General features: G+C 45.8%; 1 protein-coding gene across 1 annotated transcript; it reads right to left on the minus strand.

The window, feature by feature from the left end:
* Nucleotides 1–7,080: 7,080 nt before the first annotated feature.
* LOC147740904 (cathepsin K-like) lies at nucleotides 7,081–47,009 on the minus strand. Its single transcript, XM_086952195.1, has 8 exons — nucleotides 46,959–47,009; nucleotides 42,004–42,107; nucleotides 33,216–33,358; nucleotides 30,326–30,508; nucleotides 25,630–25,812; nucleotides 21,963–22,122; nucleotides 13,146–13,245; nucleotides 7,081–8,080 (listed from the first exon to the last, which is right to left on the minus strand). Exons 2-8 carry the CDS (start codon nucleotides 42,104–42,106, stop codon nucleotides 7,981–7,983), a joined length of 972 nt encoding a protein of 323 aa, XP_086808321.1. The 5' UTR covers nucleotide 42,107; nucleotides 46,959–47,009; the 3' UTR covers nucleotides 7,081–7,980.
* Between the last annotated feature and the right edge of the window lie 97,170 nt (nucleotides 47,010–144,179).

Below are 144,179 nucleotides of genomic sequence, written 5' to 3' on the forward strand. Positions count from 1 at the left end.
TGTGTAAGAACTCAAAGAACCATTATAGGTCTTGCCAGACTTACCAGGCACGTGGTAAGAGCGGGAGGAAGTTCAAGGCTCCTCTCCAACCTTTCCTTATAGATAGCACACCCTTTGAGAGGGAGGGTATTGATATTGTGGGGCCTCTGGGTCCCAAGACAGCCATGGGAAACAGGTTCTTCCTGGTCTTGGTCGGGCAGCCATCCCTCTCCGGACTGTGACAGCCCCTGTGGTGAGTTGTGCATTGATAGGGATTTTCTCCCATGTGGGGTTCCCCAGAAAGGTGGTATCTGACCATGATACCAACTTAATATCCATGTATATGAAGTCCCTGTGGCAGGAGTGCTGTGTTACCTACAAGTTAAACACTCCTTACCACCCCCAAGGTAATGGGCTTGCTGAGAGTTTCAACCAGTCCCTGAGCGGCATGACTATGGGTCTTGGTGAACCCAGGAGGTGTAAGTGGGACATCCTCATGCCATGCCTGTTGTTTGCTTACATGGAGGTACCGCAGAAGTCCTTAGGATTCAGTCCCTTTGAACTTATGTAAGGGCATCCTGTAAGAGGGCCACTGAGTCTGGCCAAAGAAGGCTGGGAGAAAGCTCCCAGTAAACCTACCCAGGATGTATATAGCTACATGCTGGCCTTCAGGAACCACCAGACTAAGTGCTTCAGGCAACTCACTCAGACGAATCTGGAAGACAGCCAGGAAGAGATGAAACAGTGGTATGATCAGAATGCCAATCTGATATAGTTTCAGCATGGTCAGAAAGTGTGGGTCATGGCCCCAGTAGAACATTGTGCGCTCAAAGATAAGTGGACTGAGCCAATTGAGGTGGTGTAGTTAAAGAGTAAAGTCATCTATCTGGTGGACTTGCAGTCTTCAAGGAACCCTTTGCACTTGGAGAGGTCCGAATGGGCACGTTCCTGGTGACAGATGCTGGAATGGAAGAGGAAACTGAGCCTCTTCCTGACCTCCTGCCTGCTAAGGAACATGATGGGTCAGTGTACAGTGTAACCCTCTCCCTCACCCTGACTTCTAAACAGCTGAGTGACTGCAGCCAATTATTGGGACTGTTTGCTGCTCTGTATTCCCTGAACCCTGATGACACTCAGTAGTGTGTCCATAATGTGGACACTGGGGACAGTCCTCTCGTGAAGCACAAAATTTTCCGACTGACTGTCAGGGTCAAGGCCTGCAACAAAGAGGAAGTCTCCAATATGTTAGCGCTAGGGGTGATTAAGCCCTCAAACAGCCCTTGGGCCAGCACAGTGGTCTTATTTCTAATTGCTGGCGCATCCGGTGCCACGCCAGAGTTCTGGTTCTGTCTGGACTACTGAGGGCTCAATTCAGTCACCAGGACTGATGCACACCCCATCCCCAGAGCTGATGAGCTCATATATTGGTTGGGTGCTGCCCAGTATATCAGTACGTTTGACTTAACATCTTGGTACTGGCAGATCGCCTTAACTGATGGGGCGAAGAAGAGGTCAGCATTTTCAACCCCAGATGGGCACTACAAATTCTGGGTGATGCCCTTTGGGTTGAAGAATGCCCCTGCCACCTTTCAGAATTGATCAACCAAGTGCTGGCTGGACTCAAGGATTTCAGTGCCGTCTACCTGGATGACATTGCAGTGTTCAGTGCCACTTGGGAGAAACACCTGCACAACCTCTGGGAAGTGTTGCAAGGCTCTGCAGAGGACAGGCCTCACAATCAAAGCAAGCTAGTGCCAAATCGGGTAGGGTTCAGTGTTGTACTTAGGACACCAGGTAGGAAGGGCCCAGGTGGTGTCCCTACAGCCTAATATTGACAACATTCTGGCTTGGGGACCCCGAAGACCCAGACAGAGGTGAGAGCCTTTTTCGGCTTTACCAGATATTACAGGAGATTTGTCAAGGGCTATGGCACCATTGTTCCCCCCCCCTGACAGAGCTGACTTCCAGGAAGCTTTGCAGGAAGGTGAACTGAACTGAAGCCTGCCAAAAAGATATTGATGACCTGAAATCTGCCATGTGCACACGCCCGTGCTCAAGGCACTTAACTTCTCACAGGAATTTGTGGTGCAGACAGAGGGGAACAACCTTTATAACGCAACTTTTAGCATGCAGTGCTATTACAACGCAAACTTTAAAACGAAAACCATTACAACGCATTACACGGGGGGCGCTCTAGGATAGGGAATAGTTTTAATTTACTCTCCAACACCTTCCCTAGTGTCCAAGGGTACTGGTGTTGGAATAGTAAATTAAACTATTCACTATCCAGCACCCCCCAGTGTAATGCATGGTAATGGATTGCGTTTTAAAACTTGCGTTGTTACAGCATGGGTGGTAAAAGCATGCGTTGTAACAACATACATCCGCAGACAGATGCTTCAGAGCATGGTATGGGGGCTTTACTCCCACAGCTAAATGAGGAAGGCCTAGACCCACCCATAGCCTTCATTAGTAGGAGGTGACTTCCACGGGAACAGAGGTGGAGTGCAAATGAGCTTGAGGCTTTTGCTGTGTTCTCGGCACTGAAGAAGCTGAGGCCCTACTTGTTTGGGTCTCACTTCCGGGTTCAGACTGACCACAGGCTCCTTAGATGTTTGATGCAGGTGAAAGATGAGAACCCAAAGTTGTTGAGGTGGTCCATTTCCCTACAGGGGATGGACTTCACTGTGGAACACCGCCCTGGTACAGAACACACCAATGCAGATGGTCTGTCCAGATTTTTCCACCATCTAGAGAAGAACTCCCAAGAGGGTAGGTAGTTCTCTTCACATTCCAGATGGAGGGGAGACCTGTTAGACCTGGCATCATTGGGGTGGGTTTCCCTGTATTTTTGCCTTTGCATCCTGTTATTTTGCTGGTCTAGATGCTTTGGGCACTTTGCCACTGTTGTTCAGTGCCAAAGAGGAGTTGGCCTAACGGCTAGGGCGCTCGACCTCGGACCTGAGGAACTGGGTTTGAGTCTTGGTAACAACGCTAAACCTCCTGTTTCTGGGCAAATCACTTAATCTCCCCGTGCCTAACAAAAATGTATGTGTCCTCATGTAACGTAACTGGTGCTATGTAAAGCGCTCTGATACACGATTCGGATTCGGGTCAAGTTTGCGCTTTATAAAACTCTGAAAGAAAAAAGTGAAAGTGCTCCCTGCTAATTGTTGTTATGGATAAGTGATTCCATGATTAGCTTATTTGATTTACTAGTCAGTCCCTAGTACAGTGCACTGTGTGTGCCCAGGGCCTGTAAATCAAATGATATTAGTGGGCCTGCAGCACTGATTGTGCCACCCATAGAAGCTGCCTGTAAATATACTGTCGAAAGGGCCCCGTTGGCAAATACGTTTTCTTTGAGATTTTCATAATCATCTCAGAGGAGGCTAATATCAATTTGTTTCCTGAGCCCCCTTAGTTTAACTTTAAGAAAATAGGTCTGCAATTAGGAAATAAAATGTACTTTGATTGATTTGGAGTTGATTTGGAGTTGGGGATGGTCCTTTGGGCCACTGCCCATGTCCAATCATACTTTTTTTATCATTTAGCAGACATGGGCGTTTTCCCCTTTGCAAATAGGTAACCACCCACCCTAAGGAGTCTGCGACCTATCAATGGCTCACAACCAAAATTACTGTGCTAACCAATGACACATACCATCGCAAAATTTGGAAGGTATTCCCTAAACAGGCACGTTCCAAGTTACAATTTGGTATGCACTAAACCCATCCTGCAATTGAGCAAAATGCAAAATGGGTTGAGCACATTGCAAAACAGTTAGCAGTCTCAAACACAAGGATCTAGCGAATCACAATTGCTAAATGGCTTCATACATCTGGTGCTATGTTTCCCCCAGCACATTCAAAAATCTCCAGGGTATGGGACATGTGTAGTCTGCGGGTATTGAGACACATAAGAGAGTGGGCAGACATTTGTATACTCAGCACAGGACCGTCTCCAGGTATTTTGGTGACGGAGGCGGGTATAATTTGTTGCACCCTATTCCTTTCTCGTCAGTGCACTCACACCGACCCTCCCCTTTCTAATAAATAAGCAGGAAGTATTGATCCAGTTACTTGTACTTACTTTATACTGGCAATGGCAATAGAATAATGAATAACTAAATAAATATGTATCTGTTCTCCCATCAGCTGTTCTGCCAAAACTGAGTAATGAGACAACTCCATGTGTCCATTCGATGAGCTAAGGTCAAAGGGAGAACTATAATGAAGGCACTTTTGCCACCAAACCATGAGTTTACTTAGGAACAAACAGTAGACTGCATTGAATCCTATCAAATAATCCTCATGTGGAAGATGTCACACTCCATTTAATGATATTCACACTCTAAAAAAATGACTACAGAGGCTTCAGTGGAAACATTGTCTTTGCAAACCTGCACCATTCTCCTTAAAGGGCTTATTGTTCATTGACTGTAATGGGGTTAACCCCTTAAATATCAGACTTCACCAACCTTTACCAGCCAGCAGGTTAAGATGTATGCTCAGGATAAGTGGCCTTCGATATTGACAACCTTTGTTTTCTCTGAAACTAAAGTAACCAGTTTCTCCGTCACAGATGAGGAGGTCCAGGCAGCTTTAATTGATAAAACTGGGGAAAGAGGGCGGTTCAGGCAGGAGTGACACGAGGCAGCAACCAGTGAAAAGAGGGTAGGACAATAGGAGAGAGGGGTGGGAGTTTCAATGAGTGACACACAGCAGAAAGAGGGAGGGGTGAGAATGTGCAATGAGAGAGAGGGACTTCTGTGCAGGAAACAGGGAACTGAGAGGAATGGATACCTGAATGGGACGTACAATTGGAGGGCAAGGAACTGACTGGTGTAGGGATGAAAGTATTAAATATTCACTCAAGCTTTGCAATGCAGGCACTCCATTGGAGGCATAGATTGCATTCATCCACGTGAGCTGAGAGACAAATACTCAACTGTGCCAAGGCAAGGCTTGATAGTATCAAGTCAATGGCTAAAAGAGGCTGGTCCAAATCCAGCCATGAGCTGAGGGAGTGGGCCCAATGCTCACAGTAAATATTTATAAACAATGGGTCTGCATGACAGCTTCACTGTCTGAATCCAGGCCTACAGAGAGGCCAAGTGACTCCCTCTGGAGAACCCTATGAATATCTGCCAAGGTTTTCTGTGTCCTTATTTTGCTACTTAACCCCTTATTTAGTGTTTGGTGAAGCAAGTGTAAAGCCATGAACTGGGGGTCCACCAGGCCCACCAAAGCAGCGTTTCCCATCTTTGAGTAGTGTCATGACCTGACAAACAGTTGACGGACAGGGCGACAGGACAGTAGGGACAGTGGACACTAGGACCCTGTGGGTCGGGAGGGAGGTGACCAGGTCACCGGACACCACATCCGGTCAGGGGACAGGAAGAGGACATTCTAGCTGTGACCATAGGAGAGGACGGACGTGCTGTGACCCGCTCCCGACATAAGAAATAAAGGAAGCTATAATCACCTACCTGTGTTATATGCGCTGCATGCGAGGAGCGACGATACAACATCTGGCGACGAAGGCACATGATGAAGCCACACGTGCAGGACACTGGACGAAAGACGGAACAATAAAGAAAGACACGAGGAGCTACACGGGAGCCCACCCCGACAGCGTCCAACTAAAGCGTCTGAGCGCGGTAAGGAGCCTTCGGGTGATCAGCGCTAGTGCCCGTAATTGAAAGCGTGAGGTCCTCGCGCTTGAAAATCAAAGTGCGAGGTCTCGCGAGAAGTGCACATCTCGGCGGCCAGCACAAAGTCAGGCAAAGAAGGCCAATCAGGACACTGAAGAATAGCGGCGGCCATCTTAGAAACAGGCTACGTGAGATTTTGGTCGTGAAATCTCGCGTGAACATGGCGGCCATTTTGTGTTGGGACATTGGAAGAAAATACCATTGAAACTGCATGGCGGCCATTTTAAAGACAGGCAGAATCGTAGAATAAGAAGAACAGAAGGGAAATAAAGAAGAAAAAGAATAAGAGGCACAAAAAAAGAGTGTCACAGCAACAGGAATAAAACAAAAGAACAGAAAGGAGAAGAGAAAGAAAATAAAAGGACAAGAAAAGGACAAGGAAAGCCTAGACAAGGATAAAATAAAAGAAATAAAAAGAAGAAGAAAAAGAAAATAAAAGGACAAGAAAAGGACGAGGAAATCCTAGACAAGGATATAATAAAATAAATAAAAAGAAGAAAATAAAAGGACAAGAAAAGGACAAGGAAATAAAGGAGACACATGAAAGAAAGGAGACAGAAGAGAAAAGAAAGTAGAAAAAGTTAAATCAAAGTAAAACACAAGAAGAAGAAGAAGCAGAGAACGATACGACAAGTAGCGTCAGGGACACTGCTCGGTGCACAGAGAGATCTGTCCTGTAGTGTTGAGAGTAAAATGACCAAACGTGTATTTATATGATTTTATGTAGCTTTAAGCACTGAATGTGGATTCTTAACATTACAGCAATTCAAGGAGCACACAGGTATCATTTTAAAGTACGAGAAACGTGGATACCCATCTGGGCTTGTCAATGATAATGAATCAAAAAGGGGTGGATGAGGTAAACATAGGTGGAGAAGGCAACAGGAAGAAGAAAGACAGTAGCAGTCAGGGCATTTGTTAAGGCGTAGTCTGAAGATGGGAGTATGTAGGTGTTGTCGAATGACAGGAGGAGAGGATTTCTCCTGAGTGTAGCTGGATGGTTGCTCCTCAGCAGTGTTACTGCTCAGGAAAATGATTTGAACCTTTGGCTTTTCAGGAGGTGATTTCTCTTACTGCTGAGAAAGATATTTTCTTAAGACAGAAAGTGACATTGTTTGGGGCATTAACATGAAAGTTTTCCTCAGACTTAGAGACTTCTTAAATTTGTTGCCATTTGCTAAAACCTTAACTGTGGGAAAAGCCAATTTTAGAAATGTGAGAGGCCATGGTCTGTGGTGGTCTGTGAAAGGGGGCTGGAAGGACAGATATCAGACCTGGGTGACAGTGGCCTTTCCTCTCACCCGCAGTGGAATCAAATAAAGGATGCTTCACTGCAGGATTACACCTCCTGGGTATGGTAGTGAACAAAGACAATACAAAAGAAATAGCTTGAAATATGCTTTATTTATAATAATGAGCAACTGTGGCAAAACACTTCAACAATTCAAATGCTGGGACAAGTTGTAAAAAAAACAAAAGTGAACACACTGTTTGGAATTAAAAACGAGGTTGACCACCTCCAACAAGATAATTACAGACACTGTTTCCAGTCCTGGACTTTTTGTGATATGCTGATGTATTCTGGGAGTTGTAGTCTTTGCTTTGCTTCTGATGAACTCGCTTGGCTAACACATCTGGAATGAATGACTTGTAGATGAAAAGTTCGGAATTGGTGACAGTTTCCATAATGACCTAGACTGAGGATAGTGTGGTGAAACAAACCAACCAACAGCAAGGTTCAAAGGGGAGGAAAGTGTCAGTTGAGTAATTCGCCCTGGTGTAAGCAGAGACGCTTAGTGTCCATTTTTTTGGCCTTCACACATGCAGTACAGTTCATCAACAGAGAAGGGCAGGGCAAAGAGGACAGCCAGGCATGGGGTGGATAATGGGAAGGAATATTAACAAGTGAAAAGTTCTACTATAGAATATCTGTGGAACATGGGTCGTCCAGTAAATGATGAATCAACACTTTGCCAACACATATTCCTGTCTTAGAGGATTTTAAATCAAACAACATTTTGATTTTTTGCAAGATTATATATGATAAAAATTGCAACAAGACACCATCTTAATTTTATGAGAAAACGTGTCCAATGTGTAGGAGCAGTTTAAACTCAGAAACTCATTGCAAGGTCTTAGTTTTCAGAGTTAACCTGACAATGTAATGTATACACTGTGCTCATTCATAGATATTTTAATATATTTGTGAACATTAACAGCGTGCAAGACTTATTGAGATGCATCGACTTGAAAACTATTTCATCATCCAGGTAGAACTGCAAGCCTCACAAAAGATCCATGACAGATCCCATGTCACCAATGGTGCAAATGTTTGAGTTGCGTCTGATCTTTGCATATCCCCGGTCGCCCCAGTAATGTCCCCAGCTGAAAATAAGAAAGAGAGAAAACAATTACATAAGGTGTGAGGTTGCAAAACAAACTAAACGGACACAACAGAAAGTACATATCACATCAAGAGAAAAGAGAAATGCAAATCCTCAGTAACAAAAGGGTAGCAAAGGAATCAACATTAATGTGCAGCAGATTATCCATAAAATTCGGCACTTCACAAAGTATCTTTTGAGCCTGAATAATTGTTTGAGAGTTAAACAACAAGTGAGAGAAGTGAAGAAGAATGAATGAACAGATTAATGGAAAAGATTAAGGCCCCTATTACGATGTCGCTCGGAAAGGCTCCAAACGGCAGTCGGAATCTCCTAAACAATGTCAGAACCTATGTTTCCAACCTTCTCGGAAACATTTCCAACTGACCAATTACGATGGGAAGCTAACCGTTCGGGCATTCCGAATCAGTTCCTACTGGCATTCGGAAACTCCAAGGAGGTCAGAGCCGAATTGTACAGGTCTACAAACCGCGTTTCCGACCGACGTATTATGATGTCGAATTTTGACAGCCTTCCCAAATCGGTCTGTCCAACACAGAATGGATGTCGGAACTGACTTTGAGGGCCCGCAGCAGGACCCCCTTCATCCTGGGGTGCCCAATTGACTCCCCTTTAAAACCATGCACAGTGTGGAAGGCACCGTAGGGTGCTAGCGACAGGGTGCAAGTTTTTCCGCAACCACCCCTGTTTTCAATGGGAGCCTTTGTTGTCGGTAGGAACACAGGATCCCATTAAAGCCAATAGTAGACTTTGTGAACGGTGTAAGAAAACATCGTAATTCATCGGTCGGACTTGCGGAACGTGAATTGGTCGGAACAAATTCCGACAAGGAGTCGGTCGGATTGCTTTCCGACCAACATCGTAATGAGGACCTAAATGTAATATATTTTTTTTAATTGTGCTTTCTGGCTTAAATACAAGTTGCCTTGGTAATTGGTGTGATTTTTATCGAGTCTGGATATTTGGGTGTAATTAATAGCACCCAGTTATGATTCATGGGGGGAATAAGACAAGGATTTTGGCGCTCACTACATCAAAATCTGTATGTTCCGTCAATATCATGGATTTTTCTCTGATACATTTCAGCAGATTTGACCTACTGATATTTATCAAAAAACTCCTAATTTGTCATATGTTTGACAACAGGAGTTAATTCATTGGGCCGTGTATTGAGGTTCTTTGTGATTTGAGTAAATGTGTGTGAGTTACAGAGGGAGAAAGAGAGTGAAATAATCAAGAAATGAATTGGAAGGAGTGAGCAAATTAAAAAAACAAATACTTAGGAAAGTTGTTATGTGAAAATAAACAAAAGATAGAGAATATTGAAGACAAAAAAATAACAAAATTAAGGGACCATTGGCAATGTCAGTAGGTTTCGGCTGTAAAAGTCTGACCTTTTGACCTTACTAATGTTTTTTGCCAGTTGTATGCAAACCATGAGTCTTGTGAACATATGGGCTGGAATTCTGTAGTTTACTTTCTATTACAGACAATCCATTCCATAATGGTCATAATGCATATGCATGCATGCGCACACATGTGTTGTGCTGCATGCACCCAGGCGTAATGGCATGCACATTGCGAAGCATGAGTTTGCATGCATCATGGTTCATGGCAGCCATTTTGGTTGGTGCCATGATGCATTTTTAATTGGATGGTTAGGACAGTAATGTTGAATGTAAAAAAAAGAGAAAAACAAATCTGTGCATAAAAAGGAAGCAAGAGCTCCAGAGACACTTTGCAAGTGCTGGGCCCTTGTGACAATGTAAATGTGGGATGAGAGGTGAGGCAGGGAGTATCAGGAAGCGGGGTGAGGAGCAAAATGGGAAGACAAAGGAAGGAGGCACAGGGAAAAGATGGAGATACAAGGAAACACTTGCACTCCCCTGGGGTGCTAAATAAAAAATAGCTTCCTTCCTTATGCAGCGCTGCCTGATAACTGCTGCCCGAGCTCCCTACTGCTGACCATCTGACCGGTGGGTCAATCATTCAAGGCCCTCAGCCACCCACAGGCACACGCCTGCGCCTCATCCCTAGTGATCTGTGGTAGAGTGTCTCTTCTCAGCTGCTGGGCTTCCCTCTTTTCCGCAATCCTCAGAATCTTTTCTGTCCTGTCACCCTTTTTTGCACTTTTTCTTTTTTCTTTCCTTTTGCACCTTTTTCAACCTTTTCACCTTTTTTGCTGCTTTGCCTCTGTGATGCCCGAAACTCTGCCCCCCCCCTAGTGCCACTTTCCTGCTCCCTGTCTCCTGCCTCCCAACTGTCCAGGCCCCAGCACACAACCTAATATTGGCCGCATCGCTGCCACTAAGAAGACGCACCAAAGGTAAACCTGTTTGCACCCGACTGATCCTGGACCACTCCCATCACCACGGACCCTGGATCTTGGACCTTTCACTGATACACCACGAGCATTCTCCTTGTCCTCAACACCAGATGCCATGCCATCTGCCAACTTGTGTAATAAAAGGACACCCAAGGCCTTTTTTCCTGCAAAAACTGTAGCTACACCGTCGCCCACCACACTTCAGTTCCTCCCACCGCCCAGCTGATCCATAGTGTATCTGACCGGCTCAACTGCATCCTTCTCAACACGCTCTACCTCACAAACATGCTACAGAAATCTGGGACCTCCTTAACTCTGTCCCTGCCGACATCGCCTTCCTCACTGAAACCTGGACAAACCCCAGCTCGGGCCTGGACATGGCCACCGCCATCCCCGAAAGCCACAAGATCACCTGCAAGGACCGCACCAACTGACCATGAGGAGATATCGCCATCGTTCACAAAAACACCCTCCGCCTGACCACCCACTCAGATGACCTAACAACAACAATGGAACACCTCCACTTCCAGATCCAGACCAACACCATCCTCTGCAGCACCCTCATCAACATAACTCCTGGTCCCTGCCCACCCTTCACCGAAGCCATTATTAACTCATCTCACCCCAGGCTCTCGCATCCACTGATTACAATTTACTTGGCGACCTCAAATTTTGCCCGAACAACCCCAATGACCAGAAGATAACATCCCTGCTGGAGAACCTCGCCAACGTAGGACTTAATTAGCGAGTCACCTCTCCTACAAATGCAGCAGGACACAAGCTTGACCCATCCTCGCAAAAACGTCATCTACAGCCGCACCTCAGAACTTCTCCGGACCGACCACCACTGTGTGTACTTTGCCTTCACCAAAGTCACCATATACCACCCCACTCAATGCCGTAGCTGGAACAAAGTCACCACAGAGGACCTCACTGCCTCTATCAGTACAAACACACTGCCGACATCCACAGATGCTAATATCTCAACATGGAACCTGCACTGATGGATCTCCGACTGTTCCAACACTATGGCACCCCTCAAGAAGGCACCTGGCAAGTAACACTACAAGAAAGCCAGTTGGTTCATTCCCGGTCTCCACGAGTCCTGAAGCACCTTTAGATGACTTGAGAAGAGATAAAGGAACAATGAAACCCCAGAATTTAATGCAACCTTCAAACCTGCCGTCACCACACACCACCTCCTCCTCAAAACCCCCAAGAAAACTTCCCTCCAACACAGAATTCTTGCAGTGCACACAACGGCATTATTCACAATTGTCAAGGAGTTTGCCAGATCCAACAGCAAGACCACTGATATTCCACCCTCCCAAGACCACTGCAACAACTCTGTACCTTTTTCCGCCACAAAATCAGGCCGATCACGATGGCTTCGACACCCAAGTCGCTCCCACCACTCCCTGCATGACCAAACGACTATTCACGCCAACAGGTCCTACCCAACTGGACCCCACTCACTACAGACGGCACAGCACACTCAAGACCATGGAGAGCATCCACTCCGGAAGTGACTCAGACCCATGCCCATACCACATCTTCCATAGAGCCACCACCTCCATCGCCCGAGCTATGCTATACCATCAACTGCTCCATTGAAACTGCCACCTTCCCCGATGACTGGAAGCACACCAAGATCAACCCCTTGCTGATCAAGCCTTCTCCCGATGCGACAGGCCGCAAGAACTACAGACCCATCTCCTTGCTCCCCTTCCCTTGACAAGTTCATCAAGAAGGTCATCAACGCCCAACTCTCTGAGTTTATCAAAGCCAACCATGTCCTGGACATCTCCCAATTTAGAACTCTACTGGCTGTCACCTACGACATCGTCTCCCTACTCGACCAGGGAGAAACAGCAGCCCCCACCCTTCTGACCCCTCGGCCTCTTTTGACACTGTCTCCCACCGCACCCTTATCACAAGTCTCCACAGCGCCGGCATCCGCAACAAGGCCCTGGACTGGATCCACTCCTTCCTCAATAGTAGAGCACAGTGAATCAGACTACCACAGTTCCTCTCAGAACCCAAACAGACCAGCTGCAGAGTGCCCCACCACTCCTTACCAACCAACCCACAGTCACCAGAATGAACTTCCACAGCGAGATGAAGGCTATTGCCACCTTGACAGTTACCTCAAGACTTTAGTCCTCATTCTGGGACCCACCCCTTCAGCTTAGGATGACTCCTGGTGGCCCGCTGACTAGGATTCCCCCTCAGACCACACACAAAACGTCATGTGCAAAGGAAATAACTGGTTAGAGTAGGAGGGACTGGAAAGAGAATTGTTCACAGAAACATGTAAATAGATTAATTTTTGATTGAAAATACTTGGCTTGAGGTAAAAAAAATAGAAAATAGATCTCCATGTTTAGAAAAAAACACTAGCTAAAGAAAGTGTAGCGTTGTGGCTTGCACATCCCTGTACAGTTGAAATTACCCTTAACATATAGTCATTATTACAGGTATAAGTAATGCTAAGTCTTGATAGTGGATAATAAAGGACAAAAAAAGGAGCTAGATGATTGTTGATGCTCAGCCCACGTCCTTCTGCCAACATCAACCTATGAGAACCAAGAGCAGGTACATACTATGATCTCACGGATGTAGCCAAGAGGTTGTCCAAGACACCACCAAGACAACATACACACCCTCAATCACCAGCATGCCATACAAAGGCAGGAGGAAAAGTGGGAAATACACCCACCTGTTCTTAATGATCCAGTAGCCTTCGTGATCTTCTTCTCCGTATCCCACAATTATGATGGCGTGATTGGCATATGGACAATCTTCTTCCTCATAAATGCCTGTATGGTGACAGAAGGCAGCAAAGTGAGCTTTTAGATGAGCATCCATGTTAGCTAGGCACCACTCTAGGTCAACAAGCAGAACTAGCAAGAGCTAAAGGCACACCTTCCTTTGAGATAATATTAGATAGATCCATAAACTCACAGGGTTGACAAATCAAGTCATAAATCTGCAGGTTTACTATTGGTGGAGCTATCAAAGTTTTAAGAATTCTCAAAGGTTACCATGAGTGTAAGAAAACTGATTTTTGTAGGATATTGGGTTACTGGTTGAGGGGGGTGAAAACCTTCTGAAGCAGCAACCACAAATTCTGTCAGCGTGAAAAACAAGCACAATCAAAGCAAACTGTGCTAAACTCTCTAGTAACGTTGCACAAAAGCAGTCAAGCTTACCTTAGAGGAAATGTGTAAAGTATTTATTCAACAACCAAACAGTAATAAAGTGAAAACATTACACAAGAAAAATCCCACACCAATTTATAATAAGAGACTAACATTTAATAAATGATTTGACAGTAAAACGACAAAGATCCAATCAGTAGAACCGGTGCTATACAATTTTAATTGTTTACGTAAAAATAGCACTTAGAAGCGCAAACTGTGGTTATCTGGATACAGCATACTAGGACAAAGTCACAAGTTCAGGCCAGCCGTGATGGAGCGTGAACAGGCTACTGGGACCAAGATAGGCCCGCTGAACAAAGTACCTTAAATCCTGGCAGTGGAGTATTGCGAGGGGTCCTGGTTCATGAATGCATCATACAGCAGCAGTTCCGAGGAGCTTGGAAGCTGTGATGAGAGGCCCTGTGTTGAGGATGTGTTGGCTTGCAGTGATTCTGATGGTTTGTGAATCTGTGATGCTAGGTCCTTCATTGAGGATGCCCCACATTAAGGATGTGTCACACACTTGCATTCCCCAGGAGCTTGAGTTCCTGAGTTGGGAATGCGTTTCACAGCAGTGTTTTTGACGTAGAACTGCAAGACAATGTGGGGTGCTGTGTCATTTTTGATAGGACCACAGTTAGGCTAGCAGACCACCTTCAGACCACTTTCAGGCCCACTTCTAAGGGTCCAGGACTGGAGTGGCACCACTTTCGGCACAGGACTCCTAGCAGGCAGAGTCCAAGTGCAGGGATCAAGGTGGTTCTAGACTTTTCTGCATTTCAAATCATGAGGCAAATGAACACTCTGGTGATCCTGGGTTCAAGATGCAGGTCCAGCCTTTCTCACTCAGGCAGCGGGGCATCAGAGTACCAGGGAAGTAGATTAGTAGTCCTTTGTGCAGACGAGCAGCACAGCAGTCCTTTTTACGAGTCTTCTACAGGCCCTGATGTGTACCGAACAGGGTCCAGTATGTTTACCTGGTACTTGCTTTGAAGTAGGAGAAACCTATTGATTCCTCCCCCTACAGAGCTATCTAGAATTTCCTACCTTCCTGCCCTGTCACCAGCTTATCTGGGGGCGCAAAGACTAGTGTGAAACTCTTGTGAGTGTGCTGAGGCAGAGTTATATGATGTGCAAAGTGGTTAGTTGACAACGCTGCCTCCGTATCAAGTCAGAGATGTCCTTCCTGACGACAGCTATTCCCTCTTTGTCTCACTGTCTGGCAGTAACAGACAAATGCCAACAGCCAGCTACACCTAGTCATGTGACAAAGGATACAGGCTGCAAACACCAAATGGTTTAGACGAGAAAATGCCCACTTTCTAAAAGAGTCATTTCAGAACTGTGACTTAAAATCCAACTTAACCATTAAATAGGGTTTTAAATTGCAATTCTTAAGAGACCAAACTCAACTTTCCAACTTGCTCTCAATTGAAAGTTAATAGGTATTAACTTTGATAAGGTAACCCAATGTTTTCCTATGAGAGAGGCAGGCCTTAAAGTAGTGGCAAAATAATTTAGGAGGGTTAAACATACATGCCTAACATTTTCAATACGTTGCATCCTGCCCTGTGGAATATTTAGGGCCTACCCTAGGGGTGACTTATGTATTAAAAGGAAGATTTAGGCCGGGCAAAATATTTAGTTTACCAGATCGAAATAGCAGTTCAGAAGTGCACACACAGCCTGCAATTACTTTTTAAAAGACTACTTGAGTGGGAGACACAATAAGTGCGGTAGGCACAATAGTAGCTTTTAATACATGGTACATGGTACATGGTACATGGGTACATGGTACATGTATTAACACTTTACTATGGACTTCCAAGTAAATTAAATGTGCCAGTTGAGAGAGCACAACCACGTTGGCAATGGTTAGCAGCGGTAAAGAGTCCTATGCCCAGCAAAAACGAAGTTAGCAAAAACAGAATAATTGAAGACAACCACGCCAAGAATGTCCAATAATTATTATTTGGGAGCCGGGTGACCACCCTTTCAAAAAACATTCACAACTCTTGTCAGGGTGAACTCTGAATATCACTAAACCAACTTGATTTCAAGCCCCTGGTATCGATGGCACAGAGCTGAGAGGCTTAATTTAGGGAAATGCGTAAAGTATTTCTGCAATACCAAAACAGTAACAAAGTCAAAACACCAATCAATAAAAATGTCAAACTTAATTACTAAAACAGATTACATTTTAATAAATGAAACCAAAATGAGAAATCAAAATAAGGGACGCAGATATATGAATTTTTACATAGTCAAGGTAAAATAGTGTCAAAAAGTACAAATCTCCAATAGTAGCCAGTAGTTTTGTCAGATCGGCACCTTGGTGCAAGTTCAGGGTATACATGATGGAGCGCGGATTGGTTTGTGCCAGAGGTTTTATCTTGGGACTTACTCTCAAAAATGGAAGTCAGAGTGATTTTGCGGGGCAAATCAGCAGACAGTCTGAGGAAGTCTTTACGAAGTCAGATAGGCTTTGCTCACTGATGCTATTGGTTTATCCAGGAAAGCCTCAACTGGAAAATTATATATTTGTTCCCAGTCCCACGGAAGTCATATCACCAGCAGCAGAATTTTGAAGGCTTTACCCAGTCAAGGGGGCATATTACCAAGGGCCTTATAGCCGCTTTAGCGGGAATTTTTCCAGCTAAAGCGGTGATAATTTTATCGCCCTATTACCTAGCTGTCGCTAACACCAGTTAGCGACAGCTATTAGGAGATAGCGATCATCTTGGGGCCCACTTTGCATGTCAGCGATAATTATCGCTAATAACATGCAAAGTGGTCGTGCCTAGATGTTAGCGACTGGAAACAGTCGATAACATTGCTATCTCCTATTACCTACTTTTGGAAATAATCGTGGTAAGCGCGATTATCTCCAAAAGCTAACGCCTGCCCAGAGCAGTTCTTAGCCATATTATCCAATGGAAGGTGGATAACATGGCTAAGAGCAGTGTCACGATAATGCATGAATATCGCTGATTTTTCAATTCATGCATTTCGCACGATTTTTACCGCTTTTGAGATAAACCTTGTTAATATCAAGGTATCTCAGCGGTAAAAATCGTCGGAGCGCGGCGATATAATTCTTGCCGCTACTAAGCTTAGCGATGATTATCGCTATTGCTTGCTAATATGCCCCAAGATTTCTACTTTTACACTTATGGGCTTATTTACAAGCCCCTTATGCCACAGGTGCGTCACTTTTTTTGACGCACTGGCAGTGCAGTGTGCTGCTCGATATTTTCATGGCCCCGCAAGCAATCCTGCATGGCTTTTCATCGACTTATAAGTTTGGCCTCTTTTCACGAATCACTTTGCAAGAAAGAGGCGTGCCCTGGGTGCTGCTGTGGGTGTTCCCATGCAACACCCATGGATTCTGCAGCATTCCCATATTTACAACATTTCGTTAAACTGAGAATGTGTCAGAATCCTACGCCTTCCCAGGGGAGGCGTGCGGAGTCACAACAAGGAGAAATATTTTTATTTCTTATTGTTTTTTCCACTTTCTAGGTGTTCTTTCCATCACAAAAAAAAGTCAACCCCACAATGTACCATCGTGCAAGGGTGCCGGCGTTGGTGCATGGCAGCCAATTGAGCGCCAAAGCAAGGGAAAGCACAGGGATGCATCATATTGTTATTAATATAACACATCCCTGTGCTTTTAAAATGATGCAGCTTGGCACAGCAAAGTGGCTTGTGGTGCCGAGTTGTGTCATGTTGTTGTAAATAAGGCCAACTGACCCTTGCAGTTCACTAGTTTGTCCTGGGTACAATGGGGCAGGTCTGTTCCTTCCGGACTCCTCTCAGTTCACATACATCGCGTCCAGTCCTCTTCTATTCTTTCTCAGGTTCAGAAACTAAATAAAGAGGTGTACATGGCATACAACAAGTCCTATATTTTTAGTAAGGATTGAAATGCCGTCGACATGTTGTACCCCATATACACCTCTTTATTTAATACTTATTATGTGTAATGGTGTTTCCACTATAATTTGTTTGTGCTACCAAAATGTGTCTCATACAAATAATTTACTCTACCTGAGCCTTTTTGTTTCATGTTGTATGTCCTTCCCACTAAGTTGGATATAGGCTTGTGTCCCACTTTCTTTGTTTCCTGCTGCATTTTGTGTATATTTAAGCAACTATATATTAAAAACACCTGTCCAGCCGGACAGCTGTAAAATATAGTACTGATTGAGTCTATATTTATTGTTTGCTCTCATTAATCCTTGTCTAGGGACCACTGTCTTTAGAAATAATGGATTACCCAGGGTCCCTGACCAACCTTATTTGGGTTCCCTTGTTCTTCATAGCACACCAAGAGGAGTGGCCAGGGTAACAAGCAGCCCCTCCTCTGTGGTCACCCCAAACAAGGTTGGTGCCTGACTGATTAGAAGGACATAAGTGAGGTGTCACTTAACATCCAGGTGTCACTTACTATTTGTTTGTAGCAGGGGAGACCCCTGTGAAGTATATTGGGGTCCTGAGCCCACACCACCTGCCTCCTCCCCTGCAGCCAATGTCAAAAGCTGGAAGCTCAGAGTAAAACTGACTCATCCTCATGTTTTCTTTACCTTAAAATGTTATGCAAAAATCTCCCTTTCTGCCAGACCATCTTCAGACACAAGTAGTTTCAGTTTGTTTCTTCTCCAGACAGTTCAATTAGATGCTCTCTTCTAACTCTCAACTAGTGATTTCTATTCCATATGTTAAAATCTCAAGGTCTGGTGGTTGTGCTGTTCCTCCACTTGGTCCGCAACTTTGGAATGAACTCTTTCTGGGTATCGAGTCCATTGCATCTCATCAGTGCCTTAGAACGGTTCTGGAAATATTTTGTTTTGTTAATTGAAAACACAAAAAATGGTAACTTCAGGAGTGTTTCTGATATTTAAAAATATCCCTATCGTAGGACGCCTACTCCCAACCCCAGGAGTAGGATTACGCATACAGAGTATTAAACCATCATGTGTGTAACACAACATATGTCTAAAACTCTTTATGAGTGAAAATTCAGATTTTGTGCATGCCACACTTGGATTCACAGTGGTGAACATCGGACCCAATTACCTCAATGAAAGACTTTCCTTCCATGTACCCAAGAGGAACCTACGCTCCGCCGACCTCGCCCTGGCTGAGGTCCCCCGCATTTGCAGAAAGAGATCCAGCAGAAGAGCTTTCTCCTACATAGCGGCAAAAACCTGGAACAAGATCCCTGTGAACATCAGACGCTCCCCCACCTGCACACGTTCAGGAAGGACTTCAAGACCTGGCTCTTCGACTGACCTGGAGCGGCCACCTCCCCCCCCCCAGCACCTTGACACGCTCATGGGCGAGTAGCGCGCTATATAAACGCCCTGATTGATTGATTGAATTATTTTCACACTTGTAAAAACAAAGGAGACACTGCTTTTATGTTATAGAAATTCTTACAGAGCACACAACTACCCCAGGGTGTTTCTTAGCACAGACCTACTACACAATGAGAGGAGAGTGGGCAAGAAGGCATCTTCAATTATTTGCAGCAAGATGAGAAAAGAAAGGTTTTCAAAGAAGTCATGAAAGTGAGTAGGTTCATCATCATTTGGAAAGAAATAGGGAGATGACAAAAAGTCCAGACAGATAAGTCTCTCGACATTGACTTCAAAGTTCGGGGGGTCTGCTGATCAGCTGAGTGGCTATTTTCAAGTTCTGAGTGCTGGCTGTGAGGAAGTCACTTGGCTGAGGACGAGGGGCCCTTACCACAGAAAGAGTGGTGCTACATGCGTATGTCATTCAGCACAGTGCAAGTATTCACTTGGAGCTAATGCATGGACCATGGCAGAAAAGAAAATGGGGTCAAATGTGTGGGCTCCACCAAGAAGTCAAGCCTCAGCATTTTGGGGTTCTTGAAAAGCACAAAGGGACAGATTTACCAGAAAGTGACGCATCGGTAGAGATCCGTCACTTTCCCTGCGCCACCCTGAGAAGCCTTTGTGTCACCATGGATGCGCAGCATTTACAATCAGCGCACTATTGTGCAAGGATTGATGGATGCGTCAGAAATTCTGGCGCATCTGTTGGGGAAAAAGTCACACATTGCTGGAGTCGTGTCACAAGCACGACGCAACTCCAGCAATGCATTCTGTGGCCTATTCCTACCTCACTACGTCACTCCTTATGCATGCTTCAAGCAGGCGTAAGATTTTTACGCAGTGGCATCCTAGTAGTGATGCAGTCAAATCTTGTAGATTTCACTGCATCACTTTTACGAGGCTTTTCTGCATGGGAATGCTCACCCTGCATACATTATACCTGATGCAGGTAAAATATGACACAGGGCTTTACAACATGACGGATCTCCCTAAATTGGTTGCATTTATTACGCAACGACTGAGTCACAAAAGTGATGCAACGGCGGTGCATAAGTGTCACATGGGGCTTGTAAATCTGCTTTAAGTGTTTGAAAAGCCAACTAAAAGAATATTTTCATAATTAATTTGTCAGACAATCAGGACTGTAATGATAAGAGTTCTACCAGAAAAACCCATTAATTAGCGACACTGTTAAAATGTTTTTCATCAATAAACAACTCAAGATTGCAAATGAGTGATACTGGAAGAGCAGATATGCTTAGGAAACAAAGGTCTTAAGTCTACACCCACCAACCCTAGTGATCTCCATCTTCTTGTAATTAAACCGTAACCAATTTTTCTCCATTCACTCGTACATAGCCAACAAGCAAGAAATGCAAGGTTTAGATCTGCCATATCCTGGTCCGCATAGATGTTGATGTTGCAACACATACAGTGAATGAAATGGTAAAGTGGCTGGACATCAATTTTAAATGTCAATCTACAAACAAGCAAATGCAATGCAATAGGTCTTGCATTTGTTAAAGCTAGAGCTGTTGGCATCAAAAATAATAATGTTTTTTACTTTCGTTTTTTATTTGCAGTGGGGTTATTATATTTGCATAGCACTATTGCCAATGGTATAAAAAAGCGAAAATAAAAAACTTGTCATTTTCAACATCAACAGCTCTAACTTTAACAAATGCAAGACTGATTGAATTTGTTGGAGTTGGAGTTATTGGAATTTTAAATGCCATTTTTTTTTACCTACCCATGTTGCAGGGTGCAGGACCATATGTCGCCAAAAGAGGTCCAGTGGGACCTTTTTTGGCGATATATGGTACTGCACCCTGCAGAAGATATGGTAAATCCACCCTATCCTTAATGCATTGCATGCAAGACAGTAGCATAAGTGCATTCAAATAGCTATGTCCATATATACAATTAGTAGCTTTGAAATGTAACAAAATAATTATTATATTAAGTTAAGATTCGGTTGTACTCCGTGAGGAGCTGATTAAGGGGAAATTATGGAAGGTTTCATATAAATATGAGATGTGCTAGGGCGTAAGGTAACCACTGTCAGCCTTGCTTAGTACAAAGCGTGTTTCCTGCCTGAAGCCCTTTAATAAAATAGTGCTCCGAGACTGTAATTAAAATCTAGGGAGTAACAACATATGTAAGAGAGGGTGTCCTGATGGAAGGTTACAAGATTAGACAAGTCGGTATCAAGGATTGACTACCTAGCTGAGTGACCAATGAAAAGCCACCATTTACAAAGGATAGGGACAGGAGCCAATTAAAAAGATGGGTGGAAAGTGGGCGGAGCTTTATGACCATATTCTGAATACAGAATGTCTCAAAGAGACAGCGCAAGTGCTGCCAAGGCAAGACCCAAACAGGGGCAAGCCATGCTCACTTGTGTTGCACCTCTGCATACCCTTGCTACTTAGGGCATCAAATGCACAGAAGGTGATGGGAGAAATGTTTGTAATTTTTCAAACTACTGGCAGGTGCTAAGTGGGAAGTGTGTGCCCGGACGTGGGTCCAGTGCTTACTTTGCCTCTGAAACCAAGCCACCCCGACTGATTGGGGTGAAACCAATCTTGTGTGCCACCCCTACGCATTGTGAGATGGACATTTGTGCATGGCCACAACCTGACTTGATTGTTTGCATTCACAAACCTCCATGGCTTACCAATAATGTTCAAGCATGGGGTAATTAATATTCTACTGGAATAAATAGATTTACAGCTGCAAATTGACTTGAAGTACCCATTTCACAAAAGCTCGTCCTCGTAAACTCAAACATTTATGTTCATGATTCGGACCTGCGAGCACAAATGGTTTTGTGAATAGTTCCGTACCATTTTGGCGATGATGGGTAGAGTGTTTTTTAACTCTTGGTGGTACCTTTCTGTTGGCAGGTCTCCTTTGTGAGGGAAGGGGTCATTCAAAGATTGCTGTGGTGTGGAATGAACTTGCCATTACCTTCACTGTAGTAGAAGAAGGTGTCCGTCACACCGAAGCCCACGGTGATAGGTCCATCATAAGCAACAGCGGCGGCCATGTTGTCTTCGCCGCTCAGTTCATAGAACTTGGACATGTTCATTGGGACTGTCTTCGTGTGTCTCAAGCGACAGTCTCCACCCTGAAAAGAGATGTAGAGGATCACACAGTGTGGCTCTAACATCATGATCTCGATGACATTATCAAGTAAAGTTTTTCACTTATGTTTTTTTAAGATACTAGACTGCTACTTTCAGACGAATTATGCATCATTCTGAAAATTATTATAGATAGCACGCCTAAAATAAAATTCATATGGATAAAGAGATTTAAATGCAAATTTCTAAAGGGTAAAGTATACAGGGAGCGAGGCAGGAAAGTAATCTTATTGTATTTAATAATGCAACAATAGGAATGAACTTGTGGGAGATGAATTGACAAATACAGACAATGTTTTAGTTGTGCTCATTCCTTGCAAAAGGGATTTGTTATGGAATCGTGCACACACAAGAGCACATATGTTGGCAAAACCTGTACCAGATGTGATAATCTTACAAAATGCATAACAGTGAGTCAGTTCACATGAAGTAATTTGAGAAAAAATACGTAGAGGGCTAGCTGATCACAGTACTTAAATGCTGATAAAAAGTCCCCAGCTATTACAATTCTGCTTTTGAGATCTCTACATACCATCTAGCTCTGATTTGTGATTTATGTATGTAACATGTTTACACAATTTTTGTAAGCTTTCATTGAATCTGGCTTTGGGAACTAGTTTGCCTTTCTGGAGAGATCCCTATGACATTGGTGAATTTCCATCTCCAAGTTCAGAGCTCATCCTTCATAACTCCATAATATGCCTTGGTGAATCCAAGTCCCTTTAATTAGTGAGGACAGATACAATGGCATCATGGGATATCAGGCATGTAAAGAGGATTATCGACAAGTCCTCTGGTGCTCTTGCGGCAACACCATCCTCTAAAGTCAGGTGAAATAGACGTTCACCAGGAGTCTTAAATTAATTGATATTGCAAGGGATAACAATACAGTGCTTAATTATTAAAATAATAAGTAACCGCCTAGGCACACATAAAGAGTAAAGATCTTGTAATCATAATATGTAACAACAGCACAACAAGTATCTTCAAGACGAAAGGAAAAAGGTCTTGAGTGGATCAAGTTGAGACTTTTAATCGTTTTCAAACATAAAAGCACAATGGGACAAGCCAGCTGACGCGAATGGGATGCGAATGGTCCCTCCGAATTAGCAGGGCCGTGTTGTCATACGTAGTGTTCTCTTTTAATGCGTTGTGCCTGGTACCGAGTGGTGTGTCGTGGGTCCTACATACTGTATCTAACTAGAGTGAAAATTTTGAATGGCAATACGGCCCTGCAACTGAAGAGGACCTATTTGCGAACCGAATGTCTATAAACACGATGCATTAAAAGAGAACACTACATACGACAACATGGCCCTGCTAATTCGGAGGACCAATCAGAATCCCTTAAGTGTACTGACACCACATATTGAAGAACGTGTTTTTGAATCGATTTTTGAAGATAGAGGCAGTGAAGCTACTCCCTGTCTTTTACATTGCTCTACGTTTACATTCGTCCATCTAATTCATCAGCCCGGCCGGGTTGGAATTATCACCGACTGAGTGCTCTCACAGATTATTAGCTAATGCCACAGCCCTGAAGAAGTCGCGGAGCAATTCCCCAGTGTGCGACAAAACAAGTGTCAGCTGGCTTGTCCCATCGTGCTTTTATGTTTGAAAAGGATTAAAAGTCTCAACTTGATCCACTCAAGACCTTTTTCCTTTCATCTTGAAGATACTTGTTGTGTTGTTGTTACATATTATGATTACAAGATCTTTACTTTTTATGTGTGCCTAGGCGGTTGTTTTCATGTTTATTTGTGTGTAGTTTTTCTACGCCATAATAAGGGGTTTTAGGGCATATCCCCTTGCTTAGTTTGCACCATATTCACTCATTGTGTTGTATTGTACTCTATTGCGCCAATCAGCTGAGCGCCTAATTAAATCCCTGTTTCCTATAAAAAAAAAACCTCCTCCTTTGCTATATTAAAATAATAACTGCCAGGGCCCTGACCAAGAGGCCACTGCAGTTTGCCCCACCCAATGCCCCACCCATTGCCCCTGTCATCGCTGCCATAACAACCACTAACCATCTTTTTCTCCTACAAGTGCAACAGTGCAGATTATTCCAGGTCCCCAAAGATAAAGGAATGACTGAGGAGGCAGGTATTAGTAATTTTTTAAGTATATTGTATTCCTAAACAACCGTTGTTCTGTTCACGTCTACATTAGATGAGCAGTGCCACCATGTGGCATATTGTCATAAGTACAGTGTTGACAATTAAGTGTCTGTACTGAGCACCGGAAACCAATTAAGTGCCAGTGCCAGTACCGAGCACCCGAAACCAGTGGCTCAAATTAAGCACTAAAACAATATCACCTAATGCGAGAGTAACAATTATAAAAAATTGACATGCTCACAACACAAAGGGACTCATTACGACTATGGCGGTCCAATGGACCGCCGTAGTCGTGGTGGCAATCCACCCGCAATATTCTGACTATGGCGGTTGGACCACCACTAGACCACTGCTACCACTGGAGAGCCTTGATCCCTCAGCGGTGGTTCAGCAGTCTGAGGCAGTAAAGTGATGGTGGTGCCGCTGCAGCACCGCCAAGCCTTTCAAGTTTCCTCAAGCCACAGTTTTCATGACGATGAGCCCGCCATGAAAAGTTGGGCATGAGTAAATGAAGGGGGCCCTATAGGGCCCCCTGTTGCCTCTGCACCAGGGGATGCATGCCGGGGACACATGGTGTGCCACCCGTCTGTATACACCCCCAGTTCCTGCATGGCATGGACTTCACAGTCCATGCCGTGCAAGAATGGGCAGTGCCTCCCCATTGCAGTGCCTTGCTCACATATGCGCCTTAGCACGGCACCACTGTGGGCCAGCTGCCGCAGAACCGTCCGACTGGCATGGCGGCCCATTCCAAGACCGCCAAACTCCAAATAAGGCCAACAGTCTTCTGAAGTCTCTTTTGGGGAAGAAAGCTAACTACTAGAAAGAAACAGAGTTAAAAAAAACTAAACAAAACTACAGCGGCTTTAACATTATATGATAATCAGAAATGGTGTCAGGGATATGGGCCAAAAAAGGTAACAATTTATTTTACTGGCAGTCATTTTGTCAATTACCAGACTGTCAAATCAATGTGAAATGCAAAATCATAGGTAGCTTGGGTCATTTTGGGGAGAACAGAAATGTTTTTGCTCAATATGCTGTGAATCTTTTGGATTATTTCTTTTTATAAATGTGTTTATTGGCTGGTTTTAATTTCTTTTACCACAGATGCTTCATATGCTGTGTATGGGGGACTCCCAAGTGAAAATGTTAACCAGAAATACTTCCAATAAAATCTACAAATGTATTCATTTAAGGGAAATCAAAGCATTAGAAACAACATAAAAACTCCAAGGATTTTCTTATCACAAAATAAGCAAGTGACTGAGTGAATACTAAGCACAAACTATTTTACGGATGTGAAGTTTGATAACTGATGATTATAATGCAATTATATGGTCAAATTGATGTAAACCACAAAGTACTTACATATCCTTTGTATTTGTATTTATTGGAGGGCATTATGCCATGCTGGTAGATGTACTTAAAGGCGGAGTATGGAAACCCGCCGCAGCAGCCGCCATCTTCGGAATCGCAGTCGACAAGCTCTTGTTCGCTCATCTCGAAAAGTTCCCCGGTCTTTATGCAATAGCGAGATTCAAGGGCTCCAACCTATGGGTGTAGAAAACACACATTTAGGACCTGAATAGATTGTAAAAAATATTTTACCCCAGAAAAATCAATACCCTGCGGTTCAGTATGTGTCTGTTCAATGGTTATCGCCTGTAAAGAGTTTATCCCTTTATGATGGGGCTTCGCAAATGCATGTTGGTGCTTCCTACACCTATAGTTGCATGTAGCAGTAATTACCAGACTTGTTAATGCCTTTAAATTTCAGTAGGTTTGACCTACCAAAATTTAACATTGAATTGCTTTAATAGAGAAGTTATCACCCAAGGTAACTGCCCTAGTGTAGCAAAATCCACACCTTTTGCTATTGCAACCCCAGGCGAGCAGATGTTTGCCCCTTAGTTGTAAGACAATGGGGCTCTTGTAAAGAAAGCCTTAGCGTTATATCTTCAGAAGAATTTGCAGGATCTGTTGCAGCACATTTCACTCTTCAACCTCTGCGCCTGCTTCATCAATCACTTGATGCACAGGTGACTTCTTCAGTAGAGCAGCCTTGCAAGACTCTATACATTGGCTCAAAAGTAGAACCTCCCAAGCTTAGTAGAGGGACCTCATCTAGCTCCTGGTTACGCAATGGTTGGTACTCTAATGATTGAATCTGGCAGGGATCTCTACTCTATTTTCTAGCCTTCACGAGTTGCAGGCCCGGCATGTGGAATTACTGCGTGAAACTTGAAAAGTTTCTACAGAGTTTGCCCATCCCTGCATTACTAATCCTCCAGCTGACTATTGTTCAAAGAAATCCCACCTCTGGCCCAGAGAAGAATTTTACCAGAGACTTACTTAGCCTCTTCTCCCACACAACTTCAGACAATGTATTGATGAGATCGCTCCTCATTTTAACAACAGGTTTATTGATGGCCATGATCGCATCCCTCTTTGTGAACAAACCTGTTTCTTGTGCTGGAGAATGACTGAAGCACATATCCAGAAACCTGCTCAATTAGAAATGCTAGGAATTGATAAAAAAACAGCCAGAAAACCCGCACAGAGAACTATGAGTCTGTGATTCAAGATGCAAGCAATTCCTGTCAAGAAACATTTTAACATTGTGCAAAGACTTTTCTCACCCTATTCTTCCACCTCCTCTGTTCCTCTCCCATATGAAATTTTGACACTAGGTCTTTTTGATTTTGAGGAAACGTGTTAAAGATTTATAGTTCCTTTAGTAGCTGAAGTCTACCTTCAGCCTTTATCAATGCGATGACCTCTATCCTTTCCAGGGCCTACTCAGTTCTATCTCAGTTCTGCCGGATGAGTTTGGATTATTTACGAACCCACATTTTCACTACAAGATTCAAATCTCCAGACGACCCCTATCCTCCTCGGAAACTCAGCCCGGCTCTTAGCTCCACAACATCTTTCCTTGTGTAAGGATTCTCTTCCTCCTGCTACTTTTCCTCATGCCTGGAAAGAGGCCCTGGTCATTCCAGCCCTAAAGAAGCCTCCTGGTAACCTGCAGTATGGGCGAATCATCGCCCTGGTTTCTACCTCTTCCACCAAAGCTCCTGAAAGAAGAGGCAAATGCTCAGCTTTCGGATTTTACTGATCCAGTCACCTTCTGGACAAGCACTAGGCTGCCTTCAGCTTGCTCTACAGCACTGAGGTTGCCTCACTTTCATTGACAACATCATCTGGAAGCTGCTGGAGAAATGCGCCAGTGCAACGTAGGTTCTTCTTGACCTGCATGCTGCCTTGAATGCGGTCTCTCACAACATCCTCTGTCAGAGGCTTCTCGATTTAGGCATCGAGGATAACATTCTGGAGCGGCTATGTTCTTAGCTGAAAGATCTCACCCAGTCTATAGTCTTGTTATCCATCTGTTCCCAATCCAGAGCTCTGATCTGTGGGCACCACAGGGATCTTCACTCAGCCCTACTCTCTTCAATATCTATATTACCACTCTGGCAGAGTTTATTTGCAGTTTTGGCATTACCCTGATGTCCTATTCCGCAGATAAGCACATTTGGATCTCTTTAGCAGATACTGTTTCTGCCATCTAAGCAGGACATATTTTAATTAAACTTTGACATTCACATTATTTCCAACATTTTTAGATGAAATACTGTGAGATTATGCAAATACACCATTGGCCGTAATTGCAGCTGGATTCTGACGGGCTCAAGGAGCCCATCGGTCAGTCAGAGATCAGCCTGTAATCCCAATGGATGGGGTTTCCTCTGCTGGGATTTTGATGCTCGGGTTATGACAGGCTTTCTATGCTGGGTTTTCCGATATGGAAAGCATGTCACAAAGCGAGATTGGAGGCCCCCTGGCAGGACCGCCTTCTCCATGTGGCCTCGGGTTGGGGACCGAGGCTGTTGATCGTGAAGTAGTGTGGCTCACTGGTTAGAGGCGGCAGACCCGAGAGCAGAGGACGGCCCGGGACCAGGGTTCGATTCCCGGCGCGGCAGGTTTCTGGACCAGGGTCAGCGGACTCGATAATTCTCTCGCCTCGGTGCCCACTCTGATCAGCGATCACACTCGGCAACTCTGGGCATTAGCTTGCCTCATCTTCACTAACGGCCCCACCAGACCGCAGGGTATGCCTGGTCTCACCCTGGAGATACCCATTAAGGGACCATCTCTCAGGGAAGCCAGGAAGGGTTTCGCAGCGGTCGAAGCGCCTTGGGACCCTACGGGTAAGTAGTGCGCTATATAAATGCCAATACATTTACATTTACATTTACGTTGATCCCTGCACTGTGTGGCAGGCACCTCAAGGTGCCTACCACGTGGTGCAGGGATTAACGCAATCTCCGATTTCTCCTTGGGAGCTTGTGCTATGGCCGGCTTACAGCACAAGTTCCAATAGAGAATGGGAGTATGCAACTGCATTATGTGCAGTCACATTTAAATTGCGTTTTCCAGGCTGTAGAACACAGGTCGGTCAGTGCAGAGGCTCCGACGGTGGCTGTCAGAGGAAACTGTGACGGACATCGTAATCGAGCCCTAAATTGTTAAATGAGCAATCAGGATGGTGGGAAGCCAACACTGTAAAATTAGGATTTTGATTCTGAATTGAATCACACCCCCTCTCTCAGTCTGTTTTTTTTTAACTTTTCTCCTATTTTGCTCTTTGCCTCTAGGTATTATTAACAAAAGTTTGTAGCTTACCAAAATATTTGCTTTGAAACTTGTTATAGATATCAAAAACAAAATTGTTCAGTCAACATTGCACCTCAAGGTATGTGTTGAATTTGAATCTGTCTGTGTGTGTTTTCAGCTACGTGTTCTTCATCTGTTTAATGAAACTTCCTGAAGAAAACAGATTAACAGCAGAAATGTCTTGTTCTGATCCAGTCACTGCCCAGAGGGAGTGGCCTTTGCTAGACCAAAAAACTTGTGTCATGTGGTGGTGGGGTCTGTCAACAATGACATCCCACGCTAGAAAACCACAAGGCCTGTTAAGTGGTGTGATCCTGTTACTTTAGGGCACCTGCACAAGCTCCTTTCTAGGAGTCGGCCAGACAGGCATGCCAAAAGGTTTGGCTGGGCCGGGGTCAAGAAACTATAGAAGGCTCTACATAGAATGGTGTTGTTGTAGCACCTAGTTGTCTTAACCATGTTAGCTGCCTTGCCATTAATAAGGCAGCCTTGCTTTAGACCAATAAAATAAATGTTGGAGTAGAAGTGTGGGGTCCTCGAAAATCTTAGGCCTGGGCAATGCTGGCACCTAGCCACCTTCTGCTGACAGGCAAGGAGCCACACGTGCCACGCAACAAGCCTCTTTATTCAGGGTTGCACTGTTGTCATAGAAGTCACTCTCCATGCCCCGGCCATCACATAGCGGTCATAATGAAGTCAATTTATGCCTTGCAACCTCCCATCCATGAGAGTGAGGTCAAGCGTTTGTAGAGGGTAGTCCTATTGAGGTGAATGGTTAGGAACATTTTCTGGGGAATTCGGAATAATTGTAGGATAAGTCTACAGAAGTCATTGGGAATTATGAGATATAGCAAACAATCCGAAGGTGGGTGCAAACACCACAAAAATGAAGGCTCAATGAGAAGGATGTCAATTTGCCTTTGCCCTCAAGATCATCCGGTGCCAATAGAAAGACCAAGTAACAGGAAAGTAGCTGGATTATATACCCTCATGACCTCCTCTTCAGATTCCCTCACTCCCACCCATCAGAAGTGCCCCTCATTTCTTTATAGCCCCTCTCTCACATTCATTTCATTTGTTCTCCAGATAAAATACAGATCTGTTGTTTTTGCAGCAGGCACATTAACCCTCTACACAACTTGTCGGTGAGTCAAAACAAACTGATCTCTCTATTGCAGGAATATTAATCACAAAAGTTATCTTGACATTTGTATTGCTGCTTGAAAGCTAGCGGCACAAGGAACTCTGCTGCTGGTGCTTATAAATTGTATGTTATTGCTAAGCACAGTGCCCCCACCCCCAGAGGTTAGCACCCCCTCCCAGATCAGCGCCCAGTGCAGCTGCACCCGTCGCACCGCCCTAAAGCCAGTCCTGGCCAGAAACGTACCGCTGCAAACGCCCAGCAGGAGCCGCATCGTCCTTGGTCCTTGACGGCGGTGACGCACCGCTGGTCCCGCCAGTCCACCTGCGGCGGCAGTGACGACAGGCTCACGCCGCTGTACTTCGACGTACTGCGCTGCCTCACTACTGGAATTCTCAGGCAAGACATGGATTGCAGCTCGTAGGAAGTCTGCAAGGGTCAAAAACAAATATAAGACAGAGTAAGTGAAGGGGAGAAAGATAAAGAAGTGAAGGAGGTAGAGACAATGAGAGCAAGAAATGAAGGGAGAAATTAACTGCATAGAAGGGAAGGAATCAGTGAGATAAAAAGTGAAAGAAAGGGAATGATGATATACCGAAAAGGAGAGAGAAGTGGAATTGTGGATGGACAGACCCACAGACAGAAACAAACAGATAAATGTGTGAATGGTGTATTGATGGACTGATGTGTGATTGGATGACTGGATAGTAGGACTAAAAGATGGATGGATGGAATGCACAAACAGAAGAATGGATGGATGGATTGGCAGCAGAATGGATGGATAGGCGGTTGGATTGAAGGTTGGGTCTTTCGATGAAGGTTGGACCGGCAGATGAATATACAGAAATGCAGATAGGAAGACAGTTCACTGGGCCGTGCTTTTTCTTCCTTGCACAGGATGTACTAAGCCAGTACAGTGTAAGGAACAAGTTCATTTTCATAAGCTGGGTTTTACACCTGGGCATTGATGGGCAATGTGGTGTAGGCAGGGACAAAGGGAAGCTTTTCAGAATGGCCTTTTATCACTTTGAGATGATTAGTGCCTGCTCAGGGCAGGCAATGACCATTTGATTCTCTGCAGTCACATGAGCAGTCACATGAGGAGTCACCACGCCCTTGCCTTCTGACTCTGAAATCTTCACAATGTGCGCATTGCAGTAGCTGCACATATCAGTATTTCTTGGCCAACTCATACTGAGTACCTTAGAATGGGCTTTGGGTCTCCCATTGCTCATGATTGCTTTGCTTTACTGTCCATCCCACCGTCCTTCTCCTGATTCAGCAGCCTTTGTCCTACCCAGGAGCTTTTCCGTCTCATAGAGCTTGCAATTGAAACAGATTCTTATGTTGCTCTGGTCAGGCATTGCATTTCAGTTGGACATTTAACTTTGTTTCTTTATGCATAGTCATAAGTATGGTGCTAAAGTAACTTATATAATGTGCCTTTTTATGGTGCTTAGAATTTGTTGGAGAGGGATAAAGTTGGCAGCTGGTAGGTGTTGACCTTCAGCTGTACAAGTAGAAAAGAATGACTGAACAATATTTTGCTTGGCTCTTCCCCTTTCAAATCATCACTCTGGAATATCAGATGTGTTCATGAATTGGCCAAATGAACAAGGCATGTAGACAGTTAAAAAAAGACAAATGTGATGAGTTTAAGGAAGCCCATCTGTTGGTCAAGCTCTTCACGTAAGCATTACTCCAGGACTATGCACATGAATGAAATGAAATGCCTCCCTATCGTCATTAGCAACTTATTTAGAGAAGTATGAACAATATCATAAAAATACTTAGTGCCTAATTCAGAGTTGGGCAATAACAGAATACACTCATATTTCTGAAGAAATTACAGCATCTAAAAGAACACCCACCAGTGGTATTTCCCCCACTAGATGGATAGCACAGTGGAGGAATTTCAGCTGATGAGTTGTCCTGTATAATTACAAACCCCTCTAGAAATCCTCAGGGCTTCGATTACTATCCAGATAAATTACAAACCCCTCTAGAAATCCGCAGATCTTCGATTACTATCCAGCTAAATTACAAACTCCTCCAGAAATCCACTAATCTTCGATTACTTACAAGCTACATTACTAGATAGTCTAGAAACCCCGGGATCTTTGATTTCTATCCATCTAAATTACAAACCACTCCAGGAATCGGCATATCTTAGATTACTATCTAGTTAAATTACATACCCGTCTAGAAATCTGCAGATCTTCAATTTATAATCCTGCTAAATTACAAACCCGCTAGAGAAATCCAGGGATCTACGACTACTATCCAGCTAAATTATAAACCGCTCTAGAAACCCACAGATCTTCCATTACTATCCAGCTAAATTACAAACCGCTCTGGAAATCTGCATATCCTAGATTACTATCCAGCTACAGTACACACCCCTCTAGAAATCCGCGGATCTTCGTTTACTAGCCAGCTAAATTACAAACCCCTCTAGAAATCTGCGGATCTTCAACTTACTACCCAGCTAAATTACAAACCGCTAGAAAATCCACGGATCTACTGTTACTATCCAGCTAAATTACAAACCCCTCTAAAAATCAGTGGTACTTCAACTTACTAACTAGCTAAATTACAAACCGCTCTAGGAATCCTCAGATCTTCGATTACTATCTAGCTAAATTACAAACCCCTCTAGAAACCTGCGGATCTTCAACTTACTATCCAGCTAAATTACAAATCGCTCTAGGAATTTGCATATCGATTGCTATCCAGCTAAATTTCAAACCCCTCTAGAAATCTGCGGATCTTTGAATACTATTCAGCTACATTACACACCCCTCTTGAAATCCACGGATCTACGATTACTATCCGGCTACATTACACACCTCTCTAGAAATCCACGGATCTTCAATTACTATCCTGCTAAATTACAAACCCCTCTAGAAATCTGCGGATCTTCAACTTAATATCCAGCTAAATTATAAAACACTCTGGAAGTCCCCGGATCTATTATTACTATCCAGCTTTGCACCTGGCACTTTTTTTCTGAACTAGTCCCTCAACACACACTTCACCGTGAAGGACTTTTTATATATATATTTCCCGTTGTCCGTTAACTCTCCTTTGAAGGCTCTAAATTTAATATTGAATACTTCAAGCAGGCTGATCTTACCCGGTCGGCAAAGTGGTTCAAGGCCATTCGGTAGCTCTTCTTGCCTTGGTCCGCCAGCTTGTTGTGCTTCGTGACCTTCTTCCAGGTCTCCTCCCATCTTTCTCGGCGAAGCACCTCTTCTTCTTTGCTCTCATACTTCCTCTCTACAAAGTGTGATCAAAAAGTAATCAATTTAGCTGTAAAGGCCTCAATATTGAAGTTTATGTACATTTAGGCGGTAAACCATTCGCAAGAAATTTGCGCAGGGTCACTTCCAGAGCACTTCAACCACTAACCACTTGAACCACTAAATTCTGGCTAAATTGGGAATGAATTAGGTAAAATATGCATTCTCAGATAGCCATGAACGTACAGAAATTTGCAATAGACACCAAACACCACCACACTCAAGGTCTATGGAACAAGCCAACTCTCAGGTACAACACACACTTGTGCCTACTGCATTATGTGCACCAATGGCTGCTGACCAATGCTCTGGACGGAAAAGATTACTCTGGGTTTACCAAAACGATATAAATGTCACAGTAACTAGGGTCAGTGAAAATAATAACGTCTAAAAATAACAAAATAACTAGAAATAAAAAACTGTATGTAAACATTGATGACAAAGTCTAAAGGGTTTTTTCAGGTTTTTCACCACTTTTAAAAATTCTGCCCATTTAATGAATCGATGCCCATTGTGCAGAAAACACTCCATTGTAGTCACTAATATTTTCATGCAGCCGCTGCCCATTCAGGCAAAACTAGTGGAGCCATGCGGGGGGTATTTTGACAGACGATACTGTGGGAATATTAAATAAACAATTAGTTTTCCCTTGTCATAGTCCATTAAAATACACCCCACGTGTCCCCACTGCCTTACTGCTCGCTGTTCTTATGTCATTTACTGTGGCGGCCGCTACTTAACAGGGGTGTGGGGATGGGGATGAGAGTAAGGAGAGGGTGGAGGGTAAATTAAAAAAAAAAATTGCTTTCTTATTTGAAACCCAGCTTCTGACTACAGCCATAAATATTGATTCTGTTGTATTGTCACCGCTCATGTGTTTGTGGATATATTTTATTTTCATTGTTCCGATGCCAACAGATGGCATTCAGCGGCATTTGATCAAATGTATAGCTTCATGAAGAGGAGCTATGGCGCAATTGACTAGGGCCCAGATTTGCTAACGCTTTGCACGGGGTTTGTGGTGGGATTTACTATGAAATGCAAACCAGGATTTGGCTTGGAAAGTTGCCCAGGTTAATAAAAAGTTGTGATGTGCTGTACTTTGGACTACGTTGCTTCAAGGAAGAGTTTCACGGGTTGTACATAGGTGTTCCCCTGCAACCACCCAGGGGTTTTTATGCAAATCCAGGAGCGGCTCCCTCGCTATGACAGAGGAGCGTCAACCCACTGCTTTTAAGCAGTGAGAAGCAGAAACCTAAAATGATAAGAACTTTGCGTTATCTTCATTTTAGGCTGCTTCCCGCTGTTTTGCTTGTGGTTGAGTGGGCAAGGCTGCTCTGTTCTAGAAGCAGGGAAGTGGAGGAGTGATTTTCCCACTCCTAAGTGTGCAATGACTGTTTGGTTGTCCTCTTGGGCAGCGCAAACCAGTCATGCGCACTCTCCTCATTCTCCATGCAGGCTGCATTACAGCCTGCATGGAGAACAAGCCCAGGCCCCCATTCTCTGGTTAATCTTCAAACTAGGAAGCTCAAAACCAATCACCACGCTGTATTGCAGCATTGTGATTGGTCAGGGGAGCCTGGGTGCTCACCAATCACAATGCAGCATTGCAGAATTCTGATTGGTTAGCGGGGCCTGCTTCCTTTTGGTTCCTCAATGTGCTCTAGGAGAGCAGGAGAAGAGATGCAGGACCCGGCCGGTGCCAAGGAAAGTTTTTTTTTAAATGTATATTTTTTTTAAATAATTGATCAATGCGCCCTGTGCGAACTCTGTGCCTGCCTCGCCACCTACGAGCCATGCCGGCCACCCCTGTTAAATCCCTTTCTTCTAACATTTGCTGACAGATTTGTGATAAAACCTTACGCCACCTTGAGGTAGGCATACTGAAGAGACATTTTTTAATTTCTCCACATTACTCCAACATTGCATTTGTATAACACCTATGCTTTGGAGAATGAACATACTCTTGCATTTCTGGTGTAAGCGTGTGTGTTGGCACCAGAAATAGAGGAGGGGAAATGTTTGCTGAACCTCCTTGCATAAAATTATAATAAATCTGAGCCTTGGTCTTGTATTATCTTTTTGAGAAGAGGGAGTTATCAGTTGATTTAGTGTCAACTGGTAGAGATTTCCCAAGTATGGTGGCCTTCTAGGGAAAAATACCTAATGCTGGGAGCACCTTAGGTGCAACTCGCTTATGGTATCAGGTGCAATTAATGAAATGAAAATGAAATGAAAAGGGGTTTTATTAAGCGCGGCTGCTGCCCTCGGGCGTCCAAGCACTGAGAAGAAAAGGATAATGCCTCGTGGTAACAGTAGCTTAGGACTTAGTTTTTTTTAGTGAAAAGGAAGGTTTTAAGCTACTTACGAAAGGATGCCAGGTTAGGATTGGATCTTAAGTATAGAGGGAGCGAAATCCATAGTTTGGCGGCGTTGAAGGTAAAGGACCTGCCTCCAGCTCTAGATCTCCTGATCCGGGGGGCTGCGGCCAGGAATGCATTGGAGGAGCGGAGTTGTTTACTGGGTTGGTAAGGGGAAAGCAGAGGGTGATTAATCTTGGGGCCAGTTTTCCAGAAGGCTTGATGGGAGATGCACATGGCTTTAAAAGTGATTCTCTCCCTAACAGGGAGCCAGTGCAGAGTCCTGATCCCGGATTCTACTGACGCTCTTCGTGGGAGCTGAAGCAGCGTGCTTGCAGCACAATTCTGAATCTGCTGGAGTTTTTGCAGGACATATTCCGGTGCCCCTAAGTACAAGGCATTACTAAAATCTAGTCGGGATTGAATTAGGCCTTGTATCACCACTTGCTTGGCTTCAAAAGGTAGGAGCGGAAGGATTTTCTTCAGCATCCTGATGATTCCAAAGCAGGTCGCAGATGTCTTGGTTGCTTGGGTGTTAAGGGTCAGAGATTTATCAAGCCAGACCCCAAGGCTTTTTATGTTGTCTTTCGGGATAGGCGGTGTACCCTGGCTGGTGGGCCATAGGAGGTCATGCTGGCGGGCCGAGTAGCATAAGCTCGGTTTTGTCACCGTTAAGTTTAAGAGATGATGTAGTCATCCAGTTTTTGACCTTTTCCATGCAGGTAGTCAGATTGATCTGCGCCATTTCACACTCATTTTGTGCGAGGGAGACAACCAGCTGAGTGTCATCGGCATATGTGATGATCTTAATACCTTATGGGTGAACAATCTCAGCCAGTGGTCGCATGTACACATTGAATAGCGTAGGGCTCAATGACGATCCCTGCGGTACCCCACAGTCCAGTGGTTTACTTGAGGCGAGAGAGTCTCCGTCAAAGACTTGGAATGTCCTTCCGCTCAAAAAGGATTTAAACCAAGCCAGAGCGTTCCTTGATACTCCAAGATTAAGGAGTCGATGCAGCAGAGTTTTATGGTTTACCGTGTCGAACGCTGCACTTAGATCAAGGAGGATGACTGCCACTGATCCATCTCGATCCAAGATACGCCTGGTTTCCTCTGTCACGGCTTACAGGGCCGTTTCTGTCCCATGTTTGGGGAGAAATCCTGTCTGTGAGACATCGAGTAGATGGTTGTTCTCGAGAAACATTGTTAGATGGGAATTAATGTGTTCCTCCAGGATTTTGCTCTCCCAGGGTAACAGGGAAATGGGGCGGTAGTTGTTAAAATTAGTTGGGTCAAGGTTAGGCTTTTTCAGAAGTGCTCTCACTTGTTTCCAAGTGGGTGGGGCACTTCCTGTAGTTAGAGAGATGTTGAAAAGCTCCATCAGAGTGGGGAGAATGGCTTGGCTGGCTGCAACCATAGTGCATGGAGGGGCGGGGTCGCATGGGGAGCCAGACCTTACTTGTTGTATCAAAGGTTCTAATGTTTCTAGGTCTAGCTGGGGAAATGATCCAGGGTTGTTTGGGAGGAGTGATCAGCGTCCGTGGAGAGAGAGGGTCCATTAGTGGAGGGCTCCAAGACTGGGGCTGCAAATGATGAATAGATTTTATTTATTTTCTGATAGAAAAATTCCGCTAGATCGTTGCAGCGGGACACTGGGTTGTCATTGGGAACCATAGGTGGGGGAAGTTTGGTAGGACTTTTGACAATTTGAAAGATCTCTCTCGGTTTTGATCTGGCCGTCATGATTTTGCCACTGTAGTAGGTAGATTGTGTCGATTTTATTTCTAATTTGTAGGCTCTAATAGCCTTCCTGTACATGACTTTATCTATGGTGGCATATCCCAGGTGCCACTTTCTTTCAAGCTTCCTACAGTGTCGCTTTTTTGCTCTGAGCACCTCCGAGTACCATGGAGCTGTTTCTCGTGGCCTTTTTAAGCTAATTTTTCTAGAGGGGAGTATAGAATCGAGTGAGTTCCAAATCCAGTTGTCAAATTCCCTATTATCTCCTGAGGGGTTTTGGGAAAATGAGGGTCTGGAGGCTGCCAAGGAGCTGGTCCACTGTTCTAATGAGAGCCTAGACCAATTTCTCATCTTCCGCGGATTGGGAGTGCAAAGAACGGGTCTATATATTGCCCAGACAAGAGGAATGAAGAAGTGGTCTGTCCATGGAAGATGGGTGATGGGACCTGTCTTGAGTTCTGCACAGTTGCTGAAAACCGGGTCCAATAGGTGCCCTTTGATGTGCGTTGGAGCTAGAACTAATTGCTCCTGTTGAACTGCAGCCAAACTTGCTATCAACTCTTTGACCATGTTATCTGAGCTATTTTCAAAGTGAATGTTAAGGTCCCCCAGCAACGTAAAGTTGGAGGGAGATGTAGCTAATTCTGCTACAAGGGCGGGTAGTGCAATGTGAAATTGGTTCAGTGGGCCAGGGGGGCGATAAATAAGGATCCCTGAGAAACAATCGTTAGAGGAGAATTTAATAGAGAAGGACAGACTTTCACAGTCGGGAATGGTGTCTGAGGAGCAATGGCACGAGTATTGAGTTTTATAAATGATTGCGAGTACCCCGCCTTTCCCCTGAGCACGGTCCCTGCGTGCAATTTGATAGCCAGGTAGGAGTGCCTGCACTAGGTTGGGCTCGGAGTCAGAGGTTAACCATGTTTCGGTTAAAAAGATTGCATCGGGTGCGAGTTCGTCCAGCAATAGTGAGATTTCCATGCTATGCTTCGGTAGGGACCTGCAGTTTAAAAGGAGCATTGTAAAATTCTGTAAGTCGGCTTCCTTCTGAGCGGCAATGAGTCTTGCACTACAGTGTGGGCCCATAGTGGGTAAGTCCAGAGGATCAAATAGGTGGCAGCAGCTTGCTATCGCAGGGGGTCTTAGATTATGAAGGAGCCCCGAGCTGTAATGCGTCCGCAGGACCGGAATTAAGGCTTCAGAGTACCCAGGGACATGGCTGGCATTTCAGGAGCACAGAGAAAGTGATGATACATTTCAGGACACAGTGGCATGAGAGTACATTAACAACACAGGAGCAGGCATAGCATCAAAGGCCAGAGGTAAAGAGACTACACAGTAGGCAGCATGGGGCTGAAGATACCATTTGGTACAGAGGGCTTGGGAGAGCCATGTGAGATAAAAGGGCAGGATAGGATGATATTGGAAAGAGGGGGAATGGAAGGTACAGCAGATACAGAGAAAAATGCAGACAACATTGAGGATGCAGAGGAGTATAAAGTAAAAAGAGAACTGAAAGAAAAAGTAGATGCATGGGAATGACTATCACATAAAATGCAATAAGCAACAGCAACTTGCCATTCAGCTGGGAGGACACAAGTACATGGAGTGGATCAAAGGGTCCTTCACTCCAATATCACTAGTTGTGATGAGGTGGCTTCTTCATCCCTTTCATTCCAGACTAGTGAGTCTGGACCAGTTGATGCTGCTGAGAACTGGTTCTTCCTGCTGCTGAGGGACATCTGACTGTCGTCTTCATACGAGAAAAACTCTGCTAAGGTGAATTGGGGTTATGCAGTTTTCCATCCTGGTACTGCATTGAACATGCCAAATGTGGCTAACAGGGAACATTGAATATATAAACTTGGGCAGAAAACTAAGGGGCATATTATCAAGGGCTGGCGATAACCTTATCGCCGCTTTAGCGTCCGTTTTCGGGTGAAAAGCTTCAATAATATTATCGCTTTATTAACAAGGATACACTAGCTCGTGTTTCCTTGCCTTAGAGCCCGTTGTCAGCAAGCCTCGCATCACATTGGGAATGAGATACAAAGGAGGCGTGCCTGACAAAACTCCATGGGAAAATATCGCTAACCCAGCTTCGCGATATTTTCAATGAGGGTTAGCGATATTTGAAATCACGTTAACTATGCCTTAACGCAGGAATTTAACGTCTATTAAATTCCTGACTAAGGCATACCTAATATGGGAGGTGGATTGTGGGGCTAAGGACACAGTGCCTTATCATCAAGTTATCGCCGTTTTCCATGGAACATCGCTGGAAAACTAGCAATGTTCCATGGAAAATCCCGCTATTGCTGGAAGATTTATCGCCATAGCGCTAAGCGTTGATAATACAGCGCTAGCTTGGTGATATAGTCCAGCGATAGTTGGTGATAATTTAAAGCATGCTAAGCGCGCTCAGCGATAATTATCACTGGGGCTCGATAATATGCCGCTATCTTTAGTGACATGCTTTCGGTGAGGGCTAATTGCAAAGTGTATAGATAGGGCCATGAAAGGGCATTTAGGCGTGTTACTTTTTTGCACTTCTTTTCCCCTTTGGCATTTTCGTAGCTGTATTTACTCCTGTTAAAAGGGTCACGAAGGACATTCCCACTGTTGGCATCAGAGGTGGCTGCCTATGTTAACAAACTGGAAAATCTATAGGAATAGCCCTGGTCGAAAGATGCGATCTATGGTTGATAACAAGGGTGGGCAACATCACTTTTTTCACACAATATGCAAAATTATGCAGAATCCTAAAATATAATTATGGGAATTTCACGTCACACTTATGCAAAATCCCAAAAATAACGTCATCATGCCATGTTGCGTAATCATGCTGCCGATCAGGGCAAAACTATGGCACCACAGAGTAGAAAAAAAATATACATGAACATTTTTCAAATATCCATGTTGGATGTTACACCTTGTCCTAACAATGCGTAACAGACCCCTTGGAAATGTCAGTCGTGGATATAACACCTTGTCCTGACAACAGGTAACAGGCCCCTTGAAAATCTCATGAAACACCCAAAATATTAGTCTTCAAAAACAATCCACCCTTTTTCTGTAGCTAGACAACCTACCAGTGTTTTGAACATACCAAAATACTCGCCTGGTACATACATGTTGTAGCCTGGCAGCTTTCAGAAAACAACTCAGTGCTCACCTCTCACATACATGACCAAGCTTATCTGCTTTCAGAACCAACTCAATGCTCACCTCTTACATACATGACCTAACCTAACTGCATTCGGAAAACAACTCAATACTCATCTGTAACATGTATGACCCAACCAAATTGCTTCCAAAAAACAGTTCAATGCTCACATATTACATACATGGCCCAGCCTACCGGCTTTCAGAAAACGACTCAATACTCACCTGTTACATACATGACACAGTCTACCAGCTTTCAGAAAACAACTGAATGCTCACCTTTTACATACATGACTAAGCCTATCTGCCTTCCGAAAGCAACTCAATGCTCACCTATAACATGTATGACCCAGCATACCTGCTTTCGAAAAACAAATCAAAACTCACCTGATACATACATGACCCACCCTGCCTGCTTTCAGAAAACAAATATATACTCACCTGTTACATACATAAGACAGCCTACCAGCTTTCTGAAAGCAATTCAATGCTCACCTGTAACATGTATGACCACGTCTATCTACTTCGAGGAAGCACCTCAATGCTCACTTTGACCTAGCCTACCAGCTTTCAGGAAACAACTCAATGCTCATCTGTAACATGTCTGAGCCAGCCTATCTGCTGTCAGAAAACAATACAATACTCAAGTGATACATACAGCACCCAGCCTACCAGCTCTCAAAAAACAACTCAATACTCCCCTTTAACATACATGACACAGCCTACCAGCTCTCAAAAAATAACTCAATACTCCCCTTTTACATACATGACACAGCCTACCAGCTCTTAAAAATAACTCAATACTCCCCTTTTACATACATGACACAGCCTACCAGCTCTCAAAAAACAACTCAATACTCCCCTTTTACATACATGACACAGCCTACCAGCTCTCAAAAAACAACTCAATACTCCCCTTTTACATACATGACACAGCCTACCAGCTCTCAAAAACAACTCAATACTCCCCTTTTACATACATGACACAGCCTACCAGCTCTCAAAAAACAACTCAATACTCCCCTTTTACATACATGACACAGCCTACCAGCTTTCAGAAAACAACTCAATACTTAGCTTTTACATACATGACACAGCTTACCAGCTTTAAAAAAACAACGCAATGCTCACCTGATGCATACATGGCCAACCTACCAGCTTTCAGAAAACACCTCATTGTTCACTTGCTGCATACATGTTCCAAACATACCACCTTTTATGAATAAGACCAATGACTTGGGGTGGGTTAACACCTGTTAGTCTGTGTGTGTGTGTGTGTGTGTGTGTGGTGGGGGGCTGTTCCAGGTGCCACACCTCTGCACAATGCACAATTGTTGTAAAATAAGAGTTGTACCGTGTCGCGCCTTCCAGCTTTGCCATTCTGCTTCCAGGAATTCAGCCGCCAGAGCACAGGAGAGCAGTGAAGCCAGCAGCACTACAAGCCTCTGTGTGTGCATCCTGTGAAACACAAGAGAGTGAAACATGAATAAAATCCCCTTATGCATTTACAGAGAAGGACATGCAGCATAATGCTCCGCTAATGAACCTGACATAATGAGTAACATGAACTAATGAATTTAAAAGAACTTTCAATGTTAAACATGTCTTTTGCTACCGATTTAGGCTAAGAAAGAACTCTGGAATGCTGTGTTTTGGAGGAAAGAAAGCCTTTATTGGAGAGTACAAAGATGGTGAGCAGTTTTTCAAAGTGGCTTAAGGTTGTTATGAGAAGTGCTTGTTTAGGTCTAGCCTATAGCGGCGGCGCGCATGCTCTGCTCCCTCTGCGAGGAATGCAGTAATGGAGTATGCAGTGGAAGCTTCGCCCACTCTTCGCCCATGTTTTTTAATTGGCTTGTTTCATTGTCTTTCGTGAATGATGACTTCTGATTGATTAGGAGACTTGTTAGTCCCTCCTTATCATGGCCATTTCGTCATTTGTACCCTTCCATGGCTATTGGCCCCTTTACTTCGAGTGTTAGACAGTAGGGTATGTGTTATTTAGACTGTGTCTTCTTCCCCCTCCTCTCTCTCTCCCTGCCCGCACACCCGTTGTCCGTGATGCAATGCAGTATTTGTCGCATAAATGCAAGTCCTATTGTATTTCAAATGCTTGCTTTCTATTTCTAGGCTCTATCATCCCTGCCCCAAACTCCTCCTCCCGTCTGACTGATCTTACCATGTGCCCGATGCCCTGGTTAATCAGCATTTGCTTCACTTTGATTTTCTTTTCATTTGCATCCTGACCTCATTTCTCTGGATAGTGTAAGTTTGAATCAAGAGCATCAAACACACACAAGCTGATGGGATGAATACTTGCAATAAGTCTAACTACTGGCAATAGCTTGAGGTACTATCTCAACCCATTGCTCTTTCGCCCACTATGCCACCTCAGTTCGGAACCAGCCATATGCAGATCAGACTTGACCCTGATCCAATGGGAAGAGTCCAACCAGAGCTGCCAACCATGTGCTCCTGAATATGATAGGCTAAAATGTTGCCAGAGTAACTGCCGGTGACTAGAGCTAATTCAAGCATTGCCGCCATCACCTTCAGTTCTCCATTCTGAGCAAAAAGCATGGCAGTGGACATGTGTTTGATATGAGTTCATTTACAATATGGATTTGGGCGGATCAGACAAAACAGGGTTGCATAAATGCTTCCATCCAAACAACGTAAACAACTAGCAATTGATCTGGGTATCATTCCAATCCATCATTTTTCATCGACTGTGCCATTCTAGAGAGAGGCCTCTCATTCTGACTCGTCCCCTGGGGAGCAAGGTCAGTATTGATTTGAATAAGTCATGCCTAGAGTGGCACAGCGGGTAAAAAACGATTGAATGGAATGTTTCCCATAGGGGGTCTCAGTGGTTTAGACTCTTAAGAATCATCTGTCCTATTATCTTGTGTGTGTTTGATAGAATGCCCTGAGTGGCTGAGACTATGCACAGACATGGATCCCTTGCTCAACATGCCCCAGAGTCCATGCCATAACTCACTTCTAGACAAACTAGTAGCATTAAAAACTAATATAAAATGCCACCTCTGGAGAAAACCCATTGGTTCTCACAAGAGTTAAGGCAACTAAAAAAAGAATGTAAAAAAAATGAAAGGAAATGGAGAGATAAATATGACGATATAAGTAAATGGACCTATAAAGCATCTCTTAAGAAAATATCATCAAGCCATCTGGAGACCCCTTGCGAATAATTTCACCGAAAGAATTCAACTGCTCAAGAGAGGTTTACAAAATAGTGAATTCCTTTCTAAATTATGATATACCAGAAACAGGGCCTACTGTATCAACAGAACGTTGTGAATCTCCTGCAAATCACTTTCTAGAGAAAGTAAAGGACATTAATGACAATCTATAAGGCTCACAAGACTATTTGGATAGTACAGACAGCAGATTAAGAGTCAGCAACAACAAACCAGTACTCTCTGCTTTCCCACAACTGACCATAGAGGATGTTATGGCTGTGGAGCCTCAATTAAATCAGGCTCACCACTTGACCCAGCTCATTGACATTCTGATGAGAGGGGACAACGTGAGGCTCACCGCCCTGACCGCCCTGTATAATCTTTCCCTGAAGAACTGTAATATGGAATGGAAGCACGCTATCATCCTCACACTACTAAAAAATTCTATTTAGACCCTGAGGTAATTATAAACCTAGTTCTCTACTGCCTCATGTTAGCAAAATTCTAGAAAAAAATAAATAATGGGTAAATCACATATCATTTGTAAACCAGCAATATTCTTGATCCTACCAAGACAGGTTTCCGTGTTGGTTGCAGCACAGAAACAGCTCTTTTGAGGGCCACAGAGGATCTCAAATGTTCATGGGCCAGGGTGACTCAGCGGCACTGATCCTCCTGGACCTAAGAGCCGCCTTTGATACGGTTTCCTACCCTATTCTTTCTCACCGATTAGAAGAAACTGGTATTACAGGAAAGGCCCTCAGGTGGCTTGCCGCAATTTTGGACAAACGCAGTTTTCAGGGTTGCGAGTGGCCATTTCTGTTGTCCAGCCTCAGCTGTACTGTGGGCTCGTCTCTGAGTCCAAGACTTTTTAAAATATATGTCAGCCTGTTATCAATATCATCTGTTCCTTTGGTTTTAAGATGGTATCTTACGCGGACAATACCCAGAGGATTTTCACACTGGCATCAGACATGGACTCTATTTTGTGAGACGCAGCTGCTTAGAAAAGGTGTTTGAGTGGATGGCAACCAGTTTCTTGAAGATGATTGGCAAAAAAACTAGGTTTTGGTATTAGAAACCAAAGCTCTAGTATCAGATGATCTGGCCATTTCCTATAGAAGAATGTCCAGTCCCCAAGTAAGAAGTAAAACCATAGGGGGTATCCTGTACAATCAGCTAACCGTGGCCTCCCAAGCACAAAAGGTGGCTAGCAGCTGTTTTGGCTTCTTGAATTACACAGAATTGCTATTCTAGGCTTGATCCTGTCTCACCTTCATTATGGCTCTTCACTTTATTTAGACAGTCCTCAATTAGTCACTTAAAAACATCAGATTATTCAGCTGCTGGCCGGATATTGTAAGGTTCCGAAAATACATTCGATAGGTGCTGCGCTCAAAACTCTTCACTGGCTGCCCATAAGCTGCAGGTTGCAATTCAATGCACTATGCATCATACACAGGGCAAAGCACAACAGCAGGTCCTTTTGTTCTTCAGCAATTGCCATGCCAACGGGAACCTGAGGTCAAATAGGAGAGAAGTCGGGGAGAGGATGTAACCTTAGGGCTAGGGCGGTCGACCTTGGAGCTGGGGAACCGGGTTCGAGTCTCAGTAATGACGCTGAACATCCTGTGATTCTGGGCAAATCTCTTAATCTACCTGTGCCTAACAAAAATGAATGTGTGTCCTCATGTAATGCAACTGGTGCTTTGCAAAGCGCTCTGATACCCAATTCGGGTCAATTTTGCGCTATATAAAACTCACCCTTTTGCTGCTCGTTGTCCCAAGAATAGAGACCCAGGAGCAGAGGTCGGTCTTTAACTTACTTTGCACCCAAGCTCGGGAACGCTGTGGCCACTAGCACCAGAATGAGGACAGTTTCATGACTTTCAGAAAAAAACTAAAGATGTATCTTTTTCTTAATCTTTTTTAGTTCTTTAATGTATTCACTCCATCCACTCCAACAGCGATACAAAGCTCGATGTTCGGGACCCATGCGCTTTATGACATCGGTGAATAGAATAGGTTGCTTGTGGCCCCTTCTAGGGGCTTTTTCTCATACTTCTACGTGGAACTTGTGCTCCCTTCTGGTGGGGTCCTTGCCTGGTAGTTCAAAATGGACTATTCTCAAGGGATGCAGGGTCAGGCCTAATTTGCATAAGGCAGGCCTTTGCCTAGAGTAGAAAGATGTGTGACCAATAATGGTCTGGATTGCTCCCCAGATGACTTGCCAGTGATCTAGACAGTTTGCAACATTTCCTCCCACGATATTTTGTGTCTTTGCATTTAAACGTTTGTCAGAGCCACACTTACATCTCAGCACCCTGGAGGCAGAAGCATGCATGTCTTAGAAGGAGAAGTGTCCCGTGCCAGGGCGAATGGTATGCCCTATTATGAGGCGCTTTAGATGTTGGCAATATAAGGCTGTCTCGGTTACACAATTTACTGCGCTATATAATACAAATCTAAAGTCCCAAAAATATCCCTCACTTCAGTGACTTTCATGATTACTGGTCTGGAAATTAATGCTACAACTGTGAAAACGCCTTCTGCACCACACAACGCATATTACACATCACATACTATGGAGAACAATGCTAAGAGAGTTAGCCTTTTAAAAAACGAATCTATGAAAATAAAACGTGAATCACAAGAAAGAAAAGGAAATATGGGGAAAAAAAAACAACGTTAAAGTGAGGGACGAAAGGAAGTAAAAACGAAAGTTCGCAAGATGAACATGAAAGGAGGATGAAAATACTATCAGAATAAATGAATGAAAGAGAGAAAGGAAGTAATGAAAAAATCCAGGAACTAGGAAATGAGGTAGAGTAAAAGAGAAATAATGAAGAAAAAATTAAAAAATACAACAAAAGATTGACATGAAAGAAAACAAAGGAAACGTAAACAATGCAAAAAAAAGTGTTAATTAATAGAATGGAAACAATAGATACATCATGAAGAAAAGAAAACATAACGGGATCAAAGAGAAAAAACTAAGAAAAAAACGACATATTCAAGGAAATAATGACAACAGCAAAGTACAAGAAAAATACGTTATTGTGCACAGAAATATAATTTAGCCACCCGACATTGGTAATGCTATACATACCTTTCTCTGTAGGAAGCTCAGACTCCTGAGTGCCTCTTTGCAGACTTCAATGTACATTTGCTACGGAGAGCGCCTTATAAGGTCCCGCCAAGCAGCTCCTGCCATCAGGATTGGCTGGAGGCTTTCTGTGTTATCAGAGACATCAAGAGCGTTGGTTATCAGTCCTGACAAGGCAGCCCCTTTTCATGAAATAAGAAAATGCCCAGATTGCATCTTTTCCATGATAGGAAAGTCCTTTCAGGGCCAAAATCAGTTGCATATTAATTTTCTTTAAACAGCCAGAGATTGTAGAGTGTGCAGGTATTGCTTGCACAGTGGAGCAAGTGTATTCTATTGTATTGCAATGTATTTCATTGTTTTGCATTGCCTTGCTTTGTATTGTAGTGCATTGCACTGTATTGTGTTGCATTGTACTGAATTGCATTAAATTGTATTGTATTGCATTGCATTGATTTATATTGTATTGCACTGTATTGCATCATATTGCATTGCATTGTATTTTATTGATTTATATTGTACTGCGCTGTATTGCATCATATTGCATTGTATTGTTTTGTATTGTATTGCAGTTTATGGTATTGCATTGTATTGTGTTGTTTTGTATTGTAATGCATTTTATTGTATTTTGTTGTATTGCACTGTATAGTTTTGTATTGTATTGTATTGTATCGCATTGTATTATATTGTATTGCATTGCATTGTATTGTATTGCATTGCATTGTGGAGAAGTGTGGCTCAATGGTTAGAGCGGCAGACCCTGATGCAGAGGTCTGGACCGGGGTTCAATTCCCCCCCTCAGCGGGTCTTGGGCTCAAAATTCCACAGACCTGATAATTCTCGCCTTGGTGCCTATTCCAATCATGGAGCCCCACTCTGCAACTCTGGGCAATAGCTTGCTTAATCTCCACAATGGCCCCCACAACGCTAAGGATGCCTGGCCTCCACCTTGGGGGTGCCCAGGAGTGGATGCCTTACAGGGAAAGCCAGGATGGGTTCCACAGCGGTATTCGTACAAGCGCCTTGAGACCCGTGCGGGTGAGTAGTGCGCTATACAACTATCAATTTACATTGCTTTGTTTTGTATTACTTTGCATTGTATGTTCCTGTTTTGCATTGTATTATATTGTATTGCATTGCATTGTATTGCATTGCATTGTATTGCATTGCATTGTATTGTGATAAGTAAAATGCACAGTAACCTAAAAGGTGCACTAGGCATCTGGAAGCACCAACGAGCCATCTGAATGGGAGATATGTTATGCAGTGTACAAAAGCGCAACAGGACTAGGAATAGGAGCAGTAACTGGCCTGAATTCCAGTAGAACAGTTACAAATGGATCCTACAAGAATATTTGTTAATTCCTGGTGACAAATTACAAAGGGATTCTATCACAACCCGTTTGTAGAAATACATATATTTTAGGACATTTGAAGAAGGTTAGAGAGTATATCCCAGATGCATCTTGGAACTGGTATTGGTGGCTGAGGATGTCGATTGGCTTCAGTTGGTAGCTCTAGCTGGGCAGGAGAGTTCACACTCTGGGGAACATGACCTATATCTACAAACAGATGTGCTCCAGCTGGATCTACGGAAGCCATTTCTAACCAGTTGTGGGGCCCAGCCATGTGGCATAGTTTAATTCGAGAATACCAGTCGCATTCCTCAGGAGGACTAATGGTTTTAATTGTGACAGTGGAGAGAGGTCAGGTGTCAAAACATCAGGTCTGCAAAATTTCGCTGTGTAATGTCCATTTTCACCAGCCATCACTTCTCTTACAATCCTTTTTCTTGCAACCGTCTATTTCTGCTCCAACCAACTCTACTGCAAGGAAAGCTACGCAGTCTGCTTTATATTAAGGCAATAGGTATATACGCAATCTGAGAGTAATGCCGGCTTTAGGCATGGGCAAGCTGGGCCTAGGCCTGGGGTGCCAATAGTTAGAGGGGCGCACCCGTAGCTCACCTCAGGAGCCACCGTTGAGTTCATTACCACTGGTGTGCAGGCTGTATTCTTTCCTTATCCTCCCTTTCTTTAACTTTCTCCCACTTCCCCTTCCTTCTACCTCTTTATCTCTCATGGGCTCTCACCTCCAGCTTATCAAATGAATAGGGGCCACATGCATCAATGTAAGGTTTTGCGATTCCTCATTTGCGAAAAATAGGGAATCGCAAATAAGGAATCGCAAAACGGGATGCATCAATTTAATCGCATAACAATTTTTAGCGAATCGCAAATATTATGCGAATTCTAAATTGCGATTTTGCAATTCCCATTGATTCCTATGGGCCAAAAGGCCCATAGGAATCAATGGGAAGGCATTGGCAATTTGAGAATTTCAATTAGCGATTCACAAAATGTTAATGCATTCCATGGGTGCAGGGGGGGGGTCCAAAGGACCCCCCCCTGCACCCCTGAAATGTATTTTAAAGTGCATGTTTCACACACACATGTCCTAAGGACATGTTTGTCTGTAACATGACAGTGTTTAAAATGCTAATTTGAGCATTTTAATAGTTTTTTGCAAATTACCACGAGGTTCACCCTCGTGGTAATTTGCACCCCCAAATTGCGAATTCGCAATTTTAAAAGCAATCATGCATTGCTTTTAAGGAATCGCAAATTCGCGATTCCTTAAAAGCAATCGTATTTTTGGAATTCGCTAAAAATAGCGATTTTCCAAAAAATGTTTGATGCATCCCAAAAACCTATTTAGGAATCGCAAACGGCCGAATTTACTGATTCGCACTGTTTGCACTTCCTAAATAGGTTGATGCATGTGCCCCTAGGTGATTAGAGTGAGGCGTCAGGTGGCAGATGTGAGTTAACAGGCTGGTCAGTAGTCTGAGGTTGTAAGCCATGGCCTGATGGCAGGAGCACAAATATGAGGAGGTAGATGGGAAAAGGGTGGGGTAAGATACATCAGGTGGGGTGATAAATGTTGTTTCGCCCGGGGCGCTGTCTGAGGAAATGCTGGCTTTGAGTAACCCAAATATTGGTATCTACAAAAAACTATGTATGCGTAAAACGAATTACACACAGGTCTATACATTTGGACTTCCAAAGGGTTCAGTTTTCCACTTAGCTCTTCAATAGGTGGATGGGTTGATTCTAAGCCCTCTGGCCCTTGACAGTTAGGATGTCTGCTTCACAGTGATTTGCCCAGGCTCACACAGTTGAGTCAGGCAGGGTGACTAGAGCTAGAACTCTGTCAATGAAAAGAAAAGAATTCGTAATAACCTCTGCATGACAAGGCCTTCTCCTGTTTCATGTCAGCACATGCGTACAATAAGGGGTTCAATGTTATCGTCCAGTAGTGGATCATTGATAGTGACTCAGTTGACGCTCCCTGTAAATTTAAGCAGTGGCAGCCAGCTTGACTCCCAGGTGGCGGGACGGGGCAGTGGGAGGTATCGGGTTCCGCAATACAATAAAAATATATACACATACCTTGCTGCCGGGTCCCGCATCTCTGCCTCTGCTCTACTCATGGGACTCGAGGAACAGGAAGCCAAGAAGAAACTCAGGCTCCCCTGACCCATGTACAGAGTTGTGATTGGTGTTGACTATCCTGATGTTCCTGACACGGGTGCTAGAGGTCTAGGAGAGCCACCAAGCAGGGGGGGTCCCATGGTGAGGTGTTGATGCTGAAAATCGTTACCTCTACCCGATGAGGAGAACCATCCGAACACCGCGGTCTGAACCACGGGGTTTCCCACTATGCAAGCTCAACCATGCTTGCCTTAACTACGCACATGCCGTAACCACACAAATGCATGGTTAAGGCAGTGCATGGTCTAGATGCTAGAACAGGAAGATGCTACAGTGAGGTAAGTGGGGCTGCGGGGGTAGTTTTATGGGCTGGGAGGAGGTTGGGGTATGTTTTAGGGCAGTGGAAGGAGTTGGGGTAGTTTAAGGGACTGCCAAGGAGGGTTGGGGTGGTTTAAGTTACAGGGCAGGGTTTTAGTCCCTAGAGCAGTGGGAGGGGAAAGGGTAGTTGGCTTTGTTTTTAGGGCACTTGGGGGGTGTTGGGTAGGTTTTAGGGCAGTGGAAGGGTTTGGGATAGTCTAAGGGACAGCATGAAAGGGTCGGGTAGTGTACATAAAGGGGCAGGGTTTTAGGCTTTAGGGCAGTGGGATGGGAATGGGTAGATGTGGTAGTTTTTAGGGCTGGGGTCAGGGTAGGTTTTAGGGCAGTGGGAGGAATTGGGGTAGTTTAAGGGACAGCTCAGGGGTGTTGGGGGGTCCGGTAGTGTATGTAAAGGGGCAGGATTGTACACCTTAGGGCAGTTAGAGGGGAACGGGTAGACAGGTAATTTTAAGGCTGGGGTCGAGGTCCGTTTTAGGGCAGTGGAAGGGTTGGGGTAGTTTAAGGGACAGTGCAGGGGGTGGGGGGTAGTGGCAACCTTAGCCACACATACACCTTAACCATTCATGCTGATACCACCAAATTTCCTGGTAATGGCATGTTTGGTAAAATAAGGCGTGGTTAAGACACATTCTTGGTTTTGGCTGCATGGTAGAGGCACGCGTGGTTTATCCATGCGTGCCTCTATCATACAACCATCTGATGAGCTTCAGCCAGATGAACTTCATCCAGTTGGTGACTTCGTCATGCAGGCAGTGATCTTGTTTCTTGTGTTGGGGGTTTTATCCAAGAAAACAGGATTCCCTTGACCCAACAATCAAATTTTTTTTTGATTGCAGTGATTAACTATACATTAAAATATTGAATGCTATATGCAATATGTTATAATAACACTTTAGTAATAAAATTAATTGTGCACAGAATAAAAACCACATAAAGCTCCACAATTCTAATACAAAAAAACAAATTCTTCCTTGCTATATTTAACAAAACATACAATTCACAGGGAAATTGATTACTAACACATAGCAATTATGACCAGCATAATCGAGACAGACACAAATGTAAGACACAATACTTGTCAAATACAAATGTACATCTAATTGGATTTAGGGACACTGTAGTTAATACGATGATTCAAGCAGTATTTAACACGTTTGTGTCAGTCCTTAGATTGTACTTTCAACAGCGTCGACGCGTTTCGATGGCTTCAAGCTTATCCCACCATCTTTATCAAGACACAACATTTTCTGTCTCTGTGTTATTTCAATTGCTTTATTACTTTCCTCCCTTGTTTCTTTGGATTTGTATTATCGTCCTTCAACCATTTATTAGACTTTTTAGGAGTTACACTCGTTTCTCATTTCTGAGTGATATATCGCCTCTTCGTGATTGCTGGGTCAAGGGAATCCTGTTTTCTTTGGTATAAGGACCTCTTTTCCCTTGATAGTTTTAAGGGGTCCCTCTCTATTCTTTTATTGGCTTTATCCAAGAGACGGATGATATGAGGTGACTGAACAGCATGGTAGAGGAAGTAATGTTGTGTACATAAATGACACTTGCCAGAGGGATCATTTATGCATTGAAGAGGTTAGGGCTAACGGACGAACATTGAGGCCCTCCACAAATCAGTTTGGGGGCTTCTGAGGAGTAGGATGCCAGGCTGACAGCCCGAGTTCTATCAGTAAAGAAGGAGCCTATCCAACAGAGAACAGAGAGCCATCTTTGGATGACGATCTTGTGTAGGCATATGATGAGAATGGGGTGTGATAACATGTCAAATGCTGTTGACAGGTCCAGAAGGAAGAGGGCTGCCATCTCACCTATGTCCAGGGTCATGATGATGTCATCTGTGGAGGAGATGAGTGCAAATACTGGACTGTGGTTGGGTCTGAAGCAGAACTGTGTGATTTAGAGGAGCTGGAGGCTGCTGGTGTGGTCAGTGAGGCATATGTTGATGAGTTTTTCAAAGAACGTGGCTGGGTAAGGTAGGAGGGAGATTGCTATGTAGTTCGCAAGTATAGTCAGGTCGGCGGAGAGTTTCTCAAGCAGAGGTGTGACAGTGGTGTCTTTTCCGATTTGGGAAGGTGGCAGGTGTGATTTCCAGAGCTCATTGTCTGTCCTATGTAGTGTTACAAAATGTAGATGATATTTCCGACATGCTAGTGCTAAAAAGGGCTGACCCAAAAGCCTCTCTTTATGTTGTTCTGTGGGCTGATTGGAAACATGAATGACACTTTTAAAAAGTAATGGATGAAAAGGGCTGTCTAAAAGTCTCTCACAATGTCTAGCATGCATTACAGGGCTGAGGCTTATATTGGCTAATACAGGGCCCCAAATGTCGGTCTTGGAGGTGTTTGCCACTGGTGTCCTGAGGTGTGCCATAATATGTATGGGTCTTCAAACTGAGCTTAGTGCAACCTCTTCTGCACTTGACTCTCGGGGTAGTGAGATTGAGCAGTCAGAGATTTCTCAGGGAGGTTTCGTGCAGACCACGAGTTCTGTACTCAAAAGCCACCCAACAAAAACAATAACTTAAATTCCAGCCAAGTACTTGATTTTTTTCAGTTAGCAAAAGTACTTTTAATCACAGAGCAGTACTGAATACTTCACATTTCAACTAAGTGTACAGGGTAATGATCCTCTGTAGAATCCTCCTTTGTGGAGATACACCTGCTGAGCTTCCTCTCTAGTCCCCCCACCCGGGTGATGCCTCTTATGCTGGTTCCCACTCTAGTAGTCAGCTAAAAACATGACTCAGTCTCCGGTGCAGTCTTAAGTTTCCCCCACAAGTCAAATACATATTGAGCTCACAGTATTCTAATTGCTACTCTGTTGGACTTAACTGTTTCTGCAGAGTCATCCTCAAACTTTTTTCCTTTGCCCTCCATTTTTTGCCGAATTCTTTTTTTTGTGGCCTTAGGACTCTGCACTTTACTACCACTGCTAACTAGTGCTGAAGTTCTTGAGCTCTCGCCTTAAAACATGTTTGAATAGGCTTATACCCAATTTGCATATTAATGTGATTTCCAAATTTAAATCAATTCATGTCTGGTGTCTCGAATCACAATTAAAAAACCTAACTGATGGTGGAGTCAGATTTATAATTGCAATTCTGAAAATGGCTCTTTAGAGAATTGGCATTGTCTTGCCCTAGCCATTTGGTGCCTGTAGCCTGTCTCTTGGTCACATGACTAGGTGTGGGTGACAGTTGGGCTTTTCGTATTCCCCCTAGACAGTCACACAGACCAGGCAGCTTAGGCTGGATGGGCCATCACTATCAGGATATGGGGAGGAGCTGTGCCAGTCCCACATACCCTTGAATGGGCTATGTCCTGTCTCCGCACAAAGGGCTGCATACCGCTTGTAGTCTGAAGCTAGGGTCATGAAAGCAGGGCATCTGTGCACTTTAAAGGCAAACCTCTAGAAGCTTGTCCCCACTTCAATGCAGGACATTGATTCTCAGCCTCGCACATCTCTGGACCAAAACATTTCTTCAACGGTGCAATACATCTTCAACGCAAATCCACACAACACTCAGCGAACCAGGATTTACGGTACTCAGGTCAGCGGGCCTAACTGGGTCCTTGCAGCTGGCCCACTCTCCACTACAGTAAGCCAGAAATTGTCACTTTGTTCTGGGCTAGTGCGAACAGATATCCACGGTTGGTGCTTTATACTTTTTAGCACTGTTTTCACCTAAATCTTTAAAATTGAATATTTCTGATTCTACAAAATGGATTTCTTTAATTTTGACCTTATTTTACTTCTTTAAAGGAAGTGCTATTGTTATAATTCTTTTTGTGTGATTTTACCACTTTATTACTGTTTGAAGTGATGTACAAAAACTTCACACATTGCTTCTATGTTAAGCCTGACAGCTCTGTGCCAAGCTACCAGAGTGCTGAGCACAGCTAAATTCGGGGTTTACTTGCTGCTTAACCAGGGCTCACACCCCAGTCCACCAACAATCACATTTCATACATACCTATTTATGGATTAGAGGGTAGTCAATAGTCTTAACCTTTTTCTTTCAAAGTCATTTGTGTGGCTCCTCCACACATGAGGCCCATGAGCAAATATACAGCCTGATTCATCAATCTCCCGTTTTGCGAGGCCCTAATAGCGAATCATAGCGAATCGCTATTAAGGACTCGCAAAACGGGATTCATGTAGGATTAGCAAATTTTTTTGCGATTCCTACTGATTCCTTATTTGCGATTAGCAAATTGCTAATCGCAAATAAGGAAAAACTCCCCATTCATGCCTATGGGCCAAAAGGCCCATAGGCATGAATGGGGAGTATTCCTTATTTGCGATTAGCAATTTGCTAATCGCAAATAAGATTGCGATTTGAAGGGTGCCAGGGGTGTCCAAAGGACACCCTGTAGCACCCCGCAAATGACATTTGACACAGGTGTTGCACACACACATGTCCAAAGGACATGTGTGTGTGTAACAAGCAACTCATAAAAATGCATTTAAATGCATTTTTCTGAGTTTTCGCAATTTACCGCGAAGTTTGACCTCGCGGTAAATTGCGGCCAGAAATTGCGAATTAGCAAAAGAAATGTGGATGATGAATGACATTTAAGGAATCTCAAATAGAGATTCCTTAAATGTAATTCCTCGCAAAATTGCGAGATCGCAATCAGCGATTTTTGCATTTGGGATGATGAATCCCACATGCAAAAATCGCACTCGCAAAGGGCCAGATTCTCCGAATATGGCCCTTTGCGAGCCGATTTGGCCTTGATGAATAAGGCTGATAGTCCATGGCCACCACGTAGGCCCAGTGCAGGTCAAATCTCGATCTCCATGCATGCCCATCTTAGTGCTGTCACTGGGCATCTTGCTGTCAAGTGGACACCAGCCATGGTTGACCATCAATTATTTAATATTCTACAGAGCACTGCCTTTCATGGTCATGAAGGGCTTGAAACTTGAACAACGTGAGTAGTTTGGTTCTGATATTTAAAGACTAGTTCTTGGCATGGGATGTGGCTCCACTGCCTCAAACCTCAGAATTGCTTTGGGCAGTTTTATATAGCGCTGGCTAGACCCAGAGGTATCAAAGCGCTTTACATGAGCATCAGATCATAGTTACAGGTTACATCATTAACAAGTGTTACACAGTTATTAGAGCATGGCAACATAGTTACTTGTAAGGTCGAGATAAAACAATAAGAACAAATATGTAAGGGGAAAAGCAGGCAAGGGGAAAAGATTCAGGGGAGGGGTAATGATGGGGGAAAGGGAAGGGAAGGGTGACGGACACAGCATGGACAGAGGAGGGAAGGGCTTCAGGGACACAAACAGGTAGACGAGTCAAAGCAAAGTCCAAAGTCCTGTAAGCTGTGATCCTAGGGGAACTGGTATCCCTTCTCTATCTCTGTTGCTGGAGGTTTCCTTTACGCAGTGGGCTCTCTCGGTGGGGTCTCTGAGACTTCAAGGCCTGCATACTGGATCCTTCCCCAAAAAGGAGAGAGGGAGTGCTTTGGCAAGGGGTGCCATACCATACCTCAGCTGTGTGTGGCTCCCTAGGCGCAGTGGACTCTCTCAGCAGGTTTGCTAGGACTCCAGAGTATAAATATTGGATCTTTCCCCAACAAGGGGAGAAGGAGTGCTTAGTCAAAGGGCACAAAGGACAGAGGGCTAGGCAGACTAGCAGGCAAGGTGAGAGATGCAGGGTAGAAGGGATAGGAGCTAGGGAAGTAGACAATGAGGGAGAGAGTACTGAATGGGAACACATTTAAATTAATGTTATGTTATTATATAGCGCTGGCTAGACCTGAAGGAAACAGAGCGCTTTACATGAGGAACAATATTGTTGCAGTTTATATCAGTTAAAAATGACATAAGTATCAAGAAAAGGATGTAAAGAAGATAGGGGACAAGGGGAATGGCGTAAGGAAGGGTAAATGGATAAGGTAAAGGGGTAGGAGGAAGATAGGACGTAGAGACGAGGGGAAATTCTGCCCAAGGTCCTGCTGGGTAGGTGATGGCAGGGGGGGAGTCCACAACCCATCTCCTCTTTAGCTATGTAGTAGCTCCACCAGGAATCAGCCAAATCGCTTGGTGTCAACAGTCTGGGTTAAGTTCCGCAGGTTCCAAGTCCTGATATGTAAGCAGGTTAGGGGAAAGGTTCAAGATCTGAGCAATGTCCAATTGTTGTTCCAGGGAAGTAAAACAACGTGGAGGGGACCACTATGGAAGCCATCTTGGGGTCAGGCAGGGGACTGTACTGTACATCGGTGGCCATCTTAGGGTCAGGCATCTGGCAGCTGATCATCTACTTTATCTTTGCGTGAGATTGAGAGGGAAAGCAAACGGAAATCTTACTGTTCTCGTTCAACTGCAGGCGTAAAAGGTCAAAAGCAAGTGAGACACTGCATCAATTCAGTAAAGAGAAAATCAAACCTTAAAACGAATAAGGAGGCAACATTGAGAAAGATGCATTAGGCTCCAACTTTTTTACTACAGAAACAGGTAGGTGTGATTGTTGGAGCTTGCTCAAAAATATTTCTGTGCATCCAGAAAAGTCGTAGACTAGAGAGGATTTGTGGCAGTTCTCTGGCTACTTTCCTCCATCCTTGTGATGGAATTGCTATGAGCAATAATGGAACACCTGCTTTAACCACATGCGCGCTGCTCTTATTACTCTGGTATGCTGACTTTTTTAAAAACCCATTGTTCATGACGAGCTGGGCTCGTCATCAGTGTTTGAGGAGGCTACACCATGACGAGCCCAGCTCGTCATCAGCCTCGAAGGGGTTAAATAGCCTGGACACCATGTAATGCTGGAGATGGCCAGCGGTGCACCTCCAGTTCACAAGAAGTTAGTGGCATACATCATTGAAGAGAAGGCCTCCAGGCAAGGTTAGATCCTAAACATCCGATCACATGCAGAGTCACCTGCTTCAAATGGCCAGCACTTCGAGGTGAACAAACTCTGAATGCAGCATGAGTTTTTAGGACTCGCCTGCACAGCGCTTGTGCTATGTTTGCGAAATCTGTTGTATTTAATATATCTGAAAAGAGGGCTCTTATCAGTTGCTGTTGCTGAAGTAATGTGTTCTGCAGCTTTTGAGTGAACTTTCTTTTTCTATTTACTTTCCCTGATTGCATACATTGAAACTGTGTCACCCAATTTTGTTCACTTTCACTGGCTGCACACATTGAAACCATACTTGTTCAGGTGTATCCAGCATGGCTACATTATTAATATTACATCACACATTTTGATTACTGTCTCTAGCTGCGTCCATTTTCTTGTGGCTCCCGGAACAGTTTTCACTTTCCACATTACACTGTATAAATCACATATGTTGCTTTAGGCCACTTGCCAGAGTGTAACCACAAATCATGGTTGCTAGACTTGCCATCTTTTGGCGTGTCTCCCCTGAGTTTTTGCTTTCTGACCTCCTGGACTTGACTCTGTTTTTCCTGGTTTAGTGTCTCTGTGCACTTTCTCACTGCTGATCAGTGTTAAAGTGCAAGATTGGTATTTACATGATTGGCATATCTGATTTACATGTCAGTCCCTAGGAAAGTGTCCTGAGTGTGCAAGGGCCTATAAATCAAATGCTGTTAGAGGGCTGCAGCACCTGATTGTGCCACCCATGCAAACAGCCTGTAATTGTAAATCTGGCCTGCCATTGCAGATCCTGTGTACAGTCTGGGACTGCCATGTCGACTTGGCAAGTGTACTCCTTTTTCTTACATCAGACACCCCTAAGGTAGGCCCAAGGTGTCCCTGTGGCCAGGGTGAAGTGTATATGAAAGGTAGGACATGCCCTGGTGTGGGTGGCATGTCCTGACAGGGAATTACTGCCAATTTAGTTTTTCACTATTGCAAGGCTACCTGTTCCCATAGGACAGAATGGGGAGTTTGTTTATAAAATCTTATAAACATAACTGGCCCTAGGAACTAGGTAGAAAAATAACGTTTAGTATGCCTGAACTCAGAATCTAAAAATGCTTCTTTTAGTGAAGGTAATTTTTACATTCTGTGTTTGAAAATATCACTTTTAGAAAGTAGGTATGTTCTTGCTCATCCATCCAGTAGGCCTCTGCTGGGGTTGTGGATTGACTGGGTTTTGGATGACAGGGGCTGGGGAGGAGCAGTGGCTCCAGATAGTCTAGGTGGGTCAGAAAAGGGCTGAATAGACATGGTCTGCATTTAGAGTAGGGGGAGGAGATTTCCTTTCACCTGAATGGGCCTGGTCTGCCTCTGACAATGCTATCTCCACCTCTTGCCATGAAGCCACACCAGAGAGGGCAGAACAGGTTCTGGCTAGGCACAGACACTCTCTGCCTGAGAGGACAAAGGATTTTGTGCTATAAAAAGTGGGGCCCAAACCCCTGAACTTTGGAACTCTTTTGGACCAAGAAGACTGCCAAGAAGAAGAGCTGGAGAAGCTGTGAGGAGAAACTACCACTTTGCTGAGTGCTTTGCTGTGTTGGCCTGCAATGGCTGCTTATGTCTCGGGCAGTGAAAGGACTGGACTGAACTTTCTACAACTTCTTTCTTTGAGTATCTCCAAGGGCTTGAGGAATAGCTTGCCCTCTGATCAAGAAGTCTCAGGAACAGAAAAGACTTCAAGTTCTTCGTCCCTCAGCACTGGGGAGTGTGTGTTTGGTGCTGCAACAGAAGAAAATCAACCCGACGCCGTCTACGACAACGCTGACAACTCTGTGTTCTGAAGGCTCCGCAGAGGGCACTACCGCAACACCACTGCACAGCACCTACCCCTGGTCTCACCGAAGATGTCATCTGATGCTGCCTCCGAGCCGCTGCTCACACTGCAACTTGTGGGCACCGCAATCCACACCGCCTCCCTTCACAATGCCGCTTTTGTATCCCCAACAATGCTGCTTCAAGCCAAAATTGAGGCTATTGTTTGCACCATGGTTCAAGGGCACCGCTCGTAAAGTTACATGATGCACAGCCGGTCTCCCGCACCGCAGCCTTGGCCTACCGGCATGGGCACCATTGTCTCCAGTTCGTCAGCCGACGACAGCGCTTCAGCAGTGACGATGATGCTGCTTGCATCGTGACCTGCCGGCACCGCAAAGAGCACCGCATCACTTTGAACTTCAACACTGGTCCCACCAACAACACCATCAAATGCCGCCATCGAGCCACTGCTCACACCGCAACTTGAGGGCATCGCATGCCGCACAGCTGCACTTAGCACAGCAGCACCCAATGCCCGCCGAAGCCAGCGCTCCTGACTTCAACCACGAGGAGTTTGATCTGCAATGCGTGTGACTTCGAGGGCCCAACGACTCCTGCATCGATCTCCAGAACCTACGCCTGCAGACGCCATGCTTTCGGAAGCTCAACAAGAGGTCACCGATGCCCTGCATTTCTAAAGGTACTGTTTTACTGGTATCCCGACACCATAGCCTGCCCGCAATACTGCGGTGAGCCAGAACTGTTTGGATTTGTTTGTTCACGACGCCGTATATAAAAATATTGGATATTTTTCTAAACTGGTGTGGTGTCCTTTTGTAGTGCTTACACTGTATTACTGTTGGTTACGTGCAAATGCTTTACACAATGCCTTTAAGATTAGCCTGACTGCTCGTGCCAAGCTACCAACTGGGTGAGCAGGGGTTATTTTAGGAGCGTAACCTTATCCTGACTAGAAGGAAGGGCCGGTACTTGTACAACGTGCAAACCGTTGCCAACTAGAGACGCCCATTTCTAACAATGGTCTAGACTTTAAGGACTGTTAAGCTATGCAATAAGATCTCTTTTCAATGAAACCCGTTCCACCTTCTAAAGCTGTGCCCATAGTTTACAAGTTAGTGGAGCTCAACAAATGCTTAAGGCATTACATGTTTAATATTGCATTGTGCTGCAAGCATTTTTTAACTTTCAAAATATTCCTATAGCTACAAAGTTTTACCACTTTCCAAACAAATATGTATAAAAAAATACAATAAACACAAAAGGCCACAATAACATAAAGAACTTACATTTACTAACAAACAAACAAATAATCAGTAACTGCAGCACTGGGAAATAGTTTCCTCCGACTGTTGGCTGATTTTCTTTTCATCAACTCCCACCAGATTGAAAATGCTCACATACACACGACCAAAGTAAATACATACTCCACTGGGCCAATATCCACTTGCTCTATTCTGCACGATTAACTGTTGGACGCAGCAAAATTTCCTTACACGTCAGCTTGGTTTACTAACATGGATTAAAGGCTTACAATATACATGCACAACAATGTCACCGACATTTCATATGCAAAACATCCTATGCTCTTCACCTTACCACTCATGGCTCCAATTTTCAAATTCATGCTTTCATGGCTATATTTAACTTTTAAACAGGCAGTCACAAGTGCAATTCCCTTGCTGGCACTAGATTTATGATTTCAATGGTGCAGCAGGTGCAGTTACACTGGCGCCGAAAGCTCTAGGAACAATTCTAGTCACCAAATATTGCTATGATGTACTACATAACAGCAATTCACTTTAAAGTTATCTTGCTGGAAATAGGGTTATGTTTTGAAAGGTGCAGCAGGTTCAATGGCACCAGGTCCAGAAGTTGTCAGATCTCCCTTAAACACCTAATATTGCTATATTTCACTACTAAACAGGCAGTTTTAAATGTAGTTACCTTACGGTTAAAAGGGGCTTGATTTAAATGGTGAAGCAGTCTCAGTGGCACCATGGCTAAAAGCTCTAGGTACTTCACTAAACAAAGATTATTGCTAAGGTTTACTACTAAACAGATAGTCACAAGTGCAGTTATCTAGCAGGCATTAATGTCATGATTGAATGAGTGTATTTACCTTCCAGGCTATAGGGTCTTGATTGAAATGTTGCAGCAAGTGCAGAGGCATCAGGGCCAAAAGTTGTCATAAGTCCTCTAAATACCAAACATTGCTATACATTATCACTAAACAGGTTGTCACAAATGCAGTGGCACCGGGCCCAAAAGGTATCGGAACTCCTCTAAACACCTAATATTGCAATATTTTACTACTAAACAGGCAGGCTCATTTGCAGTTACCTTGCAGTTAAAAGGGGCTTGATTTAAATGGTGCAGCAGGTGCAGTTGCACCAATGTCAAAAGCTCTAGTGAGCTCACTGAACACAGAATATTGCTAATCAATCAGAGTACTTGTAAAGCGCGCTTCTTACCCGTGAGGGTCTCAAGGTGCTGAGGGGAGGGGGTGCCACTACTGTTCGAAGAGCCAGGTCTTGAGGAGTCTTCTGAAGGGCGGATAGGTCTTGGGTCTGTCGTAGGTGGGTAGGGAGGGTGTTCCAGGTCCTGGCGGCGAGGTAGGAGAAGGAACTGCCACTGGAGGTTGTTCGTTGGATGCGGGGGACAGCAGCGAGGGCGAGGCTGGCAGAGCGGAGCTGGCGAGTGGGGGTGTTGAAGCTGAGTCTGCTGTTCAGGTAGGCTGGTCCGGCATTGTGGAGTGCTTTGTGTGCGTGAGTGAGGAGCTTGAAGGTGATCCTCTTGTTGACGGGGAGCCAGTGTAGGGCTCTCAGGTGGGGGGTTGATGTGGGACGTTGATGATCAGTCGGGCAGAGGTGTTTTGGATGCGATGTAGTCGACGTAGGTATTCGGCTGGGATTCCTGCGTAGAGTGCGTTGGCGTAGTCCAGTCCGCTGCTAACGAGGGCCTGTGTCACCTTTCTCCTTGTTTCGGTCAGGATCCACTTGTACATCCTGCGCAGCATGCAGAGGATGTTGTAGCAGGAGGTGACAGCGTTGACCTGTTTGGACAAGGAGAGGGAGGAGTCGAGGATGAATCCTAGGTTGGTTGGTGCATGGTCGGTGGGTGTTTGTGCTGTTCCCATTGTGGTCGGCCACCAGGAGTCAACCCAGGCTGATAGGGTCGGTCTGAGGATGAGTACCTCCATCTTGTCCGAGTTGAGCTGTTGCTCATCCAGTCGGCGAAGGCCTTCATTCCCTCGTGGAGGTTGGTTTTGGAGGTGTGCGGGCCCTTGGTGAGGGAGAGGATAAGCTGGCTGTCGTTGGCATAGGAGATGATGTTGAGGTCATGTTGGCGGGCCACTTGTGTGAGGGGGGCCATGTAGATGTTGAACAGCGTTGGGCTGAGGGATGAGCCCTGGGAGACGCCTCAGATGATGTCGGTGGCTTTGGATGGGAAGTGCGGGAGGTGGACACTCTGGGTTCTGCCAGAGAGGAAGGACGTGGTCCAGTCGAGGGCCTTCTCTTGGATTCCGGCTTCTAGGAGGCGTGTCTTTAGAGTGCGATGGCAGACCGTGTCGAAGGTGTCTGACAGGTCCAGGAGGATGAGGGCTGATGTTTTGCCATTGTCTAGTTGGCGCCTGATGTCGTCTGTGGCGGCGATGAGGGCTGTCTCGGTGCTGTGGTTGCGTCTGAATCCGGACTGAGACGGGTCAAGGATATTGTTGTCTTCGAGGTGGCGGGTCAGTTGCATGTTGACGATTTTCTCGATGACCTTCCCCGGCAACGGGAGCAGGGAGATGGGCCGGCAGTTCTTGAGGTCCTTGGGGTCTGCCTTGGGTTTCTTGAGGAGGGCGTTGATATCAGCGTGTTTCCATCTTTCTGGGAATGTCGCTGCTTCGAAGGAGATGTTGATGACCTTCGGTACTTGTGGTGCGATGGCTGTGTCTGCTTTGTTGAATACGTGGTGTGGGCACGGGTCCAACAGAGATCCTGAGTGGATGGAGTTCATGACCTTGCGTGTATCGTCGTCATTGACGTTGGACCAGGAGGTCAGGCGGTTGGTGCTGGTGGTGTTCACAGGGGAGGTGGGGTCTGGCGTAGTCGGGACAGTCATGGTGTTGAAGCTGTCATGGATGTCAGCGATCTTGCGGTGGAAGAAGGTGGCTAGTGAGTTGCACAGTTCTTGTGATGGCGGCATGTCACTGGCGTTGGAGCTGGGGTTGTAGAGTTCCTTTACAATGCTGAAGAGCTCTTTGCTGTAGTGTGCGTTGTTATCCAGGCGGTCTTTGAAGGAGGATCTCTTGGCTAATCTGATGAGGTGGTGTAGGTCTGCGGGTGGCGTCATTGTGGGCTGCGAGGTTGTCCGGAGTGCGTTCGAGGAGCCGTATCTTCTCCAGTTTATGGCATGCGCGTTTGGAGGTCTGTAGTCCGTCGATGAACCAGGTGGTTCTCTTGCTGGCGTGGTCGTTGGAGGGCTTCTTGAGTGGGGCGGAGACGTCGATCCACTGTCGGGCTGCAGTGTCTGGGTTGGTGGGGTCGGTGGGTGGGTTTTGGGCGAGGGTGGTGATCAGCTGACTTTGCTCCAGCAGCGGCGAGGTAGCTGTTGGGTGCAGTGGTGCGTGGTTAGTTTCTTGAAGGTGAAATGGATGCAGCGGTGGCCGGTCCAGTAGAGTTTGGTGGTGTGGTCGAAGGCTAAGTGGGTGCCTGTGGAGAAGACGGGGTCCAGCGTGTGGCCGATGGCGTGGGTGTGTGCGGTGACGAGTTGTCTGACGCCGAGGTTGGCGATCAGGGAGGTGGAGTTGGAGTTGTTGTTGTCCTCGAGGTAGGTGGAAATTCAGGTCCCCGAGGAGGATGTAGTCCATGGAGGCGTGTGCGTGGGTGCTGGCGAGGTCAGCGATGGAGTCGCTGAACTGAGTTTGGGGTCCAGGGGGTCTGTAGATGAGTGTTCCTCTGAGGGTGGTGTTGGGGTCGGTGTGGATCTGGAAGTGCAGGTGTGCGGCGGTGTTGAGGGTGTCGTCTGCGTGGGTGGTGACTTTGAGGGTGGATTTGTGGACGATGGCTATTCCTCCTCCGATTCCGTTGGCACGATCCCTGCGGGTGATCTTGTAGCCGTCCGGGGTGGCTATGGCTGTTTTTTAGGGCACCGAGGAGTTGTTCCACCAGGTCTCGGTCAGGAAGGCCACGTCTGGGGCGGAGGTGTCCAGCAGGTCCCATAGCTCGATGGCGTGTCTGCGTGCCGATCGGGTGTTGAGGAGTATGCAGCGGAGGTGGTTGGATCCGGTCCTTGGCGGTTTGGTGGCTCTGTCGCAGGTGAAGCTGCAGGTGCGGCAGGAAAAAGGTCCGTGAGTCTGTTTCGGGGTGGCTTGGAAGCAGGTGTGGAAAAAACAGTACAAGAATGCAAAATTACAAAGTTACAGGGACAGAAAAAAACAGAGACACTCTACCACGAGGCAAATGGCAGGAACAAACTCGCAGGCATGGAGGCAGCGGCAGCGTGGGAGGCACTGGCACACAGGTGCAAGCAATGACAGGGCAAGAGTCTTACTGCAAGCATTGGCACAATATATGACCCTCAGTACCTCACCGCCAAGGTGGCTTGGAAGCAGGTGTGGAAAAAACAGTACAAGAATGCAACATTACAAAGTTACAGGGACAGAAAAAAACAGAGACACTCTACCACGAGGCAAATGGCAGGAACAAACTCGCAGGCAGGGAGGCAGCGGCAGCGTGGGAGGCACTGGCACACAGGTGGAGCCGTGTGGCAGCAGGGGAGTGACCTGGCCTGCAAGCAGGGTCAGAGGTTGCTAACGTTTACTATTAAACAGACAGTCACAAGTTCAGTTATCTAGCAGATACTAGAATCATGATTGAAATAGTGCAGCATGTGCAGAGGCACTGGGACTAGAAACTCTAAGCACACTACTAAACACCTAACATTGCTATATTTTACTACCAAACAGGCAGTCACAAGTGCAGTTAACTTGCAGGCAATAGGGTCATGATTTGAACGGTGCACCAAGCGCAGTGGCACTGAGCCAAAAGTTGTCAGAATTCCTCTAAACACCAAACATGACTATATTTTATTACTAAACAGGAAGCCAATCGTGTAGTGATCCAGCAGGCACAGAGCCATGATTTCTATAGTATGGCAAGTGCAGTGACACTGTGACCAAAAGCTGTATGCACCCCACTAAACACTGATTCATGCTACAGGCCACAACTAAACAGGCAGCCACAAGTGCAGTTATCGTGTAAGCACTAGGGTCATGATTTGAATAGTGCAGCAGGTGCATTGACACCGGTTCCACAAGTTGTGGAACTTTTGTTCTTACGCTAAGGCTGAACAGCTTTTACTGTTAACCGATACTTGTCTTACCCTGGCTGCTTGCATTTCAAAACATGCTTGTTTAACGCTGCTTTGATGGGTGGGATTTTCAAATTCTTTATCATATCGCTCCGCTACTAAAATAGCGTTTTTTTCTGTGTCATGTGTTTGTCGCTAATAAAAACAAATTCGGTGTTGTGTTTGTTGTTGGCGCATTATGTAGCGTAAACCCGAACAAAGTGATTGCAGTGCTTCAAATGAGCATGCTCTGTGGTGCTCTGAAGGTATTTTTTAACCTCCTTTTTCTGTTGGGACAGTGTCTGTATAACATTACAGTAACAGGCATCTGCTGCAGAGTCTGGATTGCAAACATGGCCATGTTCCTGTTCTAAAAGTATTCCTTGAGTTTTTTGATTGCAGTCTTTTCCATCCACTGGCCAGGATGGGAGTCTGTGTAGTTTCAAGACCAATGCTGGGCATTGTTGTCACATTGCGTCAAAGCTTGTCTTTGTGAGTAAGCGTGTTTGGTGACTGTGTGGAATTTGTGATGCCATTATTTTTTCGGAAGGTATCTATTATTTTACAATACCTTTAAATAAAGCATTCGTGTTTATTTGCATTCTTTTAACTTGTGGTATTTTAGCTTACAAAATTGCTAAAAAGGTGTATGAGTTCTCCAAAGTAGTTTTAACAGCTTTTTAACAGCTTCCTGAATTTTTGTTGGTATATAATATAAAGAACATCAACTGCACATTCTTAAAACATGCAAATGCTTTCTATAATTTAGCTTGCTTTACACCTGGTATTTCAGCTTAATAATTGCTAAAAAGGGTTTGAGTTGGGGCGTGGCTTGGCCGTCTAACATGGCGGACATGTTCTAGCAAGGCTCTCGTAGCCTGATATTAACCAGTCCTTTATCCTACCTTCTGAGTGCTCAATTATCTGCCTCGGTGCCTGCAGATACATGTTGACATTGCTCTGCTGTAGTGATGACCCTCTGGAGCAGCCCGGTCGAGAGTGAGTGGCGAAGAACCGGCAGTGCAACGGCCTGATGGATGTGAGACGCGTTGCCTGTCTCTCCGGTGCCTGCTCTGCTGCCAGATTAAATGCCTGGTGCAGCGGTGCTGCGGACATTGGACCTGAGGGGCCAGGTCCCTGAAGACTGGACCGGGTTAAGACGTGGGGCTTGGTTCCTGCCCCGTGTGCCTCCGGGTCCCGGTGCAGACCGCTTGCATGACCATTCCCATTGCGGCCGCCTCAGAGGTGCATGGGGCTGTTGTGTGATTGTGATACAGTGAGAGGGTAAAGTGGGAGCCCCCTGCTCAGGACCTAATCGAGCTCTGTGAATCCTGCTTGGACTCCACTCATTGCCTCGGAGAGTGCTAGCTGAGAGCGGTGGTGGGAGCCGCTGGCTCGGGCTTTGTGGCATTTGCTGTGTGGCTGAGGCATGGGAGTGAGGGTCGCACCTGACTGAATCCGCCCGCATTTGGCGGCCTATTGGACTACAAAATGGGGGCCGTGTGGACATAGGGCCCTGCGTACCTGCAAGACCCAGCTGTGGGAGGAAGCATCGGTGGTTGGATCGGATCACAATGAAAATCTGTGGGGAGCGCTTTGGATTCTCAGGCCTGACCTGCCTGAACTAATGTGCAGGGCCTCCCTCGTGGCAATCACTGGAGTTGGTATCCTACTATTGGGCTGGGACTGCAGTGCTGGCAGCTACACCTTGGCGGTGAAGTACTGAGGGTCATATATTGTGCCAATGCTTGCTGTAAGACTCTTGCCCTGTCATTGCTTGCATGGTACCCTATCGCAGGCCTTTCTGCTTGAGCTTCCGGTGCCCCCGCTTGGTTGGAAAGGCGCAGTACCACTGCTGTGCCTTCTCCCTTCACATCTATCTTTGTGGTGTGCTACGGACTCAATTGTCTCCTGAGTGCTGTACCTGGTGCTGGCTGTGGGGGAGTTCTGATTACGGCCTGCATTGGGGATTAGGGGCTGTGCTTTGACACCTTTTGGGGGGTTGGTCTGGCCCCCTCCCCCTCGCTGTGGGCGCTATATGTGGAGCTTGCTGTTCATTTCCTACCTATGAGCGCAGCTGGAGAGAGCTGTGTCCCCAATGCTGGATGGCCCTTCCTTCTGCCCTGCAGTGCTCTACAATGACAAAGGTCAAGCCACCTGGGACATCCTCCAATCCAAACAATGCACACTTGATAAATATACTGGGAAAGTAGCTTCGGGACCTTCATTGGGCAGCCGGGAGGTGCCCATGCAGGACAATGCGGCACTATTGGCAGCAATCACGCAGTCAAGGGAAACACTGGAGACCAAGATCGGTGTAGTAGCAAATGGGTGTTATGTTCCTTCAGCAAGATCTCCCAACCCCGTGCAAGATATTACAGAAACAGAGTCCTGAATTTCTACTGTAAAGGGCACCGTGGACATGTTAATGAAAAATTGATGACTCTTGGAACACTCCTCCGGGGCTTGGCGACACGAGTGGAGGATGCGGAGGGACACACCCGCAGAAATAATCTCCACTTTATTGGATTTCCAGAAGGATGTGAGGGAAATAGGGTGGAGGACTTTCTCGCCACATGGCTCAGGGGATGACTCGCACCGGATACGCTCTCCCCATGCTTCATGTTAAAGCGCGCTCATCGAGCGCTGTCACAGAAGCCACCGCCGGGTGCCCATCCTCACCCAATAATTGCTCGCCTCCTCAATTATAGAGACAAGGACATCATCTTGCAACAGGCAAGAGAGATAGATTCCCTTACTTATGACTCTCAGCGCATCTTAATATTTCCGGACTACAGCAGGCTTGTACAGCAACGCCGACAGTCATTTCTCAACGCTAAGGCGCTCCTTCTGGGTCTCAATGTTCCATACTCCCTGTTGTATCCGGCTCACCTGCAGGTTGCGTACCAGTCGTGCACCTATGTCTTCGAGTCTACAGAGGAGGCATTTCAAAGGATTGAAGAAACAGTGAAGATTAAGCCTCATACTCCGCCCCGGATCGACTCAGACTCATCATCCAGCAGATTTGGACGTGGCCCCCTCATGACAGATGGCAGACAGCGACGTCATTCACGTTCTAAGAAAAGGTCCAAAACTCGCAGTAAATCCCGTAAGAAACCATCCGATGATGTCCTGAAAGATGCACCAATGAGAACTGTAACTATCCAAACGACATGACACTCATAAATTACGTCTATGCAGCCTTTATGGTATAATTAGGGCCCCAGGTTTTATGGTATTTATTTTTTTCACATTTCCGTCTGTATTTATCCATATTTATTTTTTGGTCATTTTATCTGTATTCATCCACATTTATTTTTGACGCAAGAAAAAAAGCGCTAAAGCTAGTATTTTTCCACATTTATTTAAGTTAGAATGCACACTTGCACTAGGTTGTTATAGCTGTTTTTTTTAATTGCTCCACTCCGTGTAGATATCTTTTTAAAAGCATATTCTACCTGTTACAACTCTATTTTGCAGTTCCAATTTTATATCAGGCAATTCTCTCCCTCTGTGTACATATTACAACAAAACTGTCTCCCAACTTGTTTGGAGTTATGTGAATTTCAGTATAAGTCAGTCACAACACAGCCTTTAGGCTTGGCTGGGTATCGCAGTGGGCGTGGATGGTCTGTGTGACACATGACATGAGCTCCCCATGGAGATGTTCGGCCCCATCTGTAAAAGGGGTGGGGGGATTTAGGAATGACCCCCTGCGGAAATGGACCACCCGAGCTCCCGGCCCAGCTGCTGGGCACTGAGAAAGCTCTGAATCATGAAATCCTGGTGGTAGAGGCATGTATGGGTGTCCCCTCTGCCTGTCTGTTGTTGTTTACCCCCTATCAAATATCCTAATGTCAACCCTGCATTTCCTGATGTCATCAATAGTTATGTTTTGTTGTGGATAGAAAATTAATGTGTGCTCTGAGCACCCTACATGAATAGCTGCCTGTCTCATGTACTTATTTCAGGTTATAAATGATGGTATAAAAATTTGAGCAGAAAGTGGCACGCACTAACGTGTTTTGCTGCTACCTGTAGATGTCAGATTTTACAGCTTCCATGAGGCAAGGGTACTCCGTGCTAAATTTGAGTTGGTGGTTTCCAGTGATCAGCACCAGCACTTAATCACCCCCAGCGCTTTTCATAAGCATCAGCTAAGGACACATTTATTTAAGGGGAGATTAAGTGATTTGCCCACAATCACAGGATGTTGATCCCACCCCAGACTCGAACCTGGTTCCTCGGCCTGAAGGCAGCTCTGCCTGTTAAGCCACCCCCCACACACTTTCATGATTAGTAGTTCGTCCTATTGTAGGTGGTGCTAACAGGAGAAATGGGCTGATGCCAGCTGCCTTTTGACGAGAGCCCAGGCACTAATTTTTTTTACAAATTAATCACTGAAGCGACCCACCCTTCTCACCGTCCCACTCCGATTTGTGGCAAAATACTCCCAATTCCAGGTGTGCCCTACATCCCCCACACTTTAGAGCTAAAAAACAAAAGGTTGCAGGAGCTTCAGCCGATGTCCTGGGGTGTTTTCACACCTCTTAATGGACATCGGCTGCTTGGCACTGCTCAAACAATTATCTTGCGAACTGCTGCTGTGAGGGGGTGCTTGAGTGTCTGCAGACACATCCCCTCCAGTCCCTCCAGCCCCCACCGTCTCCGGAGCAGTTTCAGGGCAGCAGTTTCCTGTTTCTTTTGGACACCCCTGTGCAACTCTGATTCGGATTTTACAGAGGAGCACAGAGGCAGGAGAAGCATTGGTTTTGTTAGTATTTTCCTGTTTTATATATAAATACAGACAAGAAACGAAAAGCTTTCTGTCTGTATTTATATGTGAAAATCTGTTTAAACGGAAAACCGGGAGCCTTAGGTATAATGAGCCCCTGATTCCTAGTTTTCACTATGTGCAGGAGACTCTTACTAGGGACCCATTGGCTGATTGTTGCCACTACCCCTTGTTGGTGTCTGGGTGTGTATCTTGCCACAACAGATACTTCCATGTTTGTGAGGTATTGGGGTGGGAGCATTTGTTGGGGAATCTGTTTCTGTTTAGGAATTTTTGTTGCTTTTTAGGTCTCGCCTATGCAGCGTGCATGAGCTACAAAGGAAAAAGACCTTTAGCCATCGCTTCACTTTTATAGGCAAGCATTGCTTTCAGTGGCAACACGTGCACTTTTGGATATTCCCTTGCGGGAGCAAGCAGCGATGCCATATGTTAGCAATTTCACGCCTTGCTGCTCGCTTCCGCAAGGGAATCCTGCGCAGGTCCCCTGCTCTTTACTCTCCCGCTAATGCAGAGCCAGGCGCATGCGCTCGCTTGTTCTGTAATGCAGCTGCAGTTTACACGTTTATAATGCTCAATAACAGCATGTGCATTTCTATTTCCTTGCTACAGGTATTTCCATGGAAAGCCTCTTTGTTTATCAAACAGCGTAGCATCCCGCTATCAAAGAGTCCCTGGGAAAATATTTTGTGCAGGTACTTCTTGCTGTGCAGAAATGGAGATGGTTTGAGGGAGGAACTGTGGAATCTGTCTTATGATGTTTGTCACGCACACCGGACGCCCCCAGCCGAGCGCTTCCTCCCTTGCGCCCAGTCTAGCACGTGCATCACTCGATCACATCTAAACTCTACAACGAATTACTTAAACAAGGTGTTTTTTTGACGCACATTACCCCTGGCTGTGGAAACCAACATGAGGGAAAGCCGACGCTCTAGCTAATGGGGTTTTCTGTTCCCTGCAATGTGACGCGCTGCGAGCAAATACGCCTATTACTTCCTTGCACGCCTTCCTCGTCCCGGGCCTTACTGAATGTGCAATGCCTTCTCCTACAGACATTGTTCACCTACCCTTGCAAGCTTTCTCAAACACCTTTTCCACGTGGCTTCTCCTTTTCCCCATAGACACCCCTTAGAAATAGGAGGTAGCCCTGTATTGATTCAATCTTGCTTTCAGCTGTTTGCAAAATACGCCTTGGACCATATCAAAAACCTACTGTGGGCTATATCAAGTTCATTGCTTACTATTGGTTGGCTTTCATGTCACTCATTTGCATGCTTCTTTTTAAATGGCTTTCCTGTCTCTTCTTCTGTTTGTCCTTCCTGTGGTGAATAGTTTCTTTACCTTTATTTTAATGGTATCATTAGTATCCTTCCTCTGCCCACATCCAGGAAACCATTTATGTTTTGCTTCTGGCATTGCATGTGATTACGTGCGCTTAGTTCCCTTCCACCCTAGGATTTTTGATTTTGTAAATGTATTCCACTCCAGTCTCAACCAAAAACATTGCTGCCCCACCCACTCCTCATTGCATTCCCCTCACATTCTCCTCCATTCTTTCCCCAGTACTTTTTTTGCGGAGCCCTGCAGCTGATTCTTGCTTCTGGGCCACACTCATAAAAAATAAAAAAAATGCTTTCACACAATTCAGCATTATTTTTTTATAAATCACTACAAATAACATCTAGCAACTTCGAAAAGATAAATAAAAAATATATACACAGTGGTGCTCATGCCATTTTGTGGGTACGCCAATGTGTTGTGACGCATGCATGTGCATAGGTCAGCACATCTGCTTGCATGTATGGAATGACTCTCCCAGCAGTCATGAGGTGTACATGGTCATTTCCATGATCTAATCTTTTTCTTTTTTATGCCGATATGGAACAGCCTCAGCAAAAAGCATTTATTTTATCTGATGCAGGACAGAACGAGCAATAAGCATTGGCATAGCCAATAGGTCTCACCTTTGGGACCTCATAAGTATTTTGTTATGCAGTACAATATCCTTGGTGCAACAATATGAACTGTTGCATGGCTAAATACTTATTAGGTCCCAAAGGTGAGACCTATTTTCTATGCCAATGCTTTTTGTTAATGCCATTGTATCTCCTTATATGTGTGCCTCTGGGATTGCTTCCGCCATTCAATCAGATACATCAATCCATGTACCTAAATGTCAGTCATGATGCAGGACCTGGTTGGGGCTAAGGGCAGAGAACTCAGAGTTCTTATTCGGAATACTAATGGCCTACTTGATAAGATCAAACGGGGCCCTGTGTTGCAGCAAGCTAAGCGCTACAAAACTGACATTTCCTTCATTCAGGAGACCCACCTAATTGGCACCAAGGCACCTTGTTTGGGGAGGTCTGGTTATGCACAAACTTATCATCCCAGATTCACTAGAGGTTCCTGGGGGTTTGCGATCCTCATACATCATAGCGTCTCCTTTATAAATAGCAGGACATGGTCAGACCCCCAGGGTCCAACAAAATAGAACAGTCCTACAAATCAGAGCACTGCTGCAACATTCACTGGATTTCTAGAAGTCCTGCTAGAAACTTCTGAGAATGCTAAAGAAATTACGCAAGTACTTGGAGCACAGAAAGAAACCTGCATGAAATTATCAGCTATTTTTAAAAATTCTGGCCCTTTATGTTTACTAAGAGCCAAACAGTGCATGGAGCTGAAGAACAGTGAAATATGGCCTCACTGTGAGGAACTAGTTAGAAGGTTCTATGCAGCAGATAAAGAGAATTACCCCTTTGTTAGACCTGTCCGCCTTTGCGTGGTCTCCCACAAACTCTTTACGTTTGCTGAATTTGTTTTTGTTGGCCATAAGACTCTGTGCACTTTACCACTGCTAACCCATGCTAAAGTGCTTGCGCTCATTCCGTATAACATGATTACATTGGCTTACAGCTGGTTGACATATCTACCTTATGTAAAATGTGCTAGTAAAGTGATATACCACATACCCAAGGACTGTAAATAAAATGCTACGAGCGGGCCTGCAACACTTATTGTGCTACCCACTTAAGTAGCCCTGTAAAGCATATATCAGGGCGGCCATTGCAGCCTGCTTGTGCAGTTTTAAACTCCTAATTCGACTCAGCAAGAAAAACTCTTTGCCAAGTCTACATCTCCCTTTTTCATGCATAAAGCTCAGCCCTAGGATAGGTCCTAGACAGCTTCTATGGCAGGGTGCCCTGTAGTTAAAATGTTGGACATGCACTTTTAAGTTTTACATGTCCGGGTAGTGAAAACTCCTGAATTTGTTTTTAATGTTTAAAAGACTTTATTGAATTAATTATGTACTTTCTAACAACAACACAAAAAGATCTAACAGTAATCATCAAAAACGAATAAGCAGGGTTAGATATCAATTAGAAAACCCTAAAAGTCTTTATAATTTACTGGGGAAGGGAATAGAAAACAGAGGAGGGGAAAAGCAGGGAGGGAAGAAGGAAAGAACATTATGGCGAATCTCAAATATTGTGCCTCTAAATTAATCTCATATTATAAACCTTATATCTAAAAACATATCATGAAATGTAAGGAAATGTAAAAGGAGGACAGAGAGAGAAAATTCATGGAAGGCGAAAATTATCAGAAGATACCAATACAATACTTGATGCATCACTATCATCTTGGTTGAGATATGAACTAAGAGGTAACCATAACAATGGCGCATTACGAGCAGAAGTACATTGTATATTTTCTAACTTATGAAGGGTACCCACTGAATCCCACCATACCTTATAGCAAAGGTCTTCAAACGTGTGGATGCCGAGACTCCTCTGTCAACAACTTCCTTCACCACTTCACATTTTTCTTCATCCCTGACCTCTCAAATTGAATTCTCTGACTCCCTTGCTGTCCTCCTCACTTCTCTCATCTGTCTTCTCTCATCTGTCTTCTCCCATCCCGTCTCTCCTCATCTCTCCTCACCTCTCACATCTTCCCCTCTCACCCCTCCTGTGTCTCTCACATTACCTCTCCTCAATTCTCCCACACTATCCACCCCTTCTCTCCAGTCCCCTCTCACGCCTGCATCCCGCCTCTCACCTCTAGCTCCACACCTCTCTCCTTGATGAATACAGGCCTCAGCAAGGCCCGTAAGTGCGAAAGGGTTCGCCCTTCTGTACGCAAGTCCTTTAGACTACATAAGAAATTGGCACGGAAACTGGAAATACAAAAACATAGTTTAATAAACCTTTAAAGGTGGTACTACAGCCCACACAACACTCTACAGTATTGTACAAGTTAGCAGAAAGAAATCGAACATGCGGTACCCTTTTATACACAAAGAAGGGGCTCATAAGTGGGCGGTTACAGCTCAAAAAGCATGATTTATTACCTTATATGGACATTTCTCAGACATGCTCGATACATGGGTGGAGTTAACGGTTCATGAAGCCCCCCGAATGCACATTCCAATCCCCTCTAAGAAGAAACAGATGTTACACGTACTGGACATGCGCTAAGCAAGCTGGAACTATTTATAGCCTGTTGCTGGGCAAACTCCAGGGGTGACAGTCAATGAGGTAGGACTTGCCTAGTGGCGAGCACATGGCGGAATGTAACCTACAAGATGGACGCCGGAAAACAAGATGGAGTCCGGCCATACTTTCAAGTATGAGCGGGAAAACTACAACGAAGACACAATAGCATGTCTTCAGCGAATGCTTAACATTATCGCCGTTTTATTTACAACATCCTTGCCTCCCATTCGGCCTCGCATACCCCCATCTCCCGTCAGTTAAAGTATGTCTGGCCCTGTCTTTCAATACCTAATAATCAAACACAGACAGTGCCTTGTCGGTCCAGGCTCCTTCCCTTCATCCCTACAGTGTTATCCCCCTTCAAACCCTCCTCTGGCCCAACCAAGCACACTGCCCTTCTGTCAGCTGCATGATGACGGTGCTATTTCTAAAGGGGGAAGAGCACCTGCAGAGTTTACCACAGCCGCACTAGCCCAACCCTGCCTCGGGAAGAAAGTAAACGGCACACCTCTAGCACACAACATGTGATGCCTCTGGTTGGATTCTCCTTATTTTCATATGTTCAAAAGTGCTAACTTTTGATTGGGAGCAGGTAGGAAAGCCATTTGTGTTATCTGCGTAATTGTAATTTAAAATCCTCTTTAATGGTAAAGTCAGATTTTAAGGCACAATTTTGAAAATGCAGATTTTAGAAAGTTGTAATTTTCCTGCCCTAACTGTTTGAAGCTGGCAGCATGTTTCTGGGTCACATCACTTGGTGTGACTGTCAGTTGGCCTTTGTATATTCCTCCCAGACAGCCACAAAATAGAGGGATTAGGTGTGCCTATATGGGCCATGTCAGGCAGGATCGGGGGGAATTGGTGTCAGGCAGTCATGGCAACCGTCATGCTGCGATGTGAAGTGATATATTTAGAAACCCAATTAGATCAGAGGGGACCTTTGGGGTAACGCTATTCAGACAACAGTGGTCCCATCGCAAGGGAATACATGAAGAGTAAATATAGACACAATCGTAACTATATTGAATTATAGACTTGTCCAGCCGGTCAGTGGTCTAATATTTTTTACTTCTGAAGAATAAAGCAGAATATTACACAACAGTACACAATGTAGGGCACAAGCCTGTACCAAACTTACAATGTGCAACTGACACACACTAATGACAACGGAACAAGAGGGTTTATAGGAACAAGCGTGAGGTTCTAAGTACTAGAGTTTACACAATGTCATAGTTCATCACAACATAGTTTACACCTTTACATCAATTTATAGCAGTGCAGTTTTGTATAAGGTGTCATTTGAGTCGACGGCGTTTCGATCTGTTAACTAGATACACAGATCATCATCAGGACATAATTCTTATGCCTAATATTTAGAAGCCTCTGATGCCGAGAACCGATTACATGCAGCTCGGAGTCATTAGTGCGTAATGGCACTTACGGGCAGCCCGTCGGCGTGTTAGCCGGGTGCAGGGCATATATAGCGTCTCAATCGTGGCGTCTGTCTGGGCGATGTGAAGTGAAGCGGTGCAGCGTGTGGTTCCCTCAAGGCGCGGTGAAGTCAGCAGCTCGGTGACAGTCGTCCAGCGGTGTTGGTGAAACCAAGGCTGCGATGTGGAATGAGGCAGTGTTTGTTGCAGTGCAGGCAGATCACGGTGCAAGTGACATAGCCGGTTGGTGGGAGCTGGCGTCTGTCGGCCCAGACTGTGGTGTGGGACAAGGCGGTGCATCTTGAGACTTACGCACATTGCCCCAAGCCATAATGTGGTCACAGGTGTTGAAGTTAGCAAGCAGCGACGGTGTTGGTGAATCCAGGGCGGTGAAGTGAAGTGAGGCACTGCGGAGCGCGGTGGCCGCAGGTCACAGTACAATAGGTAGCTCGGTGACAGTCATCGGCATTGATTAGACCAGGGTTGCGGTCAAGATGTAGCAGTGCCCTCTGCAGTGCCCTGTGGAGACAGAGCCAGCAACAGACAGCTCCAGAGGCAGTTCCCAGAGGTCGGTGAAGTATTTACGGTCCCTGAGGCTTCAGAACAGGAGGCAAGTTCTACTTCAAGCCCTTGGAGATACTCTGCAACAAGTAAAGAAAGTTCAGTCCAAGGTAGGAGCAGCAACTGCAGGCCAACCCAACAAAGCAGTAACACAGCAAAGGCGGCAGTACTCCTCCTGGCAGTTGTTCCAGCTCTTCTTCTTGGCAGGTTCCTTGATTCCAGCGAGTTCTAAAATTCTGGGCTCTGGGACCCAATATTTATACTCAGTTTCTTGCTGTTCCTTTTGGGAAGAGAGTGTCTGTGCCCACCCCAAACCAGTTCTGTCCTCCCTGGCCCGGATTCCTGGCAGAATGTGGAGACAGCATTGTCCCAGGCAGCCCAGGCCTATTTACGTGCAAGGAAATCTCATCCCACTATTCAGAATGCAGCCTAGGTCTATTCAGCCCAGCCCTAACTTATCCAGGAAAGGCAGGACACACCTCAACACCCCCGGTGGCTGTGTAAAGAGAATGCACATCCCCAGCCCCTGTCACTCCACAGCCATACAGTCAATCAACAAACCGAGCAGAGGCACACAGGATGGCTAAGCAAGAAAATATCTACTTTCTAAAGGTTTTTCAAAGCCAGAACAGAAAAATCATCTTTACTAAAAGATGCATTTTTATATTCTGAGTTCAGGCATACTAAACCCCATTTCCCTATCTTGTCCCAGTGTAAGATATTCCTATAAGATGTTATAAGTGAACTCCCATTCTATAATGTGGGACAGACAGCCTTCACATAGTGAAAAACTAAATACACACTGTATTAAACTACCAGGAAATGCCTTAGGGGTGACATACATGTAAGAAAATGAAAGATTAGGGCCTGGCAAGTGGGTGCACCTACCAGGTCAACATGGCAGTGACATACTGCATGCAGACGCTACATTGGCAGGTCTGAGAACCCTTTACAGGGATGCTTGTGAGAGTGGCACAACCAGTGCTGCAGGCCCACAAGCAGCATTTGATTTACAGGCCCTGACTTCCTCAGTGCACTTTATTAGGGACTTACTAGTAAATCAAATATGCCAATCATGCACAAATCCAAAACACAATTTACAATATGCGCACTTGCACTTTAACACTGAACAGCAGTGAGAAAGTGCACAGAGACACTAAATCAGCAAAAACAGAATTAAACCGGGAGGTCAGAAAGCTAAAGCCAGGGGAAACATGACAAAATATGCCAAGTCTAACAATCCGCCAAAGGTGCATCATAGTTGGCCTGACTTCGTGGCAGCTCTCGCAACGTTTTTCCCCAATTCAGAAAATCCTGTTCAGCGGCCACTTGGAGGTATCCGGCTTCATGGAGCCCTCATCAGCTCCAGCCTGCAGCTTTGTCCGGCTGGAGATCTTCAGCTTCCAAAAAAGAGACTGTGTACAAATTAAGGATTCTTCCCTGTCACTTCAGCCAGCGGCTCCACAACAATGATGCCTCCTCTTCGGACCTCGAAACTGCCTTGCCACACTAAAAATTACCATCTCTGACAATGTTCCACAAAAATTCTTCTAAGTCTTATGTTCCACAAAAGTTCTTCTAAGTCGTAAGGTAAGTAGAGATTGAAATTGGGTTTCTGGTTGGCAGAGGTATGCACCTTCTCCAAGCAATAACACCAATTCTAATCAGGGTAAGACAGATATACACCCTAAATTAACCTGTGCTCAAACTCTGATAGATTGGCACAGAGCAGTCAGGCTTAATTTAAGAAGCACGGTGTAAAGTATTAGTGCAACGCTTCAAACTGTAAAACAGTGAAAACACTACATAAAAAGATACCATACCTGGTTAGAAACATAGCATTTAATTTAATGAACAAAGCATGACAACAATTATAAAAAATAAGAGGAACCAGAATATTTCATTTTAACAATACTCTGAAACCAAGGCTATTTGTTCACACTAGACTGGGTCAAATTCAAAAATTCAGACCTACCGTGATGTAGTGAGGGTCAGATACAGGGACCAGACCTGACCCACTGAAACAGTACCTTGGTTCGCGTTTGAATCGATGTTGAGGATGAGATGCGAGGAGCACAGGAGATGATCTGTCAGCGTCGATCCTTTGGATGTAGGCGTTGCGTTGGAGATGCGTTGGGAATAGAGGCAAAGCACTGCACTGTCGGTGATGCGATGTCCTCGATCCTTGCCTCAGTGTTGATGCATCGGTGTAGTTGGAGATGCTCCGGTCCCTATCAGCGCAAAGGAGTCAGTGCTTACATTTCTACTGTATCAGCACTTTATACCCACTTCCAAGGACCCATGACTGGATTGGCAGCACTTGGCTTCACAGGACTTACTAATGACGGAGTCCAGGTGCTTTAGTAGAGTGGTTGGAAGTCTTTGATGTCCCTGAGACTTTAGAACCGGAGGCAAGCAGACAAGCCCTTTGAGTCACTTTGATTCTGGGTTAGAGAGATGCAGATTCAGTCCTTATCACTCCCAGGCAAGGGGGCAGCCAGCAACAGGTCAGCATAGTAGAGCAGGAGTCCAGCAGAGTAGCAGCCAGCAGAGTGGCAGTCCTTGTAACAGCATAGCTGTCCAGTGGCATAACAAATCTGAAGCGGCCCCCCTGAAATGTACACGGAGGGGCCCTAGCTCCGGATTTATTCCGCAGCTATCAGGCCTGAGTAATGTGCTGATCGGGTCCCCTGCAGCTCGGTCCCCCCATACCGCTGGGTCTGCTGGGTTCTGTCTTACGCCCCTGCAGCTGTCCTTCTTCCTGGAAGAATATCCACAGGCCCAGACCTGTACTGAAGTGGTGGTGTCTGAGGTCCAGTACTTATAACCAATTGTGCTATCGAAGTGGGGGAAAGTTAAAAGAGATGTTTTTAAAGTGCACAGAATAATGGCCCTCTCCGACAAAGAGCCTCTTTTTAGGGAGCCCATTGGGGATTGCACCGCCGCCCCAACGAGGAGCAGCCCAGATGATGAAACATGACACCTGAAAGGGTATGTGAGTGCATTATGATCCAACAAATGGATCTCCACTACTACCCTCTCTAGGGAATAGTGTGATCCAACCACTTGGCTTCTCCAAACTGCTGCAGCTTTTAGAGAGGAACTACATAGAAATCCCTTTTTGTATTGCTCTTATTGAGACATCCTCTATGTTGGACCTCCCCACTCCACGTGAAGTGAGAAAACGCCTCTAGTCCCTTCTCGTTGTCTTGATGTTTCATGTGTTGTCTTTTAACTTTATTTCTGGTTGTGTACTGCATAAATACTTTACACATTGCCTCTAAGTTAAACCTGACTGCTGCCAAGAGGGTAAAGCACAGGCACATTTAGTGACTTTAGTGGCTCATCCAGACATGGATTGTGGCTGTTGCTTGAGCAGGGTTTCAACCCCTCAACCAACAACCCAGTTTCTCACACCCTCATTTTTAGGTCTTGCTTGCGAACGCACAAGTAATATTTTTGGTTAACTATAAAAAACTTTAAAAGAATTAGATATCGCCGATTACTTACCTTTGGTTGGCTTCATAGACACTCGCATTTCCTTGCTGCACATTGGTCAGAGTGTGCCGCCTTCAATTCCTCTTCTTGTGTTTTTCCATTCCGTGAATTGGGGGCCAAGTATCCTTGATTGTGGGCAGCACCGCCCTTCTACTGCTTCTGCACCTTCATAGGTACTTTTTTTAGATGATCATTCTAGCACTTCATAAGAGTGAATGTGTTTGCAGGTAGTCTCCACCCCCTCCCTGCTCCACGTTTTTGCCACGCTATCTGTCTGCCCTCCTTCCACTGTCAATGGTGTTGCCTGACTTCTACTTCCATCCTTCGTGTCGCATGCCACCCTCCTCCCACTGTCCATTGTCTTGCTGCCCTTCTCGACCCCTTCCTGATGTCTCTTGTCTTGCTGCCCCCACCCGCCCTTCCTCCCTCTGTCCATCTTGGCTCACAGCCATCTGCCTTAAAAAAAGAGAACTTTGACACAGCCAGTGTTGATAGCATCATAGACCTTTTTTTTTTTTACTTTTCTCTTCATTACAAATTTCCTTACATAAAACTTTCTGGTTAAGGTGGCTGTCATGCTCTTGAAATGAGAGACATTATAGTCACACCAAATCTCTTAGGCACATGCGAAACATGGACGCTCAGTTTTCAATGAGCAAGTTGTCTTTACTGCGTGTGACAACTAAATATAACACCCATTTTAGAAGAGTAGGCTTCGCTCATTCAATACTACCATTGTCTTACTTCCCCCAATCTGCTCTCTTCCTGCTGTTTCTCATCATGCTGCCACCTCTCTACCTTTGTCCCACATCTTATTGTCCCCTCCCCTCCCATCTCCCACCCGCTGTCCCATGTCTTGCTGTTCCCTTACGCCCTCCACTCGGTCTCACTTGGCATGCTTTCGCATCCCACACCTCCGCCCATTGTTCATGTTGGTCCAACCATCCCCTCTATAATAAGTACCTATAGGTATCAAGACCTGGCTCTTCGACTGATCCGGATCTGCTCTACCCCTACCCCCAGCGCCTTGAGACCCTCATGTGTGAGTAGTGCGCTTTGTCACCCCTAATTGACTGATTGAATAAACAAGCACTGGAAAAGCCAATAGGTTTAACCAATGCCCAAGCTATTGGCCTTGTCAATGTGAATGTCTTTTAGCCATGTTCAATGTTGTCCAGCAATACATCTGCTTTTTATCATGAATAAAATTCACTGAAAGCACAGAATCAGAGGTGGTTGAGCTGATGCTAAGTCTCTTCGCCCCATTTCAGTTTATTGTCCTACCCCTCCTAATTAAAAAACAGTGTTAAGATGTGGCCTGCGCAAGCCACTCATATCGCTTTTTTCAGTGACTTTCAGTCATTTCTCTCATGCGTCATGGCAACTGCATACTTATTGCTTGTGGTGTTCAATTCACAGGGTTCGGCCCTAGGAGGTGGGGATTCACCCAGCGTAGTGTCTCATTCTACCTCATATGGCTCTGCAGAACATGCTCCAAGAAAACTATATGACCTGACGCTACTCTTGAACAGTTCTGTATGGATTTCTATGTCTGTAATAGCACCCACCCCATGGCGTGCTACCTGGGCAGTTAATATACTCTGTCCCTTGTCATGAATCCCTGTTCAAATTTAATATTCTGTTACCTTCTTCCCACACATCCTACTATGTAGTGTAGTGTGTAACTAAAAAGAAATTACCAGAAATGTGAAAAAAAGTGTGAGAAAAGATGTGGAGAACCTCAGGGGAGTAACACCGTGGGAGTCCGCTGTTTGGTTCTGCTGAACATGCGCCTGTGTGTGCGACTGAACTAGTCTAGTTTAACCGAAATCAGCATGCACCAGACATTTGGCCACATTTCCAGGGAGTTATTGAATTTGCAACTCTTCCTTTGGTGTGACCAGAATTGCCTGGTGCGACCCTTAATAACATGCACCAGTCATTGTGAATCATTTCCAGGGAGCTATAGAAGTTGCGACTCTTCATGTGTGCGACCTGAAATGTCTGGTGTAACGCAAACAAACGTGCATCAGATCTAGTGCCCAGACTGCTTGGGTACGAGATTGATCAACGTGTACCTCGTGGGGTGCGTTCTGCATACACAAGGCTCTCCTGTGTTATTCCCTATTAATTGTTGCTCCTTTCCTGCAGGGTCGGATTGGCATTCAGTAAATGGCGATGGGCTGGTTGCCGAGTTCTAGCTGTGGGCTGTTTTTTTGGGCAGCCGGGGGGCTGTCTGTGCTGTTAGGATGCCACCAGCGGCCCAGTGGGTGCCTGAGTGGCCTTTCTAGAGGCAGAATGGGAGAATTATCACTCCCTTTCTCTCGCTGGGCCAGCCTAATAATGTATACTGATTGAGCAGGGGGCCTGAGCAGAAGTGGTTTCACTTGCATTCATGTGTGCCTCAGTAGTGTGAACTAACGTGTGCATTTTTTTAAATCTAAGTGGAGTTAATAAAAAAAGGCAGCCACCCCCTTTCTTTTCATTACACTTCGCTAAAGCAGTGTTTTGCAGGCAATACTCAAATGTGGTTCACAAAAAGAAAGAATCCCTTGGAGAAATTTACTAGTGGTAACTAGAAATCAAGCATACTTCATTCACGCTGGTGTCAAAAATCAGAATGCCCCAAACCTATATTTGCTCAAATATGAATACAAATTATTACAGGAGAAAACTAAATATGAAAAATTCGAATACAATTTTATTGATACAAACATCAAATAAAAAAAATCACTGTATTAAAAAGTATTCCTCTACATACACGATCTACCAAAACATTAAAAATATTCATCAGAGACAAAAAAAAGTGAAACATATAGTAAAACATCATGAATTATTAATCCGACTGGAATTTCTGATATATTACTAGGAGAACGTGCCAGCCCGCGGTCGGTTTTAGAAGGCGACCTCAGGGGAGGACAGGAAGTGTACCTGGCCACCCTGGGACCCACCTCCCTGGGTACAAAGACGAGCACTGGCGGGAGACTTCTCAAGGGGAAAGTCTTGAATCTAGGATCCTACACACTACACAAGCACCACACGACAAAGAGACACCACACCGTAGCTTCTAGAGAACGTTTCTTTATCTCGTGATTCACAGGATCTTTATGATCGGCAAAGGCAGGTAGTTTCATATAGAGCAAGGGCTCAAAGAGTCTCGGTCAGGGCAGGGGTAGCAGGACAGTCTTACAGGATCAGTATCAATATCGATGCGTGTTGGACAGGCCTCGTGAAGGGGCCGCTCCCTCCCCGCATCAGAAGGACCGAACACCGGCTCTCCCGGTGTCACCAGAAGAACCATCCCGGCAACCCACAGAAGCAACCCGCAACCCGTCCCCAACGTGACGCCTGCTCCCGAACACCACGACATCGGCAGGCCCGGGCCGCCTTCAGCAGCATTGCTCCTGCCCGGCCGCCATCTTGGACACTGCACCACGAGGCCGCGTGGCCTCAGCTCGACCCCAACCCTGGGCCTGGCCAGGCCCCGACATCGAGGCACCACCATCCACCCAGGAGGTGAAGAGACCACTTGGCAGGTCAATGGGAGAAAGGAGTGTCGATGGCTCTCCCCCGCCAGATGCCGATCGCCCCCAGCCTCCCCAGGCGCTGGCTCCACCCCCCTGCTGGGTGTCTGGACTCCCTCATCCCGGACCTCCCGACCTCCAAGTGCAAGGGTCCGGGCATCAAAGGAGACCAGACCTATAACTCGGGCAGCTCCAGAGCTGGAAGGCAGTTGTATCCTGGAGTCGAGAGACACCTTGAAGAACTCATCCTTGACGGACTTCTGGCGCTGCCGCAGCCCTGCCTTGTGAACCTTCGTCCTGCCTGCTGGCGTTGCCGCGGCCCTCTGCAGCCTACACCTTTGTCGGGACCTGCTGGCGCTGCCGCGGCCCATCCTTGTGAAACATCGTTCCTGCCTGCTGGCGCTGCCGCGGCCCTCTGCAACCTACTCCTTCGTCGGGACCTGCTGGCGCTGCCGCGGCCCATCCTTGTGTGAACCATCGCCTTTGCCTGCCGGCGCTGCCGCGGCCCTCCTCAAGTGAGACTGATCATCCTAGCCGGCTGGCGCTGCCGCGGCCCGACCTTCCAGAACTCCGAGCTCGAGGATTGTGAGCTACTCATCTTACCAACCCGTACCAGACCAGTACCAAGACTGTCCCGCTACCCTCTTCCCCTCAGAGACTAGAATTAAGAGGACCCTCGTGTCCTGATCTCACTGTATCGCTGATAGCCTTGCTTCAAGAATCGTATATAAAGAGTGTTGACCTCATCCTTGTGTGGTGTCCATCTGTGGGGGGGAAGTTACTAGTCTGTATGATCGCTGGTGACGGTCCTCACCGGAGGCCTCTCCCCTGTCCTCGGCCGACCCTCCAGTTGTGGTGTAAGCTCGGAAGGGGGGTGCTACGGGTCAGGGAGGACCACGCCACGAGGCCGGGTCTAACAGTCGGTCTTACATCAGGTTCACCATAACTGGGAATCAATAACGGCTTGTTCAACACGGGCATCTACCGTTTCGTTCTGCTGTGGCATACCGCAAGGAAGATTGATTGACTCGTTCCTTGCTGGATTGAATATCAGATTTACCATATTTGAAACCAATTCCAGAATTAGACCGAACGGGGCATTTGCTTGTCACGTAACTGCAACAGTTGACCATTACGGACAAGTCCATAGTCGATTAGGCCACAATTGGATGGCGGTTTTGTCAATAATTAGAAATTCCGAAGAAGTGATATCCATACAACCTTGGAATCTAACCTAGAGAGTCGTGTTTCAAGGCAGCAATACGTTTTTACGAAGCTAACCCCCTTTATGAAGATAACATTTTTAACTATCTGATTCAGTACCCAACACACAAACAGTTTCAGTGAGGACTTGGATTAATCTCTGACCTAACCGCAACATCCACCTGCGTATGGGAGTTATTTTAACTTGAATAAGAGACAACATATCATTTTCGTCTTAAAAAAGGTGGTGCGTATCAAGTCACAACACTGAAACGTGTCGACGCACATTTCTTGGTATTAAATCCGAGGAACCAGCAGGGTGTCATCAATTGATACTAAAGGGTCATGACATTTAGATTCCAGTCGGATTAATAATTCATGATGTTTTACTATACGTTTCACTTTTTTTGTCTCTGATGAATATTTTTAATGTTTTGGTAAATCGTGTATTTATAGGAATACTTTTTAATACAGTGATTTTATTTATTTGATGTTTGTATCAATACAATTGTACTAGAATTTTTCATTTTTAGTTTTCTCCTGTAATAATTTTTATTCATATTTGAGCATATATAGTTTTGGGGCATTCTGATTTTTGACACCAGCGTGAATGAAGTATGCTTGATTTATAGTTACCACTAGTACATTTCTCCAAGGGATTCTTTCTTTTTGTGAATTACATTGGTACCCAGTCCCTTGATTGGTGGGTCACTCCCAACATTCTTTGGAATACTCAAATGTGGGCCACTTTTTTTTGGTGTGCCTGGGCCGATTTTTTATCCCAATCCGACCCTGCTTCCTGACCCTTAAAACAGTGCTCTAACTGGCCTCCCTTCACCGGGCCCCTCGCATAGACTTCGTGGCACTAGGTTGTAGCGAGAGAGATTCACTGGGATGTAGTAACAGTTCCAAGACAGTTCAGGAGCAGATGAAGAGACTGCGTGACTCCTTTGTGTTTTGAAATTTGCGGGTGACTTCCAGGGTGGTGGCCAAACACTGTTGTTTACGTCTAAACTCTTAATTAAACTTATTACTTTCTCCACCTGTTCCTGAAGACCAAGACTAAGTAGGACCTGGGGATCTTTAATCCAGGGTGATAGGGCAGTCAGGGTGAACTGGCGAGTGGAGGAAGGTTTGGGCCGTGGGGTCTGCAGAGTGTTATCCATTGACCTGCTGAGTACCAGTGCACTGCATTAGGGTGGTGAGTGTGTGTGAGTGCAAGAACTTTCCGTTCGGACTGGTTGATATCAGTGGCACATCATAGCGCTGCGGAGTGAGTGTGTGTGTGTGCAGAAGTGACATTGTGTGTAAAGCCAGTGTTCATTACATTAGAATGCGGTGTGGGTTTCTACATTGATTTCATATCCAAAAACACTTTACAATTGACACTGGCTGTACCCGCGAAGCCCAGTCCCGCAGTTTTGCTATAAAGTGGTGTAATCTCCTGAATGTCCATATTTCTAATTTCATTGTGATCTAGGGTGCCAACTATAACCATGTGGCATTTAATTATAAGTATTGTTGGGGTGGGCCTGGGGTGCAAACCATGTTGCACCGCATAAGGATGCTGTGTACTGTGTGTGGCGGGTTAGATTAGGAATTTGTCACCAGTGTGCATATTCTTGATATCATCACAACACGAGTGGGCCTAACACTGCTAGTAATATTTTCATGTGTAATTTATGCCCAAAAGTATATGATGTTTATATTGCATTGATGATATATGTGTGTTAAACACAATGATTTTTACATCAGTCTTGTGTGAAGTCTTTATTTCTCCTAATTTTTCCATCTTTATTTGTGTACTGCATTCTGCAGCATACATAGAAGGAGTAAAACGCCTCTATGGATTGTTTTTGTGCAGGAAGGTTTTCCTTCCTGCACAAAAACAATCCTGCCAACAAGGCAGACAAACTTGCACCATGGTGCAACGGCACCTGCGTTGACTCTTGGCACCGTATTGTGCGCCGGAAGAAATTACTGGAACGCACCTTATCTCGTAAACATGGTGCATTCCTTCCCTATCGAATTAGTGTAGGGTAGTGCGGAAAATAGTCTTGCATTGCTGCCCTGTGCCAAATTACTGTAAAGGAGGCCCAATGTTAATTCTCCTCATTGCGCCTCCCCATCTCCTCTCCTGGGGAGGTGTAGGCTTAAGTCGCATTCCCAAGTTTACAACGTGTTGTACATCTGGGAATGTGTCAAAGTCCATGGGTGTTGCGTTGGAACACCCACAGCAAGGCCCATGGAACACCTCTTCAAAGCCGCCACGTGTGCTGCGTTGCCTTACACCATATCCACAAGGTCATGAAAAGCTACACAGGGTGACTTTGTGTCCTGTGCGCCATTGAACAGTCACATAAAGTGACGTAACTGCACAGGGCTTGTAAAGGGGCCCCTCCAGTTTTAATGCTGAGGCTATGAAGGCTGCATACATACTGCACAGGGGTTTGGAGAGATGCCGCAAGGCGTTGCAGGCCAAATGCTTCCTTGATAAATATCCCGAGGCTTAACTCATGCTCTCAACCGCCCAAGTGTGCCAACTGCCGAAGATACAAACACTCACACGTGTCTCTTAGCAGCGGAAATGCCAGCCCTCGGCGGCAGTGGGATGCACAGATAAATGCGGCACTGTCATCTTTAGTGAGATAGGATGGGCACAGCAAGAGATGTGACCAAGGTCATCCAAGGTCACGCGGTGACCTGCACTGGCCAGGGAGGGTGTGCAGAGTACAAGAGGGATTGCAGCGGTGACCATTCCTGACCGGTGAGAAAACATTGGAACCAATCACAAGCAGGGGCCGTAATCAGAAAAATAAAATATGTATTTATTTTTTAAAGCGCTAGCTTGTGATAAGAAGGTACGTGGTAGTGCTAAATGTATTCCAGATGTAATGAATGCACTGTTGCAAAATATAATACGTTTTACCTGAATGTTATGCTGACTATTATTGATTTATTGATGCACTATGTATGTGTAATACATGTCTAGGTGTGTTTATTGCAAACACGGAGATGTATTAAAACACCAATTTTACAGCAAACCCAAAATATGGAATATATTTTACAGTTTGCTATGAAACATGGTTTCCAACATCATAATGAGAGCACACAAATCACTCTGCAGATGTTTCCCATTGTCACAGCTGCTGGGATTATGCGGCAAAGTTATCTGAATGAGGCGCACTACCACATCTATATGGCTGATGATATGGTTTTAACACAGCATGTGAGCTCCAGCCGATCCGTGGACGAAACACTGGAATGTCCTCGAAAACCGTCTGTTCAATGTGGCTTGTTGTTCACACAGCTGCCACTGGCACACAATGACACATAATGTGTGCTTACAATTGTACACAGATGGGTTTCTTGGCACTGCATAGATGATGCTGTATGTTACCTAACTCAATAGCACTCATTCATCAGCTTCAGAAAGATGGAATGTTTAGGATTGAATGACAAGCATTTGAACCTGTGACCTTGAAATCAGAAGAATGCTGTCAGTGGTGGCAACAGACCACACCCCCAGACCTGGCAGTGACCCCGGAATATAGGCCCATGCCACTCTCCTCAGGCATGTCCTAGCTTCAAAGGGTGTGGTTTCTGGGTACTGTTTCAGATGAACACATGCGGTTTGCTGATACCTACTGTACACCAAAAATATCTTATTTTACTATACCAAGTGGGGCTCTCCTCCCTGCAACCACCCACCATTTACTGCAAGCCTCCATTACTCCAAGACCGGTCCTTCCTCTTCCTCATCAATGTCCTGACTCTAAGAGACCTTTACTCACAGAGGAAGGACTGTGATGATAAAGATGGACAGTGCTTCATTTGTGCCGGTGGTTTCCGGTGCTGGGCACCACTATTAATTGCCAACACTGGGACTTATGGCAGTCTGCCACATGGTGGCGATGTTTGTCTGATTTAGAGATGAGCACAACAGTTGTTTATTAATTCAAAATACAAATACATGCTGCCCAGGATATCTTTATAGCTCTGGGGGCCTGGAATAGTCTGAAATGACACACTTGTAGGAGAGTGATGGTTGGTAATTGTTTAAGTACTGTCATTGTCAGCCTTGGAGAGGCCTGGCACTTTTTGCTTTGCAATTTTTTAAATATTTTTTAGAGAGTTTTATATAGCGCAAACTAGGTCTGAGGATATCGGGTATAAGAGCGCTTTACATGAGCACCATCTTAGTTACAGATGGACGCATTGATTTTTGTTAGGTACAAGAAAAGATTGCAAAAACACACAGAGGATGCTAAGGGTCTGAATAGAACTAGAGATATATGTACACTCAAAGGTAGTGAGTGGAGAACTGATCAATGTGTTAAGAGAAAGAGAAGGAAAATGAGGAAAAAAAACAAAAAAAAAACATCAGCCCACCCATTGGCGGAGTCTCATCATCTGTTTTTTTTAATGTGAACTGGTATCTACTAGATACCTCACTAGACGTATGGTGAGAGATTCTAGTATAGGATCCACCAGTGAGAGAGAGCCAACAGGATGTGGTAGTAATGCTGGAGGGAAAAAAGGTTGCAGTGCTCAAAGGAAAATGAGAAAGTGGTGTTTAAAATTGCCTGTTATGATGCCAAAGGTAAGACTTTATTGAAGGGGTCATCATAACGGCAAGATTAAAAGCAGAGTGATGATAGTGTGTCAAACAAATACTACTATCAGTAGATGGAACTTATATGGTCGGCATGTTTCAGCCTAACAAGGCTTTTTTCAGGACCCGTAGATATTACACTAATGCATCTTGCACTTTGTCAGTGTTTTGTTTAGCCATGTTGCACAGCAGAATACGCAGCCAGCACAGACCATCTTAGCAGCTGTGCTAAAAAAACATTGACAAAGCCAATAGCTCTTGCATTTGCAAGAGCTTTTGGCTTTGCCAATACTTTATTTACCTCCAAAGTCTGAGTCTTGCACTTCTCTTCCAGGGGGTTCAGTTGGAGCTGGAGCCCTTCATTAATGGAAGCTCCAGTGCTCTAGTCTGCAGAAACACACACAGCACCTAATCAGGAGGAGTGCTGGGGCCAATATTGAGGTGCACTGGCAGAGCGGGCATCTAGGTCACAGTAACTGAAGACAAATAGGTGATGCAGCCCAAGGCTGTGGTTCACTGCACTAGTAGCAGAGTGCCACAGATCAAGATTGGGGTACACTGGCGGAGCAGAGTCCAGGTGTTAGTTAGACTTGATACCTGTCAGGTAGTGTTTCCCAAACTTTTTGCTTTTACCTCTGGAGTTTTGCTGATTCTCTTGTAGTGGCCTTATGGCTCCGATGGCATTCCCTCTGTAAATGCAGTTTGAAAGTGTGTGCATCCTTCCTATCCATGTTAGGAAGTGGTACGTAGAAGGTGTTATATGTGGCTAGCCTGTGTGTGTATACTTGCACCTATGGTGTTCTTAAACTTGGGTACAGCCTGCCATTGCAGGCCTTAATGTGTGCCGCAACACTTATGCTCAAAGTTGGCTTTACTAAATAAGTGGCCAATCTTGAGGAGACCTTTCAACCCTACTAGAGCACCCCTAGGGTAATTCCTCAGACACACATATGTGTACCTTGCCCAGGTAGTGGGAAATACCCATGTATGTTTTCACTTCCTATGAGGCTGCTCTTCCTGTAGGTTATTTATTTATTATTTTATTTATTATTAATCTTATAGAGCGCGACAGCTACCCGTGAGGGTTTCCCGGCGCTAATTGACAGTGAACAGCATAAGTAATCCTGAAGAAGAATTATTGGACAAAGAGCCAGGTCTTTAAGGCTTTGCGGAAGCGAAGATGGCACTGCTCCACTCGTAGGTCCAGAGGAAGAGAATTCCAGAGTTTGGGTCCCAGTACAGCAAAGGAACGGCCACCTACTCTGGAAAGCCTGAACTTAGGCACGCAGAACAAATGTTGGGAAGAAGAGCGAAGAGAGCGTGCGGGTACATAAGGTTTGACGAGTGATTGGAGATAAGTGGGGGCGGCTTCAATTTTAATCTTATGCATGAAGCATAGTGCCTTAAATTTTACCCGGTTGTCAAGATTAAGCCAGTGGAGTTGCTTGATGCGTTCCGTAATTGGATCATATTTCCGGCATCCACACAGAAGCCGTGCAGCGGCGTTCTGGACTAGTTGGAGACGGCGCATGACCGCCCTGGTAGCCCCCAGATAGAGCACGTTACTGTAGTCCAATCTAGAGGTCACCAGGGCCGTCACAACAGATCTCTGGGTGTCAGGTGGCAGAATCCAGAACATTTTTCTCAGCCATTTTAGGATAGTGAAGCAGGTGGCTGTGACTTTATTGGCCTGGTCTTTCATCGATAGATCCCTATCGATAAGAACCCCAAGATTTCTTGCTCGTTCCGATGGAATGGGTAAGTCGCCCATGGTCAACGGCCAGTGTCTCGAACTCCAAAGATCAGGCTTGTTACCAAAGACAAGCACCTCCGTCTTGTCGCTGTTGAGCTTAAGAAAATTACGGCTCATCCAGCGGGAAATGTCACTAAGACCAGATTGCAGAGAAGAAGGGTATGAAGGGTCGGCTTGAGATAGAGAAAACACAATCTGAGAATCATCGGCATAAGTAAAGAGATTGAGACCAGAGTGATGTGCAACATGTGCTAGCGGAACAACATAGAGATTAAAGAGGAGAGGACTAAGGATAGAACCCTAGGGAACACCATGAGGAGAATGATAAGTGTTGGAAGTGGAGGTGTTAGAAAAGATTTGAAAAGTCCGGTCAGTGAGAAAAGACGAGAGCCAGTGCAGGGCTTTGTCACAAATGCCAAAGGAGGCAAGGCTACTGAGAAGGATACTGTGCGAGACAGTATCGAAGGCTGCACTGAGGTCGTGCAATATTAGTGCAGCCGTTTCACCTCGATCTAGTAATTGGCAAATATTCTCGGTTACTCCTAATAGAGTGGTTTCAGTGGAGAAGCCTTGACGAAAGCCAGATTGGGAGGGGTGAAGGAGATTGTTAGAAGTGACAAAGCGTGAAAGATGTAAATGAATGTGCCTTTCCAAAATTTTTGAGAAAGCCGGCAACAATGAAATGGGCCGGAAATTGGCGGCAACATTAGGATCTGCAGTGGGTTTCTTAAGGAGCGGGGTCACCATTGCATGCTTCCAGCTGTGGGGGACCGTAGCTGAGTCAAGAGAAGCATTTAGTAAGGAGCAGATCACATTGAGTTGGGAAAACTCAAGTTTACGTAAAACCGAAATGGGTAGGGGGTCCATGGGTGAGCCAGATTTAATATTGTTTAAAATTTCCAAAAGAGTGGCAGGTACGAGGTCAGGCCAAGTCTTCAAAGAAACCGAAGGAAGGCAAGAAGTGATGGGGGATGAACAAGGACTGGCATTGGATTCCTCATGGGCTGTTATGTCTTTGTAGATTTTGTCAATTTTGGACGTGAAGTACTGGGCAAGTTCATCACATTTCTTGCTGGAAAGAGGAGGGGGTATAGCGACTGTCTGTGAGCCAGCAAGGTCTTTTACTACCTTAAACAAGACATTGGATTTATTCATGGCTTCTGTAATCAGGTTATTGACATAAGTGGCTCTGGTGTGAGCACAGGCCTTGTGGTAAAGTTTCAATTCAACTTTGTACGTAAGCCCAGCAGCAGTAGTCCTTCCTCCAGGTACGCTCTAGTCTCTTGCATTGGGATTTATGTAGACGGAGGGTTTCGTTGTACCAAGGGGCAGGAGAATTATGGGCAATATTTTTCTTATTTGTAAAAGGGAGGCAAGTATTTATAGCATCGAAGAGCCAGGAGTTCACCGAGTTGGCAGCTGCATTCATATTGTCTAAGTTAGGTAGGTATTTAGGCATGAGATCGAACAGTTTTTTATTAAGAGCTGCAATGTCCAGATTTTTCCAGACTCTCTTCTTGAAATTAATAGAGGAATTGGATATGGTCTGTGTTTTATTTTTAGCTACAGTAAATTTAACTAGATAATGATCAGACCAAGAAACAGGTAAAGCAGGAGAACATATTGTTTGCAAAGAATTAGAAAAAATAGGATCTAAAAGATGCCCGCCCTTGTGGGTGGGACCCTTGTTGTGTAAGATTAAATTCATAGCGGCAAGATCAGTAATGCAGTTTCCTGCTGAATTATCATTGGGGTTGTGCAGGTGTACGTTTAGTTCACCCATGATAAAGAAATTACTGGAAGAAATGAGCACTGATGCAATATAATCCAAGAATTGGGTGTACCAGGAATTTACAGTGCCAGGGGGACAGTACATTAGGAGCCCAGTAAGATTAAGGTTAACATGGGAGAATAGTGAAAAGGACTTTAGGCTGCATTGGTGGATTGTAGTGGAGCAGCCTCATAATTTTTCCTATCTTTGGATTCACAATGACAAACCCTCTCCTGTTGTAAAGGTAATTTTGTCATTACTAGCATAGAAATTTCACTTCTAGAAATTGGGCATTTCTCTGCTCTTAACACTCTGGTGCACACTGCTAGAGGATTCTGTTGTGCAGAAGAAGGACTACTGTCATTGAAAGGGACCACGCACCCTTTCTGAATAGTGGCTGGCCTGGGCTGACTGCCTACTGCCTACTGCTTTGTGGCACCCTGAAGTGTGATCTTCAAGCGCTTGTTGGCTTACCCCCTATTCTCTGTGAAGGTCTCAGGGACATAACAGACCCCCCTAGGGGACCCACACCATCTACTGTGACACCTGGAGATTAGTGCGCTCTTAAGTGCTCACATCCTCTGCTGATTTGCAACCGGTAGTCCGGTGTGAACACAGAACTAAGAATTATACCTTGTGACTAGATTACTAGGTGTAGAGCCCCAAAAGCATTGCCCGCATCTCAGGAGTGTGACCCCTGCATCGTGCATAAGCCTGGGTAGGCATACAGTTTTGACAAATTCCCAGGTTTACATATCCATGTAAATCTTGGAGCGCGTCAAAACCCATGGGTGCTGCGTGGAAACACCCACCACTACGCCCATGGGATGCCTCCCTGACTCAGTGTGAGGCAGCGCAGCTACATGAGCTGAGCTGTAAAGCAATGCAAAGTGGCTATGTGTGGCCTTGTAAGCATGGTTCTGCACTTTGCCACCAGTGTATCACAAAAAGTGATTTACCTGCAGCACAAAGGGCTTGTAAATAAGCCCCATTATTTCTCCTATTGCTTTTTCTCTTTCTCTGTGTTCTGCATGCAGCAGCACACATAGAAAGAAGAAATCGGCTCCATTGATTGTTTTTGTGGGGGAAGATGTAACTTCCTGCATAAAAACAATTTTCCTTCACAAAAACAATCTTCCCTATAACATAGACAACCTTGCACTATCATGCAAGGGTGCCTGCATTGGCGAATGCCAGCCAACTGAGCACCACCGCAGAGATAGAGGAGAGGAATGTGCCATATCTGTTAGATATGGTGCATTCCTGTCTTTTTCTTTTGCCAAGGGCCACATTTGGTACTAGTAAGTATGAGTATGTGTGTACCGAGGGGTGTGTGCCTGCAGAAGGTGCACTGGAAGCTGAGCACCAGACACACTACGTGATTGATTGCACTGTGGCATCTGTACATGTATCTCCTTCTGTATCAATTGATGATGAAATCAGCAGTAATGTGATGGACTGCAGGGTGAGTGATAGGTTCTGCTTTGATAGGTTTTCTGATTTGCTTAGAGTGAATGTGCAAGTGGGGCCTTCTAGCAAAGTGAGGAAATACAGACCAGGTCGCCAAGGGGGGGCAGAGTGATGGCCGCAGGGGAGGTTGTATGACAGAAGCATGCATGGCCTAAGCATGCATGCTTGAACAATGCGGTTGCTAGTATGAATGCTTCTTAACCACGCATTCCTTTACCATGCCTGTCTTTACCACGCATACCAAACCAACAAATTTTGTTATAAAGGCTTGATTTCTAAATGGATATGTGTGGTAAATTGCATATTCCAGCCCATCGGCCCTGAACCTTAACACCTGATACCCCAGCCCTGTAATCCATCCCGCCCCAGCTCTTAAAACTACCCTGACCTCTCACCCTAAGCACCAACACTAGGTCCATGCCCCAGAAATGACCACAACCTTCCCGCCCTGAACCCTAAAGCCGACCCATCCTGCCCTTAATACTACCCTTTCCCCTTCCCCGCTCCGAAGCCTAAACCCTACCCTCTGCCAAAAACGAACCCAACCCCTGCCCTGAGCCTTAAATCTGACCCCACACTGCCCTTAAAACTACTCTTACTGCTTCCCCAGCCCAAAGCCAAAAACCCTGCCCCTGTCAAATACTACCCTGACCCCATCCCCCTGCCTTGAGCCCTAAATCTGACCCCCTTCCCCTGACAACTTACCTTTCCTCCTAACCCTGAGCCCTAAAACCTGGCCCCAGCCTTTAAACCCCCCTGAACCCCTGTCCTGAGCCCTGAAACCCTGCCCCTTCCCAAAAACTGCCCAACCTAGAGCCCTAAAATGTACCCTACCCCTCAAAACTACCCTCCTAAATCTGCCCCAGCCCCACTTACCTGTCTGTGATACTTCCTGTTCCTCTCCCGGCCCATCCAGCCATCTTTACCAATGCCTGCCATGTGAATGGTTAAGGCAGATGCGTGGTTCACGCAAGCACTGTTCCGCTTGCAGGGAAATGGTATGTGTGGCTCAGCCCGTGTTGTAAAAGCATTTCCCCCACAGGGACTGCTCTCATGAGAGCCCCACAAGGCATCTCTTCCACCGGACTTCATTCCTGAAGGTGGCGGCACCACAGACCCAAGGGACTGTTGCAATCTTAGTCAAAAATAGTACTGGTAACAAGCCAAAATGGGGAATTTAGAAAACAACCTAGCTGTTGCCATAACCTTTAATCTTGCAGAGGCTGCTCTCAGAGGGGGCCTTGAGGGCCGGTGCCATAACCAACACCAAGCCCTGGAAGCTCCATTTCTGGGTGCCCTAAAGCTCTCAGAAGCGGAATTGGAGTAGCCCAGCACACCCCACGGTGCCAAAGAGGCGCCATGCCACCCCCCCGGCCAATTGTGGGGCCTGGCGAGGTACAAACCCTCCAATGGGGGGACACCGCCGGTGGAGGCTGGAAAGTGGAGGGGGGTTAAGCGTTGCTCCTCATCCTGTGCAGCTCCTTATAATCGTGGAACAGGAATCGGCAAATCACCTTTTGGGCCCAGTTTCCAGTTGAAGACTAGGAGGACTTCCTCATCTGAGGAATCAGCCTCCAAAGCTACACTGGGAACCCCTGGAGCTACACTAGGGGCTGTCATTGTTTTATGATGCTAGTGTCCATGGTGTGGTGTCCTGTCTTTTGACAGTTGTGACACCATACCTTTTTGGGATTCCAACTCCCAACTCTTACCTTGGTACTCAGTTTTAGTTTGTGAGGTGTCTTAGGGCCCACCATCCAGGACAGGTTTTTGGGGGCTACTGGGACTCCCTACTTTTATCTTTAAGAGGCTTACTGTCCTCTGCGGAATTTTTGTAACACCTTTCTTTTCGGTCACTGCTAGTTGCCCTTGTCTTGACCCAATGGTTCGCCTTCTTTCCTAATTCTTGGGGAGAAATTGGACCTATGTTTACCAGATACTGATGCAACTTTTCATCAATGCAATTAATTGATATTTGTTCCTTCATGAGCAAATTATAAAGACCATCATAATCTTGCACTTTACTTCCAGTTAATCAGCCATCTATAGTCTTAACTGATTAGTCTACAAATTCCACCCAGGGCTGCCTCTGGGTTTTCTGAGTCCCCCTGAATCTAATTCTATACTCATCAGTTCTGAGTCCAAATCCCTCAATCAGAGTTCTCTTCATGAGGTCAGAAATCCCAACATCTGCCCCACTAAGGGTCAGAAGTCTGTCTCTGCACTTACCAGAGAAGAGTTCCCAAAGGAGTGAACATGGCTGACTTTTCTTCACCCTTCTGGTTTCACAAGCCCTCTTAAAGGCTGTGAACCACTTGATGATAGCATCACCCTCCTCAAATTTAGGGACAATCCCTTTGAGGATTTTGGGATCATAAGATCCTTCTTTTTCCAAATGTTTCAAAATCGCTGCCACCATTGATGGGTCCTCGGCCTATCTGGGCTCTTTCTTTTTCTAGAGCCAGGAGTCTGGTCTTTAGGTCCAATCTTTTGGTCAACTTGACTAGCAGGATGTCCTCCCTATTGAGGCTGTCCTCAATGTCATCAGTAGTACCTGATCCACCTGTGTGGTTCTAGGTACTAAGGGCCCGATTCACAGAACTAACTTGAGACAAAATCCTAAACTTACTACTTTTGGTATTCACAGAAGTTAGGATTTTGTCTTAAGACAGACTTAAGTTAGGATTCTGTCTTAAGTCTGTCTTAAGACAAAAATCCTAACTTCTGTGAATACCAAAAGTAGTAAGTTTAGGATTTTGTCTTAAGTTAGTTCTGTGAATCAGCCCCTAAGAGGTTTACTCTTGGAGTCAGGGGCACTCAGGCCATTTTCTCCCCATGAAGTAGGGGAGGGGGTGGTGGGGTTTGATAGCATCCTCATCCCCTCCATTTTCTTCCTCATCCAATTGGTCTTCACCATTTTCAGATGGGTTGGCCTTAGCATGCCCAGCTAACATTTCCTGGAGCTTTTGTGGGATGGAACCTCATGGTTCTGGTTTCAATTTTGCATAGGGATCTTACCTCCTTGAAAGACAAGTGAGGGTAAATGGAGGAGGTCGAAATCCTCAACCTGGTCCTTTGTGCCACTGTGGTTATCTTCACTAATATATGGGTTCTTGTTTTCACACATTGTCAAAAAAGATTTCGAACTCCTCTAATCCCAGCTAAAGTGACTTTTTATTTTTCTAAAATTCTAGAGGGACTTAACCAAGGCCCTAACAAGCCGTTTAGTAATTTTGCAAAAATGCCAATTTAAAAAATCAGAATTATAAAGACTATTTAAGAGTTCTGTTGTGTGATCAGGTGGTAACCTAGTAGTTCAACCAAAGCAAATTTGTATATCGCACCGCTGATCCACCAATGTATAAAGCTGGCTCTGTATATACTATACCAAAGTGAGGTATAGTGTGCACAGAGTCCAGTGGAACCCAAAAGGTATGCAGAGGTAAAGGAGATAACACCTCACTCTCTATTTGTGATAGTGTGGTCGAGCAGTAAGGTTTTATCAGAGGACAGTGTTAAGCATTTTTTGTACACACTCAATCAGCAAATTAATTCACACACTCAAAGACTGAAATTCAGACCAATTGTTTTTGTATAACATTTTTATTTTAGTTATTTTATTTTCTAGAACCGAGCAACCCTGGCACAGGTAAGCATTAAATATTTTACAGTAGTAAGGCAGTTGTATCACAGTTTGCATTGCAAATGTGTATGCACTTTGTTTTGATTACAGCATTGTTACTGAAAATGCAATGCTTGGGAAATACATATACTTTGTATCGGTTTTTTAGTAAAATGGCCAGTAGATTACTTTGCAGATTATTTTTTTTACACAGTACAGTATACCTGGATACTGCACTCAGAACATTTCATGTAAACAGATATGTAAGAGTGTTTTTGTTATTTACTACAATTTTAAAAGGAATTCTTAGGTTTTCCAACTCCACACTTGGAAACTTTTCATAGAAAAACAGTCAATGTTATCCTATGGAGGAAAATAGTGTTATTGGTTAACAGGTAAGTACTTTGTTGTGGGAGTTGGTATTCTGGGGTTAAACTCAGGGGCCTCCCAGGGTCAAGGATGCCCTCCTGTTACACCCTCAGCAGCACTAGGGCGGCTGGGTGCAGAGTGCTGAGGCCCAATGTTATCCAAAGGGAGATAGGGGGCCTCCAGTTGTTGGCTGCTTACGAGCAGGCCACTGGGTTGTGGGAGCAAAGCTTCTGTACTTAAGCTCAGGGAAAATGGGGGTTCAAGCCAGCATCAAAAGTACACCCTCAGCAGCACTGGGCCGGGCGGGTGCAGAGTGCTATTTTGGCGTCGGGTGCCCTGTAGCTTTCAATGAGGAGTCTCCTGTTTACAAACACACTGCAGGCTCGGGGATAAAAGTCTTCTGGGTATGACCACCACTTGGAGAGGTAAGTTGGGATGATGGGGGTTGGTTAGACACCGTCGGTTGGGCCACCAAAGAGCGTGGGGCGTTGGATGCAGGGGTGCCTTTTTCGGGCCAGATCTTCTTACCAGCTCCTGGTCGCGGTTAGGGAGACCTTCTGGTTTGAGGCTGCAGGCGTCGGCTGGAGGCTTGAGGCAGGTACGGGATCACCAGATCTTGGGTCAGGATTGCCGGGGAGACCTCCTCTTGGTTTTGGGTATATATATAATAGGGATCATGCCCAAATCACCCTCATATACCTGAGCATTATCATCAATGATGTAGAATCAAAAAAAAGAATGGTATGGAGGGATCAATCAAAAATGATTTATTTTCAGCTAGAGTACAAATAATTACCCTGCTGGTCTCTATTTTTATTATAGGCAAATTAATTTATGCTATTCTAGGATGGGTACGTTACAAGTGACGGGAAAGAAAACACAGTATAGTCACAACAAACTAATACATATACGGTTTTCATATATACACACAATATGCACTTCGTTACAAAAACAATTAGATCAAAACTTATATATATATGATACACTACATATATACAATATATACAACATATGCAACATATATCAACCATATACACATATCAAAAAACCAGTAGCTCAATAATTGGTTCCCCTACTGAGAACAAAACAATCAGCGCGTACACTCTTAAATCAGAGTAATACACTACAAGGTAGACCCTATAGCACCTGAGGAATAACACCTCACAAAAAATATACAAGGGGCGCTTTACTTTCTTCACACAACGCTACTTGGTGGGACTCCTTTAGAAATGTCGACGCTGGCGCCAATGGGCTACTGACCTTAGGGTGACTACACCATGAGCGTGCTCACCCCACGTGGGGGAGTGAGCACAATCCCTAATCCTGATTGGGGACTGCCTGCCATCTGCAAGATGGCAGGCACTGAAGAGTGGGCTTCACCTCACCTCCCCCACCTAAGGGGTGGATTTGGCAGAGGTGGCACACCTTCTGGTCTGGCAATTTTTCCTGCCTGTCTTACCACCAAAGAGGAGGGGAGACAGGAAGGGGGCCTACTCCTGATAGCAGGAGTGGCTGGTGGTCGCAATATAAAGGCTGCCAGGCCTTTGAAGCTCCCCTGTCACAGAGAGCTCTTCCTGGCCTGGCGGAGGTGTGAACACCTTCACCCAGGAAATGCTTTAATTCAGGGCTCAGGGAGGAAAGGCTCCCACCCTAGGGGCCCAGAAACATGTCTTGTGGGCACAGGATGGTGTGTACCAGTCAGGGATTTCACCAGAGGCTGGTAGTTTCGCAGGGGGCACATTCTAAGATGCCCTCTGAGTGCATTTTTAATTAAATCCCACACTGGCTTCAGTGTGGGTTTAAGGTGCTGAGAAGTTTGTAACCAAACTTCTCAGTGTAGCCATTATGGTGCTGTGGAGTTCATAATGACAAACTCGCAGTACCATACACTCATAATGGCAGAACTGAACTTACAATGTCTAAGAATGAACCTAGACACTGTAGGTTGTAGGCATGGCACACAGGGATGTGTGTCATGTCGACTCTTCACTTTGATCTGCTCCAAAACAAGCAGCCTGCAAAGTGTGAGTGTAAAGGTAGAGGACCTCTCAGGGTGGCACAATATGTACTTCAGCCCTTAGAGGCCTTCCCTAGTCACAGTGCCCTGGGTACCTGTGGTACCATTTACCTGGGGCTGAACTGTGGTGAATTGGGTGTACAAGGTACAGTTTTGGGGAAAGAACACAGGCCCTGGGTACCTGATTGACAGGGACCCAGGGCACATCAAGTCAAAATGCATCCGTAGTCTGGCAAAAGTGGGGGGGTTACTGCAACAGAAACTCTCCTTACTACACTTGGTCATATTGTTGTTCTTATCAATTTGATGTCCCTTTCTAGTGTGGATAAGGGGGACAGTGTGGGCAAATACCTTTTTTTGTAGCCTCTCACTGGAATAGTTTAACATTGCTTACATTGTATACATCCCACTAACTGTGTAATCTATTAATGGTGAAAATATATAAGAGCACAATCTCACAACATGGGTAACAGAGTTAGGGAGCAGATAATTGGATGGTAGAAGGAAATAGGAACATTTTTACATTGATAATCACAGCATTAACAAGTCCATCAGAGTGGCATATATGTTATGAAAGAAAGTTGACAGTTACATCAACCTAGTAGGGGTGAAATACAGTGTCTTAAGACTGAGAAAAGAAAATTACAATATTTGAGAGTCAAAGTAATTCTGGTGCCCAAGGAGTAACAGTACGGAGCTTAGGACCAATCTAACACCACAAATCCCACACAATGTATTCTGAGTATTGTGAGCAGTTGATCACCTAAACATTTAAAAAGTTTAGCTATGCCCATCATCATTGTATCCACGGCAACCACTTAGGATTTGACACACGAGTCAGTGGCCTGTAATATTGTAAAAAGCTCTGAACTTTCCATTTTCAGTCCACAGGAGTAAACCTTTTTGATTTAGCTTGTTTCCCATAGAAGTAGATAGACGTTGGCCGTTCTTCTCCATGTTGTTGTTGAGACATGCAGGTTTTAATTGTTATAAAAAGAGACAGACCTGTTAAACTAGAAAATAAAGTAATTTTTAGTCTTGGAGCCTGATGTAGAGGTTGTAGATCAGAGTAGCGCCAAACTCTTGGTCCACTACCCTATTTGGATTAGAAAGGACTACCAGGTTTACGTCCTCTGGCATTCCAAGGGAACAAGCAATCAAATCGCTGATCCGATTTAGAGTGGGAGGTCAGATTTCATTTTTTTTAGCTGTCCATAACCTGTAGGAATATCCTGGTGTGAGGACAATAAAAGTAAAAAAGACCCCAACATTATTACTGCAGCCATTAGTTTTTTTCTTTTCCAACAACAATCTCTAAATTTGAGTATTTTGTTTTTTGATAAGAAAAAGCTTGTCAAAGTTTGGGGTGAGTGTCCATCGCCAATGACGGACACACACCACACTTTAAAAAGAATTTGTTTAAACCACTGTTGCAGCGGTTCATACAAATCCATAGGGTTCACCACAGTGGCGGCAGTGATCTCTAAATTTGGAAGGTAGAGTAAAGGCAGGGTGCCGGATACTACCTTTGCTGCCTTTATTCCACACCCTTAGTCTAGCCTAGGATAACTGAGAAGTTCCAGAAGAAAAATGCTAATCAAGTAACAATCAAAGCATTCACCCTGAATCAACTGATCACCCAAGGATGAAGTACCAAGTTTACCTAGGCTAAGAATGTAACATCCACCACATGAACCATGATTTGGAATTCATTGAAGTAAGTTTTCTGTTACAAGTACTGTGCTTCTTTATAGCTGACCATGAGAATGCAAGGTTAGGCACAGGAGGTAGGTATCTTGTTTTTTTCCAGAAATTTTGTGGAAGTGTTGTTTGCAAACTTAGATGCCATTGACTGTTCACTGCAAAGGCTGCAGTCAAGGTCTATGGCTTCCCATGACACACTGGTTGGCGGAAAATTGTGTTCTCCGCAATGTTCTGCTTAGGTGGTCTAAGTGGAAAAAATCTCAAACCGGGGAGAAAAGTCAAAGTCGCAAGCACTTCTACTTTTCCTTGGAGGAAGTAGAGAAGACAATGTGTCCAGTGGAAGAGCAGTCCCAACATTCTGCTATCCTACAGCAAGCTCAACTTCCTACCCTGCTCCTAGTTATAGAAATCTAACTACTGTTGAGTTTCCTGTGAAGAAGATTAAGTTTGATGCTGGGGCAAATTGATTCCAGACTCACTGCCTTCAGCCAATGATTGCAGTCGATGCACCACTGAGAGAAATCTGCTTCAGTTTTGGTGGTGATGCCAACGTTGATCCAGGGGTGATCCTCCTCACAGCGACTTACTGCTTAGAAGAAGTGTAGCAGGTATGCTACTTTGTTGGAAAAAGGACAAGGGTTTGAGGCCTGGTGTGGCAGCAGACATCTCTTCAACAGTTCTATCAGAGGAATCGTAACCTCAGGGATCTGTTGGTTCATACAAGGAACAGGACTAAGAACTTTAAACAACAAACTACCATTACTGGCCTACCTTATACTGGGCAATCACAGATGTGGCTCCTGCCATGCATGCGAAGCAGCACTAGTCACAGATTATTTCAACTACAATAAGGTCAATGTGAAATTGAGCTTTCTCACTAATTGCAAAAGTAGTAACATCATTTATATACTCTTCTTCCCATGCGGGCTGGCATATGTGGGAGAGACGGGACACGAATTCCGATTTAGATTCAGTGAACACAAGTCCCCGATTAAGACAAAGACAGTCTCTGCACCATTGGTACACCACTTTCTGGATGCACAACATATGGAATCAGAATTAAAATGGTGCATATTAGAGAAAATCCAGAATAATATGGCCAACTCATTGAATTAACACGCAAGAAATGTGAGACTTTTTGGATTTTCCATTTGGATTGTATCCGTGAGGGATTACATGAAGACATAGCTTGGCATATCACTAAGTCGTAACTGACTGTTGGGATGGAGGCTTCTGCCAATAGTTATCAACTGTAGACTTTATCTTATGCAAGTATTTCACAAGGTTCAGTAATTATAAGTTGGTTAGGCATTTTTGATAATGAGATTAGATTCTGAAAACCTCTGAGCCACATTCATTAAAAAATTGAAAACCTTTTGATAGGAAAGCCTGGCTTGAATAGTAAAGAGATTGTGGAACTTTTAAAATTCAGGGATCTGTTTTTTGATGTCATTAGTCTAAGGCCATTGACTCATGTAACTGTATTCATACATGAGCTAAGTCAAGAGGTTTACACGTACTTTCAAATTAATTGCCCGTGTTGCTTGTGGGCCGCTTATTGAGGATGGTAGCGGTAAAGGTCTCTATTTTGCATGGGATCGTTTTTGTAGGTAAAGGGACTATGGACCCTTATACACTGGCACCAATGCAGGGATGCTGATATCCTGAGCTCATTCAATTACAAAACATTTTTTTTAAAAGGAAATACACTTATTTTCCTCTTAAAGGGTGTGATGACCATATAAATAGAATTGAGGCATCATTTTGATATAGGATGCGTATTTCATATCGGTACCTTGAAATGGTGTCCTTATGTGGAAAAAACCGTAGTCTTGTCTCTATCTCTATTGCGATATACATGTGAAGTGGCAGACGTAATAGAGGCTAGTTTGCCATTCATGTAGGAATGTTACGGAATTGAGAAATATTGGATCAGAAAGGATATGTCTTCTTTATTTATATTTACCGTGATGGGCATATTGATTAGAATACTTAGATAATATTAGCCACCGGGCATTTCAATAAGGAGATCTTGGTATTGAGAAGAAAGTAGTCCTCTTTCTGTGCACATAGCAGACCAAGCGGAAATCACTAAGATTTGTACTACGTCCTGCGCAAGGACGGCCGTTATTGTTAACATGGGCTATGTATAGCTGTGGTGGATTTCAACGTTTCTAGGTGTCATTGGGCGGTCGACACAGTGGTATCTGGAAACTCTATCAGAGGTAAGCGGTAGCTTCGTGCGATACAGCATGGTCGTTTGAACTTTGTTAGGACGTAGGCGTAAGTATACCGAGCCTTATGGCATGTTACGTTTATAGGGGAAACACGACTTGTTCATCAAATTCTATGTCAGTTTTTTACTAGTGCGCAGGAGTAATGATGCCTAGCCTCATGGCGTATGTAGGCTGCCTAGTTTCTAAGTTATTGGCATTCATGCAGGATTCACCATTCTCCTTGAAGGGATAGCTTACCGAGCCCCATGGCGTCATGTATAGGCAGGAGACACGATCTGTTAATTTCAAATGATTTCCAACTTTATTAGTATGCAAGCAGGGCCAGACTGGGAACCACAACCGGCCCTGGCAAACTGCTCGGCCGGCCCCCCACTCCCCACACTTTAGCCAGGGCCGGTTTCGGACGATTTTGCTACAGGGCCGATTTTGCAGCTATGCTGCAAAAACGGCACAGTAACAAAAACGGCCCCCAGGGGCCCAAAACCGGCCCCCACCTGTGCGGCCCACAGGGCCTGGTCGCTACGGCCAGTCCGGCCCCGTATGCCGTACTACTATGCTTAGCTTTTTGGTAGGTGGGAGTGTTAAAGTTAAGGTTATTGACATTTAAGCAGGGCTCACTACTTTTTTGAGGTTGCCTGCATACTAGTGATATGATGGGGTTAGCGGTATCATCAGGTAATAGAGACTTTAGAATTGCGCACATATTAAGCATATTGTACTTTTGAAATGACGAGGTGAATTTTTAGATCTTCACTGATAATGACGACAATTAATGCGGGATTTTATGGACAATTTGGCCAAGACAGGGGTATTTATAAATTATGTGATATATGAGTCATTAAATATTGACCGTAGTTAGATTTTCTGTTGTTTTTTTCAGAGGAATTGTCCAAAACGAATTATCACGATCATTTTTATACACCAGACCAGAGGCAACGGATAAGTGATTATCTTACACTGAGAGGTCATTACATATAATGTTTTAGACTGCCTTTAATCTCACTACCAATACATTAGTTAACTACAAACATGATTTTAATTTCAAATTCTCAGGTCATCTATTGAGTCCCCACCTGTAATTTTACATGATGACCTCACAGAATTGATAAATCAAAAGATAAATACGTTGGATTAAAAGAGGATTAAATTGCTGGTAAGAACAGTAGGTTGGATAGAATTGTTATGTCAAAACTCAAATTGATAGTCCACTTCTGATGATGTCCTCTTGTTTTAGAATCACAGAACTCTCTCTAAGTTTGGATCCGGATGGATTCCAGTTGTGGATCTTTGGATGATACTTCCTTAAAAATCTTTTTGACTTAACTAATTTTGCCTCATATTCCTTGAAAGTAAGCTACCAAATTGTTAGCACCTTCAAGTTAGGCCTCACCTCTCTCTTATCTTGTCTCACAGGGTGATGGTGATGGTTATTCTACTATTGACGGTTGGTATCTCATTCTATAATTGTATGTGGGTTGTGGCCATGTTGCTGAAATTGTTTATGTGTAGGGCTCCCCAATTATGAGTGGGATTATTAGGAATAAAGGAGAGGTTTACTGCCCGATAGTATCACATGAATGTTTATGTTGGGTCCAATCTAAATTAACTTTTATAGTAGCATGACCTTTTGTAGATACAGCAGTGCTTATATCTTTGTGTATTTTAGGTCCCCTGGTAGGCTGAGAATTTGATGTGGGTATCTGGAAAGGTCCTAAGGAAGGTGGTCTTATCATCTTTACCCCACCGAAACGCGTGTCGACCCTGTGCTGAGCCTCGTGCTTTGTACTTTAGTTTTCTACTCTGTGCAGGGTTTCTCCTTGTTATACAGAAACCTCAACTGTGTAGAGATGCTGTATGTATGTAGTTTGTGTGAAAGTGGATGAGTTTGAGTGATTGTGGTATGGTTGTATTTATTAAGAGTCAAACCTGGGGCATTGTATGTTATTTTTCGTTTTTTGGCTTACTATTCTGTGTAATTTTGGATTTGAATAACAATTGATCAACAAGAATGTATCTATAATTATGTGAAATGTATATAAACTTGGTATAACATGCTTCTATGAAGAATATATATATTTTGAAAAAAATACTAACAAAGAAATAAGACAACAGAAATGATCAAAGAAAAGAAAGTTTGATATAATAAAAACAAAGAAAAAATATGATCTTATGTGTCACTGTTGTACATAAATGTATGATTAAATATATATGAACAATGTTCTATTGAAAAGTAGAAATAGGCTATGAGGGAAATAGTTAGTGTTTTGTAGAATTTGAACACCTCTTTTCCCTGGCCTGTAATGATTGTTGTTCTTGCTATTACCTGTTTCTTTGGGGCCTTGTTCTACACTTTTTTCATTGACCAGCAGCACAGGAGAATCACTTACTAGAACGGCCTCTGGATTCCGGTGTCAGCTAATTCACAGACATCTCCCCGTCTCAATCAATTTCCTCTGGTGTACCTGCAGGCAATAAAAAAGAAGGAAAGTAGTCAGACTTGATCATTCTTGTCAATGTAGTACATGTCATTATCACCATCATAATCTTAACAATGTTATAGAAAACAAATAAATTAACAAAAATATTCCATCTGGCCCATGTGGTCCCTATGGGAGATGTAGGTGGGAGTGAGCAAGCATAAATGTAATACATTAATATCAAAATTGCTTGACATCGTCCATAGTCCATGGGGAGCCAATTGACCTTAAAAAGAGGTAGGCAACAATTGATTACATTAATTAATAAATAGTTGATGTCCTTCTGAGACCCCTAAGTGAGGCAGAGTTTTTTAGTCAAAAATAGAATAGGTTAATTAAAAAAATTAATTGGTATCCCTTCAGGTCTCATGTGAACCCTTGGGAGCCTGGGTAGAGGTTGTGCATGCACAAACCGAATAAATTCATTAAAACAGCAACTATGTGATACAGACAACAATCAGCCTCGAGCACAAATAACTTTAGCAGGAAATATACCTTAAGAAAAAACCAAAAATGAACAAAAAAGACATACTATGCTATCAATGTTCCTAGAAAATGATTTTGAAAAGTTGCATAAAATGATACTTAGAAAAACACACGGGCTCCCCTAAATGGTTTTCACTCACCACATGGCCAGCAAAAAGGGAAGCATAAAAACACAAGATGGTCCCACATGAACTCACACTAGTGTCACAAAACAGTGGTCTCACACCATGGGCAGTAAAGAAGGAAGCATGTAGAACAAAGGCAAAATGGTCACCTATAACACAAACACACACTGGCTCCACAAAATTGTGGTCAAAAAGAGAACATGGTCACCCTACCTTGGCCGGACCCCCTGTCAAAACCGACCACCAACAAAAACTTGGAGGATTGCAGGGCAAGGGTTCCAGATATACACACGCAAAATTTGACTGAGCCTATGCATGTGTAGCAGTACACCACGAGTAAAGCAACAATAATTTAACAGAAAATTCAACAAAGATAAAAATGTCATAGAACACTAAAATGGAAACAATTAAAAAAGATCAAACTACATTTTGAAAATGCCCCAAACACAAGCAGGAAAAAGCAACAGTTATCCTGCAAAATACCTTTAAAAGCTGAAGAAAAACAATAGATCAATCATCTCACACAAACACACACACACACACACAATGCACATGGGGAAGAACTAAGGAAATTGCTCGGCTACATGAGACTCCAGGAGCCAACCCGCCCTAGTCACCAAAAGGAAAATGGAGACAATGAAATAACCTACGTTTGTCAAGGTCATCAATGAGCCTCAAAATAATAAAAAGCTATCTCTAGCACAGAAGCAGTGAAAAACCACCCAAGGTACCAAAATATTAGAGCTGATGAATGATGAACGATGCAAGAAGGATGATGGATGAGGGATGATTAAGATGGGTATTGGTTATTATACAAGGATAAGAGACAATGAATGGGGAGTGAAGAATGATAGATGAGGATGATGAATGAGGACGTATGTATGGAAAAAGCTGGGTAAGGCATGCTAGATGAAACAAACATAAGGGACACTGGATTAAGAATAAAATATGATGGAATGTTAGAGGAGAAATGATTGTTGAAAGATGAAGGATGAGGGACAACAGATGATGGATGATGTTTGTTGGATGAAGAGTGAAGAATCAAGTTTGAGGAAACAGGAATGAGAGATGAGGATGTTCTAAAAACTGATGGTGATAACAAACTGTGAGGAGCGGTAAACCAGTGCTTCGTATGAGCCAGTGGTTGCAGGCGGGGCCCGAAACTTAATATTTTCCATCAGATTTTGACCCGGAGCAAAAGAGGAAATCACAAAACAGCAAATGGTGAGGAAGTGGAAGACAAAAGTAGCGACCATGGTAAAAGGCAGGATTGAAACATAATCTATAACAGTGAAACAAAGTGGCAGGGAATGTATGGTGGCAAGAGAAAGAAGCATGTGGTGGAAGGAAGACTTCATCATCTTAGCATGTGAAAATCATGACAATTGTAAGTTCTGTCTGTGGGGGTCTGACAAAAAGTTTGAGCAACACTGATTACTGTTTGACCTGTCATCCTTAGGGTGAACTTCCCCCAAATATTTGCCTGTTTACCTCCACTTTTTGTTGTCCTTAGGACTGCTGACCAGTGCTAAAGTGCATGTGCTTCTACCCTATATCAGGGTGACATTGGTATATACCTGATTGGCATATTTAGTTTGTCCTTTGTATAGTATAGTGGTGTACCACATACCCAGGGCCTGTAAATTAAATGCTACTAGTGGGCCTGCAGCACTGATTGTGCCACCCACACAAGTAGCCTTTGAATCTTGTCTCAGGCCTGCCGTTGCATTTTACTACCACTTCGACTTGTCATTTACAATCACTTGCCAAACCTTAAACTCACCTTCTATTACACATCGGTCACCCTATGGTAGGTTCTAGGTAGCCCCGTTGGCAGGGTGCTGTATAACTAAATGGTAAGACATGTATTAGTTTTACATGTCCTATTAATGACAAACAGCAGATTTAGTTTTTTACTACTGCAAGGCCTAATCCTCTCATAGCTAGTATTGAGAATTCCTTAACACATTATTAAGCTGTAAATCCTGATTAGAAAGTAGTAGCTAAAGGATGTTTCATAACTTTGGAATGGTAAAGATAAATCCTCTTTAGTGGTAAAATTGTATTTGACATTACTATTTTAGAAATGCCAGTTTTAAAATGTGGACATTTCTCTTCTCTAAATTTGCTCTGTGTGCCTGCAGCCTTTCTCCAATACACGTCTGAGCTAGGTGACAGCTACACTTTGTGCATTCCCTCAAGACCGCCACAAACACAGGAAGGTGAGGCTGATCTGCATTCCGAGCACACATCTGCATTAACCCTTTGGCTGCCGGGGTTATTCCCCCGCTGTGCTGGGGGGCGTGCACAGCACGCCGGTGCTAATGACGAGCTCAGCTCGTCATCAGCCACGGTGCTCGTGTGCTGATGACGAGCTGAGCTCATCACAGCCACACCCGATTCCTTAGAACGCTCAGCACAGTGGCGGAATTATCCCCGCATGTGAGCATTCTAACGGCCATGACGAGCTCAGCTCGTCATCAGCACACGAGCACCGTGGCTGATGATGAGCTGAGCACGTCATCAGCATGGGAGGGGTTAATCTGCTTTCTGACAAGACTTCCTAGGCAGGGAGGAATGGAACGTGCTAACACTTAAGCTTCAATAGGTAGTGTCCTGTCTACACACTAAGTACTGATTCCCCCCCACACAGTTAGCCTGGCAGACAGTACTGGGTTGAAAGAGATCTTTGTGCACTTCAGAGAGCTTCTTTGAAGTCACTCCCTGTATCAAAGACACTTTTGGGTATACGTGCTGGAGCTCTGACCCTCCAAAATCAGTGCACTACTGGACCAGGGAAGACCTCTGTTGGAGTAAAGACTGCTGTGCTGCAAGGATTGTCACTTTGCTTTGACTGACTGTTCTGCTTTGCTGAGTTGCCTGCTGATTTCTGCCCTACTGAGAAAAATTACTGGACCCATCTCACTTAAACCCATTGTGACACCAAGGGCTTGCTAGCTTGCCTCCTGTTTTCTGAGGTCTCAGGGAACAAAATCCTTCTGTAATCCTGCTGGTGCTTCTGAACTCTGTAATCTGTAAGTCCTACCCTTGCCTGAGGTCGCAGCTCAAGTCCCAGGCCTCAGTATAGGCATGGGCAGATTTTGCGGATTCGCAATCCGCGGATTTGCGAATTTGCGGATTTGCGGATTTGCGGATTCACAAAATCCGCGGATTTTGCGAATCCGCGGATTTGCGGATTTTGTGGTGGGGGGGTCTTCTGTGCGAGTTTATGTGCCTCTTGTGTGTTTAAAAGGTCAGAGAAAGATCAGTTCAGCAGATGAAGAGAAAGAAGCTCCTGGTCACAGGAACAGCACGGGTATTGCGCTCGTGAAAGTCAAGGATGCAAAGGCCTCTATCCAGCATCACAGCTGATTTTCCACGGTAGATTTGGGAAGAAAGCAGACCTGTGCCCAGCCTACTCATGTAACTATCTTACAATGGCGCCAGCAAGCTGCCAGCGCCGTTGTAAAATAGTTACAAAGTTAGCTTGCACAGGAAGCACTTAGATAAAATAAAGCAGCACCTGCTTCGTTTTATCTAGTGGTTCCTGTGCAAGCTAACTTTGTAACTATTTTACAACGGCGCTGGCAGCTTGCTGGCGCCATTGTAAAATAGTTACATGAGTGGGGGTTCAACTTTTGAACCCGTTACGTCCGCTGATTTTTTTTTGCGGATTTTGCGGGAAATCCGCAAAATTCGCGGATTGCGGATTTCCCAAAAATCCGCAAAATCAGCGGGCGTAACGGATTTCCCGCTCATGCCTACCTCAGTACAGGATCCTGCAGCTGATTTCTGCAAAACCTGACACATTGCGTAAGAAATTCCACTGCATCTCCCTTCGACACAGAGGCTGATTGACAACAGCGGATCCAGTACCTGCGCTGCTCGACGATGATGTTCTGCATGGCTTGATGACGATGCATTGCATTCACTTTAACGGAGTTCGATGATGTCATGGGACCCCGTTTGCGTGGCTAGACTACAACGCCAATGGCTTTCAACGTTGACACTTGCTCCTGTCAAGGTACTTTTTCAGCTGGAGCTGTCTGGGTCCTGCAGCCAGACGGCCTTCCAACACAGTTTAAGTCAGGCAGAAATAGATTAAAATGTTATCAAAATATTTCAGGTGGCTGAAGTCTTTAAAGTATTTAAAGACTTCCAGAAGTATGAAACATTTAGGAATTAGACCATTGCTCCAGAATCTCAGGATGAAACAGAAGCTCTGTGTTAAAGTTCAGGCTCTCTGGACTTTTGGGCCCTTGAAAATGAGACAAGATTAGCAGGTCTCCAACCTGGACCTCCTTGCAATGATAGCTTTATTCAACCAGGACCATCTTGCAATGATAGCTTTATTCGATCATGAACTACTTTCACCTTGGGGATGCCCTGTAGGGGCTATCTCACAGGGAGAGACCAGGACGGGTTCCCAAGGCAAGCGTGGAGATACCCCTTCGGGGGTCGATTCTGGCGCTATGTAAGAAATATAATAATAATTATGCAGAAATCCATGCCCCTCTTCCATTCTCCACCCGAGGGGTGGGGGAGAATAATTTTTCCAGGAACGAGCGATATCCCACTTGACCAGGGTAAGGCCCAAACACAGAATGGTCAATTCGTAAGTGTTCCTTCCCAGAGTGTTGTTGGTGTGCATGAGGATAAGCTCTGGGTCTAGAGGCATAGGCCAACCCAGAACCTTATATTAGCAGGAGGGCGACAGACTGTAGAAGGGCACCAACCTGGGACAACTCCATGTCATGATAAGTAAACCTCCACCAGGTGCCAGGCAGCAGAGGCAATCAGGGGCCTCTCTCTTCATACAGTGTCTGTCTGGTAAAGTACACTCTGAAAATATCTCAGTTGGACTAGCATCCGTCCTTTTGTCATTCAGGAGTGGGTCTAACTGTGCTCAAGCTTTGCCAAGGGCTCAAAAAGATTCTGCAGTGTGGTGTATGATTGATCTGGGCCACTTCATGGCCGCCCCAGTGGCCCCATCATTAGCTTAGCTTCTATTAGATTAAAATCTGGTAAGTCCTCTACTCTCTGAATATATGGGGTTAAAGTATGGCGGAACTGGAGGTACTAGAAGAATTGACAACAGTGAAGGTCAAATTCATCTTGTAGGATTTGGTAGGAACAGGGGATAGAACCTTCCATGACATCTCTGAGGTTAGAAATTTTGTTGAAGCCCCATCCCCCCAGAACCTCACTAATTTAACGATTTGCACCGAAGCCAGTCGCGGCCAGCATGACTCGCGGGTGGGGTCGCGAGGGGAGGGAGTAGCATGGGTAGGGGGGTTAATTTAATAAAATTAATTTGTTTAAAAACCTAACCTTCTCCTGAGTTGGAACGTTAACGGGCTGGGGTACAAGATTAAACGTAGTGTAGTTCTACAGTATCTTAAGTGACAGGCACCAGACCTGGTGCTACTTCAGGAAACTCACCTGATTGGCAACTCATGTAAAGCATTACATAGAATGGGATATGAATTGATCACGCATTTAGGGTTCACCTCTGGTTCGAGGCGGGTGGGAGTGTTGATCCGAAATGCATTTCCACTGCCTGTTGCCTCCACTTTGGAAGATGGGAGGGGTAGATATGTAGGCATATCAGGTCTGTGGGAGGGACACCACATCACCTTTCTTTCCATTTATGTTCCTCCTGGGCTTCAGAGTACAACTTTTGCTGACTTGGGGTCAGTCCTCCTGTCACTCCCGGAGGGGTTTTTATTTTTGGGAGGCGACTTTAATGCAGTTGTATCGGGAGAAATGGACAGACATCTCGGACGAGAGGTGGGGCGGGCAAAAAGATGGCTACCTAAATTTGTGGAGGCAATAGGTCTTGTGGATTGCTGGAGATTGCTGCACCCAAATCAGAAGAAATACACATTTCATTCTGAGGCGCATAATAGTCTCTCACCACTGGACTATTGACTTGTCCCGGCAGTACAAGCTTCATATGTGATGGAGGTTAGCCACTTGGCTAGAGGGATTTCGGACCATTCTCCACTATGGGTCCATGTAGTTGTACACCATGGCTCTGCAGGGCGAGTGGCCCCCATAGACCCATGGTATTTGCGTAGTCCCAGAGTTCAAAAGAATCTTCTTGTTAAACTGGAAGAAAATTTTGTTGTTAATGAGGAGTCTGTATCATCTTCGGTATCCTTATGGGAGGCGTTTAAAACGGTCATTAGGGGTCAGGCTTGTCGTTGATAGCGGGCGCCAAGAGAGAGAAGCAGAAGGAGGTGGTTTAATTAGATTCTAGAATTGAGGGCCTGGAAATAGAGCTCGAACTAAGAGTGACGCAGTGCAAGCTTCATCATCTAAGCCTTAAATAACATGACTATAAAGCGCTAGTTATGGACAGGGCAAAAACTCTTAGCAAGGAAAAACAGGGAAAATTATATGATTTGGGAGACAAGGCAGGAAAGCTTATAGCCTGGTTGGATAAGAAGGAATGGGCTAGCCGATTGGTCACTGAAATTATTACGGAGGAGGGTGAAAGTCTTACTGACCCTCAGATTATAGTTGATGAGTTTGCCAGGCATTTTCAGACTGTTTATGCCTCGGTTTTGTCTTGCGCGGAGACTGAGTCCCATCTTTTACTCCATTATATACAGCTTCCTCATCTTTCTGTTGAAGATAAAACCTTCATGGATAGTGAACTGACGGCGGACGAGATTGCCTCGGCTATCTGTTCTTTCAAATCTGGTAAGGCATGGGCCCCAACGGTCTCCCTATAGAACTTTACAAGCTTCAGCCGGATCGCTTGGTGCCTTATTTAAAAAGTATGTTTTTGGAGTCTAGAGAAAAGGGGACTCTTCCGAGAGACCAGAGGGTTCCATCAATAGTGGTGATACACAAAGAGGGAAAGGATATGACTAACTGTGCCTCTTATAGGCCTATTTCTCTACTTAATTTCGAGCCGAAGATTTTGGACAAATTATTGGCAAATAGGCTTATCAAGGTTATTACGGAGTTGGTCCATCCTGAACAATCGGGCTTTATGCCACACAGAAATACGGATTTGAATCTGCGTAGACTTCATGGAGTTTTGGCTAGGGCTCATACGCTGCAAGAACCAGCTATATTTGCGTCACTAGACGCCACAATGGCTTTTGATATGATCGAATGGCCATATTTGTGGGCGGCGACTTCATTGGCTGGGTACGCTTGTTGTACTCAGAGCCCCTGGCACAAGTTGTAGTGAATAATAAAGTCTTGTCCTCCTTTTTGTTGGGGCACGGTACCCGGCAGGGTTAGCCGCTGTCTCCCCTTCTTTTTGCGCTGGCTATAGAGCCTCTGGCCGCTTGGGGACCCTGGGAGCCCTCGATCAAGGGGCTGCGGTGGTCCCCTGAATGGGAGGACTGAATATCTTTATATGCGGATGATATTTTGTTGTACCTGGCCTCCCCACGTAAGTCTCTCATTGTGGTTTGTGATGTCCTTGCCTCTTTCGGGCAAAATTCTGGTCTCTCTATCAACTGGAGTAAATCTGTCTTATTTTTTTTGAAGGGTGATCCACTGGTACCCCCTTAGAATTGTCCTGTACAGTTGAGTGTAGAGGGATTCAAATATTTGGGGATTATTGTGTCTTTAGATCCGTTGATAAGATTTTCTTTCAATCTTCTTCCCCCTCTTTATCGACTCAGGAAATGATATATCCAATTGAAAGAGGCTCCCTTTCTCATTATTGGGCACGGCTGCATTGTTTAAGATGATGGCCCTCCCACGTTTTATATACGCTTTACAAAATTCTTTAGACGTGGTGCCTTCGAGCTATTTTCGTGAAATTGAGAGTCTACAGCGGGTTCTGCTTTGGGGCAGGAGGCCTCGTATTGCACTGCATATGCTGACTCTTTCCTGGTATGATGGAGGCATGCCCTCCCAGATGTTAAACGGTATTATTGGGCGGCCCATTTGGCTGCAATTAATCACTGTACGTATGGCTGGATCGACGATCCGGGCTATGCAATGGACAAGTGGCTGCTTCTCGGTAATAATTGTAATAGAGCCTTATATTCTTGACCTAACAGGGTTAAGTTGACAGGGCCTACTAAACTATCCGTACACGTGTGGCATGGGCCACAAACGCATTGGGCTGGAATAATAGATTGACTATGGCCACCCCGCTTTGGGACTCTGAGAGACTTGGTAAGCTATGGAAGACGAAAGGCTTTGATAGGTGGGAACTCATTGGAATTTCTTTGGTTAAAGATATTTGGGGGAAAGGGGAGATTAAATCATTCGTGAAAATGCAGGAGGAATATAAACTCGCTCCCTCTGAAAACTTTCGGTATGGACAGGTTCGACACTCTCTTCTCTCACTATTGCCCGGTAGCGCCAAGACATCGGAGCCCTCCCCTTTGGAAGATAGAATATTGGATGGACATTTGCCCGACAAAACAATTTCTCTTATATATAAAAAATTAATTATTGAGAGGATCGACTCTCTAGGGGGGCTTAGGGACAAATGGCTACAAGACAGAGTCGAATTAGATGACAAAGACTGGCAGGTAGCGGTGTTCTCTCCCCGACTGGTTCAGCTGAAAATTTTACACCAAATTTATTTAACGGGTCCTAGGCTAGTGCATATGGGTCTTTCGGAATTGGGGCTTTGTGAGCAGAATTTTGGCCTATGTGGTACTTTTATGCATATCATCTGGGAGTGTAAGTTTGTTAGTGCATATTGGTGTAGTATCCATAACACGATTGGGGCGGTGCTCGGAGTCTCCCTTACACCGGAGGCGAGGAGATGCCTATTTAACATTTGGAAGCCCACTGACTTAAACAGCTCTCAGGTACAATAGGTTACATTAGTCTATATGATTGCCAAACGTAATATAGCTCAGTTGTGGGGAGCTGAACGGACATCCATACATGAGGGGTGGGAAGAAAATTTAGATTGGTGTATGTTCAGGGAAAGGACTACATATATTGCTAGGGGACGCCATCGGAAGTGGTCACAAATCTGGGGACCTTAGAATAGCTACAGAGGTGAAATTTGAACGCCACCCTTTGATGTTGTATCTGACGAATCCCCTTCTCTGTGAAGTTCTGACATCTTTCTTGCATTGTATTTACCATGCCATCCCAGGTTGCCGGCTCTGCTACCGTGATTTATCCACTGTAATGTTTATTATATGCTGATGTTTGTTTCAATAAAAAAATACATTTAAATAAATAAATAAATAAATAAATAAATAAACCTGACCTTCACCTCCTGGTCCCTGACACTCGCGCTGCGTCTCCTGCTCTCTCTCTGCTCACAGGAAGCAGAAGCAGGCATCCTTCCTCTACACTCCTAAGCCAATCACAACGCAGCAATGGCAGCATTGTGTTAGGCTAGGACGCCGTCCGTACAGGCGTCTATGGGGACGCCGTTTTCTCCACGCAAGCTGCATGCAGCCTACATGGAGAAAACAGAGAGTGCTCATGACTGGCCCTGGAGCCGACCATACAGTTAGCGCCCGTAATATTGCAGCCACTCCTCCCCGACCCGCCCACTCATCCGCCCCCAACCAGGGATACCCTTCTTCTGTTTTCTCGCAGTGCAAGAAGCAGAAATGTAAAATGGTATTTATATCATTTTACGTTTCTGCTTCTTGCACTGGGAGAAAGCATTGGGGCGACGCTCTGATGCCCACATGGAGGAACCACCCCTGTCCGAAGCACTCACTTTTCAACTGCATAAGCCGGGTCATGCTGTGTGTCCAAGAGCATGAGTATGAAAGGGGTAGGCCCTTAAAACTCAGGACCTGGGTCCGTGGGTCAGTACAAATAAGGTTTGGTCTGAGTTTCAAAAGTATCAGATAATTCAAAATAAACACACAATCACCATTGAATTAGAAAATGGGTCAGAATAATGGAACAACTTATTCATTTCATACATTTTGGCATTTTAATCATGCAAGGTCAGAGTGCGATCCAATTGCAGCCAAAGTTATGAGTAAACAGATTGTAGTATATACATGTAATTGTAATGTCATTACATTCGGTATTCGAAATCGGTGCTCTCAGTGAAAAGGGGGAAGGTAAGTGAGTGAGTGAAGGGGACAGGGTAAAGGTGTTGTGACATAATTGTTACATCCAGATTGACAATTGAAAAACCTCTACAGTCAAATTAATGGGCAAAGGTTCCCAAAATCACATCACACATAGATAGCGAGAATGCATCGCTTATTTAGCTACTATGGTGTGTAGAATGGAGGCGTAGTTCTACGTTTCGACCCCGGTTACGCTAACGGGCAATTCGCGGCCTCATGATGGGGTCTTCATCAGGAAGAAATGGAGAGCCTACAAGGTAATATGAATACAAAATTCAGTATCTACGCGGTGAAATAAGTGTGGTGATATTATACAAGAAGGGGACGTGGATGGTTACCTACGTCGTCAAACGGTCATCATATGTTCCGTCTGCAAAAAGGGGGGGCTCCCTCGAGCTCCAAAGAGTACTGAAATACAATTAAAAGGTGCCATCAGGGCCCTGAAACTTGCTAAGTTAAAATTAGCCGGGGGTGATAGGTAAACGGGACTTACTTGCCGTGCTGGTAAACACACAGCCGTTGGGCACAGGTAGTATAATCCTCGATGGGTTTGTATTACTGTAAGAAGAAGGGAAGTAACATTTAGCATAATAGGCTTACTCTGTATATATGGACACACAGAGCGGATGTCTCTAGAAAGCCGCGCTGTTTGGATGGTAATTACCTTTCAAAACGGGAACGCACCGCCGTGCTGTTTCTCCGTCGGCGTCCTGCATCCGAGTGTGCTCGCGGTGCAGGCGCTCAATGCCAGTGCCTAATAGAAAAAGGGGCTCGGCTCACGGGTCCAATGGGAAACGAGGCCTGACTAGCGCGCTCAAGGGAGCGTCTCGCAAAATTTTGCCTCACCTCCTGGGGAAGTTCTTTCTAATGAGTTAAGCTGTGTTCGAGTATATATAAACATACAGATATACACAGTTATGACAGGCTGGTGTGTTCTTTGTAGTGACGGTTGAAGAATCTGGCTGAATTCAAGTATATAATAACGTACAAATATACACAGTTTTTAACATGTAAAGGACCAGACAGAACTAACAACGTCAAAGGTACTAGGAAATATATTCTATACATGTGCCATAGTGAAGTAACCAAGTATCGTGATGGCTTAGTAAATGTCCAAAAGTTGTTGTATGAAGAATAATTATACCTAACAACTATGTGAACACGTTACATTGTACAGGTATACAAACATAGGGAATATTGGATGCAGCAAGGGAGTTTAAATTGTCCCATAGTCTATTCAGGATTGAGTCCCGCCATCTGCGAGAAACTAGCTTCAAGTTCATTCAACCCCTTACTTATTGTCTGAAACTTTTGCATCCATTTGCATTCCCTTGTGTCAAGAATTGCATTTAAATTGCCCCCCCGTGGGCCCAGGGAAATTTTTTCAATTACCAACCAGCGGATGGATTCCGGTGAGTGGTTTTTTTCGATGAAGTAATCTACCAAAGGGGCCCCTTGGGTAGTACAGCGAATGCGGCTACAGTGTTGAAATATGCGGCTTTTTACTTTTTGCTGTGTCTGTCCAATATACATGAGGTCACAAGGACACAGAATGGCATAAATCACCCCACTTGAGTTACAGTTAGTCAGGGACTTGAGCTCTATTGTGAGGTCGTTGTACTGTATTTGCTTAGTCTCCAAACACATCGGACGGGCTTTGCATTTAGTGCACTTGAAGTGGCCCACTAGTTCTGGTAGATTCCATAAGCTTTGAATCGTGGGTGCTGGTGGGGTTTCTAGCAAAGAGCGCACCACAAAGTCTCTGACATTCCTAGATCTTTTGAAGGCATGCATAGGGGGATGAGGAGCTTGCAAAATTTCTCCTACCAAGCCCCAATGTTTGTTGACAATTTTTCGAATAGCATTGCTTTCAGTACAGAACGTCGTCACACATATCATTCGGTCCTGTGCTATAGTTCTGGTCCTCGGTTCGAGTAGTGTTGCTAAGAGCCACTCGAAACTTGGTCTCTCTTGATGGATTTGTTGACTACTTGAGATGTATGGTGTGACAATGTATCATTGTCATTGATGGCTGTGCTACAACACAGTTACTCATAGTACGGCCCGCGAGCCGCCAGCGTCCGGGCAAGCTTTTCTTGGCGGCCCGTGGACCTTGCAGACATTGTACCTGTTTTTTTATCTTTGAAGAGTGTCAGCAAATACCACAAGAAGCGCTGAGACCCAGAGGCTCTTCTCTATGGGGGCCAGGCGATTTCAGCCATAATCAGAGTGGAGATGCAGGGGCGCTAAGAGATGTAATACAATAATGCCTCATTAACATGTAAATGGTCTTTTAAAGACCTGTGAAGTACTTGGGTGCGGCTCTGTGTATTGCCAGGAAGCTGTATCAGCTCAGGCTGCCACGGGGGGGGGGTGAGGGGGAGGTAACAGAGGGTGACAGACAGAGGGAGATAGAGGGAAAGAGACTGAGGTAGTGAGATAGAGGGAGGGAGACAGGGAGGGGGAAGAGGGAAGGGGGAGGGAGACAGAGGGAGGAAGACAGAGACAGACAGTCGGAGACACAGGGAGAGAGGGAGACAGAGGGACAGAGATAGAGGGAGACAGAGAGAGAGAAAGGGAGGGAGGGAGATAGAGGGAGGGACATTGAGGGAGACAGAGGGAGACAGAGAGGGAGACAGAGGGCGACAGAGGGAGGGATACAGAGGGAGCAGAGGGAGGGAGACAGAGGGAGACAGACAGAGGGAGGCGGGTGACAGAGGGAGGGAGACAGCGAGAGGGAGACAAAGATAGGGAGAGAGAGGTATGGAGACAGAGGGAGGGAGACAGACAGAGGGAGACAGACAGAGGGAGGGAGACAGAGGAAGGGAGACAGAGGGAGGGAGACAGAGGGAGGGAGACGGAGGGAGGGAGACACAGAGAGGGAGACAGAGGGAGGGAGACAGGGAGGGGGACAGGGGAGGGAGCCTGAGGGAGGGAGACTGAGGGAGGGAGACTTAGGGAGGAAGACAGAGACAGACAGAGGGAGAGGGAGAGACAGAGCGAGAGAGAGACAGAGAGAGGGAAATAGAGGGAGACAGACAGAGGGAGGGAGACAGACAGATGGAGGGAGAGGGAGGAGGGCAACAGGGGGAGGGAGACAGAGGTAGCGAGATAGATAGAGGGAGACAGATAGAGGGAAAGAGAGAGAGAGAGAGGGGGAGATGGAGGAGGGCCACAGGGGGAGGGAGACAGAGGAAGCTAGACAGATAGAGGGAGACAGATAGAGGGAGAGAGAGGGAGGGATACCGAGAGAGAGAGAGAGACAGAGAGAGACAGAGTGAAGAAGACAGAGGGAAGGAGGCAGAGGGACACAGTGAACGAGGGCGTAAGTAAATATTGCTCTCGCTCACGGTTACACGTGGAACTGATTACTGGCATTAAAAGTGCTTCATGGATATCACCTGCTTATCAACATTTTTATAAAATTGTATGTCTTGTGGTGTAATACAAGCTTTTTATTGAAGCTGACATTCATTTTTTTTTGTTTTTGTTTTTGGAAGACCTTTATTGTGCACAATATTGTTGTCATACAGTACATTTTGTGGCATGCAAGGGCCAGTCAGGCCATATATAGTCAAGCGGATCCTTAATTGGATGACACAGCCATTTAGCCGGTAACACGGGGGTCCGGCGGCGATACCCAAAGACATGTATGTACAACAATCTGGTATTCAGTTGTATAAATAATAGGTCTGCATTTTATCTTTTATTATTAACATAGACATTGCAGGTTTAGTCAAGCATTAGTGCTGTTGTGATCAGCGCTCAAGTCCCCACTGAGGACCTGGGAATCCGCTGTGGTTAAGCAATAGTGGGGGAGCTGTCGATAGGTGGTGGTTCAGACGTGTGCGTATAATGCTGACGCAGGTGTGGCAAAACGTGTAGTGGTATAGCTCACTGAGGCATAGGAGCAAACGGTTAAGCGTGGCGTAGCTTGTTTGCAGCCATTGTGTGTGGAGACCAGGATATCCGGTAGTGTGGTGTATATGCATCTCTCCAGTGTTGTTATTAGGAGGTCGCAAAATAAAAGATGGGGGGGATGGTAGGTGTACGGCATATCCTGGTTGTGGCTAATGTGGGCGGGGTTTCAGTGCGAGCCGGCATCTTTCTGCAGTCCTTGGGGGCTGTCGCAGCTCAGCAGTCGGCAGGCGTTGTGCGTTCAGTAAGGGGATCATTTCTTGCTAGCTATTTAATGCATCTGTTGTCTTCGTCTGCAATAAGGGAGGGGGCCTAGTCGGGAAACATGACCAGTGAACTAACTGTTCCCTATGTCTATGCAACAGTGGGAAAGAAAAACCCCTGTAAGTGGGGAGGCAAGTGAGGTCAGGAAGGGGGGGGGGCGGAGATCAGCGTGGGTTCCTGTGGGGGGTCAGCTGGTGCGAGGCGAGGTGCAGCAGGGTGTTCCGTATTGCGAGAAAAGTGGGGGGGAGCGGGGGGCTGGAGGGCTGTCAGCGTGTGCCTGGGTAAGCCGAGGTGGGGGTGGTGGTGGGTGCGCTGCGTGGAGTAAGCGTCAGGTGTATGGCGGAAACGCGTAGTGTTCAGTACCTGCGATGGTGGGGCTTAAGGCCTAGGGCCTAGGGAAGCAAGGGACATGGGGGAAGGGGATATAGAGCTGTGGTCACTGTGGTCGTTGGTTGGCGTTGTAGTGGCGACGGGGCCTGTTGCTTTAAGTTATCCCTTGCTCATGGCAGGTTCGCGGGAATGTCTTAAGGAGGTCATCCCAGAGCTGAGCAATGGGGAATTTTTGAAGTCCTGCGGTTTCCTCTCGGAGGAGGACCGTGCTTTCCGCCCGTGCCCAGTTGGTAAAGGAGGTGTACCTGTGTCGAATGTGTGGGGGGGCCGTGGCTTTCCAGTGTTTAGTAAGTAGGCGTTTCGCCGTTATGAGACCCATAGCCCAGAAGCGCGTCTGTACTTTGTTGAGTTTCGTGCGCTTGTACAGTCCCAGGATGCACGCCTCCCATGTGTGGGGCATCAGTCCATCAGTGTTGTGTGTGAGTAGCTCTGTGACGTCGTCCCAGTATGTTCGTTTGTCAGGGCAGTGCCATAGCATGTGCACGAGGTCTGCCCCATGTAGGGAGCAGCGTTGACAAGCAGCAGTCGTGATTGCAAAGTGCCTGTTAATTTTTTCGGCCGTGAGATAAGCTCGGTGTAAAATGTAGAATTGAATGATTTTAAAGCGGGGGTTGCGTGGAATGTTCGTCGGTCCGGCCAAGATCATCTCTCATTCCTTTTCAGTCCAGTCCCGTCCCCTGTCTGCTGCCCATTTTTCCCGCAGCGGCATCGTGGATGGTTGCGAGTGTGCCTGTAGGGCTTGCGCTAGCCAGTGTATGATGTGTGAGCCGTTGCCCATAACATGCAAATATTGCATAAAGGTGTGCATCAGCGGTTCCTCTGTCTTATCGCCCCAGGAGGCGCTAAGCGTACGCAAGAGGGACGCATGTAACAGGAACTGGCCAGCTGGAGGGCCTGTGTCAGCCGCTAGATCCGCAAAAGTGAGCAGCTCTCCATCTGCATACAGATCACTGAGCGTGTCCACGCCTGCTTGCGTCCAGCTGGTCAAGCGAGTCTCAGTTAGCGCTCCTGTCGGGTCGGGAGTGCCCAGTAGGGGCAATATCGGGGCATATGGCGTTGTTGCCCGGGTGAGTCGCAGACATCTCAGAAAGCACTTGCGCGCTACTGCGAGGTACAATTGGGAGGTGCAGGGGGCTCGGGTTAGCGGATGGAACAGCGTGCAAATTTGGGTTTGCGTCCAGGCAGCGGTGTCCGAGGTAGTGTCCTCCAGATGATTGCCGCTTAGCCACCCCGTCACCCATTGCAGTTGTGCCGAGAGGTAGTACAACTCCATGTTGGGAACCGCTAGGACTCCCGAATCAGTGGGCATGTACAGCTGGGTCAGTGCCACTCGGGGGCGGCCCGCATTCCAGATGAGGCTGCACAGCAGGACCTCCAGGTCGCGAAATATTTTATTGGGCCCATACGTGGGAATATTGGCGAAATAGTACAGCAACCTAGGCAGCACAATCATTTTGGTCAGTGCTATTCGGCTAGGAACATTGAGGGGTAAGGTGTTCCAGAAGCTGATTTGTGCCCTAATTGAGGCAATCGTCCGCAGGAGATTCCCCTCCTCGACGTCTATTGGGTCCCGATAGATTCATATCCCTAGATATCGAAATGTGGTGGGGTACCATTGTAATCTCCTCCGCCCAGGTGGATGTCGCACTCAGGTGTGTCCGGGCTGAAGGGATAAGCCCCTGATTTAGCCCATTTGACTCGCAGACCCAACATCTCCTCAAATGTCCGGTAGACGTCAGTTAGAGAGGCAGGGACATCAGTTATGTCTCTAACGTACAGCAGTAAGTCATCTGCTTAGAGTGACACTGCATGTAGGCCGTCCGCCAGTGGTATCCCCCATTCAGGTCCCTGGGTCCTGAAAATTGTGGCTAGGGGTTCCATGGCCAATGAAAACAGTATGGGTGATAGGGGGCAGCCTTGTCTAGTGCCTCTTCGCACTCGGATAACGTCCGAGAGCAGTGAGCCCTTGCGGACCCGAACTGTTGATTTGTCATATAGAAGGCCCACCATAGCTACGTAGTCTCCCCCTAGCTTGTACTTCTCAGTAACCGCTCTCAGGTACGGCCACTCAACCGAGTCAAAGGCCTTCTCCCGGTCTAATATCAGGCATCCTGCTCTGGGCCATTGCTGGACAGCATACTTCTGTATCCGGAAGAGGCGGCGGATATTGTGGGAGGTGTGTCGCGTCGGGACAAAACCGTTCTTGTCCTGGTGTACCAGTCGGGGTATGTAAGGGGTCAGTCTACGGGCCAATGTGGAGGCCAGTATTTTGTAGTCCGTGTTTAGTAGCGCTAAGGGACGGTAAGAGCCCATCCGTGTGCTGTCTTTGTCAGGTTTAAGGATAGAGATCAGAGTGGCCTCATTTAACGTTGGGGGTAAGGCTGCGTCTTCCGCCGCAGTGGCGTACATTTTCAGAAGTTCCGAGACGAGGATGTCAGAGCTAGCCTTGTAGAATTCGGCTGGGAGCCCGTCCGGTCCCGGGGATTTGCCGTTGGACAAGTTAAATATAACTTCACGGATTTCGTCTGGGTCGAGCGTGGCTCCCAGTTCGTCCTGCTGGGCAGTTGTGAGCTGTGGCATCTGCAGAGGGGAAAGGTAGTCAGCAATGTCAGGGCAGGGGCTTGGTAGCCGGGAGCGATATAGTGTTTCATAGTGGGTGGTGAACGCTTTGTGTATATGGCACTGAGTGTATAGTAAGCCCCTCCCTTCCACATGTATTGCCGTTACTGGGGTCGAGCGATTTTCCTGCGATATCAGCCAGGCCAGGAGTTTGCCAGGCCTGTCACTCAGGTGGTGCGTTCTCGCCGAGTGCGCTGCATTATTGATGTTGCGTAGTCGTTCCAGTAGGCGGGCATGTTCTGCTTGCGCCCCCTGTAACGAGTCAGCATCTCCCCCAATAGCCTCCTCCTCTCTGGCAAGCAAGTCAGATTCTAGTCTAGTTAGGTCGCCCTCCAATTGGTGTCTTATGTGTTCCTGTTTTCTCAAGCAGTGGCCTCGGATCACTACCTTGAAAGCATCCCATTCTACCTGCGGGGAGGAAGCTGTGTCTGTGTTGTCCTTGAAGTATTGGGCAGTGCGTGTGAGGAGGGAGTCGCGGAAAGTCGCATCGAGCAGTGGTGTGGGCTGTAGTCGCCAGGTGGGTACAGGGGGGCACGGGCGTTCCCAGGATATAGATAGAAAGTGTGGGTTATGGTCCGAGTGCGTGCGGCACATGTATCACGCATCTGTTACTAGAGGTAGGAGTTCAGTGGATGCCATGAACCTGTCAAGGCGGACATGTAGATCATGGGCGCCAGAGTAATTGGAGTAGAGACGCGTTCCAGGGTTGCGCGATCTCCAGACATCATGGAGGTCCCACTGTGCAGCCCACCCAAGTAATGATTTTGTGGCGCCCCGCGTGGGCGCATTAAGTACGGGTGGGGAGGAGCGGTCTAGTGTTGTGTCGAGTGTGCAATTGTAGTCCCCGCCCAGTATCCATGGAGCCGCATGCCAGGTCGCCATTATGGTGGAGAGGCGTGTCAGGAAGTCTCCCTGATCTATATTAGGTGAGTATAGGGACACTAGAACCACCTGTTGCCCATCCAGTCTGCCTTGCACGACAACAAATCTGCCCTCCTGGTCTATGGTGGTATCAGTGGCTGTCCAGGGGGTTCCTTCCAGGACGAACCCATATAAGTGTGCCGCGAGCAAATGAGGAGTAGTCTGTGGCATATAGTTGGCCACGCCATCTGTGGCGTAATGCGTGTACCTCAGTCTTATTCAGGTGTGATTCTTGGAGCAGTGCTATGTTTATCTTGTGCCTTTTTAGGTATGAATAGATCTGGTAGCGCCTAGCCGGTGTATGCATTCCCCTGACGTTCCAAGTGGATATTCGTATTTCAGCCATATCTACCATTCGTGTAACCTTCCCCATCCCCCCGCATGTCAAAGTCCCGCTTGCAGTTCCCCACCAAGTCCAGTGTCCCATCCTCAACGCAAAAAGGTTGCCAGTCTTAAACACAGTTTGGAATGATCTCCAGTGGTGCAGAGGGGTAAGGAAGAGAGGGAAAACATATAGCCTCAACATGGCAACACAATCGAAAATACCAAAAGGTCGGCTGCACAACATGTCGCCGTCCAAACGCTCGAATGAGCTCGTAAACTATACAGTTCTAGGGGGTATTGTGTGACTTATTTGTGTGAGAGTAGTAGTTACAGTGTAGTCCGTGGGGAGTGCAGCATCCCTCCCGGGTGGGTAAAGAGGCCGTTGCTGTCCGGCGTGTGCCCAGGCCCCGCTGCTCGGTATAGCGTCAGTGGCTTCCCCAAGTGTCAGTGGTGGGGGTAGGGCCCCCAGGGGAGATCCCCCTCCTCGAGCGGCCAAGGCAGTGGCGGCAAGTATATGCGACACTTCAGTCTTGTCGCTTGTTCCTTGCCAGTGAGTGGTCGGGTCGAGTGTATAATGCAAAAGGTTACTCACAGTGTCTGGTTCATTCCTGATCCCTCGGGCTGGGGAGTCTGCATCCATAGATAGGCGCACAGGTTACCTGTGAGGAGGCGGGCAGCTAGGCGGGTGCCCAGCTGAGTCCGCGCTGCATTCCGGAGGCGTGGTGAGTTCTGGCCCTGGTTAGCCGAAAAGTTCTGCTGTCTGCGGCGTGACTTCCGGAAGTTCCTCGGAGCGCTGGGTGTCCGGTAGGCCGTAAACCGCTTCATCATCCGTTAGGGATGCGGTTAGGCTGGCGTTCGGGTGTGGCGATTGGGATGGAGAGCTGCTGATTTCCGCCACCCTGCATAGGGCATCTCGTTGGTCCTGAAGGATTTGATCCATGGACGGAGATTGTGTTGCCGCTTCTCAATTCTGTGGGGTTGAGGGCGTCCTGCGGCGGCGCCGTCTTCTCGGTCCACGAGTTCGTTCCGTGGTGGTGGTTCCTCGTGCTTTCCTAGGTGCGTCTGGCATCCCTTCATCTAGCCAAGCCTCCGCTTCCTCCGGGCTGGTGAAGAAGTGCGTCTTATCTTGTGCAACCACTCTAAGTTTGGCTGGGAAGAGCAGTGAGTACTTGAGATCCGCTTGGCGTAGGCGCCTCTTCACTGCCAGGAATGAGTGTCTCTGCCTTTGTACTTGCACGGTGTAGTCAGGAAAGAACATCACTGTGGCATTGTCTATGTTGACTTCCCCCAGCTTCCTAGACTCGTGTAGTATCGCATCGCGGTCCCTGTAGTTTTGGACCCGGAGGAGAAATGGCCTGGGGTTCAAGCCAGGGGGTCGAGGTCTCGTGGGCACTCGGTGGGCCCGTTCCACCACAAAATGAGGTTAGAGCGTGTCTTCTGGCAGCAGGTCACGCAGCCAGTCCTCTACGCGGCAAGCAGGGTCCGTCCCTTCCCATTTCCCCGGATGCCCACTAAGCGGATATTATTTCTTCGCGCCCGTCCTTCCGCATCCTCAGCGCGGTCTTCTAGAAACTCCACTCTGTTTAGGAGATCTTGTATGTGTTTATCTGCCTGGGTCATCTTCGGCTCGATGGATGTCACCGCGCTCTCCAGCGTCGTGGTTCGTTCTTGGTTTTTTTTGTGGTCGGCTCTAAGGTGGGTCAGGTCAATGGCCACCCCATCTATCCTGGTCTCTAGGCAAGTGCGCGTCTGTTGGAGGGATTCTTCCATCCTTTCCATGGCCGCCAGCACACTGTCTAGTTTCTACGCCACGTGCTCGGGTCCATCTTGGGCGCCGCTCTCGTTTGCTTCCAGTTCGTCAACGTGGTTCCTGATCCAGTGCGTGTCATCACCCCTCCAGACATGGGCCAGGCAGGGCGTGCAAGCGATCCCCGCTATCGGGTGGAGGGGAGGCTGCGGTGTGCAGCGTGCAGTTGTTGAGGGAGGATTATCTCTGCAGGTCTCAAGCTCCCTCCATGATGAGGGGTGCGTACTGTGCAATTGCCTGAGGGACTTGGTCGCGGGCCTCCGGGTGGTGTGCAGCAGGCACTTCCCGTCGTAGTGGCAGCGGCTCCAGGCCTCGGGGGTGAGTGTCGTGCAAGCGGGTTGTGGGGCCTGCCCGCAGCTCCGCAAGGGCGCCCGGTCCGTGCCTGCCTATTTTGTGAAGTCCGTGGTGCCCAGGTGCGCAGGCCCAGCTCGGCGGCGGGCAGCGGGAGCGGGTCGGCGGTTCGCCTCAGAAGGGACGAAAGGGCTCGCCAGTCCGTCCCCAGCGCTTCGTGGAATTTGCGCCTTTTGGCACCAGCACGGGGGGGGGAGCGCGCGGGCGTCCCCAGCAACCTCAGTGCCCCTCCAGCGTCTCCACCTGTGTCCGGATGTCACCTGCTGCAGTCCGCAGCCCCCAACAGGTATTGTTCGCAGGGGGGGAGGGGCGGGGGGAACTCCCAGATCTGGCCGTCTCCCAGGTCCAGGGGGGGCAGGGGATTATGCAGTTGACCCCAGGTTTCCCCCGGTTTTAGCGCCTCCAAGTGCGGGTCCCTCCTCCTGGGTATGCGTGGTGGGGGCAGCATGCGGGCGGGTGGTGAAGGGTGTCGTCCTCCCCCTGGCGCCGCACCCCCGGTTCCGGGCCCCCGCTCACCTCTGCACCCGCGGAGCTCCTCAGGCCCGTCACTGGGCAGAGTCACGGCTGTCCACGGCTCCTTGCCGTCCCCGTCTGCGCCCTCGGGGATCACAGACGTCAGTGCCGCGGGTTGGGTAGGGCGTAGGGTTGAGCCCGGCCCGACAGGGGCCGCCCAGCTGTCCCCGCAGGTCCGCGCCAGCTCCGTCGGCGCCCGCCGCAGGCCGCACTTCAGGGCTCAGCAGCCCGCCAAAAGCCTCGGCCTTGTGCAGTGAGGCTTCCCAGCCGGGTCCCGGTCAAGCCGGCTTCAGCGCCGCTGGTGTCCTCGGAGCGGGGTCTCGCCACTGATGTTCTCCAAATTCAGTCAGCAGGTGGAGAGCGGGTGCGGGCAGGTCCGCCAGCAGTTTCGGGCCGAAAGGATAATTATTATTGGAGAAAGGCCCCGGGGTAGGGGAGCTTAGGCTGGAGCTCTACCCGGGCGCGTCCGTCTCCATTGCGTGCTAAGCCACGCCCCCCTTGAAGCTGACATTCATATTACGAATTACAGTGGAGTATTAACTTTGAAACTATAGTCTTCTTGTTAAGTTCAAGTTCGTCAAGCTCCCAGATAAAAGACCATATGCCTGAGGTGCATTGGCGTTCAAAAGAATTATGCTAAATTATGCCATGGTATTTTCTACAACATGCGACCACTTTTAATTTGAATATTGCATACATTTCACTTGTTACAACTGTGAAGGATAAAAAGTAAAAAGCTGAGTATTTATACAAAGAGACTGCTGTAGTGAAATACTGCAATATAAAAAGTGGTGCCTTTTTTTGAGTTCTGCATGTTCTCACACCATTTTCATTGACTTGCTGTTTGATTAACCAGGCGCGGTGGACCCATCGGCCTTTGCCTCGAGTGCAGGAGAGATGGAAGGGTACCCTGAACAGGCAGCTAAATGAGAAGGAGTGGAAGAGGGTCCTGGGAAGGCAGAAGAAGGTGTCTAGAAAAGCAGTATTTAAGTTATTGCAATTTAATATTCCTCATAGAACGCGCCTGAATGTACTGTGAATGAATGAATGAACTCCGATTTATAGAGCGCACGTAGCTGCCCTGAGGCATAATAGGGATGACCAGGCTTGCGCTAGATGTTCACTAATCAATGCCAATTTTTATCATATGATATGGGCATGCCCAGGGCTTCAGGATTACTGGACCAAGATAGTAGACACCATCGACAAGGTCTTGGTGCGGAACTTAGTGCGCTCCCGGAAGTATGCCTTCTGGGCCTATTCCCGAGACCCAAATCCAAAAAAATGGGACAAAGGTTTATAGATCTGGCGTTCCTCCTAGCCAAAAGAAGAATTGCCCTTAGATGGAAGACAAAGCAGTGTCGCTTGGTAGTAGACTGGGAAACAGATGTTTCTTGTTGGGCAAGAGTGGAGGAGAAAGCCCTGCTTAGAGAGGGTAAGATTATGAAATGATGAAAGCCTTTAGCAGAGCCATAGGTAGATATATTAAGAGCATGGGATATGCGCAATACGCCTGATCAGGACTCAGGAGAGCGCAACTGATCCTGAGGGATCGGGAGAGCTAAATAGCCCCTGAACATTAGATGACTACTGTACTTTAGCTGTATGAATGAAGGTGTGAACCCCGGGACATGGGCTGGATTACCCCCCTGCATTAGGTCGTTCATGGGATATCCCCCTGGATGAGTTGGTTGCTGCTCACTGCTCCTGTTTGTTGAGGGCGTATTAGTTGCTCCCCAACTTCCCCCTCCCCCTCCCTCTAGAGGCCCCTTATCCCCTCATAATAGCCCTGCTCACATTGTCTTTAATTGTGGATCCCTGATAGTTTTCTAATTGTTCCTTGTGCCTTAAGTTTAAGGATGCACTGAGTTTATTTGTTTTTCTTTTATCTTGTTCTCTTTTCCTTTTGTTTTTTTCTTATTTTTATTTCTCTTGATTGAACCATATTGGGGCATGTTGGACTTGGCCTTTTTTTGCAGGGTCATCTCGAAACTTTTTACCTTTCTCCTAGCCTTTTCTCTGACATGGTGATGGTGGTTTTAGGCCTCTGGGTACTTTAGCACTGCTGTTGAGTGTAAAGTGCGTGTGCTTTCTGTGTTACATTTTATTAAGACTGGTCTACACCTGTTTGGCCTATTTAATTTACCTGTCTGTCCCTTGTAAAGTGGTATCTCATATACCCAGGGCAGGTAAATTAAAGGCTACTGTTGGGCTTGTAGCCCTGATTGCGCCACTCACGAAAGTAGCCTTGCAAACCTATTGCAGGCCTCTGCCACTGCAGGACCTGTGCGTGCAGTGTTACTGCTGCTGTGACGTGGCACCTAGAGTGTGTGCCATGTCTGTGTCCCCCCTTTTCTTGCATGTCAGTCAACCCTAAGGTAGGTCCCAGATAGCCCTATGGGCTGGGTGCATTGTAGGTAAAAGATAGAACATGTACCTTAAGTGTGTGACATGTCCTGGTAGTGACAAACAGCCATTTTGGTTTCTCACTATAGTGGGGCTGCCCTCCCATAGGAGTGCATTGGGGATTCCCTGATAGGTGTTTCATTGGTAATGAAAAACTACCGTAGATTGGGGGTCTGCAGGGATATTTTATAGACCACTCAGTGTGCGCTCCCTAATATAAGCTCAACACTAAATTGCACAACTGTAGTCTCAAACATATGTGTATGAAAACATGTGAAGTTACCTCTCTCAACCGACGTAATACTACAAGTAAAATGTGACTGGGGGAGACATCCCTTAAGGATAAGAACCCTCACTCACCCGAGGGTGACATGCTTCATCATATGGGTTCTCCTTACCAGTGTAGAAAACCTAGTCAACACTGGGAGCTACTACTCCGGTGTTTAAGGAAGGAGCTCAGAGATGTTTTTAGGAAGTAAGGATGATATTCCCATATGTGAGGGAGTTGGTGTAGTGGGGTATGCAGCGCTGTGTGAAGGATAAGTGAGTGAAATTAAAACTATCTAAGTGGATACACTATATAACTTTATTGATGTGTTCCGCTTCACAGGGTTAAAAAGGAAACAGCACAGTGGTATAGATATAGAGCCACTGTCACTTAATGGTCAACATGTTTCAGCCTATTGCTCCAAACCATAGTATCATCGGCTTTCTTCAGGACCAGATCATAATGTGAAACTGCTGCTGCAAAAATGCGTGACAACAAAGTAAATCTAATGAAATAAAGTACGTTTTTTTGTAGTACACCGGTATTCCTGCTTTTTATTTGTTGATCAGGTCATACCCAGGTATCCTCAATAGTAGGACAATCCTGCCTCACCTCTACCTGGCTGGCTGCTCTGGGAGGAGGCCCCGCACTGTCCGTCGGTACCTCGTTGCTCAGTAGAGCTCGCCCTGGGAGGTTCATTGTTAATTCCTGATATGATAGGAGCAGCGTGGTCAAGTTTAGTATATCTGGAATGGTAATAATTAATGCTGCACAATGGTGTGCACAGATTTATTATAACTATTTTAGAAATGCCACTTTTAGAAGTTGGCATTTCTGTGTGCTATGTGTCTGCGTGCCTGATGAGAATTGCATGTCTGGCTGGTGAGTGGCAGGGGCTAGGTGCTGTGTGGGGCTCCAGGAGGGGCAGGGTGAGTCAGCACTAGGCTGCATGGGACATCTACATTTGGAGTAGTGGGCGTAGTAGTCCTCTGACCCTGAATAGGTCTGTACCTTCCCTATGGTGTGTCTGATGACAAGCCCCCACTTGCCCAAGGAAAAAAGGAGCCTGGTAAACCAGGTTCTCCAATTCCCCCCTGAACCAGTTTTGGCTGCTTCCCCCAAGCCCTATGCCAGGGCAGACAAAGGAATGTCTAATATAAATATAGGGGCTTTGACCCCATGATGTTGTTGTTCCTGTGCTTGGGGGGCTTGCTGCTGCCGGACCTCAGGAAGAACCACCACGAGGGACTGCCTCCCTACTTGAGGGCCCTGTGTGCTGGCCTGCCTGGGCCTAGCTTTGCCCCCCTTCCCCTCTAAAGACTTTTTCTTGTTGGGTCTATAGCGCCTTGAGAGCCGGGTCTGGTGGCTCAGTGGACTAAATACGTCTTCTGCAGGGGCCTGTGTTCGACTTCATGGTCTAAGGTTCAAATCCTGGTGTGTCCACTCAGCCTTTCATCAATTTGAGGTCGATAAAATGAGTACCATTGAGTTGGATAACAACAAACATCTGTTATTCAGCGCCTAGATACCCGTAGTGGTGAATGTGCACTTTACAAATACATGTTATGTTATGTTAAGAAAGTGTCCTGCTTTTCTTCCTGCCTAAGAAGAGCATGGGCTTCACAGCGTGGAGCTGCCGCCCTCTTAGAGGGAATCCTGATGTGGGGATTGCTCTGCATTTGTTGCTTTCATCTGCGGGAGCCCACCCCACATTTGGCAAGTCGAGCGGGATCCCACCCCACTTTATGAGTTTTTTTAAGAGGCAGGTGCCCACCCTGCATTGTGGTTCCTTTTGCAGGTGCCCACCCGCATTGTGCTTTATTTTTAAGGCGGGTGCCCACCCCGCACTGCAGAAAGGAGTCACTGCTGTGGGCCGGTTCAGCCCAGGAAGTCATTCGGCCTTTCGTGGCTGTGGGCGGGGCCTCTGAAGCTGGCAGAGCAGGGAGAGGAAGTCCCGCCCGCCTGAGAAGCCGCCTGGAGCCTCGTGGGCTCCCCTGTAAAATCCTGTGTCTCAGGAGAGGGAGTGGGCGAAGGTAAAGTGCAGAGGGAGCCTCGGGGGCTCCTCAGGAGAACAGGACCAGCGAAGGAGCAGCGCCGAAGTCCCACAGATCCTGGTGAGTGGGGCTGCATGCTGGCACCCTTGCGAGTGCCTATTTTCCAAGCAGACCCACAGGAGAGTGTGCCGCTCTAACGTTGGGGGCAATTGTAGTAAAAGAGCCCCAGAGCGGGGCCCCAGAGCACCGCTGCTCATTGGCTTCACAGCTGTACCGAACCAAGCAAGGGCAGCTGCAACGTTTCACCGTATTTGATTTTAGGACCCCAATGGGGGTCCAGAGGGCACTTAGGTGTCCGTGCCTGCTCTTGATGTCCTCAGATGTGCCGCCACGGGGAACTGCAACATTGGCCATATTTGTTTTAGAGAGTCCCAGTGGGTGCTCCAGAGGGCACAGGGAGTGCCACTGGCCACATTTTTCTGGACAGCTACACAGCAATTAGTGGTAGCTGCAACGTTTAGGCCAGTGCAATTGTGCACTTTTGGATTCTGCTGCAATGGCAGCACACCCTGACATTTGGGACATAGGGCATTTGAGCCCTCTGAGAAGGCCAGTTGGCCAGGGGGATAGTGTTAGGTTGATAGGGTGCCATGCCCTGATGTGATTTATGCATGGCCCAGGAAATGTGCTTTATGCACCCTGATTTATACCTGTACTGTGATTTCTACTTATGAGGTTATTACATAATGTATTTATGTGGGTGAGGTTGGCGCATCATGTGTTTACGCCTAATGTGATGCTGATTGCATAATATGATTTATGTTGCACGATATAATGCTGAGTACAGTATTTTACCAGTCATTACTGGTTGTGTTCTACATTTACTATTTGTGCTTGGTGATGGTTTTGACAGTGGCCCAATTGTTCCCGTCATGTGTACATAATACCCTGTAAATAGTGCCTAGTGCCAGTTGGCACAGTGTATATTGTGTGATTACTATTCTAATGTGTTCATGATAATACAAAGGCTATTTTTACATATAACCTTGTGTGCAGTTCCTTTTGTGGTGTGCCTAATGTATTGTTGCTGTGTGTGTTTTGTGCAAACGCTTTACACATTACCTCTGGGATAAGACTGACTGCTTGTGCCAAGCTACCAAGGGGGTGAGTAGGGGTTATCTTCAGTGTGTAACTCCCTTGCCCTGATTAGAGTGGTGGTTTCTGCCTTGCTTAGGCGCAAGCCCTAGCCAACCGGAAATCCCATTTCTAACTGGGCATTTTTGTTTGCATTCTAAATACTTGTGTGGTTCAGATGGATAGGATTATGTACAATTCAGCCAATCACTCTTACATACTTTTCATTGGTGAGAATATAATATCTCCCGAATACAGAATTGTGGGGTGTACCTCATAGAAAAGAGATAGTAATCTCTAGGATATGACAGGAGCATACCTTGCTACAATCTTATGTACACATTGTATAGTTGATAGAACGGGGCGAAAACGTTTTATAGATATTGTTCTTGCTGTAGATATGGAACTGTACTGCCAATGATGGTGTCTTTTTTTCTTTTTACAAATGCTAATAAAAAAGATATTTAAAAAAACAGGCTAGGCGGGTAATAAGCAGGAGGCATGCAACAAAGACTAACCATCAACAGGAACTATGTGTAATATTGAAAGACAGAGAGTTTAGGAAGGGCGTGGTAATACATAAGAGCCCTTGCTTCTAGAATATCTGACTTTTCAGCCTTTAAAAGTCAAGATGGCTTCCATTGAGAGCCAGAAGAACTTGGACAACAATTAATCCCAAGTTCATGAGAGGCAGATCCAAGCCAAAGTGGCTTTAACTTCACAAAACTCCCAAAAAATGTATAACTTTTGAAGTGCGGAGGACAGGATGACATTCCAGGCACTGCACAGGATCATTGTGCTGCTTGGTGGTTGAAGAGAGAGGGAGGAGAGACCCCAGAGTAAGCAGGGCCTGAACACGGGGCGATGGGTCCAGGCTGGGTAGGACCGTCATCTTTGATGGTCTAGGCATAGCCTTTAGGGCTCAAGCGATTACAGAGGTAAACCTGGAGGGGTGGGACCATGAAGTCCAATAGGACAGGTAGGACTTGGAGCAAAGGAAATAGCTATGGATGGTGGGTTGTCCTTAGGAAGGGTCTTTATATTCTGATAGGTTGTAGCCTAGTGCATGTGTGTGCAGATTGGGTCAGGACACTTTGGGGCATATTCTCAAGGACGTATCGCCAAGTTATTGGCACTTTATCGCAGCCAAAGTGGTGATAAATATATCGCCTCTTCACAAGCTGATGCTAACAGCCGATATCACCAGTTTACCTGTGATAGCAGCCACCAAAAACCTCGCCAACAGACGACCCCGGCCACTATCACTAATGAGATGCAGGGTAGGTGTTCCTGGATCACCACTCTTCAACATTCTCAATGACCAGCCAGATCGTTGATAACATCCCAAAACATGTGATAAGGCACGTTAGCAGCAGGGATTTAACACCTGCTCCTACCTGGTGCAAAGTCGGATGACAACCTGCACCATAAAAGGGAACCCAGCCCAGCACAACAGCTGAAGAACAACTGATGCCATGGAGCTACTGATCATGCAGCTCGAAGCCCCAAGAGGGCCACAACACCCACTTCCACCATCCTCAGGCCCGCCACCCCCTTCCGTATCCCCCTGGTGCCCCCCCGGACAACCACAGAAGCAGCGCAGACAAAGACAGAGGACCTTCAGAAAACTCTCAGCCTCACAGACCTAACACCAGAGGATGTCATTGCCCAGTACAGGCTCAAAAGGACAACCATCCTCTGCATCCTGAACATCATTGCCCACTGGCTGATAGTATTAACACAGCCAACAACCAACATCCCACCGCAGACAAAGCGGCTGGCTGTACTGTATCTGTTGACCTCTGGTACCTTCCATCCGACAACTGCTATAGTCAGAGGAGTCTCACAGCCAGCCCTATTAAAGTTCCACACAATTGTCTTGGATGCCATCATCAGCTTGGTACCCCAGTTCCTTTACTTCCTCCACACTGCGCAGGAACATCTGGAGACCAAGCAAGTCTTCTACGCCATAGCTGGCTTCCCGCACGTGTTGGGGGCAATCGACTGCACACAAGTTCTACTTGTGCCACCTGCCGACACTGCACACAATCGCGGCAACAGAAAGCACACGCATTCCATCAAAGTAGAGGCAGTAGTGGACCACCGGGGACTCTTCACCAATGTCGTCCCCAACTACCCAGGCAGTGTGCATGATCTCATACATCTTCCGACAGTCCATCATCAAACAGCACTTCCAGGATGGCACCTACAGAAATGCTCTACTCATTAGTAAGTACCAAATGAACACACTACACACCCCAACTCCACAATCACGAAACTCACATACAACATGCCAAACAACATTCCCACCCACTACAAACGGCAGCACAACTTACTGTGGTAACCTGGGCTAGCCATGTACATGAGCCATCAATGGCATGGCACCTCAGTCACACAATAGCAGAATGTGAGGAGAGGTGGGAACCAGACATGTGCGAAGGGGGCAAGTGACCCATGAATGATAGGGCACACAATGCCAAGTGTGGCGTGGATGTGCTGGCCAAACTGCAGTATGCAGACCACAGACATATCCATGTTGACTACTGGTGGATGTAGTGTAGTGGACGACCATGTCACCCCAGCCAGTGGGGAAGATTGCGGAAATGTAGCTTGTTCCCCCCCCCCCCCTGCAATTGTGAGCAGAGTTGGCTGGCCCGGCATACGCCAGGCCAACGTAGGGTTGTGAATAAAAAGCACGTAGCCCTGGGAGTGGTTCTCTTCCGGAATGGCCAACATGTCTGCCAGGGCGGCGCCTCTCACCCTGCCACGAGGCCGACGCCGTTGCCATGAGCGGTGTTGCCTGGAAATCCTGTGCGCCTTCTGCACCTCGGGCCGCTGGCCACTAAATTCGTCTTGCCCGCCCTGCGCATCCAGGCCTCACTGCTCACCTGCCAACACTGACGTGTGTCAAAGAGGGCCCACCGGGCGCCGGAACAAGTTCCAGGCCAGTGACCTTGGCAGCCTCCTCAGACCATCACGGCCTCCGCGACACAGGCCCACAGTACTCCTTTCTCGGTGACCTACACCACCACTGGCTCCAGCCTACACTATGGTCAAGTAGGTAACTCATTAGGAGCTGAGTCTTGATATCCTGATGGTCGAGTCCATACGTTCATGGGACGTTTGATATCACTGTACTCACTTCGATGTGGTGCCACCAACTCTGAGCATAGCATTCCAACCACATGTGTCTGTGGTCCCTTTCTGACTACTGCCTTCAGCCCACATTGCGGTCCAGTAGGTCAAATATTTGGAACTGATTCTTGATTTCTTAATGGCAGAGTTCATATCATTGTACAGGCCTCATCGCTGACTGCATACCCTTTCAGCTTTGGTGTCACTAACTCTGTGCCCCGACAATCATGGACACTCACTGGTTGAATTTTGGGGGTGTCTGAGTCTATGGCCTGGGGGTTGTCTCCCTCGTCATGTAGGCGATACTAAATTGGTGGCAAAAACGAGGCTGTAGCATTCCACTCCTCCATTTGCCTGTTTCTGACGGCTTCTGCCTTCTGCATCATGCCCAGGAGAACACCTTCCACTGTCTCCCGAAACACTCTGCGACATTCTCCTTGGACATCAACGAGGACCTGCCCAGCTCACGTGACCCTACCTCAGTGCAGCGCAAGTCACCGTCCCGTGGCGGTGTGCTTATGCCAGCTGCAGTGCATCCGGGGCCACTAGCTCTGTGCTGCTCAAGTAATAGACCCTTGCTGTTTAAACTTTGAACTTCTGATTGTCTGATCACCGTTGTAGTTGTTGCCAGCAGCAACCAGCCCCTGAGGGGTGGCTTACACTCACCACACACTCATCCAGCACAGGCGTCACTGGACATGCGACCTTGACAATAAATGGGGCCAGGAGCACGTGCCCGTAGCCAGTCCCACAAACTATATAAGTGTGTCAGTGTGGTCAGTATGTACGCATGAGGGCCCGGGCCCTTCCACATTACATTGTGCTGTGTACATTGGATGCAAACATGTCACCTCAGGTGTAGGGTATACCTGGGCCTAGTAGCCGTGTCGTACCCCCCTGTGAGCATAGGCGGAGTGGACTTGCGTACGAAAGTCCAGCATAGCGGTGTGGTTAATCAACCTGGGGCTCTGGGCGTGGTTCAGTTTAGGCCTTGCCAAGGAAGTAACTGATGCGTGTGTCTCTGTTGTAGTGTTGGTGCCACCCATCCCGCATTATACAATGTAGTATGCCCCGGAGTGCGGGCTAGGTCGAAGGGGTAAATCAGGGAGCGCAAGCCCGGTCGAGGTCAAGGATCATACATGCCAACTGTTGTCTGTGTCGCTATTCCCGCAGCATAAGCCAAAGGTCTACCCTCAACCTCATCGCGAGTTCAGCCAGCCACGAACTCTACATCTAAGTCCACCCTATCCTTACCATAGGACTACACACACGTGCCCCCCACATTCAGCACACAACATCACAATGTGGTTGTCAGGCTTGTGGACATGCACAGACAGGCATGACAACGCTGTGCTGTGGGAGTGCAAGGGATGCAACTGCATTTAACCACAATTGTAAATAGGCCTGTGGGATGGAGGAGCAGCAATGAGGCTACTTAATACACATTGATACCACACTTTTGCTACATGCAGTATATGTCATACAAGAATCACTAAGTCAAACATGTCACACAACAATGAACTAGTGAGCCTGCCAACACATCATGCAGAATGAACTATTGACTCATGTCTCTCTGCACTGTCACAGGTGATCAAGGATATGCACTCCGCGCTTGTATGATGACACACCTCCGAACACACAGGCCCAGAGGCAGTACAATGTGGCCCACAAATGCATATGTAGTTTGTTGAAGTCACGTTTCAGGTCCCTGGATATCACAGGTGGTAGGCTCCTGCATAGCCCAGGCATCATGTGCAAGATGATTGTTGCAAGTTGTGTGTTGCACAACATATGTGTATGCACCAATGCCCCATGGATACAAGTGCCAGATGCACCGGACGATGATGAGGAAGATGAGGCAGGTGGACCACACCCCACTGCTGCTGCAGCAGGGATAGCCCGTAGGAACACCATCATTGACAATTTTTTCACATGAGCACGTCACATTGTGACAGTCCTTAGCAATCATGGGACAGTACAAAATGAGCACAGGCACAGCATGTGCAAATAAATGCATTCCAAGACATATTCCCTGAGTGCACGTCACTCATCTGTACAAGCACATCACTCAGACAAGTGTAAGTGCGACATGTAGTGCTAACGTTTTCATAATTTGATGATAGATGGTGGGTGTGACACCTCTGTACTGAGAGGCTGTTTAGGGTGTCACGTATTCGAAATGCCAGTTCTGTGTGTCACAGATAATACGGAATCCCACTCTCTGGCGTTTCACATGTGCCCTAAATCATTACATATAGGTTGTCATTTGTGACCTACAAGTGACAACAGGGCTTCTTCTGGGGTCAATTATGTACCACAATTGTGCAAGGATGCATCCTGTGACTCATTTCCCACACCATGAGCAACATGTAAGTAAGGGGGAGTCACTGCCCCTACATTCGTCAATGCTTTCACATTTGATTGATCATGGACATGACACGTCTGTTTGCAGGACGTGTTGATTGGCCCTCTGCAATGTGAAGGGAAGATGCGTTTTCACAGTGTGTTCCATGTATATTTCCGCATTGGTGCAGTTTACATGCAGACTGCATGTCAATGTACATTGTGGCTGTTTGTGAGGTGATGCCTATTTGATGTGGGACAATAGACATTTGTTCTACAACATGGATGTGGGGTTGTGCTCGTACAGTGTCATCTCAAGGTTTATTTTTTTTCACTGCTTTTCTAGTGCATGTTCCCACATGACGCATGGGGATTGCAGGCCTGTGGCTGGTTATCGGTGATTTTTGTATCGCGGGTTGGGACATCGCCATTTTTTTCACGTTCGTATTTCGCATTTTTGCGATGTGAAGTTGATTTTAGCGCGATTATTTGGTGCGGTATCGTAAGACTATTGCATGGTACAGCTGTGTTGAGAATACAACGTTAACACAGGGTTATTTTCCCGCAATGGGCTACAATGTGAAGAGTTTCTAATTTTGTGATGATTATCACACGTTCTTGAGAATATCCCCCATTGTTTGTTGCCGGTTCAAAATTGCTTGCAATAAATGGTATTTTTGTTATAAGACAAAGGCCATTTACAAAGTGGTGCCAAGATACAGCTAGGGAATGTGAGTTGCATGGTGATAAAAACAGGGAGTGGCCCCAGTAGGGGCCCCAGCAAATTGCACAGGTCCTGGGGGGCCTTTTCTGCAATCAATTATGGAAGCCTGTGCAGGGCCTAGGCTCATAATATTCCTCCTTGCATTGAATAACTTCAATGTGAATAAAAATTATTTGCAACAATCAAACAATTTGGCCTGACCTCTAAAGCACTTGCTCTCCTCAGGGGCAGACAGCTGTCCTTGAAGTCTGACCATCACCTCTGTTAGGAGTCAGCAGTCAGACCCACTCCAGACAAGGCTTCCAAAGAGCATTGATTCCCCTGCGTGGGGAGACTTTGCTGCTGGGGGCATGAAGGGTTAGCCATACCTTATCTTACACACCCCTGCACCACACTGCATCTACAGAGAGCTGGTGGACTCCAGCCAGACACAGGAAGCACGCGCTTGACTCAGTAACGTATTGTGAACGTGGCAAGATAAAGAGCCTGGAAGAGATATCGAAAGATCACACTATTGATAAAAAAAACGAGTGATTTTTAAACGTTTTTCCTAGTTTGGAACCGTATGCCCAACAGTTACAAAGATGGGGTGGAACAAGGCCGAGAAGAGGGTACCGGAGGCCATGACAGAGGAGAAGGACAGCGCAGTGACACTGTCCATTGACACTAACAGGTTTCTTTACAAACCCCTTGTGTTGCAGGTACGTCACTTTTTATGATGCTTTTGCAGCGCAAAGTGCAGACTCATATTTACAAGGCCAAGCAACGCACCTTTGCATGGTTTTCCATGGCCTCATAGATATGATGTAATGCAACGCAGCGCAAGTTGCTGCGTTTCCTTACAATACAACAGGGATGCATTCCATGGGCATTGCATGGGTGTTGACACATTCTCAGATTTACAAGGATATGTAAACCTGGGAATGTGACAAAAGTGTACGTCTCCCCAGGGGGATGGGGGGGGGGGGTAATCTGGAGAAATATGCTTATTTCTCTTCGTTTTTTCCTCTTTCTATGTGTGCTGCATTCTGCAACACACATAGAAAAAGAAAAGTACCTCCATTGATTGTTTTTGTGCAGGGAGGTTCCCTTTCCTGCACAAAAACAATGGGCCAGATTCATAGAATGAACTTAAGACTCAATCCTAAACTTACCACTATTTTGGTATTCACAGAATGCACTTACTACTTTTGGCATTCACAGAATGCACTTACTACTTTTGGCATTCACAGAATGCACTTACTACTTTTGGTATTCACAGAATGCACTTACTAGTTTTGGCATTCACAGAATGCACTTACTACTTTTGGTATTCACAGAATGCACTTACTACTTTTGGCATTCACAGAATGCACTTACTACTTTTGGTATTCACAGAATGCACTTACTACTTTTGGCATTCACAGAATGCACTTACTACTTTTGGCATTCACAGAATGCACTTACTACTTTTGGTATTCACAGAATGCACTTACTACTTTTGGCATTCACAGAATGCACTTACTACTTTTGGTATTCACAGAATGCACTTACTACTTTTGGTATTCACAGAATGCACTTACTACTTTTGGTATTCACAGAATGCACTTGCCACTATTTTGGTATTCACAGAATGCACTTACTACTTTTGGTATTCACAGAATACACTTACTACTTTTGGTATTCACAGAATGCACTTACTACTTTTGGTATTCACAGAATGCACTTACTACTTTTGGTATTCACAGAATGCACTTACCACTATTTTGGTATTCACAGAATGCACTTACTACTTTTGGTATTCACAGAATGCACTTACTACTTTTGGTATTCACAGAATGCACTTACTACTCTTGGTATTCACAGAATGCACATGTACTTACTACTTTTGGTATTCACAGAATGCACTTACTACTTTTGGTATTCACAGAATGCACTTGCTACTTTTGGTATTCACAGAATGCACTTACTACTTTTGGTATTCACAGAATGCACTTACTACTTTTGGCTTACTACTTTTGGTATTCACAGAATGCACTTACTTCTTTTGGTATTCACAGAATGCACTTACTACTTTTGGTATTCACAGAATGCACTTACTACTTTTGGTATTCACAGAATGCACTTACCACTATTTTGGTATTCACAGAATGCACTTACTACTTTTGGTATTCACAGAATGCACTTACTACTTTTGGCATTCACAGAATGCACTTACTACTTTTGGTATTCACAGAATGCACTTACTACTTTTGGCATTCACAGAATGCACTTACTACTTTTGGCATTCACAGAATGCACTTACTACTTTTGGTATTCACAGAATGCACTTACTACTTTTGGTATTCACAGAATGCACTTACTACTTTTGGCATTCACAGAATGCACTTACTACTTTTGGTATTCACAGAATGCACTTACTACTTTTGGTATTCACAGAATGCACTTACTACTTTTGGTATTCACAGAATGCACTTACTACTTTTGGCATTCACAGAATGCACTTACTACTTTTGGTATTCACAGAATGCACTTACTACTTTTGGCATTCACAGAATGCACTTACTACTTTTGGTATTCACAGAATGCACTTACTACTTTTGGCATTCACAGAATGCACTTACTACTTTTTGTATTCACAGAATGCACTTACTACTGTTGACATTCACAGAATGCACTTACTACTTTTGGTATTCACAGAATGCACTTACTACTTTTGGTATTCACAGAATGCACTTACTACTTTTGGTATTCACAGAATGCACTTGCCACTATTTTGGTATTCACAGAATGCACTTACTACTTTTGGTATTCACAGAATACACTTACTACTTTTGGTATTCACAGAATGCACTTACTACTTTTGGTATTCACAGAATGCACTTACTACTTTTGGTATTCACAGAATGCACTTACTACTTTTGGTATTCACAGAATACACTTACTACTTTTGGTATTCACAGAATGCACTTACTACTTTTGGTATTCACAGAATGCACTTACTACTTTTGGTATTCACAGAATGCACT

Source organism: Lissotriton vulgaris, chromosome 1_1, assembly GCF_964263255.1.
Source record: "Lissotriton vulgaris chromosome 1_1, aLisVul1.2, whole genome shotgun sequence".
Classification (NCBI taxonomy): domain Eukaryota; kingdom Metazoa; phylum Chordata; class Amphibia; order Caudata; family Salamandridae; genus Lissotriton; species Lissotriton vulgaris.

What these genes read in the sequence shown, in the direction of transcription:
- LOC147740904 (XM_086952195.1), bottom strand. Translation starts at nt 42,106, where the DNA reads ATGCACACACAGAGGCTTGTAGTGCTGCTGGCTTCACTGCTCTCCTGT. An exon ending in CCTGCTGGGCGTTTGCAGCG is followed by an intron (nt 25,813 to 30,325) that starts GTACGTTTCTGG and finishes CTACACCCATAG; the next exon opens with GTTGGAGCCCTTGAATCTCG. An exon ending in TACTGGATCATTAAGAACAG is followed by an intron (nt 8,081 to 13,145) that starts GTGGGTGTATTT and finishes TCTTATTTTCAG; the next exon opens with CTGGGGACATTACTGGGGCG.